The sequence below is a fragment of the Siniperca chuatsi genome, linkage group LG21 (genome assembly GCF_020085105.1).
Source record: "Siniperca chuatsi isolate FFG_IHB_CAS linkage group LG21, ASM2008510v1, whole genome shotgun sequence".
Classification (NCBI taxonomy): Eukaryota; Metazoa; Chordata; class Actinopteri; order Centrarchiformes; family Sinipercidae; genus Siniperca; species Siniperca chuatsi.
Window position 1 is genome coordinate 3,286,143 of NC_058062.1, and position 125,604 is coordinate 3,411,746.

General features: G+C 40.1%; 6 protein-coding genes and 2 long non-coding RNA genes across 12 annotated transcripts in view; 3 read left to right on the forward strand and 5 right to left on the reverse strand.

Annotated features, from left to right (window-relative positions):
* Positions 1–19,875, reverse strand: part of LOC122869088 (RNA binding protein fox-1 homolog 3-like) — a 487,998-nt gene extending 468,123 nt beyond the window's left edge. Inside the window, exons 1-2 of the mRNA XM_044181675.1 lie at positions 19,854–19,875; positions 19,149–19,281 (exon numbers count right to left, since the gene is read on the reverse strand). The gene's annotated coding sequence lies outside the window, so the exon portion shown is untranslated. The remainder of the gene's footprint in view (positions 1–19,148; positions 19,282–19,853) is intronic.
* A 1,802-nt stretch (positions 19,876–21,677) lies between these two features.
* LOC122869229 (phosphatidylcholine transfer protein) lies at positions 21,678–27,479 on the reverse strand. Its single transcript, XM_044181996.1, has 6 exons — positions 27,273–27,479; positions 25,977–26,094; positions 24,787–24,866; positions 24,422–24,593; positions 23,791–23,858; positions 21,678–22,632 (listed from the first exon to the last, which is right to left on the reverse strand). The coding sequence occupies exons 1-6, from the start codon at positions 27,462–27,464 to the stop codon at positions 22,558–22,560; spliced, it is 705 nt and encodes a 234-aa protein (XP_044037931.1). The 5' UTR covers positions 27,465–27,479; the 3' UTR covers positions 21,678–22,557.
* A 3,081-nt stretch (positions 27,480–30,560) lies between these two features.
* Positions 30,561–34,001, forward strand: tmem100a (transmembrane protein 100a). The gene is made up of 2 exons (XM_044181884.1): positions 30,561–30,811; positions 32,599–34,001. The coding sequence occupies exon 2, from the start codon at positions 32,694–32,696 to the stop codon at positions 33,096–33,098; it is 405 nt and encodes a 134-aa protein (XP_044037819.1). The 5' UTR covers positions 30,561–30,811; positions 32,599–32,693; the 3' UTR covers positions 33,099–34,001.
* Positions 34,002–57,846: 23,845 nt separating this feature from the next.
* On the forward strand, positions 57,847–58,149 carry LOC122868697 (small integral membrane protein 36-like). Its single transcript, XM_044180906.1, has one exon. It carries the CDS (start codon positions 57,847–57,849, stop codon positions 58,147–58,149), a length of 303 nt encoding a protein of 100 aa, XP_044036841.1.
* On the forward strand, positions 57,999–75,347 carry mmd (monocyte to macrophage differentiation-associated). 5 transcript variants are annotated; one of them, XM_044180905.1, is made up of 8 exons: positions 65,073–65,187; positions 66,980–67,013; positions 67,936–68,017; positions 68,109–68,269; positions 69,702–69,776; positions 69,880–69,981; positions 71,835–71,904; positions 73,543–75,347. In XM_044180905.1, exons 2-8 carry the CDS (start codon positions 66,988–66,990, stop codon positions 73,744–73,746), a joined length of 720 nt encoding a protein of 239 aa, XP_044036840.1. In that variant the 5' UTR covers positions 65,073–65,187; positions 66,980–66,987; the 3' UTR covers positions 73,747–75,347. The 5 variants fall into 5 exon arrangements, with proteins under 5 accessions (XP_044036838.1, XP_044036836.1, XP_044036840.1 ...); XM_044180903.1 differs by lacking the exons at positions 65,073–65,187; positions 66,980–67,013 and adding an exon at positions 57,999–58,277; XM_044180902.1 differs by lacking the exon at positions 71,835–71,904.
* On the reverse strand, positions 67,884–71,828 carry LOC122868698. Its single transcript, XR_006376160.1, has 2 exons — positions 70,666–71,828; positions 67,884–68,248 (listed from the first exon to the last, which is right to left on the reverse strand). It is a non-coding gene; the product is annotated as an uncharacterized LOC122868698 (long non-coding RNA).
* A 1,450-nt stretch (positions 75,348–76,797) lies between the features above and the next one.
* Positions 76,798–91,168, reverse strand: hlfa (HLF transcription factor, PAR bZIP family member a). Its single transcript, XM_044180900.1, has 4 exons — positions 90,771–91,168; positions 89,469–89,825; positions 82,025–82,239; positions 76,798–80,889 (listed from the first exon to the last, which is right to left on the reverse strand). Exons 1-4 carry the CDS (start codon positions 90,883–90,885, stop codon positions 80,674–80,676), a joined length of 903 nt encoding a protein of 300 aa, XP_044036835.1. The 5' UTR covers positions 90,886–91,168; the 3' UTR covers positions 76,798–80,673.
* A 9,717-nt stretch (positions 91,169–100,885) lies between these two features.
* On the reverse strand, positions 100,886–102,222 carry LOC122869204. The gene is made up of 3 exons (XR_006376264.1): positions 101,975–102,222; positions 101,623–101,787; positions 100,886–101,239 (listed from the first exon to the last, which is right to left on the reverse strand). It is a non-coding gene; the product is annotated as an uncharacterized LOC122869204 (long non-coding RNA).
* Positions 102,223–125,604: the final 23,382 nt, after the last annotated feature.

A 125,604-nucleotide genomic window follows, 5' to 3' on the forward strand; every position in this document is an offset into this window, starting at 1 on the left:
AACATTTGTAATTTTAGAATTGAAGTTATCTACAAGCTCATTGACTGAGACCCAAGAGAGGGCGGGTGTGGAGAACACCTGAATAAATATTTCACTGGTGTTTTCATTGATATATTTTGTGATTACCTCTGTTTGAACATTTGTGTGCACGGAGATAGCACTCTCAAAGAAAACACAGGAATGATCAGAGAGCATCATCAGTCATCACAAACTTAGAAATGTTCAGACCCTTGGAGATGATTAAGTCCAGAGTGTGCCCCTTGTTGTGTGTGGGCTCCGTCACATGCTGAGTCAGTCCATAGTTAAAGAACACAACACAGTTCTTTATAGAAATAACCAATTTAAAAACCATTTAACCAAGAACTTTATGAGATCTAGTCTGTGCTGTTTGCTGTTGATCATTTATTGTTGAACTGTATATCTGTCTGTCCTACTTGTACACAAAGAGGGGAAAAAAAAATGTTTGATCTGGTAAATCAAACTGTAGCTAATTTTGAATTCCACGTCAAGAACCACTTTACACTGGTTATATACTTACATATTACATATAAATATTACATTATTTTATGTTACTCTAGCATCACTTTTCAGGAGGCTTGGAAGTTAACGGCAGAATTTTGTAATTAATTTGAAAACATAAAAATGTCAACCATTTCGCAAAATATGTATGTAAGAACAGGGACCAAGACCAGAACCACTATGACTTTGCTAAAAGGCGTGTTAATGACAAACTCAGTACTTAGCATTCATAGGGTTTCATCAGTGAGATTTGTCAGTTCTAAAGTGTGGTGTATAATCTTTCCCTTATACACTTATATGCGTATAATGGAAATATAATGATAGTATAACAATCACTACAAACATAATTATATTCAGTGTTAATCTTATTTTAAATTGCATATGATTTATTGCACATATGGTAGAAGACAGACAATAAGCCATCCAGTGAGCATGTTGAACCCATTAATTGCCACTATTATAAGCCATCTGATTATCCCAAATAAGGTTAAATGTGGTAATGTTGATACTTTATCCTTACTCATATTTAGAGAAATTAAAAAGATGTGTGCAGTGTTGCAAAGCTACTCTCCATCATTAATCCAAAATGTAATATTCAAATCTTCTCCCAGGCCATGTTTAAGGATTCAAATTGATAATTATTTTCATTGTTTATTAATCGTTTGGTCTATAAGAAAGAGAAAGATGCCCATTACAATTTCCCAGAGTCCAGGGTGACGTCTTCGAATTGCTTGTTCTGTCCGACCAACAGTCCAAAACCCAAAGATTTTTAATTTACAGTTATATGAAACAGCAAAACGCAGCACATCTTTACATTTGAGAAGTTGGAACCATTGAATGTTTGGTATTTTTCAACTTTATAAATTACCTAAATTAATTTGTCATCACAATTGTTTCAGTCACAGAAAATGAGTCACAAACGCACATGTGCTGCACAGAGTACCCCTGTGTTTTGTCTTCTTTGCCTTCTCGTAGCATTTCAAATCTGCTGCAGATAAATGTTGTTTCTTTGGGGAAAATCTAGATTGATAGATGGTCTGCCATGTTGTGACATGGCAATTTGGCATGGAATGGTGCACTGTCACCAAGGTCCAGTGATCAAAGGAGTCACAGGGGTCAGCAGGACAGTTCACAGTCTTCACACCCATACCAGCCCTCCTTCAGAATCACTGCATATTTTTCCCATCTTATTCCCCTGCCGTGTGAACTCTGGAGGTCTGACTTCTGGCTGCAGACAAACCATTTCTGGTAACACTTTACTTTAAGTCCCCTTATGTGGCATTAATAAGAAGTATATAAATAGTTGATGAATGGTTAATAACCCATTATAATGTAGCTGTAAGCAGGTATAAGTGGGTCCTCCTGTGGGCACCCATAAGTAGAGGCTGCTGTTTAAACATTAAATCTGTCGTTAAAGTTATAATTGCTGACAAATACTGTACATTAATAAACTTATTCCACTACATTATAGTTTGTTATAAACCACTTATTAAATGTATGTATACTGCTTAGAAATTCGAAATAGGGATCAGACCACCCAGATCCCTCAAAAAGTAAACCCCATTTCTGATTTAGAAGCTGTATTTTTGTTAAATTCTGTTTCCAACTTGGTGCTAAACGAACCTTTCTGATGTGCTTTTGCACTTTGAGGTCACGTTTTAATTCTGTGTTTACAGGGTTTGAGTTTCTGTAGGCAGTGCTCTTTTCTTGCCAAACATCACAGCTCAGTTCAGAGTATTTTTCCCAGGAAGACCTACCTGACACCTAGTATTTACAACTACAATAAAACTTTAATGAACTGGACACTCATCAAATTGTGCTATTGTAGTAGCAAAACAGATACTTCCTTTTTTTATGATATTGATTATTCCTTTCATTTTGTTAATTTTAAGTTAAGTACACGTCATTAACCTGGCAGAGGGAGGTTGTTCAGTAGCTCCGTCATATATGAGCTCTTTGGGGATCAAAGAAATTCTCGGCCAGCATGGGTGCTGTTTGACTGTGAAAACCCAACGTTGTGCCCTGGCTAGAAGGGATTCACTGTGAGATAGAGACGAAGAGGGGATCAGTGGCCTGCCCGGCTGAGGGCAGAGAGGGAGGGAGGGAAGGAGGAGGGAGGGGGTTGAAAGCAAACAGCCTACTGCCAGTGTGATATATGTTTAAGCCCACTGGGTGCAGAGCAGAGACACACAGCTTAAGATCTTTAACTCGTCTCAGCAACCAGGATGGTCGATCCCTGTCGACTCTGTGACCCAAGCTGGTGCTTTATTAAAGAAAAACAGAAGCTGTGCTTAGATGCCCATATTAAGGCAAAGACGAGAGCATTGCCTCCGTTTAAAAATCTGTTTAATTTTATGAAATAAGATTTTTTTCCCATTCTTGGATACAAATATAAGCATTTACAACTTGTTATTGTACCTTTAAAACTAATTTGAAACCCTCTGAATCAATTAAAGAACTTTAACCAGGCAACGCAGTACATTCCTCAGTGTCTTTGAAAGGGTTAAATTATGTAACTTCTGCTGAGGGCTTTTATTAATAAAAACTTACAAGTAATACCTTTAAAAACTATTTTTAGACGGGAAAAGAATGCGCTTACCAAGTTAAAAGGACATATTCAAATGCACGTGGAAGTTTCGATAAATAATATAATATCATTTGTGAACTGGAATGACAAATCACGAAGGATAGGGCAATACAGATAAAATCCTCTATCTTAGCATATGTAATTTCATATTGTGAAATCAGTATACACCATGATATAGTACATTTTCTGGAAAATAAAATACACTGCATATTGGTAAATAGCAGTGAATGTCTGTTTTACTGTAATATAGTAAATTTAATACCCAATCAAGAAACAAATGATGCTAAAATCATACTAAAATCCATTACTGCCCACAATGATTTGCCGCATTGTGCACAATGGCCGTATGTACCCAGAAATATTTAAAGGTATAGCTACCATGGCATAAAAAGTATGGGAAAAAACTCTGTATATATGGTCATGTCTTCCATTTGCAGTGCATATGTAGGGATATTTTGTCTGGGCATACCATTTTTATGGCATTATAATTGAGATATTGCTGTCTAATGTCTTTTGGTCAAAAATGACTTCATTCCTTTAGAAATTCACTTCACAATAAGCTTCAATCAGTGCAAACTGCTATGTACTAGATCCTCTAAGAAAACTATTTTAGACAGGCAGCGTTAAAAGGGCATATTATACAATGCTTGTGGTACAAGTTTGGTAAATGTATAATTTGTGGGTTTGCATGATCATTTATGATATTGTGCACATGTAGTGATATCTCATCTGATTATAACATGATGTTTTTATGGTGTTATAACTGAGAAATTGCTATGAATAAAATACTATAGCAAGAAAAAATGCAGAATAAAAGGCTCAGTAAAGTAAAAAATGCCTGTGGAGGTTTCAGTAAATTTATAATTTATGGGCTGGCATGACTAATCAATTAGTACATTGTGTATACATAGTGAGATTTAATCAGATTATATCAGCTTTTTATGGTGTCATAAAAGAAACTGCTATGATGACCAAACAATGAAGGCTCATTTAACTGTCGACCAGGAATAATATCTACTGGTCAAAACTGGACTACATTTTGGACCAAATTCCTCCAGAAATGTATTTCACAATAGGCTGATGCAACTTTAATGTTCTCTAGTCAGTCAGTGTAAACTGATGGAGAAACTGGAGAGATTAAATTGACTGGAACAATGATGCGTCTTTATGATAAATATGACATCAATCCGCCATCAGCAGCTCCATCTGTTTTTACATTACATCGCTCTGCTCTGTCCAGCTGCTCTGAACGAACTGTGCCATGAAAATCCATCATACCGTCTATGAACATTTATTGCTCCAATTCAGCTTCCCAGACACTGAAGTATGAAAGAAGTGGCCCAGAGACAGAGGCCCGGTAGCCGACCCTGAGACTGACTCAGTTTCAATTTTCTATTTTTTCTTGTTTAAATGTCAGTCTGACGCCAGCTGAGGTCTGCAAGTAAAGACGGGGGGGGGGACTGCTATTTGCCATCCTGTAACAATTAATTAGGAGTCACTCAAATTACCTGAGTGGTCCAAAGACAGTCAACGGAGATGCTCCCACAAAGACAGAAGAACTCAACTCAGACCACCCAGATCCCTCACAGAGCACTGCTGCTGTTTATGTAAATCATTTTAAAAATAATAGCAAATAAAATAATACTGTGTTGACTAAGGCAAAGCATGTAGCTCAAAAATCCCTAAAACGGGGGGGAAAAAGCAGCCAGACACCAGCTAATTAGGCATGACATCTTAAAAAAAAGTTTTAAAAGTGTGTGTGTGTGTGTGTGTGTAGGGGGAGCTTTAAGATAATTTTGGCAATCATTTGAGAAACTTTCAGAGCACTGCTGATGGCCTGATGTTGAATGTTTGAAAAAAAGGTCATATGTATGAGGCTTTGTGCAAACGTCCATTCTTCTTCTTAAAAATAACAATAGCACTCAATCTTCGGGCCTTTGCAGAGTTTGCGGGAGAATGGCAGCGATGTAGATCGAGTTATGACAGTCACAGCTTGACAGACAGCAGTTCCACATCCTGTACTTCTACACTGCTTTATTTAATATTGTAACCCATTTCACAGAATTCTCTGCAGCAACAAACAGGCTGATCTGGTGAGGACAGACAGGAAAGTGTTGACGGTGAAAGCTGAGGAGTCTGTGGTCGGGTTGTTTTTATTGTCTTTCTGATTCAGCTTGGCGGGGAGCCCGTTTCTGTACTGCCTGATACGACCTTTACTGTGCGTTCCTTCCTTTACACAGCGAGGTAAAGTCTGCACTTACTGTTAGACTTTAACCAACATGGGATTTTGAAGTTTGATTACATGTGTACATTAAGCTAAATAGAATATATATATATATATATATATATATATCTGGCACAGTTTTAGTCCTTTGAATGTCAATCTTTCAGCTTCAGGTCTTAAATTTTGGGTCACTTACAACCCTAACTGTTAGATTTCAAACTATAATATTTAGCATATTTATTCAAGACTGTGGTAGACATTTAATTCTTGTTCAGAAAGACACTGTAAACTATATAAAAACACAATCACGCTGGTAAGTGATATATTTCACGTGTCGCACATTAATGCATCAATACGACTCTAAAAAGCGTCCATGCTTCAGAATGAGTATTTCATTTTTGCTGCTTAAGTAGTATTTCCTAATAGTTTATTAGTTTAATTGATTAAATAAATGGTTACAAAGTACCATGTAAGCATATTCAACTTAAATTTCAACTTTTTATAACCATGAAACATGAGCATGTCATAGCTACCCCGCCACCTACTATTTCTATGTTGATTATATTGTCTTCGCTTGCTGTCTGTTGTTTTGTTTTTATCTTGTGGCGTGTTAAATAGTATACTAGAAGACCGCAATGTAAATAAGCCTTAGTACTTTGTGTTTTAATCATCGGTGATTTTTAATGTATGTAATGGCTGTAGTATTATGTGTTTTTTATAAAAATAAATAGATAAATTCATTCATTTGTCCGAGACAATGCCCACTGATTAACAAAAAAAAATGTTAATGAGCAAAAGCTAGAATGGACAACTAATTTCATCTCACTATCAGGATGTTAAGGCAGTGAAAGATTCTGTACTTGTACTTAAAGGTCCAGTGTGGAGGATTTACTGGCATCTAGCGGTGAAATTGCAGATTGCAACAATTTGAATACCGCTCGCCTCGCCCTCCCCTTCCAAGCGTGTAGGAGAAACTACGGTGGCCGCGAAACTCGCGAACGGCCCTGTCTCGAGCCAGCGTTTGATTTGTCCGTTCTGGGCTACTGTAGAAACATGGCAGTGCAACATGGCGACCTCCGTGAAAGGGGACCCGCTCCCTCTGTAGGGCTTATTCTAAGGTAATGAAAACACAATGATTCTTATTTTAAGGTGATTATACACTAATGAAAACATACTTATAAATATTATATTCCATTTCTGCCAATATTTCCTCCTAAATGTTACATACTGCACCTTAAGTAAAATTTTGACAGAACTTTTTCACATTGTGGTATAACTACATTTACTTAGGTGAAGGATCTAAATATGTCTTTCACCAATGAGTTAAGGTGCAATATGGCAGCTCTGCAAATAAACACTTTTGTTATGGGAAAATGTGTTCACCACTACATTTTAGACAAAGAAAGTGCTCAACTCCATTGTAACTACATTTAAAACTATATTTGGCCAGAAGTTAGAGCCAGATTTAAATAATATACCTTTGAGTAATTTAAATACCTGATAAACTGCCTCATATGACAAATTTAACCAGGTGACAGTGATGTCTATCCGTGGCAGTCGATTGGACAGCGGCACTGGTTGAGAAGCTAAGGTATGGGAGTAGATGAGGCTCTGAGGAGCTGACAGTGAATGATGTGCTGCCGGTCATTCAGACACTCTGAGATTGGCGTCTCCAAAGGCTTAAGGAGAAGAAGAAACACACTGGGGTTAGACTAAACAAAGCCCTGTCCACCCCAGCTTTTCTGGGGACTACAAAGGGTAAAGCTGCTCCTCTCAATCCACTTCGAATCCAGACCAGTGCTCAGAGCAGGCGGCAGGTAAACCACTTAAAGAGTTCAGATTATACGGTAACACGTATAATCAGTGCCGTATATTCTTCGAGGAAATGATGAACGCCCTGTCACTTCAAAGATGTACTAATCTGTCAGATCAATGCTTGTTTAAAATAAACATTACAGGTCATTATAGCAATTGAGGCAACAAAAAAACAAAAAAGATGGTTTGTCAGAATAACAAAAGGAAATGGAACAGAAAGAAAAACACTAAACTAATTTTTGTCAGCCCAAAAGATAAACACATGGTGATTCTTGTGCTGTTTCTGAACTCTGGAGTGCCGCCTTGTTTTAAGACCGTTTTTGGGAAACAGACATATTCAATGAATTCCTATTTAGATTCTTGACAGATCATGAAAGGATTTTGAGAACACACCTGGGCTCATTTCCAATTGGAATTATGTTAAAACAATGAATTGATTGTCAACAGAAATTTTTATAATTGATTCATCATTTAGTCAATTATTAAGCAAACATGCTAAAGATTCTTTGGTTCCAGCGTCTCAAATGTTTTCTCTGTTTTATATCATTGTAAAGTTGAAGTTGAAGATGTCACACCGGGCTCTGTAAACTTATGGGAATTTTCACTATTTTCTAGTGGTTTGTCAACAAAAAATAAAAAACTAATTAATTAATAATGAATATAATCATTAGTTTCAGCCCTATTTTATTTTCTAGAAAAAGAGTTTTCATTTCAACCAGGGCCAAAGTTTTGCTCCAACTTTCACATAAGCTGAAGTGGAAATTCATTTTCACAGGGTACTGTGTACTGAACCTCAATACTTTTTTGGTACTGACCAAAATATGTGTATCAAAAACTCTAAAATTACAACAGCTGGTCAGATTCACCTTGTTAACAAATCAAAATTTTGCCAATTTTAGACCGAATTGTTTAGGCAAAGTTGTTGTACGGCTGTTTGTGTTGTTTAACATTTGAGAATGTTGGCATCTTTTGTTAATAATAGTTAACATTTCTCAAGGTAAGGTAATGAAATCACTATTATTTTCTATCTGTACCAAACCTCAGGCATCTTATTGGCACTAGTATCAAAAAATATCAAATGATACGCTGCCCTTGGTACATAGCTTATGAAAGAAGGCAATGAATAACATTATAATTATTGTGTAGTCTGAGAGCCAGAAAGGTATCAGTAACTCAAAATTAATAGAGTGAAGAAATATGCATGTGGAGATAAAGGGGCTGCTTTTGATCTATGATACAGCATGCAACAGTGAACATGGAAGGGGCTGATGTTATTACACTTCAAAAAAAGAGGCCTCAACTAAAGTCTCCATCCAAAGTTTATTTGAATTTTCTTTAAACAAGCTCAGATTTTAGATCAGATTTTAGCTTTTTGTGAAGATTGGTATTCAAAGGTCAAGCGTTTTCCTCTCACGATATTTGTACAGTTCAGCCTGCTAGTGATTGTGTATACATCCTTATTTTGAAGTGTGTGTGTGTGTGCCACTGACAGTTTAGAGCAGCAGAGCTAAAACAAACTACAACATGTGGAATCATCCCATGTAAGAACCGTGGCACCAGACTCATCCAGACAAGCCTGAGTGGCAAGCTGTGTGAGAATCCAGTCTGCAGCTTGAATTCCTTCCAGTATTTGTGAGACGGCTTAATAACTGTAGAATTAAACTAATTACAAACACAAAGTTAACAGCGGCAGAGCTTATACGTGCCAAGCTCAAGAAACCCTGAGAGTCTGGACCTCTGCCTATCTCCTGATTCCAAAAACACACTAACAAAATAACCAGATTAAATTGAGGTAGATTGAATAATTTATGTACACAAGTTTAATTTTGTTAACTCGGTTTTGTTTGTGGATGCAGAAAGTTACGGTACATTGCTAAGCCAACGTGAAATCAATAATAAAAAATAAATTGTGAAGATATGATTCTACTCTGTAACTGTCACTAACACCAAACGCGAGTGTGCAGTGCAGTCGATTAAGATACATCTGTCCAGGAAAAAGTCAAAGAGGCAGAATTTCTGTTGCCATGGCTGCAGCCATTAAACACTTTCGATTCCTACCGGTATGTGTGGATTCAAGGGCAAAGCCGTAATGAACAGTGGCATTAATGATACTGCAAGATGTGCTCCCGCCACAGCCCGGATTACTGCAGTTAACTGGGTTTGTAATGGGGTAGTTTTTCAGGCACGCGTCTGAAAAGAGCCGACGAAGAGCAGGATTCAATCATATCTAAGTGCATTACTGGAAAGCAGGGAGAGGATGTGCAGTCATTACTGCTCATTACTGCCGTTGCATAGAGAGATCAGGTCAGGCGAGGTAGAAGGGAGCTTCATCTTTCTTTTTTTTTTTTTAAGCCACAAAGTGAGGTCAGTGGTCTTCCAACAGGTTAAGAACACAAATGTGCAGCCTCAGGTTGAAATTCTGACATTTCACTTTCACTTTTTACGGATGAAGCATTGCATTATGTGTTTTTGGAAGCCAAATTAAAAAGGGATTTCGACATTTCTTGCAGCAGCACATGAGTCTATCATCTATTACCAGCGATTTGATAGCGCGGAGTGAACAACAGCGGAATGATAATAACAGCAATATTGTCACAGCCATTGTGTGCCCTCCCCCAAATCCCACTTTGTTTGTGAAACGCGACAGTATTGGGGTGACTGGCCTTTGATTCTGGGAATCAGTAAATCAGTCTGCAGGCTACAATGAGACATCTCATTTGAGGTATTTGTGTATTTTGGGTTTATTGGTCCCAAAATGCCCCCTATCCATCTCTGACCAACACAGCATTTTTTACACTGTTGAGAAGTTTATAGAAGAGCACTTAAGTTCACAGACGGGTTTACTGCTGGCTCCGTGCGCTTGGTGTGAAATAACAAACATTTCTCTTAAAAATGTTTCACTGCTAAATAGAAAGTGCGGGGTTACTGAAATAGCAGTGGAGACAGAGATTCATATCTACATAAATTTCATAAAACACTTTGTTCCTTGGTGTCTACACATACTGTAGCACAGTGTCATTCTTGGTTAATTTGATAATTACAGTGATAAATGCAGCATGCAAACAAACCACAGATTGAAGTGTTACCTAAGGCTGAATAACACATTTAAAGAAAATGTGTTACAAAAAATTATATTACCAACACATGATTATATGTGAAGCAGTAAGAGCACATAAATATTTGCAGTTTGAAATTATCCTGCTTTTTTATTTTATCATCTTTCTCTAATTACAAGCTAAGGACCATTAATAATGGGGGCCAAACGGGACAGTGATTGAACATTCACTGTATGCCTGACTAATACAAATTAAAGAATAAAGAAAATCGATAAGGATAATCCATCATAAAGGGACCCTCTGTAAGGTACTTACAGTATTTGATTATGATTATGCTGTACAGTTCTGAAACAAATAATCTGAAGATCCCAACTCTGACTACCTTTACAGTAGCATATAAACACTTCTTTCTCCATTACATTTAAAAACAAAAATCCTTTTAAATAGCCTGTTTCCAGGCCTCTGAATCGCTGCCCAGATCTCTGATTTGATTCCACAAACATGGCACGAAGTGTGGATGAGATCGATGCTTGATTGTCTCATTTGTCCACAAATCAAAAAAGGTACACCATTCATCAGAATAATTTGTGAGATGCTATAAAAAAAAATGTTGTACTTAAAGACATTAAATATATAATTTTATAAGGGCTTTAAAACTGCTTCAATATGGGAATTGTGCTATATAATTAAACCTGCCAACTAAACAGAATTTTCAAAAGCTGTTCACAGGTCAAAAGTTTGTTTCATTTTTCAAAGAGAAAAACTTCACATTGTTTTACTGCAGGTCTAGTATTTCTCTGCAGTTTCTTGAGGGGTATTAGTATGATTTAGTCTAATCCAAATAATCACTGAAGTTAAAGCTGTGCTCCAAGAAAAGCACTTGAATTGTGCCAGCACAAATCATGCTATTATCATTCCTCGGTAAACATGTCTCTGCATTACATGCATTTTTAACCAACACCCCTATTTTCTGGATGCTTTACACCCTTTGCCATTTAAATAAGACACTTAGCATATCAGCACGTACTTTGGTTTTATGTGTATGGTTAAGCAAAAGAAAAATCATCTGCTTGAGGGGTAATGACATAATTTGAGGTGTGATCCTGAAAGTTTCATTTAGTGATGAATCAGCTCAGGGGCCAATCAGCAATCACACAAACTCACACAGCTAGTGTACCAGCACCTCATGGAGAAAATATACTGACATTTTCAAGATAGTGTTGGGTGTTAAAACACATTGTAGGGCAGGTTTTCTCGCTCCCCTTCTAAGGAGGAAATGGTGCATGACGCACTTTGGCTTATCACGAAAGAGAAGAACTGTCCTCTGATGACAAAGAGCGGAAAACTGACAAAGCAGAGAGAGAAAGCACAGATTCTTCCTCTCAGTATCCAAAAAGAAACACTTCACCTACTTTATGTTCAGCCGTTCATGCTGCTTTGTTTCAAGCTGCTTGGCTGACTGCAGGTCTGGCCTGCTGATTGCAGTGATAGACATGGAGGAATCTGGCGCTGGCTGCCAGAAACCACAGAAGAAAAAGGAGAGGACCCTCAGTCTGCCATTGGTCTTTGCCGTAAGGGAGAGGTAAACACAAGTAGTCCCTCCTTGGTATGCAGGGCTTATGTTGGCCCAGAGAGAAGCTGCGACTCAGGAGGTGCCAGTCTGTGGTATGCTCAGTAGAAAACACAATTATTTTTAATGAACGCAAAAAAAAAACACCCAAGAAAACAAATAGCTGGCATTAGCTGTGCAGTCTGAGCAAAACAGCCCATGAGCATTACTGTTACGCAATCAAATCCATACTAGCACAGACAAGCATCAGAGTTCAGCCTTTTAAATTTAGAAATGCATTCAATGTAAGTATACTGTAAAGTGTTGCTCGTCTTAACTGCAGTGTATCTGCCTCTCACTATTTTTTGGAAACCACTAGCAGAAATGGTTGTACTGCTTGCTTTCTCAAAAGCCTTACGACATTACACAACCAACTTCACAGGATAGACAAATATGTGGATGATAAACTCAAAATAAGTACCTTCCAAACCTAATTCAGGTATCCAAATTGCCTTTCACAAAACAGCTTATAACGTCATTGTTACAGTATTTTTGCTTAGTCTGTAAGAGTACTGTACGTCCACACTAAGCTGGCTAAATTTGAAAAGCCGTCATTTTTCCACACTCAAGAACTGAGCTTTCTGAAAATTATCTCCAGGGGGAAAAAAGAGCTTTTGGAAAACAGTGACATAAGGAAAACAACTTTCTGTTGGATCTAACCATCTATGTGATCACAGATTTACATAAATATAGCCAATCACGCAGGAGTTGTTTTTTCTCAGATGTATTTGTTTATTTTGTCAGAGAACTTCGAGATCATGAAAGATGGTTTAATTAACTCTGGTTAAGCATTTATGACCCGAGATCAAATCACTATTTTCTACTACAGTGTTCGGACAGAACATAAAAACATGTTAATGAGAACTAAATTGTGAGTTTGGCTGGTGATCACAGAACAAGAACAAACATTATCAGCAGAGTATTGTGTGTATATTGTGTGTGTGTAAATATATATTTATATACACACACACACACACACACACACACAATGTATATATAATATTTTTTAAAGCATGGCCTTCTTGTACTTTCCTAAATGCACACATAGATCATATCTGAATTACACCGCCTGAAGACAACTCCCTCTTTTATAGGAAACCACTCATCTGAATAACCACTTAAGCTTAGTACAGTTTGATGAATTATCATTCACTAAGGTTGAATTACCTCAAAATGTTCAGTGTTGGATTTACTCAACTGAAGACTGGCAAGAGAAATACAGCTGCGCTACAGTTACTAATGTTGACATCCAGCTGTAGTTGATTGACTGCAATGGAAACTGCATTATGTAACTTGTGTAGCCTGAAGATGAATGTTAGGCAGGCATCAGAACATTATCAACTGGTATCTATCCAAGTTTTTCCTCTTGTTTAAATAACTTTATTACATTTAATCTATCTACAGACAGGCTGAATTAATTTCTTTCTCTCTTTTTTAGAGGCAGCAGTGGTGCTAGAGAGGTTGAGAGTTTTGTAGTACAAATTAAAAAACACTGAAGAAATGAGCCAAAAATCTCTACAATGAAACTTACTAAAAACTATTTTTATAACACTACAGTTCATAATTTTATTACTGAAAATTACAGAGTGACAGAAAGCTAAAGGTTTAACTTTTTCATTTAGTCAAAAACACTTTTAAAAGAGTACACAGTAAGTCACAAACTGTTAAATGTAATTTATGAATGTGTCCATGAATTAGGGATGCATGGATACTGAACAATTTGAAATTTGGCATCTAATGCTTGGTCATATTCTGAGGTTTGTTTATCCTTTGATTAGATATTTCCTAATCTAAAATCAGGAAACTTATCTAACTTTTTTATTTAGTTCTTCATTTAATACTGATGCATTAAGCACATGTTTGTACCCACAAACTAAGGCCTCAAAAAGTGTTTTGTATCTGTACAAAAACTCACGTATCATATTGGCAAATCACAAACTAAGGCCTCAAAAAGTGATTTTTGTATCTGATTTTTACTCTGAAAAATACTTTTTTATTTATATATATATATAAAAACACTCTGCTGGGAAAGGTCTTACCATAAGAGCATTTAGATAAACACAATGCAGACACAAACACAAACACACGTGGCAAAGGTCTTCTGCATGACTGCCGCAGCCCGTGTTTTTATGATGGCTCAGGGATTTTTCATACCAAATGCTGTAATAACGTCACACTGTACAGCCCTGATAGATATCACGTGTACTGAAGGAGTCAGTATGCTACGAATGCAATGCTTGTTGGATCATTGAATAGTCTGAAATGCCGCCCCCCCACGTCAGAAATGTGGGAGCTGTGTCCGACTATTTTTGTAGTTCTTCCGAAACAGACAATCCAACAAGTACGCCCACTTCACGCAGCGACTGGCCAGGTGTGCAGAGGTGAGAAAGAACCCCCCCCCCCCGGTTTCTTGGCACAACTACTTCCAGCAATTTTGTGTGTACAAAAAGTGTAACACCAGAGGATTTACACCCAGAATTTACATTCATTTCATTCTGTGACAGAGAAGAAAAGCTTTCATGTGGCTCTTCATGCATAATGGAGCAGAAGGCCTTCCACCAAAATATAGCTGATAAGCACAGCGGACTGTAAAAAAAGAAGAAAACACATAAAAGCCTATTCACGGTCAAGGATTCCCTTGAGTCCACCAATATCTCTAATAGTAATCTATTAAAAATCACTAAAAAAAACACGTTGAAAAATAGGCTTCCAAGCAGAGCCATTATTTTGTTACCTCTGGCAGACAGCGAGGCACCTGGGAAATCTGAGCTGACGTTAAGGGGGAGCAGCAGTCCAGCAGAAAGACTATATAACCTTCTTAAGCTAATTAGCCCTGTATATTACCAATCAAAAGAGCCTCACTCTGAAACACAAAGGCCAGCCAAGAAATATATTTGTCTTCCATTTGTGAAAGACTGGCAGTGGAAAGACTCCAGGACTGAATATTATTCACCCAAGACATTCCAGGGGATAAAATGTTGCATTAAAGCGGGATCTAAGCGTCTGATTTTTGTCACTACTGTTATTCCCAAACAAACGGATGAGAACTTTGTTGAAACTAGATCTCACCATTTCAGATCGAATCAGTCAGTCAACGTATAACATCGCCACTGGAGTCAAACTTAACTTTTTTACATTGTTAATAACTAACTCACCGTTTGCCTAAAAACGTAGATTAGCCCGGCTGGCAATGACGTTACTCTGACACTTACAACAATTAGTTTAGTTTATTTTTATTTCTGTGTCATGCCAGACATCTGGCCCATCCCACATGGGATTACAAGACACCGCTTTTTTTTTTCAAAAACATACATCTTCCGGTAATACATAAAAACAAACGAGCAAAAGGAAAAAGATTACCACATTATGAAGTACTTCTATATTCTTTCAGATCACATCTTTAAAATAACAGATTTCAGATTTACTGTACACTGAAAATAACTGCTACATACCTACATTTCATCCTGATAAAGAGCTTTTTTCCTCTTTCTCCAAGTAACTAACTAATCTAAATGTTCCATGTGAACAGCTCTTTGTGCATCATCCATATTTACAAAATCAATATCTGTTTTTATCTTACTAAACAAATATTGTGCGGTTCCCAGTAAAAAGGGCAATAGAAAACAAGACAATCAGTCAGACAGCACATTTGAACAAATCCGCTTTTCTTCTTCTAGACTGACATACCGTCCAGTTTCACCAGCGGTAAAAAAGTGGTAAAATACCAGATCGCAGCTGGGCGCACAAGGATCTTTGCTTTTTAGATCAATTATTTACGACAATTCCCAGCACCATATTCATATTTTATCATCCTAAATGTATGCAGTTTTGGTTTAGTCCATATATCAGCAGCCCACTGCTCTTTATACTGAGCAAACGCAGATTCTCTGAACAAACAAATGTTGAGCTTTTTGTTATTGATAAATGCTTCAAACGCATAGTTATAGAACAATGTGCACACATCTCTTCACCAAGAGCCTATAATTTGTTTATCCCATATAAATATCTTTCTTTTCTGCCTGATTTCTTCCATATCAAGTAACCGGTTCCATAACTGAGATATACATGCCTTCCAGCGAGCCTCACATGGTTCCCATGTTGTTGTGTTAGTAATTACATTTCTCTAAAATGAAAACTTTGCCTAATACTACAAAAAGTAGACAAATACATTTTCTGCTGTTCAGTCAAATTTCTTATACGGGATCTAAACTTTCTACTAAATTCAATTTCAAAATTTCTACTAAATTCAATAGGAAACATGGTGATAGCGTCTGATCAATGTAATTATCTGCGTTAGCCGTTTTACTTCATACTTTGCATTTTTCACTTTATTTTGAAGGTTTCTCTCGACAACAAATATCACATTACAGAATGCAAAGAGGCGTAGAATTATATGGCTGTCTTTATCTGATAATAAAACAGCATCTTCTATTTTACTTCCCATACTTGTGTAATTCCCAAATCTATTTAATTATATCATCCAATATATGCAAGATTAAGTTCTTGTATTTAAGTAAATTGTCTAATTTCTGACTGTATATTAGATCTCTCTCTCTCTCTAAAAGTCATTTGCTATGCACTTTTATATTACTTCACACACTTGCGGCCTCGTGGCACTTGTGTCAGGTGGAACGTGAACTCTTATTCTCAAAGGCTTCTCCTTGATCTACTGTGGCTTGGACCTCATTTGTACATCAATTTGGAAAAAATAATCTGCCAAATGAATAAATGTAAATGTAAACAGCATGTTTGACCCATGAATCAGACCTACAGAATGAATTTGCTGCAAGATTCAATTTTAATATATGATTAAAGGCTCATTCTTTAGAACAGCATGTACCTTTATCTCACACTATATATTGCTGGCAGTGTATGCAGTGTATGGTAAAGTCCTCAAAACTCAACTGTAGAAACGTGAACTGTTAACTCACTGCATTACAGCTAGAAGTGTGACTGCCACTTCAACTTTAATTTTAGCTAATTAAAGATGTTCACAACAGAAAAAGAAAAGTGGAAGCTGTTGATACTTAACGACGCACTTAAGGTTGGTGTAGTCCTTCATACAGTGCCGTATTTTAACAGTCAATGTACGAATTCCACCAGCAGAGGGGGTAAAAACATCAAAGATCTGTCTGAGCTGTCAACTGGTTAAAGTGTGGTACAAATGCATCCTCATTCAGAGCAACCTTGTATTGCACTGCTTTGTATATAAAGCCAATGAACTGACAAATATTTTATGGAAAAACCTTCATCTGGGACAAACTTCACAGCAATACACCCAGGAGCATAATGCCGCCTGGAAAAAGCAAGCGGTTTATACTCTGCCTCACAAACCTAAAACCAAATCTAGGATGTCTAAATTCTACATGCATCAATTTTTTTTTTTACTTAAAAAACCCAAAAAACTGCCAAGCACAGACCTGATTTGCCTTTGTGAGCGTGTTATATAAGCAGTTTTAATAAACACAGCATAGTATACCATAATTATTAAGTCTTCCCCGTACAAAAAAAAGCCAATTTCCATTTTTGCATGTGCTATATAATACTCGGTCTAGTCTTCATCACCATCATTACTACTTTGGACCAAAATATAATATATTAATGTTTATCTTCATCTCTAACCAGATAATATATCATCCATCTTCAAGCTTTTGATATCCTTTCACTTAACAAGCTAAAGATAAAACAGTAAATGAAGCTCATTAAATAGCTGCCATTCATTAATGACTGATGCCCAAAATCCTTCATCTGTATCAATGATATGTTTGCTTTCCATTTTCTGTTCCCCCCCATCTTTAACATTAAAAAAGCAAAAGTCAGTTTCTTTGTTCGTGAAGTTATTATTTAAATCTGGAAACGATGTCCTCTGTTTTGTTTTAATCATTACAAGTTTAGGATTCTGTTTTGAGCATGTTCAGCTACAGCTTTGAGTTTGCTTTGGTAGTGCTTGGTCTCCCCTAAAACACAATATTTTGATCTAAATAGAACCACAGGAACAGAGTCAATGTAAAGATCCAGTCACCCCCTTATAGTAGACAGACAGTGAAGGGGGAATAAACCAGCCCACCTAAACTATCACTACACCACCAGCAAAGTGACCTCATAGGAAACAACGACCATCTTCTTCCCTCAGGAAACATCTGGGCCAACACTTCAGTTTCACAACTGATCAGCAGAGAAACAAAACAGGGCAGGGGTGGGAGGGTGTGTCACAGTGTGTGTGTGTGTGTGTGTGGGGTAAAGGTCCTTGGACTGGTTTCACTTTCAACTCTGTGGTGCAGGAGTAATCAGGAGGATTATAGGGGCAACAAGGAAATTACCCTATAATTCATTGTTTCCACTAAGAACTCCTCTGAGGCAGCAAGAAGTGGGCTTATACTGACTGTATATCAGGCGTTTGAATAAAACACATCCACCTCTGATGATATGATGCAGTTTGATTGATGGCATACTGTGATCAATACTATACTGTATACTATACGAATGCTCTGAACTGTTTTATCTGATTCTAGCTTTACACTGTCATCCAATTCCAAGTAGTCGATTAATTGATTATCAACATTGCAGACAATACATTTTGACCAACATGTTCATTATTTAAGTGCTCTATCAAACAAAAACACCAAATGATATCTGCTCAAGTTTGAGTATTTGCTGATTTTCTCCATTTCATATCATCATATATTGAATATCTTTAGAATTTGGACTGATGTTAGTCTAACAAAACAAGCAATTTGAAGACGTCACCTTGGGAAAGTGATGTTTCTGACGTTTAATAGACCAAACGCATAAGAATATGATCATCAGATGAACTGACAAAGAACATAATTGTCAATTTTAGCTCTGGAATAATGAAGATAATCATTAGTGGCAGCCATAAATAGTATAATTTTGTTGTATTGTTGCTACGACAACTGAAACTGAAAGTGTGTCGAGGAAGTATTCAGACGCTTAAGCAAAAAACAATGTAAAAAGACATCATTACAAGTGAAAGGCCTGGTTTTGACAATAGCATTTAATTTATACATTGTATGGCCAAAAGTATGTGGGAAAACCCTGTCCACACTTTTGGCCTGGGGCTGTTTTTCCTGGTTTGAGCAAGGTTTCAAAGGAAAGCCTTCCCAGAAGAGTGGAGGTCGTTTTAGCAGCAGATTAATGTCCATGTCACATGCTTTTGGCCATATAGTGTAAGTGCCAATAGAACAGCAGCGACGTACCAACAGTCAGCGGTTTTACCAGTATGGGTTGGCATATGCCACTGAACTACAGATGTACAGCACCAAGTCACTTTAAAGTCTCTGTATCACCAGAATGCAGTGATAAAAGTAAGTTTCAAACCTGGTGAATGTTTCAGTGCTTTTCGTACAGCTGCAGCAGCCACGTCAACAACGCTAGACGCCAACCGTCTCAGGATCTGGCTGTCTGCTTTCAAACTCTTTTTGTGGACAGAAAGACTCCATCACAGGATCACCTGTAGGGGAAAGAAGTCACATCCCTGCTGACTCTTCTACATTTCACACCTTATCTTAAAAATGTCATGGGAGGGCTCCTCCTTCAGAGTGACACACCTCGAAGAAGTCTTTTGAAGTTCACATTTGCTATATATTTATTAGTTTGTAATGCAGAAAACTAACAAGCACAAATGTTTTAGCTGACGCCTTTTGACGTGTGGAGGCTCCAATCATCAAACCAAAGATCAAGGAGTCTTTTCTATACCTAGGGATTTATCTTATCTTCCAGAAAATAATGGATATTGAGCTCTGTGACTCAAGTGTAATGAGAATACATGAGAGGCACAAACTGGGGCTAGGCTACCACCCCAAGAACCTAAAGTTACATATAAAGTTAATTACATCTTCCAAAACGTTTATCAAGTAGCAAGAAAACATACCTGTTCACACTCAAAACTTATTGGCTTAACAAAATGTCACAAGAATATCATTAAAAATATTAAAAACAATGGTTGTGTAATCTAGGGGAGTTTAGTCAAGCTAACTAGCCAGCCTGGCTATCATTAGCAGTCTACAGCTTTAACTTACACACCTGTTTGTCATCTTGAGAGAGCCTCACTAATAAGAAGTCCTTCTGCTTTTGAAGCTAGCCTGTCCCATTAGCCTTGACCACACAGTGTATTTTCTCATAGAGAGTTTATTTTTGGGACTATTTTTTTGTCACAGAAAGCAACAAACATAAGGAGTAAGTTAGCCGGGTGAAGCTAGCTAGCTAGCATGCCAAATAGTTCCAGACATAACAGTGAGTGGTAAGGCAAGCTAGCTGGCTTGCTAAAGTTTAGGTTTTAACACCTAGCTAATGCCCTGACTGTATAAATGAATCACTCCCATCATAAATTAAATATTTACTCTATTCATTAGTCCATGCAAATGTTGGTAATATAAGACAGTCTACATTTGTTCCTTACCTGCAGCAGCGCCTCCCCCTGGTCAAGGTGTTTGTGGCTACAAGGCCCCCGCACGCAAAGAGGCTGGCTTTACATGTGCCTGTGCGCGAATGCAATATGATACTGCTAAAGCTGAAAGGTTTGCTATGTGTTGATGTGGAAATTCGACTTTCTTGAAGCATCTCCAAGTCCAAATAAAACTAAAATGCATTTTATTTGTTTTTTTTCTGCTACAGTGTACAGATCTGCTTTGTAAATTACCTGTCTAGTGCTCTCCTTTGAGAAAAATGCAGTACCCAGGAGCAGTGGTGGGATGTAATTAAATACATTTACTCAAGTACTGTACTTAAGTACAAGTCTGAGGTACTTATACTTCACTTGAGTACTTCAAATTATGTTACTTAATACTTCTACTCCACTACATTTTGGAGGCAAAGATTGTACTTTTTACTCCACTAGTTACTAGTTATTTTGAAGATTCAGATTATTAATACAAAATACAATAAACTAATAAAGTATTATGTGTTTTTATGGATTAAGCCACCTAGCAGTACATAAAGTAGTTAAAATCAGCTCCACCTTTCCCAGCTGCAACATTATTGCATCAATAATTATAATGCAATTATTATTCTGAAATGGGCCATTCTGCATAGAGTACTTTTACTTTTTGTATTTTAAGTATATTTTAATGCTACTACTTCTGTACTTTTACTTAAAGATTTCAATGCACTTGTAACAGAGAATTTCTTTTCTAAAAGATCTGAGTACGTCTTCCACCACTGCCCAAGAGAGTGAGATGATGGATGGAGATGGATTTGTGATGGCAGCCCTTGCCCGTGCATAAGAATATTGCATACAAAATATTGCTGCAATACCTCTGCTGAGTTGATACTCTACTCTGTAGCTTCATATTTCTCATTTCTTGAGGCTTCGAGTGCTCTGCCGTTCAAGAATTTACAATGGGCAAGTGCAATGTGATTAAAAAAAAATTGCAGCGTGTGCCAATTCCCATGAATGAAACTGCTGATGTATTGCGTTATACTGACAGATGTTTATTATTTTGTCCACCCCACTGATAGATGAGTGTAGGCTCCTCCCTGTATATCGCAATACAGTTAAACAGCACCACAAACTGCAGCTTTCAAAATGATCACCTCTCTAAAACGGTTTCAACAAAAACTGAACATTATAAACTTCACGAAGGCAGGATTTATTGCAGGACTGTTGTATTAGACTGCATTAGTTTAAGGTAGGTGGACCTAGTAAACTGGCAACTGAGTGTATCAATGTCAGTGTCAAACACTGCATTGCTTGGCAGCGCTTAATGTTTGCTAAGGTTACCATGGTAGCATCCCATCTGTAAGACAACATGACAGTGTACACACTCATTGACCTTTTGAGATGATCATTTTACTTGTTAAGCATTATTGTGTGATAGTGGATGTGAGAAAATGCAATACACAGTTTACTAAATTTCAAATAAAAGTTTATTAATTTCAATAACAAAGCGGTATTACACAGTAATAGGCTTTTTGTGACCAGATTAAACCATATTCACCTGTATCAACAGCCTAAATCAATACAGTATTATCTCAGAAACTGTATCTTTGACCATATGCACCCATAACAAATCAGTATCGAGTATCATAACATGATCATTGCATAAGTAAAGAACCCACAGAAATGAATCACAAGAAGCCTATCAGGCAGCATTCCTCTAAAAGTACAGATTTGTCATTTTCACTTCACTATAACAAATGAGTGAATTTCAGTGAATTGAAACAGACAATGGGAAGATTCCAGTGTGACCAAACACACAATAAATCCAATTATATTGCATCTGTCACATTAAATGTAAACAGTAAACAAATTTAAACAAGGTAAAGTGATGAAATCCTATGCAAGAAGCTGCAATTTTAACTTATCATTGTTTCACCACTTTTGAGGATTTTGTATAAACATTAAACAAAGCTTCAAAAATATTCTATGAAAGCTCCTAAATCCTGGAGGGACTGGAGCTTACAGTGATTGCACAGAAAAGACAATACAATATTGGTTAATACAGCGCAGTGGAACAGAATTGATTTCACACCAGCCTATTAATGAGGGTGGCTGGTCATGCACATCATGCCTGAGTAAACAGAATGCTACGGCAACAAGTAGCAGCCAACACCATGCCACACACACACACACACACACACACACACACACACACACACACACACACACACACACACACCCCATACAGAAGTCACATTTGATCATACAACATCACAATACCCCCCAAAACTAAAACAAGAAAAATAGAATTCAGCCCTTGTGCATGAGCCATTGTCCCGTCAGTTGCATTCATTTCTTCTGGCAGTAGCTGTTATAATTGCTGCAGGCCTTCTGCATGTCTGTTAAGAAACCTGGAACCCCACTCTGTTTAAGAAAAACACACAAAGAGCTTCATGAACACGTGCCAAGAAGACCCACCCAGGAGGGGCAACGGGGAGAGGAGCTGTTGACATCACCGCGCAACACATCTGCTAACAATAATGACGGAAAACCATAAAGCAGGCGGAGAGATGGAGCTCTCTGAGGCCTGCGAGTAAATCCTTTTAACACCCTCTTTAAAGCCCTCTTCAGAGATCTGTTTGAGTAGGTCACCGATGTCTGAATATATTATATTGTCTAAATATTTAAAAGTTTTACCGTCACTTTTAGGCGTTGTCGAAAGTACAATTTCCATTTAAAGGCTTTTCCTTTTTTAACAAGGTTCTCCTCAAACCCTGAACAACAACAGTACCATTAAGTGTGGTTTCTCTTTTGGAACAGACACTCTGTTCATTTCTACAAATGTGTAAATCCACACTTAAGAGTACAAACACACTAAGACAGCTATGTCTCTCCTCAGGTTTTGGCCTACCAGGAGTTGGAGTGGATAACTCTATAAATGTCAGCCTGATGTTTAAACAGAAACATATGTAATTGAGAACAACTAAATCCTGAGTTGAGCTGTATTTTAACAGAGTAAAGGTGATGATGGAGAGCAGGAGGGTGCAGAATGGAGCTGAGACACAAGCGGTTGGCTGTGATGCACCGTTTTGTTCAGGAAAGAGAACAAGGAAGAGGAAATTTTGTTGTTTTCCTATTGTTGTAGATATAGTCTTAGAGTAACATGTGTCATGAATCAATACACAACCACTTTGTCAATTTTTTACACTCCTAGTCTCTTTTTTTCTTTCCCTTGTGCAGCTAAGAAAGCATAATCCCAATAGGCAGCCATTCAAATCACATAAATTCCCTTCTTTGTTGAGAAATATCTCCAAACGAAGCTGGTTTACATAAACTAAACCCATTTCTTTCTACTGTAAATCATGTAAAACGTACATGGTAAATCAGCAGGTTACTGCATAGTTCATTTGCTCCCAAAGCATGAGAATAAAACTGTAACTGTTCAGGCCAGTGCCCCTTAAGCTACTTAATGGGTTATTCAGGTTGAAAGACAGTGTTGTTCCTTTTATGTAAAGCTGTAAATCTTTTATGCTTGCATTGGTTGTATATTTTGCAGTAAAATGGAACCTAAATTGCACTCACCTTAGCCGCCCAGTTCACCAGCCAGGTAGGAATCATGCCACCGGGGTTGTCGAAGTAATTCATGAAAACTGAAACAAAGCACATGTTCATTCTTGATATTGCTGCAGCTAATGCGTTTTTTTGATTGATTGATCTAAGAAATGCACATTTTTTAAAAACAGATTTCTGGAGCTCAAGATGACATTCTCAAATTGCTTTATGATTATTTATATTTACCACTGTTAACAAAATTCTGTTGTTTAAATTAACGAGTTTTTCTTTTTCTATGTAATGCTTAACTCTGAAACAAAGTTTAGATCTATTGAACATGAACTTGATTATTTTATGTGTTTTTACATGTATTTGTCCGATCATGGTGTATATTAATATTCAATATTAATTTCAGCCATATAGCCCAGCCCTATCCAAACACATGATATAAAACATTCACTGGAACCAACAACTGTTTGACATCTTTGCTGGATAAATGACCTAAACATCTGATGGACTGTCACATTTGTTTATTCATTTTATTTATAATTTTGATACATTTTCTGTCAAAGCAAATAATCAGCTAATAATTTCAGCACTGCTTGATACTCATTCCTGCAAAGTGGCAGTAGCATCCTTATATTCCCTCATCATGTCTTACCTTTAGTTCCACACGCTCCATCGCTCTCCAAGGCGACGCTCTGCTTGTAGTCTTTGACCCGCAGCACGCCGCTCTTCTCTGCACACGGCGTCTCCGGCGAACTTCTGGCCAGGATCACCCAAATCTTCCTGCCGTCCACATCCAGGTCTCTCCGCCCCCTTACATACACATACTGAGGTTTAAGCTGTTATGGAAGACAGTCTGTGAAAGTATCCTGTTGGGGAAAATATGCTCTCCATTATAGCCTGATTTCAACTTTATAAGCCACACTTAACGGTGAAATGGAAAAACCTTTAGTGTTCACATTTGTTTGTTCACGAGAAGAGTCTGTGTACTGAATGTATTTGTGTGGACCAGAAGGATACATCTCTGTTTGACAGAGGAAATGGGTATTTTACTTCCCAGTAGATTGCAGTCTGCCCATTGAAGTCCTTCTCATAGAGCTCTGAATAAAAAAAAAAAAACACCAAAACATTAAAGACATCAGCTGTAGGTAGACGGATACATGATACACTTAAAAGTGATTTTTAAAAAGTGCGAACTGCTCTAATCTCTAAACTCTAATTAATTGTTATTTGGGCCAAAACTGTCCATCAGATCTGTATCCGAGAGATCCGACCGACCGACATAAATATTGATGCCCTGGATTGGGTTACACCAGCTAAATACATTACTAGGTCTGAATGTAAAGTCCTTCCTAAGTAACTACAATCTAGTGATTTACTAAATTAGGTTACACCATTAAAACTTAAAAAATGTCTTAGCTAGTTAAGACTTCAGCAATGTGCAAATCTGTTGCTAGGAAACATCTATAGGGCTGTCCAATCAAGAGCAACCAATTATGTAAACAGGAAGTCACTGTAGCATGAAAGCTACTAGCATAACTTCCGAAAATTAAAGGCTTAGAGGCAGAAAAGATATATCTTCTGTAAATTTAGGTATTACTTTGTTTTATTATGTCTGCATACACGGAGAAATATGTGTGTAATTTTGTGAAGTGTAATTTAAAAATCTTTAGGCTTTACATCATTATCAAAAAGCATTTATCAATTTTCAGGTCGGATATGTCAGATAAGACTCTGCTAGCACCACAGACCACAAGACTCCCAAAAAACACCCACTTTGGAGGAAAAAGCTACTAAACTACCACTAAAACCACATGTTACAGCGTTAGTGTATGCGATTCAAGCTGGATTTTTATTTCTAACAGACTAGGCAGCTACAATACAGAATGTGACTAGAGCAACAACATGATACCTGCAGGTTACTGTAGAGGTGCATGAAGAAAAATGAAACGTTTAAAAGGTTACTTCAGTGTATAAAACCATGGCTACATGCAGAGCATTATTTCAAGACAAGAAGATCTAAGAAGGCTACATGTGTGCTACAGCCAACAAATAAGTAGTTTATCCATGGTGAATGTCAGCAACTTACTGGAGAACAGAATGAATGACAGTAATGGGAATATGAAGACTTATTCTTAAGCAGGAGCGATGAGGGGAAGTTGATTTGGATGGCAAGGACAATGACAATGATTACTGTTTTGTTTTGTTACCTTTTGCATAGCTATCCCAATCTTTCCGATATGTCAAGTCCATGTAGACATCTGCACACAGCTCTGGAGTACAGGTGGCGAGCACACCAAAGACTTTGTACTCATAAAGTCCAGTTTCCTGAAAACAGCACATGAAAGTTCTCTCTTCCAAATGCAGGCTACATGCCACACCCACAGTATGCAACTAATCCCAAAGCACACAACTCTGATCAGAGCCAATCTGTGTTACACCCGTTCTCTCTCCAAGTGAGGGAGTGTGTTGGATTTGATTCAAAAGTACCGAAACAGGTCTGAAGATGCTTCTCTCGCACTTTAATGCAATAACCTTAGTCGAAGAGAAAACTCCATTCACAAAAACATCAGTTTACGGTCACCTTGTGTTCCTTTGGCAGTGGACAGCACCTCACTCCCTCAAACCTAAATAATTGTTAGATACCCTTAAAATACTAACCTCTCGATAATAGGATAGTGCATTATTAGGCGTTTCTGAAGACTCAAGCAGTGTCCTCTCACATCACTCCATTGATTAAAGCCAAATATGAAAAAGCTTAGTTGGATGACTGTCGTGACCATAGTTCAGTGTGTGCAATTTTCAGCCAAATTAAAAAATAGGGAGATGCCCACAGATGTCTCAAAATTCACAGAACTTATTTGTCACAGTCATTTTTACACAAATCTTTCTTTTTGGTGTCACCTAAGAGATACAATTCAGGAGCAGTGAGGCGATGGTTAATGCTTAAAGGAGAAAGGAGGTTCATTAGGAAATGCATGTTTTCAGTTTGGTCTGTTTGCCTTTTGCTTGCATGAAGTTTTAGATTACAACTTAATTTTATTTAAGTTTGACTTATTTATGTTCACGTTTCTGTCAAAATGAATTAAAAGCTACTGCCTCGATGTGTCAGGTGTATGCCGACTGGAAGAGTGGGTCCTTCTGATTTCATAAACGTGTTCACCCAGTTTCGACGACGTATGCGTTTGTGCCCAACGGAGAGGCACCATTAAATTGACAGAATTGTAAAAGGAATTTGGTACGACCGGTATAGCCGGTATCTGAGTCCAACAGCTCTCGCTCAATTTCCGGATATTTCCCATGTTGGCCGCTAGGGCATCACTGCTGATGTGTTTATTAATGTTGTCAATAACTGAATTACATTAAAGATAACTATCTCCCATCATTTTTGTGAAGAAGGACAGGAAATCGATGATGATACCGATGCTGGACGAAACCCGATACAGTCATTTCTGTAGCAGCCGCCTTCCGGTTGTAAAAGCAGCAGTTTTGTTAACTGTTTGTACCTTGTCGTAGAGCCGGTAGATTTTGACTCCCATCGTCTCGGTGAAGAGCTCCCATCCTCCCTCCAGCTGCGGCTCATCCAGCTCCCTCCACGCGCTCTCAAACTCCTCATCTGTAAACTGCAGCGACATGACGGCTCCTCTCACAACACCTGTCACACGGCAGAGAGCGTCAAACACCACGCTTCCGGTCATAACTTTCAAAGTAAAAGACTTAATGATTGCTGTATGCACATAGTGCTGTATTTCTTTACATTATGTCAAAATCAGTCAGAGATGGCAAGTATACACTTACTAGTAACTACTAAGTACAAGAATATTTTTTTGAGGTACTCTGTAGTGGAAAGTGACTTTAGTCAAGTACTGTACAGTTTGAGTTACTTGCACTTTACTTGAGTATTTCCATCTTATGCTACTTTATTCTTCAACTCCACAACATTTCAGAGGGAGTTACTTTGCTTTTAAGATTTGACATACAAATATATATCATGACCTTATAAAACATGATACATTGTTACAGATTAAACTACCTAACAGTAAATAAAACCAGACGACAGGAAAGTAGGGGAGACAGAGTGGAGTACATGCAAATACTTATGTACTACTGTATGAACATACTGTATGTACTTAGAAGCTGGACATGCACTGAATCAAGAAAAAAAGAGTAGTAAAAAATACAGAGACAAATCACGAATTAGAGATGAAAAGATTTGTTTTAATGTAATTAAATGGAAGAGAGAGTGTCCGTTACTTAGAAAGAAAAAAATCAAGTTAAAGACAAAGGAACACAGAATGCTGTTGTTTAAGGCTATAGCCTTATACGTATGATACATTTTATCTAATGATTTAAATGATATACTTCTTGTACTCTTATGTAATATATAGCCAACTATTTGCCCTGAAACCTTTGACCCACATATACAACATGGGAAGCATTCTTGTACATCTTTGCTAAGTAGAACATGCTGCCGTCATACAGTTTTGTTTGCATGGTGGAAGTGTAGAAACACAAACTACACCCACTGCAACAGTCACACTGTGGCAGTACTGATTCCCCAGATCAGCGATCAGCTGATCGGGTAGCCTGAGAACCAGCTCCCAGCCTCACGAAAATACCAACAAAAATTCACATGGAGGAACAAATCTCACAAGTGCCTTCACAATAAAAAACTGTCACCTTAATAAGAATGAACAAATGCCTCCTCAGTAATAAACAAATGCCTCTTCAATAATAACGAAACTGAAATTTGTTTTGCTTTTTTCTTTACCCCCTCCTCAAAAGTTTCCCAAAATGAAATACACAAAAAGGAAATGTGTATAAAGGAGGTTTCAATGAAAATAAAACAAAATAACAGAATAAAGCCTGCAGGCGCTATAGGCTATTGTTAGGCAAGCAAAGACTCTGGCACGAGCAGCACTAAGACCTGCCCTAATGCAGGTAACCTAGCTGAAAGGTGATTTTTTTTAATATTCACTCAACATAGAATCCAGAATGCTCGAAATCCCATTCAATCAGAAGAGCAAAAGACAGCAACAAACGCTCAAACAGTCCCTAAACAGACCAGAGCTTCAGGCTGACAATGTCTGCTAAAATGAAGTCTGCAGTAAGTCAAGTAAGGATCAGAATGACATGGGTGTGCAATTCCCCACCTCTCTTCAGCGCCAAAGAAAGGGTGTCTTCACACCCCGATTGGCCAAGAGGGGAATGCACCAAGCTGCTCTCAGTTATTATTCAGGAGCCAGTCCCCACACCCTGCACCCTGCTGATCTGAAGAACTTCAAATCTACTTTCATTCAGCCAAACAAACTGGGAAAAGGGAAATGACAGCAAGCACCAGAGACTGGGTGACTGTTCGTCCTCGGATCATGATTACCATGTTACTGATCTGTAATAAAATAAAATGATGGGCTTGCTCCGTGACTGTGGGTTTGTCATGGGGGTGGTTCAAATGCCAGCTAACAGCTGAGCATGTTATTATCCTGAAGATTACCTCGGAAAATGTTCCATTGTGACTGGGAAAGGAGATGACGAACCGAAATCCCAGTTCACTCCCAGTTCATTTGTTTGTGTGAGATAATCAGTGTTATGCAACAGGGAGAAAACCCCTCAACAGAAGGTAGGGAATGACTGCAGTGTAAATGTAGTGTGTACAACAGGTGTGTGCATCCTAGACTGTAAATCGATGGCTGTTGTTGGACATTTACAAATCACGTCAACAACAGAGATCCCTGAGAGAGTCTCTCACACACACACACACACACACACACTGTGAGTTTTGACAATGTTAGGCATGTAAATCCAGATAGAAGCCAAAAATCAGTCATGATGTTTGACAACAAGTCAATTCTTCTCAGCTTTGTTAAACATTTGTTTTTGTGAAAACAGCTGGTTACATTTCTTCTCATTTTATTGTTCAGGTTTAAAGAGCACCTGACCTCTGCAGGTTGAAAGGTACAAGCAAAGCATTTCACTTCACGTGTGGTCTGTTGACTTGTAGGATATCAGGATTTGATTTTTCACCTATATATTTTTTTTAAAATCTGTTTTATTCCGTCTTAATCTGTGAGTCCCCCAACTTCATGGAGGTGCAACACTGAATCGCTGGACTTCACTTTTAATCAGTTTTTGTGTTTCTTCTTTTATGTTGCATATTTGTTGCCATATTGGTGGATGTGTTTCTTAATTTGCTTGTGTTTTTTTTTCTTAATGTGTCAAACTGTTGAAGAAGCTTTCCGCACCTAGCTACACACTTTGCTGTACTATACTGTATACTATGTTATACTATATTACTACATTTCAGCTTATACTATTGTATCTTATATCCTATACTATACCGTACTATATTATAATTAATTAATATACGATACTTTTATTACACGATATTCTGTATTATATTTATATATTAGGCTATTACAGACAACCACTAAGTATCTTTACTTAATCATATTATATATTAAATATATATTATATACTAATTGCTCTTGTATAGTTTCTATTTTACTTCTATTCTTATTTTTGTTTCAAAAACGTCTAATTATTAATCTCTTACTTTCTCTATTTATTTCTCGCATAGTATGAAAAATACAATATAATAATGATGTAAGCTGATTTCTGTACTGTGCATATATATGATATTATATTTTGATTTCAAAATAAATGCATTCAATCCAACGAACTGAAAGTAATTGCAATAAATGCTCCAGCAAAAGGAGATTTATTTTGAAATGCATGACCGGAAAAGATATTTTTCCTTATTGTTCTGAGCTTCACACTGCAGTCACCGATACTTGAGGTAGTTGCTCTGGGTGGGATGGCAGTCCGACCGGCAGCTCAAGACCTGAAGACTTTACTGGGGGACGTTTCTCATGAGCGGGAGTCAGAGTCCAGCCCGGAGAGAGACGCTGGTAGTTTCAACACAGAAGGAAACAACATTCACTTTTAATTAGATGAATGTGAATAAATATTTTATGAGTGGGTTCACTCAGAGACAAGTTGCACCGCAGCAGAGGAGCACTTTGGAGACATGGAAAACGTCTGTGAGGTAACTAACCTTTCTAATTTCTTTACAGAGCTAAAGTTTGGGCTTTAGGGTCCGTTAATTCACTTATCACCAGCTGAAGCCAGGCTCCATGTAAAGTAAGTTTATTGGCGGTGGTGAGCATTATTGTGCTTGGAAATGAATAATAACATACAGAAGCCTAAACAAACATTGAACGTGCATGTAACACACCTGTCAAAAATAGTAGTAATGTAGACTGTTAGAGCTTAAGAAACAGTTTAGCATAGCCTACTTCAACCCTCTTCTGTTGCTGTTTCACATGTGGGACCCTTTTCCCCCAAATGCTTCTTTTTCTTTAATTGTTCACAGGCACAAATTCCACTTCATTTGCAAGTTAAAGGAATAAGTTTTGCTGTCCAATAATGAACAAAAGTGACTTTTGTAATCAGAGGTTTTCACTCTTCTTCTTCCCCACTTAACAACAGAAAACAAAACTCTTCTCCAAGGCAGTCATAAGGATTACAAACCTTTTCCAAATGCGATTCTGTCCTCCAGAATAATTATTACCAACCTTTAACTCCTTAACAGCCTAACAATACCCACTCACAACCCCCATCACAGGTTGTGTCTCTGTTCAACCAAAGACTGTTTAGCTTTAATAGTTTTTAGAGTCCCAAAGAGACAAAACAAATAAGAAAAGTCAGAATAAACAGCCTAAACATTATTTTATGTAGCAGAAATCTTTCTTCTTCTTCTTGGTAAACATCTTGCAACCACTGTTTTCTGAAATTAGGGTCTAAATTAGGGCACAGCTAACAACGATATTCATATCTGATTAATCTGCCAATTACATTCTCAATGAACTGTTTTGTCAGTAAAATGTCAGAAAATAGTGAGAAATGCACAGTATAATTTCCCACAGCCCTAGAAGATGGATTTAATTTGCTTGTTTTATTCGACCAACAGTCCAACACCCAAAGAGATTCAGTTTCCAATCCTATATGACGAAGAAAAGCATCAAACCCTCACATGTGTCGGCTGGAAACAGCGAATGTTTGGTCATTTTGCCTGAAAAATGATTAAACCAATAAATTGGTTATCTGATCTGTTATCATTATCTTCACTCTGTCAGGAATAAAATCCTGTTGGGGAAACAGTGACTCTTTTGTTACTGGAATCAGCCAATTAAAAACCCACCATGTGTAATTATTAGTGTAGAATGGAAACTCCACCCAGGTTGTATAAACTCACATATTTTCCCCAAACTATAGAGGACAAACCTCAGTAGTAGCTATGGCGCTGACCCCTTGATGGGACCTGGCCCCCCGTTTGGGAACCACTGGTCTAGAGTGTTTTTAAACGCTGACGATGATGGAAAGTATAACTGACACTGTACTGCCATGTATTGTCACTCAGAGTCTGAATCACAGCTTTCCACGCAGCAGACGTAAGGTGGGGGGAAGAATGAGCGCTTGTGAAATTGCTGGTGATTTCGAAGCTCCTCGCATTTCACGGAGCAGTTTGTAATGTCATATCCTGCGCTCTCCAGGGAATGTCTCAGCTCGTGCTGGCTGAGTGGTCCTGCGTCATTCGGACACCTCCTCTGACTGGGTCAGGAGGCGGCTGGGGTTGTGCAAAGAGATTACTTTAAAGCAGCGTGTGGCGCTCAGAAAGTTGTGCTGAATTGTGAAATGTGGTGCTGAACTCTAACAAAAAAAGCATTGTCTCTTTTTCTTCTGGAAAACTGTGTCCAGTGTTGAGCAACAAGTTTGACTCTTTGCATTTTCATTGCTTCCTTTTCACATAATGAATGGTTTCTTTCGCCACAGGGCGGTTTCGAGAAACCGTAGCAAGGAAAAGAGGTAAAAGGGCAACAAGGAGGAACCATCTGTGGTTGGTTAACTGAAGGCTCCTTGATCCTGCAATGCCAGAAGAAGCTAGTAAGGAAGCAATGAGAACGCCAGCGACACCAGAGAAGGCCAATAACAACGAGCGTCCTGCAGCCCCCGTGACGTCGGTAAACATCCCCCTGGTCAATGAAGTCCAGCTGACCGCAGCCACCGGCGGGACGGAGCTGTCCTGCTATCGCTGCACCGTCCCGTTTGGCGTGGTGGTCCTGATCGCCGGCATCGTGGTCACCGCCGTGGCTTACAGCTTCAACTCACACGGATCCACCATCTCATACTTTGGCCTGGTGCTCCTCTCGGCCGGACTGGTGCTCTTAGCGTCCAGCGCCGTCTGCTGGAAGGTGAGACTGGAGAGGAAGAAGGAGAGGCGACGGGAGAGCCAAACCGCCCTGGTTGCAAACCAGAGGAGTATTTTTACTTGAACTAGTAGTCCGGACGACACATATCCTAGTTTTCTGAGTCTGAAAGGGCCTGATTTTGAGATTGAGTTAGTTAACCAACTGTGGACAGATGTTGTCCAGCATGTGTTGGATTTCCGACCTGTAAAAGCTTTGACCGCAGACTCTCAAGGCCCAGAACTTAAAGCTTTGAAGACATTGTAAGGGATTTATTTGTTGAGCAGACGTCGAGCATCTGGTGAGCTGGGAATGCAGCCAGAAGGACTGTATCACAATTAAGATGAATTACCACTGTGCGAAGCCATGTAGAGGAAGTCTCCCATTAATCTGCTGTTGGATGTGGCGGCTTTGATTGTAATGGGAGGGATTGTGGTTTGAAAAGCCCAGGAAAGGAGAGGGAAACCAGGACAATGATTCATGCCTCATTTACTATGCTTCAACTTTGACATATCTGTTTAGAAAGTCTGTTCACCTCACAGGCAATGATTATGAATTGCCTGTTATGGAAGTATGGTACTAGATATGATGATTTCGTTTAAAATCTACCAATATATTCTCTTCAGCATGTCAGATTAGATGGCAGATGATATTATACATAGAGAGAATACCTAACCTTAAATATATATTCTCTTAAGGCACTTTGATCCTTCATAATCATCATATTCAGTATTAAACAACATCTATTAACAAATTAAATAAGTGATACATCCAGAATTGTGAGTAGTTTTGCCTATTTTGACACATTTGGAATAATCAAATAACCAAAATTAATATTGTGTTGGGTGATGATCACTTATTGTCCAGTGTACTTCCATACTGTAAAAAAAAATATTAAATGTAGCATATGTTTTGTTTTGATGTAATCATTTGCATGTATTAACTGTTACCAGGACGTGATGAGGTTTAATAAACTCATTGATACTCAAACATGTAATGGTTTCACAGTTGGGAAGAACGAGTTTCAATGTTTACTAGAACCCGATCGATACTGGACTGGGGCAGATTCCAATATTCAAGAGTTAATGGAATAGTTCAGCATTTTGCAAAATACCCTTACCCGATTTCTTCACAAGAAGATCAACACTGCTCTCATGTGTGTGTGTTGAGCTGGAGTCAGGACGATGGTTAGCCTAGCTTAGCATAACAACTGGAAACTATCTGTCTACAGCGATAGCTTTCTGTAAAGAAAGCTATTGATATTATTGGCCGACATACACACTGATACTGATTACTACAAGCTAATGCCAACGAATGTTCAAGGCTTTTAATGTTTATAGGAAACCTGACTCTTGATGAGTTTATGTCAGTGTTTGTATTTCTTAGAGACAGTTTATGGGTTGGAGAAGTGATGAGTTATTATATTAACATTCAGCTTTTTGCTTTCAGTGCTGAATTGAAGGAAATGTTTCTTTCTCTCATGACGTACATGGGTGTGCCTAAGTCTTCACATAAATAAACAGACTCTACCTTATGTTGATTACTTAAAATAATCAAACTGGATGTGGGGGGGAAAAAAAAGCTTTGAATTGTGATATCATTACAGTGCAGTTAAATGAATATGTTTCATAAATGTCATCACATGTCACGACTAATTAAAGGATCAGTTCACTCAAAGTACAAAAAAAAAAACCCTCACTTATTCCTAGTGGTGTCTAGTCATGCAGTTTCAGATTTTATTTGCTGAGAGTTTTAGAAATCTGAGATTTTTGCATCCATCCCAACACAACGGAGGTAAATGGAATTTTGTCTGTGGCGCTCAAAGCGTTGAAAAATGACATTTAATAAATTAAACAGCAACATCTCTTGCCAGAAACATTGTTCCCATTATGCCCCAATTAAACTACCAGATGTATTTCTCTTTAGAGATGGTCACTGTGTCTTGGCCAAGAGATCCTGACGGATCATAGCTCACCGTCTTGTGACACACAAAGGTTATTGGAAAGGAGGCGACAGGGATCGACTTCAACATCAACGCTCGATGCGTAGTTTCATTTCCATCGCCACATATGTCAGGCCGGGCCATTATTGAGCTGATATCGTGAAGTCTGAGCCTGGAATTACTCACTCAGACCTCGCAGTGAATGCTGTGTATTATCCCGAGTAACTACAACATTGCTTCTGCAAAGATGTTGCTGTTAAATTTTTTAAATGTAATTTGTCAATGCTGTGAGCACTACATATACAATTCCAATTCACCTCTATTGTATTTGGGTGGAGGCAGAAATCTCAAAGATAACTATGTCAAAACCTCGCCAAATAAAACCAAAATCTTAGTCTTTAAATGTGTTTGGAGCTTTCAGCCACATCTTGTGGCCTTCATCAGTGGATGGAGCTGGTTTAGCTCACATGATAACAGGTGGCCTAACTGCAGAAATTCTGAAATTCCATACTTAAGTCATGTGATAACAACATCCACTGATGAAGGCCATGAGAAGTTGCTGAAAGCTCCAGAAAACCATGTGAGTGGAGCAATAAGATTTTTTTTTGTCAAATTGAGTCATCCTTTACCCTCAAAACCAAAGCTATCTGCATGGCTGGACACTAATGGACGTAAGTGAGAAAATATGTTGGGTTTTTTCTTGTAGTTTAAGTGAACTGACCCTTTAACCATCTATTTCCAGTCTGTTTTTTCAATGTAGAGTTTGTTTTACCGACTTTTAGTTGCAGCTCATCATTATATGTTATGATTGTGTTAAGTAAGAGTCTTTTCATAATTTATTTCACCAGTTGATATATCGTATAAATAATCATCAGTTCATTTCTCTGATAATTAAATATTTCAGGATATAAATTCCCCGTGGTAAAAGGAAGTTCAGCTCTCCTGTTTGACCCTGTTAGGTTTAAAATAGCCTGGACGTGGAAGTATATTTATAGGCAGCATTTGCGTTGCTCTGCATCCCTGTGACACCAGACACTACAACTAAATGGTTTTCTTGCGTCAGAGGAAAACCTACAACACACTTTGTCACTTTTGGGAGATCACCACCACACATACAATCAGCTGTAGGCTGGTACTGTGCGGTCTCTGGACGTCAGATCAGTAACACATTTATGGGACACGTGACACAGTGAGGCGTCTCCTGCCTTCTTGTCAGGTTAGACGAAGGCACACTGAAGCTGGAAAAACGGGTGACTTGATATGAAGTTTGACAGGTGCTCTCCTCCGGCGTCTTTAGCCTTTTTACACACTGCCGGCACCTCGTGCAGGGACCGTGTGCGTCACTTTGTGTCATTCCACTCATTGCCACGCTGTCGGGTTAGTTTATCAATAAACAGGAAGAACTCAAATCCTCTAAGTGGAATTAGTTACACCACAACAGAGAAATACTCTATTACAAGCAAAACCTTACGACTTAAGTAAAAGTAAAACAAGTATTAGTAGTAAAATAGTCTTACAGTATCAAAAGTAAAAGTAGTTATTGAGTTAAGTTTTCATTGGTGGGTGAAAAATTTGTGTCCAGTTTTGTGGGTTTATAGATCAAATAAGGAAGGTAGGGAGGGAGACAAAGAAGAAACTTCGGGAAGATAGGACGTAAGGAGGGAGCAAAGGAAATAAAACAGGGGCCAAAGGAAAGGGGGGAGGAAAAGAAATTAATCAAGAAAGACAAGAAGGAAAGAAAGAGCCAGAAGGAAGAAAGTAGAAAAGAATTCAGGAAACATGGGAAGGAAAGAAGGAAATGAATGATGAAAGAAGGAAAGAAAGAAATCAAGGAATACAGGAATGCAATAAATAAGGAAGAAAAGGGGCCAGAAGGAATGAGGCAAATAAATGAATTAGGAAAGACAGAAAGACGAGAGCGAAACCGAAATATTAGGAAAGGACAGAAGGGAGGAAGAAATAAGGGAAAAGTGAAAGAAAGATGTAATTATGGAAGTACAGACGAAAAGATGATTTTAGTGATATTTTAGGATTTTTTTTCTCATGTTGGATGTAAAATCTGAATTTGCAAAGCGGATATATACTATCAGCAGCCTTCAGTTGAATGTAGCGGATTAAAAAGTACAATAAATACTGAAAATGCAGTGGAGGAAGAGTAGAAAGTCTCTCAAAAAGTACCAGTACTTCAATACTGTACTCCCCGTTAAGTACAGTACCTGAGCAAATATACACTTAGTTTCCACCTCTTTCAACAAAGGAAAAACACTGAACAAGCTGAAGTCTGAAATTCCAGACTTCAACACAGCTGATTGCACATTGTTTAAATCCAACACAATTAAACATAATGAGCTCAGCATTACAGGGATCCTGGTCCAGTCAGTTCAGTCAAATAAAACAGCTGTGCAGACGGAGCATGAACAGGCTCAAACAGACCTGACCTGACAGCTCTCCGACCAGCGGCCTGGATTGAAGTGACATTCAGTCATTTTCTGGAACAACCTGGAACACAGAGAAGACAAATGTTTTCAGAGACTTCTTTTATTTGACCTGGTTCAGGTCGTCTGATTGTTTGCATTGTTCTACAGTACTCTGTTGCTGGAGAAGGAACACATATTGTGTTGATAAGATCTGTTCCAAAAGGCCAAAACTGAGTTCATGCTCTGTACTGAGAGGTATTGAGAGCAACAATAAACTTTTGGGTGTCAGGAGGAAAAAACTAAACTCAGGAGATATTAGGCAATCCTTTTCATCAGATTGTTTTGTCACTGAATTATGAAAATGTTCTTTCAGAATCCACAAGTCTTGTTTTGTTAGTTATTTCTCCATTTTTAATTTCTGCAGTGTTTCACTGCAATCTGTCAGAGGTTCTTTGAGGATATACTAATGCACAGTGGTGCTTTGACCTAAATGCTAATGGCAGCATGCTAACATGCTCACAATGACAATGCTCACATGCTGCTGTTTAGCTGGTATAATGTTTACCATGTTCACCATCGTAGTTTAGCATGTTAGCATGCTAACGATATTAATTAGTGAAAAACACAAAGTACAGCTGAGGCTGATGGGAATGCAGGTATTTGGTGGCCATTTGGTCATAAACCAACGTATTTGATGAACTGAAATTGACCCGATGATTGCGCTAGATGAAAAATCTGGGCTCACTAAAGTTATTACAATTCATCCTGAGGGGATTCCATTCACTATTTGTTGAGACAAATGCAAACCTGGTGGCGGCGCTAGAGGAAAAGTCAGAGGATCGCCAGAGTCGTCAGGGTTCATCCTTTGAGGACTATACAGCCTATGCTGAGGACCATGCATGTCTGCACAAACTTTTATGGCAATCCATCCAGTAGTTGTTGAGATATTTCAGTCTGGGCCAGATTGGTGGACCGACCGACACTGTCATCCCCAAAGCCATACCACTAGCGTGGCTAAAAAAATCTGTTGACATTGTAATTTTGTAACCTGTTTCAATAACTAAGCAGTGAGTATGAGAACACGTTGTATTTCTGCTCTGAGGTCTGTAAACATGAACAACAGCTGTAGCAGCAGGCATCTGTGGGTGTCTCTGCTGCTTGACAGGTCACCGCCCACTGGAAGGAAGCTAAACTCCAGAGTCAGATCTGGGCATAAAGGTGAGCCAAAATGTATCTATGAAACGCTTTTCAGTCTCACGCACCAGCTCAGCTCCTTCCTGCCCAGAGAGGTGTGTCTGCTCCATGATCACTTGCTTTGTTTTGAGTGAACCATGACATCAGATAATGTGGGGATTATGGTTGATGCAATAAAGAAAATAATAATAAAAAGACATCCTGAATACATTAACACATTAACTTTGACATCCCAAGACTGAACCTATAGCCATTTAATGACACCATATGGGCTACATTTATCATTCTACAAAGTCTTGGCTAAAAAACAAAAACAAAACAAACAATCCACACTGCTGAACACATAATTATTTGAATTGCAACAAAAGCAACAGCAGTTTGTCTTAACAAATACAAGTACAAGGCCATGTTTAGACCAAATTAAGCCCTGCATGAAAAGATGCAGCCTTGTCAGTCAGAATGGAGCCAGTCTTTTGTAGGTTTAAAATTCAGCTAGAAAATTCAGGAGATCACCAAAGTGATTACAATTTACTCTTCCATAACAATCCATCCAATAGTTGTTGAGCGTATCATTCGCTCTGCTGAGAGGGAGACTGACTGCAGTCTGCAGAGCCCCCCCTCCCTGGACACAAACCTTTTGAGACTGATTCTGATTCTGGTTATTTCAGTCTGGACCACAGCGGTGCACCGACTGACCCACCAACATTGCCATCCTTAGAGCCATGCAGCTAGCAACCTAGTTTGTTTGAAGCACACTGATGAATTTAGCCAACAAATAGACAAAGAAAACATTGCCACCATCAGCAGACAGAATCTTCCTCAGGTCTCTAAAACTTTCAGCCCGTTGTGGATCACTGTCGTTCTGATAATAAAATGTTCTTGTTTCAAGCTTATGATGGCTTTTTGACACACTTTTTCCACAAGGCGTTAATGTTAAAGTGCAAAACCTCTCCATTTAACATAATAAGAGCCAGCAGTATTTTACAGTGTGACTGTGGCGGTCACTACTCTGCACGATATGCTCTTTCTTTGATGCTTTCATGTGCTGCCAGGGGTTCTTGGAGCGTCTGAAGTGTTGGCTGCCCACAGTCCCAGAGGTGCTGCCGGCTCGGTTCGCCCTCATTCCACCACATAATAAAGAGAAAGCTCTTCCTGGCCAGTTCCTCCCATTTTTACAGTAAATCCCACCTCAACAGGAGGCCTGTGGTGTTATCTCCAATACAAGACTACAAAAAACATTCTCCTTCGAAGCTTTACATGAACTTATCATAACTAGATATCATCTTTATAAATCTTAATCTTTCAGTAACTTGCTATCAACAACAGTAATTATTGACAGCAAAATGCTAATTGTTTCAAAAGCAAGAACTAGAAAACATAACTACTGAGAACAAGACAAAATCAACACCTCACCAATAACTTTTAAATGCTCAACCAACACTGTAGTCTCTATGTAGCTTTTTTGCCTCTTTTAGCTCGTTGTTTTAGCTTAGTTTTGGTTCAGTCTCTGTGCTCTCATCAGCCATGTTTCCAGCAGCAGCATTCAGCTGTTTTCAACAAACGAGCTCTAAAAGCCCACTGTGCAAGACGTACCAAACGGCTGACAGACAACGTTAGCGACTAGCTGGTGAAGAGCTGGTGGAGACCCAAACAGAGCTCAAAGGAGAGTGAACACTGGACATTGGGAACATGACATTCATCAGGTGACACAAACACAACTCCAGTGGGATGACAATCTGTGTCTGGATGTGTCAATATGCGATTATATGCTAACTGTTAATCTTAACAAGCTTGTAAGTTGCTGATATGTCAGGGCTGTGACTCTGTCGACTTCTTGTAGAGTTTTTCTGCTCTCTAGTGGCCAAAGGAATAAATTAATGCAACTTTAAACTTTGATGTGCAACTGTAATTTTTATTTTTATAACAAAAAAACAACAGGCTACTGAATATTCACACTTTCTCTGAATTGATTTTGAAGTTTTGAGTTTCCTTTGATTAAATAAGAAAACTACTGACTTTTAGCTATAAAAACATCACAGATTCTACGGTCTGGTTTAATTTCAGTTTATTTAACTGATGAGAACATTTGTTGAGTGTGCTCATAAAACTGCTGAGACAGCGCATTGACTTTCAAATACATTTCTTTGGTGTAGGTGCTTTTATTTTCTGTTACTTTCTTGTCCATTTGCTCTTGTTTGTTGTTACCTTGAGCAGGGATTTAGAGAAGTGTATAAAGTCACCTAGAAGCACATTTTACCCATCTCTGATTACAGAGCTTTTTAACACCTAAATCTACTTCACATCACATGAAGTAGTGATTTTATTTGTTTAAAGACAACATTGTAAGAACACAAAAAGAATGTTTTGTATGTAGATTTGTGGATATAGTAACAGCTCTTCTTCATAGTTTAATCCAACCATTTCATTCACTGCTACGCCACATCTGAATCCTCTTTCTGTAATTTAGATTTTGTGGTCAACAGCAGAAGAGGAAGAAGAAAGAGGTGGAACACAAAAACGACAGAACAAAAGGAAAGTTAACACCCTGTTGTCAGTCCCATCATGCATCAAGAATGATTACGTCCACATGTGTGAGGAAAAATCATGACCAGTTGTTTGACTTGAACAAGGACTTTTTTTTCTTCACGGGCAGTTTGTTTAGCTTTTCCCTGGACTGTGATTGTATCGCCTCCTCTGACGCACATGCGTTGCAAAAGACGAGAACATTGCATACATGGCCAGTGTGTCAGCCGCCTGTTCATCCTCCCACAGTATAACAGCGATGAGATACTGTAGATGGCTGAGAGGAAAATATGGTAAAAAGCCTGTTTTTATAAAGAATATATTCCATTACATAAATGTCTGAGAAGAGCACGTTAAGCAACTGAAAACTGTGTCAGTGGTCACATATGATGTTAGGACAGTTTAAAACGAGTCGTTTATAAATTAGTTACACTTTAGTGGAACAACCTGAGTTTTACTGTAATTCTGATGACAATGTGATCTCTTTATTTGCAGAACTTTTCTGGGCATGTAAAAACAATGATATTAAGGTCAACATTTATCATTTACGGTCATCAAATGTTATTAAAAATGATTTACCAGAAACCAGTCCAATTTTGTTTTTAAACTTTGAATCAGTAAATAGGATGCTACCTGAAGACATCAAGGCTACAGTCCAGATCATGTGGAGTTAGAAGTCATGAACTTTGTCAATCCCCCTTGTCCACTATTGAAGCAGTAATGAACATCACATGCAGCCATAAGAACAATCAAGGACAGAATGTCCTCTTACAACTGAGAGAGCCACTGCCAGATGTCAGAGGGGTTCTGATCAGGACACGCTTCTTGTCGATGGCTCCCAGACAGAATGGGGGTTCCATATTCTCCAGAAATATTGTGCAATGTTCAGCCACTGTGTGTAGGACAGGAGGGCAACAAACTCCAGCTGCAGGCTGATCCAAACGGCTCGGCACACCTCCGGATCCTCGACGCGGTACAACCGGAGCTCTGTTTGTTTTCAGTGTTGAATGCAAAGGGCAATGAAAGGCACAAAATCATCAAACTTGGAGGCCGGCAGCGCTGGAAGAAGTACTCATATCTTTTACTTAAGTAAAAGGAGCAATACTGCTCTGTAAAAATACTCTGTTCCAAGTTAAAGTCCTACATTCAGGATTTTTCCTAAGCAAAAGGGCAAAAGTATTACCAGCAAAATGTACTTAAAGTATTCAAGTAAAAGTAGCAGAATGGTCCCTTTCAGAGTTATATTATTATATCATATTATTGGAATATTATTACTGATGCTTTAACACGTCAGCATTTGAACTACTTTATATACTGATAGTTTAATCTATAGCTCAGTATCATGTTTTATAACTTGATCATATGTTTTGTTTGTAAACATGTCATCTGTAAAGTAACTAGTAACTGCAGCTGCCAGGTAAATATAGTGAAATAAAAAGTAATATTTCCCTCTGAAATGTAGCGGAGTAGAAGTATAAAGTAGCATAAATTTGAAATAAGTAAGTACCTCAAAATTGTACTTAAGTAAAGAACTTCTACTTATGTACTTTCCACCACTGGAGGCTAAATACAACAAACAAAGGAGCTCTTCTTTTTGATTTTGACAGGTCGCCATTTTAATTTCTAGCATGTGTCCACGTACGTGTACTGCACACAGGCACATCCAATATTAACTGTCACTCCAACTTAATCCTCACTTCAGCCAGGAGGACACGTCAGCACAAGAGGCTTAAACAAATGTATTTTAACACAATATAAATTAAAAGCAGTGAAAGGACAAAACAGCAGTAAATAATGGAGGGAAATGATTTTATAATGTTTGTTTAGTAGAGTCATATGATTTTTCTGTTTCATTAAACCAAAAACCCATTAAATCAAGAAATGTTGCTAAAAGTCTGACAATGACATGTGGTGGATCAATTAATAGTCTCAACTAATTACATTTACATTAAGCTTGCTTTTCAATTGGCACCTAACTGAAGCCTTAAAATCTCACTGAGACGGGTGTTTAGGTATTTATGTTAAGGCTTTTCTTTCTAGAAACAATTTTTCTAAATGACTGGGGTCATTATGGAGTATTGTCTTGCATAGAGCTGAAACTATTAGTACTTGATTGAAAGAAAATGAATAAGCAGTTATTTTGATAATGCCAAACATTCTTTAATTCCAGCGTCTCGACTGTGAGGATTTGTTGCTTTTTTTTGTCTGATGTGAGAGTAAATTAAATATCTCTGGTGTTTTGGAGCAATTTGAAGGCTTCATGAATTTTTCACTTTTTTCTGACATTTTATGAAACAAACAAGGAGTCGATTAATTCAGAAAACAATAGGCAGATTTATCGATAATGAAAATAATTGTTAGTTGCCTTGTGCGTTTTATAGATCGCCTTGTGCTCCTATGATTTTCCTTTTTGTTTTGTTTTTTGTAAATGTTTAATGTTGGCTGTGGCTACAGTTTTCCTCACGATCAGTGAGTATCATCACTTTAACAGAAACAAAGAGCGTGTGAAAAGATGCTAAATTCAGAATAATGTGGTTTTTAAAATAAGAGTGAAGTTGTTTTACACTTATTAAAGACAAGAGAGATTTTGGAATAAAGAGCGAAAGAAAATAGAATACAAGGAATGTGATGAGTCTGTAGATGACTTTCCACAAACCTCCTACAGATGAAACATCTTAATTTGTAAACCTGCAACTCTTTCTTGTGATTATAAAGTGTTTTCAGTATCTTATTTGGCGTTTCAAGGACAATCTTGGCAACCATAAACCGTTTTTTCCCTCATCTGTAAATTAAGTAAATAATTTGAATGGCTGAGGGAGGAAATGAGAAGGTGTGTCTGACATGCCCGCAGAGGTCGTTTAACAAACACAATGATGTCATGGGAAGTAGCTTCTTCACAGCACTTGGTTTCCTTTTCATCTGAACAGCTGAGCTACGTTGTGGAGCTGACATTTTCCTGCCCGAGCCTCATAAACCTCCAACTCACTCCACAGACTGTTTCCACGGTCCGTTCAACCCAGATCTGCAACACAGTGTGTACGTCCAAAGCATTTCTTCTGAGTGAAACATGCTGCTCCGGAGTTCATACATACTATCTGATAAAGAATGGCATGCAAACACTCCCACATCTGTTTCCAACAAGTTTCAGTTACAGCTTGAAGCTTTGCTTTCCTAATACTGGAATTAGGCCTCTCCCTGCACACAAATCAAGTCGGCTGTTGCAGTTTTCTTGTGTTCGATAGTGTTTTTTAGACACATTTCTGGGTTTTCACGACAAATGTGACAAGTTTGATTGTCCACTTACAGTTTCAGTGTAGATTACATGTACTCAGTAGATCTTTAGGAAGCAGTCAGCTTGTAGTAATCAAGCCAGAACCAAACGTGGTGAAGCTGCTGTGCTGCACACTGATGGAACCAACTACCTGATGATCTGAAATGTGTCTCAACTTCACTTTCTATTCAGAATTACATTTGTTCCTTTTTTTTCTGTGCCTTTGATTTATTCCTGCACGTTTATATGTTATTTGATTTATTTATTTACTTTATTAAATTTGGGACAACTTATTATACACTGAGAGTGTATTTTATGTGTCTATTACTTTATTCTATTTTTCTTTTCATTGTGTCTTTTGCCACGCTAGCGCCATGGCTCTGTGGAGGGCACGCCAATCTGTTGGTCCACCACTTTGGCCCAGACTGAAATATCTCAACAACTATTGGATGGATTGCCATGAAATTTGGTTCAAACATTCATGTTCCCCTTTAGAATACATTGTAATAACTTTGGTGATCTCCTGACTTTTCCACTAGTGTATTATCAGATCAGAATTTCCCTCTGATTTGGTTTATGACCAAAACGGGTGACGTTCGTAAAATACAGCCGTAGCTGTATTTTGTGTTTAGTGCTAATTAGCAAATGTTTAGCACGATAACATTCAAAACTAAGTAGGTAAACCAGCTAAACATCAGCATTGTCATTGTGAGCATGTTAGCATGCTGAAATTAGCATTTAGCTCAAAGCAACACTGTGCCTAAGTACAGCCAAAGACTGTGGGTCTGCAGCGTAAATGAACTCGCCTCTCCTGTACATTTGAAGTGCAGATCAGAGCGGCATTTTACAGTGATGAGAAAACATCAGATCTGAGTCACATGACAATAAAAATCTGATTTATCGGAAACTCAGTGACGATGTGAACATAGCTCATGTTCTGTTACGCTTTCTCAGGTCATTTCTAAATGTTGGAGCTGCGGCCCCATAAAGCAGCAGGTCGCCACCCTGGATCCCCGTCAACAAGGGGGAACCAGACCCTGCCACAGCCCCCTTTTATCCTCCTGAGTGAGTGTAAACGGCGTGACTGTGAGCCCTGGTGGGGGAGGTGTGTTTTGGTGAGATCTTTGGTTTTTATCAGCCGTGGACATTCCTCTGAGCGCTGCCTGGGAAGGAGAGAACGAGCTGCTGTGGTGACGTACACGAGACAATAGTGAGGAGCCGCTTTTACAGCTCCCTGCTGATTTCAGCTGGGTGTGAATTTGGGCTGCAACAGAAAAAGCACAGAGACCAAGACAAAGCTGGACGAAAACACACAGAGCCCAACTTCTGAGCGAAAAAGTGGAATTAATCAGTGCTTTTAGTGATTTGTGAGGAGATTTAGTGTTTATGACAGATATTAACCTTTACTATCCTCCCACCAGTGTTGACAGACGGCATGTAGCCTGCATGATATTCATATAGGCATTATTAGACCAGAAATACACACAGTCTGTCTGTCATCACTAATGAACCTGGTTATTATCTCTGATTAACAGTAGATTTTTTCAAAATCCTTCAAATTGACCTTAACTTTCAGTTTCAAAAATGCTTTACAAACTTTTTCTTTGAACCTGCGTGCTCCTGCGAGGTGAGTGCACGCTGCAGATCAGACTGTGCATGCGCAAAGTGGAGAAAGTCCAAAACAAAATAACAGAAAAACAATGAATGGATGATATGGACCGGACTTCATGAGTCACAAACCTTTTTAGTGTCCTCTGGAAACACTTCTGTCGTCATTTTGTGTGTTTGCAGCATGTTTCTGTATTTGCTTGTGTTTTGTCTATTTACATGTTTTCTTAAGTTGCAGTGCGTTTGTCCATGTCGGCCACCGTAGAATCAGCCTTCAAACCCCACCATGTGTATATTCTTTGCAATTGTACAATGTAAACTCCTTCTAAGATGATTACAGTCCACACAGGTCCAGAAGAAGAGGTGACGTCAATGGTAGCTACAGCAACATGTGCACGTGAAGTTTGGTGTCCCACTCAGTCAGGGTTGGACTGGAGTAAAACTTAAAGTTGGTTAGTTAAAGGTTTGTTGTTTCACTTTTCACCTGTGTTTTTATTAGTTATGATGCTGTTGTAATGCCATAGTTATAATAGTAATTATATTTATTTGTAGAGCACTTTTCAAAACCCAGGTTTCAATGTCCCTCACACAAGGCAGAAAAAAACCCAACAAATTACAAAATCAGATATAAAATCTAATCAAATGGGGAACTTACAGGTAACCAAAGACCTTAACTGGACCAGAATAAAAGAGACACCAAAAAGTTTACAGATTTCACTAATACTGTTCTGTAGTGAGCTGTCATTTTTTTGCAACTTCTGAATTTGAATAAAAGCATTTTGTACCTGGATTTTCATGTATATATATATATATATATATATGTGTGTGTGTGTGTGTGTGTATATCCATCATAAATCTTGAATGTAACCATTAACTTCAAATATTTCTTCATTTTTTCAAGCCTTTGTTATTCTGAATATGTAAAATGATACCTAGCACCCAACCCATTAGTTTAAAAAATACTTTATATATATTTCCTTTTTTCCCCCCAAACAATGAATTAAACAATTAAAGCAGCTTCATTAATGCATGACACACAAAGTCGAAAATGCAAACAAATTATACAATTTAAAACTTTAACATTTATCACTATTTACATATACTGTATATTTACCTTCATTATTGACAGAAGCTAACATTGTGCTTATACATCAAAAAACAGGAAAATAAGGTAGATCCAGGGTATTACAGGCCTGGACAACCCTCTTCATTCAGTTGGAGGCTGAATGACACATGCAGGCTGGTGGTGGTAGTCCAGAGGAAACCATGAACTCTGGGAGGAGCTGGTTCCCACACCCAGAAGAAGAGACGCAGAAAGCTCTAACACAAACAGTCCACCACTCAGGAAGGAAAGGGCTCTCTTTGGGCCTTTATCAGATCTGCAAGATCCTCGGCCCGTCCGTCTCCCACTGCTGTCCGAGAGGTGAGACCGCACCCTCCTCCAGTCTTCTTCTCCATGTCACTCATCAGACTCAGGGGGGCTTTGATAGAGAAGGAAAGTTAGACTGATTCGGAAGTTTGACACCTAATATGTAGTTTTATTATGAAGAGGGGCTCAATGCCACCGACGTTTTGTTATCTGTCAACCTGGGTCTTCTTCTCATGTTTTTGTCCATTATGACTATTTACCATGATGACGTTTTACTCACCGCCTCCGTTATAAAGATTTGGGAAACACTTCTACAGAGACTAGGTTTTTTTTTTTGTTTCATTTGATTTCTGTTAAATTGTTCAATCACAAGTTTTGATAGGATACTCCGCAAGTCTAGCAACAAAAATGAGCCACATGGTGGTACTGCTATAAGAATCTTTTTAACCCCCCAACATCTCAACGACTCTTTTACAGCTGCACCATTCCACCAAATGGAAATATTCTTGATGCACCATTTTAGACCAATTCCCCCAAAATTCAGCCTGACATATTTGGTATCTTTAAAAACTTTTGGATCTTCACCAGAATTTAAAATAAGGCTCCATGGGTTTGAACAAAACTTGAGTTTAGTGGCCCACCTGTAGGTCAACGAGGTTTAAGAGATTTCAAAATATGTCTTCTAGTTTTCAGCTGGTTTCAGTCAAAATATTGCCCTGCTGCCTGAGCTGTATTTCCTGGGAGAGAGGTTAGTACCTATTAACATACTAAGCTACTGTTACATTATTGCAATATTGACATTTTTCATCTTAAATTCAGAGGGCTGGTGATTAACTTTTATTCGTACACTTAAATTTGTTAAGAATAATTTTCCTTTTGCATACAGCTTAGACAAGTCTTTTCCCCCATTAAAATGGACAAAATAAATCTAAAAGCAGGAAGGCTGTTCCAGAGTTTGGGGGCCCTAGTAGATCCAAAGCTCAATCATCCACCTCATACATTGTTTTGCAAAAGATCCCAAAGATATGGTCATGGAGACCAAATATAGTCTAATATATTAAATAAAAGCCCTGGCCAAGTAAAGAGTACATATTGGTAATATTTCATAAAAGAGTTCAAAGTTTCTGACTGGTCCTCAGTTAGCAGAGCAGCGCAGCAGGAGCTTCCCTCAGCTGTCTCCATGGTTGTGTAACAGCACCACCTTGCTGACCTCATGGAACGTCTCTGCAGTAACTCAAACAGTCTGGAGACACAGCGGAGACGAAGGATCACGTTCACCCCGTCGCCTCCCTCCTCTCAGTGCCCTCCGAACTACAGGCCAGTTCAGACTGAACAAAATATTCCCCTTTGGCCCAGTAAAGGAGACTGGATCAATTCCCATTCAAAAGAACATTACTGGTGGATGTAACCGGAACCGTTTTGTTGTGTAACTGTGACTGAGAATGTTTCTTTTTCAGCTTTATTCTCTCAAGTCTGTAATCTTAGCTTTTCCCTCAGTGTAACTTCCCATGTTCTTTCCCTACCTACCATGTCTAAGTTTTAATAGGTCAACTAAAAGAAAGAAAATGCTGACTGAAGTTTCAAAAGAACGTCATGCAGAGACTTATTTTAAAGAACGTCATGCAGAGACTTATTTCCTCAGGAAGTTAACTGATGTGGAGTTTGCAGGCATACTTTGGAAATGTCGGTCAGTCCACCACTTTGGTCCAGACTGAAATATCTCAACAACTATTCATCAAGCACCATCATAAAGAAAAATTCAAATTCCTTCAATACTTTGATTTATGACCACAGGCCTGCAAAACGTTCCCATCTGCCTCAGCTTTGCTTTGTGTTGTTATACCTGCTAAACATCAGCGTGTTAGCATTGTCATGTTAGCCACAATGAATTCATTGTTACACCAAGACAATTTTTTAACTAACCAACCAAAAGAAGAATTTTGATCTTTTACTTGAGTAAAAGCTGTATTACCAACAGGAAAAGTCCTGCTTTCAAAATTGTACTTGCGTTAACGTAAATATGTATTAGCAGCCAAATGTACTTAAATTATAAAAGTCATTCAGAGCAATATATTTATCAGCATTTTAATATGTTCAAAGTTTAGTTAATTTTTAACTGTGTACATTATTTATTTATAGATTTAGATAAGCTGTAGGAAAAAGGGAATCAACCCGCTCATTCAATGTTTCTCTGTCACAGGAGTTATTTATCAGACTTTTTCCCCACATATATTGTCATCCAGGGAAAACTGTTAGACTTAAAAACTCACAGATGTTTCTCTGTGTAAGTTCACATCACATGGCTGCAGTAGGGGGTACATGGCTTGTTTCTTGCCCCTCATTTGTTTTGGGGATAGTTGATGGTGGGAGAGCAGAGCTGAGGTCACGATGTGCCCGATAACCGAAAAAATGAACAAACAACCTGTCGGGCCTTCATGCCTGAGAGACAGAGGAGGAATATAAAGCAGAGACGAACTCTTAACATCCTCGGCTCCCAGTCTCAAACGGCTGAAGGATCCTGCAGGATTTGTCAACACATCCTTTCCCATCTCTCCCTGCTGTCTGTCTCCAGGTCCCACCGAGGCTGCCGGACTCCCTGGCACCAGCGTCTGGCGCTGGGGAAGATCTATCTCCAAGATATGAGCAGGAGAAACTCCACCCAAGAGGCCTGGAATACACACAGACAAGCCTATTACATCCTCTGAGCTAATCATTCCCCGAGACCACGACAACACAAACATCCCCAGGACAGAAACACCACTCTTCCTCCGACTCGCTGCTGTTTTTAGAGCTCTAAATCTTTGGTTAAACTGACAATCCATGTACACACAAACTATGACTTTTCTTTGTCTTTAAGAGTGCTACTATTTTCACACCGCTTACACAACAAATACCTATATCATGCCATCTAAACAAAAGCCCACATAACATGAACTGTTATGTACATGTTCTGAGATTCATAGAGTTCATAGATGGGTACACCAGAGACAAAAATATGTTCACAGATACACACGCACACACACACACACCTAACCTTTTACTAACCCTCATAAAGCAGTCTCTACCCATGGGGACCTCAATTTTTGTCCCCACGGTGACACAAGTCCCCATGGGTTAATGTGCATTCAGGTTAAAGTCCCCACCGGGACACACACACACACACACACACACACACACAAATAAGAAATTTAAAAAAGAAGGTCCATCATATCAAGGTTCAGATCGTTTCTTGTTTTTTTAGGTTTTCATTTAGGATGTTCATGTTCAAATCAAAGTTCATGTAGAAACGGTGTCGACAGGATTACCAACAAAGCAGGCAGCTGCACCAGAGCTCCAGGGTCCCAGAAGGAACTCCAGCCTTTCTGTGTGTCAACTGGTTTGTGCTAATTTAATTGAAAATATGTTTGGGAATATGCACTATTAAAGCACAATATCAGCTGACATGACTAGGGTCTTAAGAAGGTTGTCCCCTTGATTTCTGCCTAGCTCCTCTTAGCCAGAATGTTTACAAAATGTGAGAATTGGGGCTGGGGTGGGGACAAACACCGATGATAATGAGCCGAAAGAGCACAGAGCTCCCAAGCCTTACCATTTTTAAACCTCTGGCTGCCGGGTCCATGCCTCCTGGACACGAGGCCGCAGCTGGCCTTGTAGGTCCCGAATCCAAGAGAGGACAGGAGATGTCAGGGACTGGTACAAAGTGTGTGTTGGTTCTCCTTGGATTGGCTGAACATAGAGTAATAGTCACTTTCAATTTTCACTATCAAAAATATTTTGATATTAGCGACCCTGACAGCTGTCATTATATTCTCAAAGTCAGCCATTGTTCCTCTTTTTATACTAGCCATGGAAACTGCTACCACCGTCAACAGGGGGTCAATGACTGAAATAAACCTCAGAGTATTGGCTATTATGTCACAGTTAATGAGGGGCCACACAATTCAGTTTAATTGACCTTTCATCTCCAAGAAAACACATACAAGCTAGCTTTGAGCAGCAAAGGTTTCTGCACACAATATGTGTATTGTTAGAAATATCACCTGCATTAAAATAATACACCAACAAGAATCTATGTGATGTATCAAGTCAAGACTTCATTATTTCAGTTTTGTCCTTATGTTGCATATCTTTAAAAAAAAAAAAAATAATTTTTGCCTTTATTTGATAGGAGCAGCTGAAGAGAGACAGGAAATGTGGGAGCGAGAGAGGCGATGACATGCAGCAAAAAGCCACAAGTTACATTCAAACCCAGGCCACTGCGGTAAGGACTCAGCCTTGTACATGGGGCACATGCTCTACCAAGAGAGCTACCAGGGCACCCCTATGTTGCATATCTTTATATTAATTTGTGTTAAATCAAATTACTGCACATAAAATCTGGGACCATGTAGTATAGCCTAGAAAAATGAGAATGAGAGGAACAGGGGATTAATCAGGACCCAGCAGCTCATTTATGCCCCATGGCCCCAGAACAGGTTAACACGGTCATAAAAAAATAAGGGCCTATAACATTTGCATTGACAATTGTCTGCAAGACCAGTATCACTTTCTGTTGAAGTGTAAGAATGGAAATGTAAGAATGCAAGGATGGTGAAAAATGGGGAAAAGTACTGTTATTTAAAACATATATGTTTAAGTTAGCTTTGTTATTACAGTTGGATAAGTTAGATTTGTTTCACCTTCAAGCAGTTTATGTTTGACTTTATTCCTGCTTGGAACCATTATTTTGGCATCATTGTATTGTAGTCCGCCAGGACATTTTTAGGCCGGAGGTCGATGATCGACTTTGTTGTCGTATCATCTGACTCTCCGCCGCGTGTCTTGGACACTCGGGTGAAAGGGGCGGAGCTGTCAACCGATCACCACCTGGTGGTGAGTTGGATCCGCTGGCGGGGAGGAAGCCGGACAGACTTGGCAGGCCCAAGCGTATCGTGAGGGTCTGCTGGGAACGTCTGGCGGAGCCCTCTGTCAGCAGGGTCTACAACTCACACCTCCGGGAGAGCTTCTCCCAGATCCCGGGAGGTTGGGGACATTGAGTCCGAGTGGACCATGTTTTCCACCTCCATTGTCGATGCGGCGGCTCGTAGCTGTGGTCGCAAGGTTTCTGGTGCCTGTCGCGCGGCAATCCCCGAACACGGTGGTGGACGCCGGAAGTAAGGGATGCCGCCAGGCTGAAGAAGGAGTCCTATCGGGCCTTGTTGGCTCGTGGGACTCCCGAGGCAGCTGACAGGTACCGGCAGGCTAAGCGTGCTGCAGCCCGTGCGGTCACAGAGGCAAAACCCAGGACTGGGAGAGGTTCGAGAGGCCATGGAGGAGGACTATCGGTCGGCCTCAAAGAAATTCTGGCAAACCGTCCGACGGCTCAGGAGGGGGAAGCAGTGCTTCACCAACACCTTGTACGGTGCGGGTGGAGAGCTGTTGACCTCGACTGGGGATGTTGTCGGACGGTGGAAGGAATACTTTGAGGATCTCCTCAATCCCGCTGTCACGTCTTCCAAGAGGAAGCGGAGGCTGGGGACTCGGAGGCGGACTCATCCATCACCCTGGCCCAAGTCACTGAGGTTGTTGGCAAGCTCCTTGGTGGCAAGGCTTCGGGGTGGATGAGATCCGCCCTGAGTATCTTAAGTCTCTGGATGTTGTGGGACTGTCTTGGCTGACACGCCTCTGCAACATCGCGTGGCGGGTCTGGGACAGTGCCTCTGGACTGGCAGACCGGGGTGGTGGTCCCTCTGTATAAGAAGGGGGACCGGAGGGTGTGTTCCAATCACAGAGGATCACACTTCTCAGCCTCCCGGTAAGGTCTATTCCAGGGTACTGGAGAGGAGAATTCGTCCGATAGTCGAACCTCGGATTCAGGAGGAGCAGAGTGGTTTTCGTCCCGGTCGTGGAACACTGGACCAGCTCTATACTCTCCATCGGGTGCTCGAGGGTTCATGGGAGTTTGCCCAACCAGTCCACATGTGCTTTGTGGATCTGGAGAAGGCATTCGACCGTGTGCCCCGGGCGCTTTGTGGGGAGTGCTCTGGGAGTATGGGGTCCGGGGCCCTTTGCTAAGGGCTGTCCGGTCCCTGTATAACCGGAGCAGGAGCTGTGTTCGCATTGCCGGCAGTAAGTCAGACCTGTTCCCGGTACATGTTGGACTCCGCCAGGGCTGCCCTTTGTCACCGGTTCTGTTCATAATTTATATGGACAGAATTTCTAGGCGCAGTCAGGGGCCGGAGGGTGTCCGGTTTGGGAACCACAGGATCTCATCTCTGCTGTTTGCAGATGATGTCGTTCTGATGGCTTCTTCAAACCGGGACCTGCAGCATGCACTGGGACGGTTTGCAGCCGAGTGTGAAGCAGCTGGGATGAGAATCAGCTCTTCCAAATCTGAGGCCATGGTTCTTGACCGGAAAAAGGTGGTTTGCTCTCTTCGCGTGGGTGGGGAGTCCTTGCCCCAAGTGGAGGAGTTTAAGTATCTTGGGGTCTTGTTCACGAGTGAGGGACGGATGGAGCGTGAGATTGACAGGCGGATCGGTGCAGCGCCTGCAGTGATGCGGGCGCTGTATCGGACCGTTGTGGTAAAGAAGGAGCTGAGTCGAAAGACAAAGCTCTCGATTTACCAGTCAATCACGCCCTGCCCTCACCTATGGTCATGAGCTTTGGGTAGTGACCGAGAAAGGACAAGATCGCGGATACAAGCGCCGAAATGGGCTTCCTCCGCCGAGTGGCTGGGCGCTCCCTTAGAGATAGGGTGAGGAGCTCAGTCACACGGGGAGCTCGAGTAGAGCCGCTGCTCCTCCACGCCGAGAGGAGCCAGCTGAGGTGGCTAGGGCATCTGATCCGGATGCCTCCTGGACGCCTCCCTCGGGAGGCGTTCTGGGCATGTCCCACCGGGAGGCGGCCGATGTATTGTAGTATATATGTTGTTTGTACTCCGCACCATGTTAACATGCTCATAAAATCTCAATCTCAATCTGGGAATGCAGAATGGGAAATTGTTGCTTCCCTTAAATACTGTGATAAGCCTGTAAAGAGGCAAATAGTTTGAAAGCCCAATCCACCATTTGAAGTGTTGGCAAAATAATTTTAAGTTTAAACCTAATGGTGATACATTTCCAAGAATCCTGTGTATTTGAGAATATAAAGATGAATCATGATGCATGCTCAGGGATAAAATATCAAAAATGGATTTCCAAGAGGAAAGAAGACCAAAAGAGACATAAAACACACAGAGCATACAGCAACATAATAGTGACATCTCATTATTGATTTAAGACATCTTCTCTGGGGAGTGATATATCATGTGTAGCTCTTACAAAATCTGAAAAATAAGTACTTTAAGTTGTAAATGATATCAACATTTATAAACTTAGACAGAAATGTGTCCCCCTGGAGTCTGTCATCCAGATTTATGTATCAAAGCTTTTTTGAATATCCCTGTTGTGACAAGAAAGGCAATCAGCCCTGAGCCAATAGTAACGTGTTATGAAAATATTCAAAGTGGAAATGATGCCGTCATCGCTGACTCCAGTATGCAGAGTGCACTTTGACTCCTCCAGATGCTGACTCTTGGAGTGGGACCAGGATCCGTGACGCACCATGGTCATCATTTTTTGGTCGCAGGAACTGTGTGGAGGTCAGGCAGGATCGGGGTCAAGCCTTTTGCTTCTAACACAAGTTTCCTGAGCATACATAGTGATTACAATCTTAACATCAAGAGGGGAGTGAGGTCATTCTGTACTCTGCAGATGTAATGTGCACATCTGCTGCCGATCCTCACTGTCGTCTACCAGGAGGCAGGAAACATCATGACCAACACAGTTTGTTCTGCAGGAGTTCTTGAGCAGATTAGTGCTTGATTTCATGCACTCCCTGTTCATGTTATGAATACTTATTTGTTGGGGACAAATCCAGTGTGCTGCCCCGTTGGTTCTGTTTTTCCTCTAGTGTAGTTGTTGAAGATTTAGTCTTTTTAGGTTTTTATGTTTTATGAGTAAAGATGCCAACTATTAAAGATTTGAGTTGCAAAAGATTCAACCCCTGAAAGAAAGTTTTTTTTCCCATTAACATACTGTAAATCACACCTGCCAACAACAGTTCAAAACCCTTCCACTGCTCCGACCCACTGTTGGAACATCATTACAAACTTATTTTATTTGGACAAACTTTGTTCAAACTCACAGAACTGTATTTTAAATTGTAATGAAGACACTGTAGTTTCCAAAAATAGTAAATAAAAGGTTGATTTAAAAAAAATGTGTATAATAAGGTGCACATGACAACCGCCGTATGTCTGATCTGATGGAATGGTGCAAATATAAAGAAACATGTTTTCTGGGATTTGAATATTTCACTTTTTAAAGCAACTTTAAAAGAATTTTAATTTATATTTTACCCTTCCCCCGTTTGTCTCGAGGACAGACAGACTGTGCTTCACGATCACTTTAAACCAAAACGCAAAATTCAGTCAAAACAGTCAAACAGGCTACATATTCCCTTTGGTTGACTTAACCCTAGAATCCATGTTCTTGCTGGCTTTTCTTGGCTTCCAGATGTGCTCCAAATCCTTCTCATCATCCCAGTCTATCCGACATCACCAGCCACACTTCTGACTCTCTCATATTCACGCTCCGAAGGAGTGAAACAGATCAATTGGGAGTTTCACCCATCTACCTTTTTTCGTCTCAACTCCTATCTCAGCCCATACGAGCGGCTAACCAAATACATCAGCTCAGAGCAAACCATCCATCAGGCATATCGCTCCTACATCTGCAACAATCTTAACGAAACGCCCACACTCAACTCAGCGCAATATAATCTGACTCTTTGGGGACCTGTAATCACCTTGGCTGGAACCAGTCCTGAGACAGATCCCCACCCTGAGTCTCCCACTGCCCGGTCTTACATCCTCCCAGACCAGCCTAACAGACAACATCCCTCTTCCATCACCACCCCTCCCTTACATCCATCCATCTGTCCTCAACATACTTCTACCTTCTGAATGTCCATTAAACCTTTAAATGATATATTGTTGTGGTGTGGTCCTTGCTAGTGAACATGATATCAGACAGGCATAGAATGACACTGCCAATTTAAAATGTTACTTTTTACTCTAACGTAATAGTTACTTTTCTTTTCTTAGATCGCTGTTTCACCTCTATCCACTCTATATTTTTATTATTATATTATGTTTTGCATCTGAAGCCGTCTCCATCTTTGTGCATTGCATTGTAGGACAATAGTGTAAATAAATCAAAAGGACACTCAAACATCAAGGGTATACATACTGACTTTTTTTTTTGTTTAACTAATTTTGTCTCAAAACCTGCTTAGAATCAGCATGCTGTATGGAACTGGGACACAGCCTTAATTTTGCATTATGTAAAAGGTGCTGAAAATGTAAAAAGTATAAAAAAAAAAGGAGGACATGCACAGAAAACATTGTCTTTATTTGTGCTCTGTGTGGACCCCCCTCTTTCTCCTGAAGTGTTTGCCTGGGTCAAAGTTCAGTCTCCAGCGCTACCTCTTCTGATTCTAGTCCCTCTGCTAACGTTGCTAATTGCTGCCCTCTGCTGTCCAACAGTCTCACATTAATCTCAAATAACTGCACCACAACAACATGTACAGATGACTTGTTTAAACACATGCGACTGCAATTTAAAGTGTCATTTGTTTTAGGAGGTATGTGCCCACCTCCACACAAACACACACATATATTAATGCCTGAAAACCCACACGATCATGCACCTGCACAGATAACGTGTATTGTCATCAGAGATTATAAACCCTAGGAGATTGCTGTCCACAGCAATAATCCCGTCTCTGATTCCCTGGTTGCATACAACAAAGAGTCTGACACACAGAGGAAGAAGGCTGCTATAATCTGTCTAGATTGCATGTTCAACAAAATCATATGAGGTCACAGATTTTTAGAAAGAAATGTCTTTCACCTTTTCCTGTGGTTGATTAAGTCTTCTGCTAGCATGTTAGCATTTTTCTGAGTGGCTTTTTTCAGGCCTCTATTTAGCCAGATGGCTTCCTCCGTCAATCCCCACTCACAATCAAGATTAAGATTACACCACACACACACGAACATGCACTCAAATACGTCACATAGGCTACATAGTAATTAATGTTCACTTGCTCACAGATCCTGTAAACACAGAATCTGAACAGTTGCTGAGTTACAACTGAAGCTTAAATTATTAAAGGGGGCCATGGATCGCAGAAATTCAAGGTTGGAGGAGTGGCGCGGATTAAAGTATTTTTACCACAAAGCCATGTATCCATGGCGATCATCTGAAACAGACAGGTGAGAGACAGAAGCGAGGCAGAGAGGATGGAGGGAGGGAGGGGGGAGGACAGTGGACAGATTGAGGAGGATAGAGGGAGAAAGCCCTGCTGTCACCAGACTTGTTTAGCGTTTCTCAGTCTGTAGCAGCCGTTGATACCTTCTACCTTCCTCTGCAGCCCCTGAGGTGCTTGTTCTTCGAGGCCTCAGGGCCACCCAGCATGAAGCAGGCACCATGGGCTTTCTGGAAAACTACCAGGAGATCGACCCTGTCACTTTGAACCTTTGCATCCTCATTGCCAGCTATGTTATCTTGCTCCTGGTCTTCCTGATATCGTGTATCATGTACGACTGCCGGGGCAAAGATCCCTCCAAGGAGTACGCCCCGGACCCGCAGCCGACTCAGTCTCCCATCAGGCTGGTGGTGATGCAGAGCTCTCCAGCCCCAGTGGGACGGTGGGAAACGGCCAACATGATCACAACCTACCACGAACCAACACACTCAGACTTCAGGGAGAAGAAGAGCACGATGGTCTGAGAGAGACTCAGCGGACTCACCTTTGTATATACCTGACTCTTTTTTTGTACGTACGTTTCTTTTTACATCTCCTTGCTTTTCACTGGGACAATGCTAGAATTTGACCTACACAGGACCAGACTTGCACGGTAAGGAAGAGTGACATAAGATGTCTTTAAATGCTGTGTGTATGCATGTTAAAGCCCTCTTTATCTCAAGGATCTCAAGCCAAAGCCTGCAGTCTGCTGTAGAGAGGAAATGTTTCAACTGATAGGGCACAAGGAATAAAGAGGGCATTTCTGTTGTGACGTATTGATAGAGTGGGAGAGAGGTTTAGGATTAAGGTTAGGAAAACATACAGAGAAATGTAATAGAGGAGAAAATGAGTTAGTGTGGCTCTTTTAGATTTCAAATGAGTGCATGCATTTGAAGACTATCATACTTTAAGAAATAGTCTACGTGTCGCACCATGACATCTTTGGACTTTGTTCCTCTTCTCCAACATGTAGATAAAACTATTATCTCTGCTTTAACTGCTCTATCAAAATCAAAGCGGGATTGCTCTTGACTGGCTGTCATTCAGGGATTAGTGTTCAACATTTGGTTAAGTCTGGACGGACAGCAACCTCTTACATAACATGAGGAAGTGTGATGCGCTTGGATGTGGTTGTCAAAGCGGCAGACAGCTGGTGAAAGCTCTCCGATCAAGGTCCTGACCTGCAACGTCTAGATTCTTATTTTGAGATGTGTGTCTCTAATCACCCCGCCCACTCAACAGGAAGATGTTAATCCTTCAGTTCAGCGCTCCACTTAGCTGCCACCATACAAGCACAACTATAGCTAAAAGTGTACCTGTTGTTCATCGTACTGTTTCCACAGCTCAGATGGATAAACTGACCATTAAGTTTTGTTGAGAACTTGTTTTGATCGATTTCTCCTCTAATGCGCTCAATATTTATTCTCTCAACTCAAATATATTTGGCATCTGCTTTTTTGCTCCTTCCGGCTCTGTCCAAACTGTTTTACAGGTCGCTCATTGTAAAGGATCTTGCGTGCAGCGCCATGCTGTAATCTGTGGCAAGTCAGACTGATTAGCTGGCCTGTCAGAGCAGTCAGAGGATCTGAAATCAAAGCAGGGGCAAGGAGCTGATTTACTGAGTTATCTGGGTAACTGTGCTGAGAGAAACCCCAAAGCCTGTCAAATCTTAAACATGGATTGAAAAGAAACGTTGCCAGGTTTTACTCAACAAAGCCATGGAGATAAGTCATTGAACCGGCCTCTTGGAAAAGGCCCCCGATTGGAGTTTTTGTCAGACAAACATATCCTGGAGACAAGGATCTTCTGGAGGCAAAAATAATCCTGTTGGTTGCGTTTAAACTCAGTGGGTGGGGCCTGAGATCCAGCAAAGTAACGAAACCTAGAAAGCTGGAAGCTAATGTTAGGGAGTTAGTAAATACCATTCATGTCAACATCCAAGTTGTAATTATGGCTGGGATGTGCCAGAGTTTGTTCTTCAAGGTAATTAAACATAAATTTAATGGATATAGTGCTATTCTATATAACCCTCACATCAACTCGACAATCATACAATTGTCTTGATTTTTCTGATGTTGTGAACGCTTGCAAGTTGCAAACACTTTGCTAATAAATTAAATATGGAGGTCATTGATGTTCGATTTTTTTGGTATTTACTTTTTGGTCATAGTTTGTCTTTGCATTCACGTTTGCTTATTAAATGTTGCTATAGAAACTTCTTCGTCTCTGCCCACTCGGGTCGGAGGATCCATTAGTGATGTTTTCAGGCTCTAGAGCATATCTGCCTTCCAGAAACAAATGTATAAATAATACTACAATCTATCTGAATCGGAGATAGTACAATGAGAGAATATACAGGCAACTGAAATCACTTCTTTGTTGGTTAATACAGAAACTATGTAGCCTAGTACCTGATTATTCAACAGATTGTGATTACAGCTTTCAGTCCGAGCTGCCAACACTCAACAGAAATAGATCCCATAGAGAACTCTCTCAGTAAACATGGACAGAAACCTGGATGGAGCTCAATGTAATCCTGCTACTTCTGAGAAATGCGCAGTAAATGGATCTCATTCATAATAGGTTAATGGCATTCTTTGTAAAGTCTGTAAAGATTAGCCAAAAAGATGGTAAATACATTATGTAATTATGAAAAATTACATCTTATAATTTTAAATGGCTCGTATTCAACTTGTAATGGAGCATTTGGATTACATGTATCTGCATCAGATATATTTATACAGGCGACAGAGCCTTTATTTTAATTTCTCATATATTTTACTATTTCAGTAAAGACAAAAGCAACTGTAAATCATCAACTGACCTCCATCCCAGCCCTGCCTCTTGGTGTCTAAACAGGCAGAGGAACACTTCTTTAATAAACAAAAAGTACCATATTTATCTTAAAACGAAAACCTAAAAGAATGACCCTAGGTTTGCAAGACAGAGACCTGTTTGTGTAGCCTCGAATAATGCAGGGCTAAAAACTGGCTGCGAGCTAAAATGTTTAGTACTCTGTTACACGTAAAAGTCCTGAATTCCAAATTTTGCTTAAGTAAAAGTACATAAGTATTAGCAACAAAATATACTTAAGGTTCAGTCAGCGAATCCAAATCAACACACTTTTCAACAAACTCAGCGAATATCTCCTCACGGTCCGCCAGCTGTCCGTTCAGTGTGTGCGCTGAAAGAAAATCCGGTTCCCCTGGCTCTGTAAATGGGAAACAAACAAAGTGGCTCTGACCGAACCACGCAACGCAATTCCAGCCAATCAGCAACAGTTCGTGCTCGTGCTCGGCTGCTCTCCCTCTTCCACGTCCTTGCCCACGAGGAATGGAGCTACACCATGCTGGTAATGAAACGGAAATAACATAGGAGACATAGCCTTTCCAACTTGGTATAAAATATTTTACTTGCTATGGCAGACCTCACATTCTTTTCCTTGGAATTTATTCGCCTGTGTAATGTTACTCGTTCCACCTATGAATTTGCAAACAAACAAGAAAAATAAAATCTTCTTTTGGAGCCCAAACTTTGCCTCTGACACCAGCAGAACATCATAATTCCTGTATGTATTCAACATTGTAAAAGCCAGATATCAAACAACGGGCCTCATTTCTGAATGTTTAATTTTTTTGTTAAAATTAATTTGTTCATAAAAACAAAATTAGTAAAAGTTTAAAAACTCTTATTAGGAAATCTAATAACATAAATGTTATATATATATATATATATATATATATATATATATATATATATATATATATATATATGAATTTTGCCCAGTGAATGTAGTCCACCACTGATATGATGGATGAGATACAGTTTAAAGTTTCAATTATTGATTTACAATTATAAATATAAAACACAGGTTGTTTTTGGACAGATCTTAACCTGAATTGATTCTACTGTATATTTCTGATAACAATAATCATATACAATCAATAACAATTTTATTGGCATTACTATTAGTTGGATTAATCATTATCATCATCACTGTCATTATCATGCCGGATTTCAATAGACATGAGGGGAGAAACTTTTTAATATTGGTAGCTTACACAACCAGATATGGAGATTGTGAATGTTTGTTGCAGTGAAATCAAAAAGGTAGACTTCAGTCTGTGACACTGAGGTGTAAAGTGAGTACAGGAAGGCGGCCATGCCTCACTGCACTCTGCAGCCCTCAGCCAGAAGCACCACTGTGCTTTCCACTATAGAGCACGCTAGGCTCAGCCATTTAGCTGCAAGATTAATTAACTGAGGTGCGGCAAAACACTGCAGCAGCAAAGCTCCTGACCTCAATACACAGTTTAGTTTTTGTATTCAAACACTAAACCAAGCTGTTTAACCCCGTGTCACATGTGTACATAAAGCCTCTTCTCTCCTAAGGGCACTCCCACCTATATGTCTGTCCTACAAGACCAGTAGAAGTTGTTATACTAAAACCTGCACACTTGCTTCATTCATCCACTAAACAAGTGTCTCCATAGATTGTAGGCTTTACCTGTGGATTCCGATCTTCAGTTTGTGTTCTCAGTATGAAATGATATGTATCTGGGATCTGAGCAGCTGACGGGTAAAGTTAGGACACTGAAACCAGGTCATTTGTCAATAAGGTTGTGTCAAACAACATCAGCTGGTCTCACCCCGACCCCTGAATTTTCAGGCTGAGACTGTTGCTGCGTAGTTGCTCAGTGGGTCAGTAGTAGTGGGTCAGTCAACAATACAATATATGAAGTAAAAATTATATTTTTTATTAGAAAAGCAGAAACACAGAATGTCTGTACCTGTGAGCATTTGTTGGGGGTCAAATTGTGAATCATTAATAAAGACGAGCACATTCTTCTTTAACTGAGACGCCTTAAATTTGCACCAATTGACAAAATGAAATTCTGGTGATACGTGAACTGAAACGGGAAAACACAGTACAAAACGGCCCAACTCTGTCCAGGAAAAAAGCTGGTTCTGTCGCCATCTTTGTGTCTATTTGTACCCTCTGGTATAAATCAAAGACTGGTCTGTTTTATGATCTGAATCTGCTTTACTGTATTTCCAATCTTCATCAGACTGGTATTATCAGGTTTTTATACAATCAGTGACAGTTGAGGTTCTTGGCAACAGGGAGGCTGACCCACCTGCAGACACTCAAGCAGGCAGAGGTAGAGCAGGTCGAATTAGAGGCACTTTACTCAAAACAATGGTCAATGAACAGGCTTAGAATCAACAACCAAGACAGTCCAAACACGCAAACAAGTCCGAATGGACAAAGGCAAGAACGCAAGTAACTCAGCAGGAACCGGGACAGGGGAGAAAAGGTTGGACCACTGTAACAGGTGGACAACATGCCAACTGGGAGAGGGCAAGTGCTGATATTTGTGTGCTGAGGCAGGGAGGAGCAGGGTGTGGAGGGGACCGGTGGACAGGTGGGTCATGCCACGCTTGGATGGAAGGTAGGGATGGGAAAGAGTCCAATGTTTACAACTTGCAAGTGTTCACATCACTGGACATCTCAAGGCAGCTGTATAATTACAGAGTTGGTTTTGTGAGAGTTAAAAATACTGTACATGGTCAGTGTAGAGCTATATTCTTTAGATCAGTGTTTGCAGACCCCACACACCCGTGGCACACCCACACAGGTGCTTTCACTCATTCTGGCTAATTAGACCTATGCTCAGGTTGAGGTTGGGTGGAGCTTGGCAGGGAATTACGTGACGTCATGGAAGCACATGTACTAATAAAGGTACAGTCACATCAGCCTCCTGTACAACGAAATTGCTCCGCACTCAGCTCTGAAAAGGATGTGATGTCACATTTCTGATGTGGGTAATTAATACATATTGAGTACAGCGATCCCAGAACAGTCTGTGAGAGCAATGCTGATCTCTGAGTATATGCAGGAGCTGCCCAGGAGATCCCCCTCATACAGGTTTCATTTGAAGATGAAGTGAATGGGGGCCGCACCTTCAAATTGGGAAAGGTGTAATTTGTCCTGCCCTAACAAGCTCCACAAAACTGGTAGGACCGAAGTGATGTCAGTTAAAGGGGGATTTTACACATCAAAGTCTGTTTACAGGTGTTGGGGAGTACTACTGCATATGTGAATAAAGTTGTATTAAGCCTTTAGTGTCTGCAGAGGGAGCTGTGTGAAGTCTGATGAATTGCCTCAAGTCACTTGAGTCAGTGTTGGTCGGGTCTGACTACATATTTAAAAATGGAAACAAATCTGGGGGTGTTGCGTTCGAAAGAAGTGAGCTTACCAGACCCCGGTAGCCCGCTGCTCACCTCTGCTGCAGGCTGGAGGCTCCAGGCCAATCTCTGACCCAGCTGTTGGCGGTTGAGTTGCATTGTGGGTAATATAGGGACCAGGTTTTGATAAGGAAGAAGAATGCGTGGAATAAAAAAGACGATCTCTCTGCATTTACTGGTTCTGCTGCATTTACTTTGATACTTTTTTTTTCTGTCCATCGTGAGTCCAACAATTTATAGCAATGCTAACTCAAAGTACTCTTTCAAGCTCAGTCTGTACATGCCCAAATAGTCCTGAGAAGAGGTAAAATCACACAGCATAAGTGAGCACACCTGTGTGGGTGGACCATGGATGTGTAAGGGCTTTAAAGTAATCCAATCTAACCTAAATAATATGTACCCTGACCTCGATCAAAAAACTTTACCATAACCCAAATCCTCCACATTTTACCATAAAAAAATATTTCCTATAAGTCCTTGTTATATAAAGAGACAGGAATAGGTGTAAACCGATACAGCTGCTTGTGTTATGTGAGAGTGCAGGTTAAACACCAGAGAACTCCATCCACCACAAAACAGAGGAGGGGATCAGTGCAAGTCAGACACAGACAGGGATGGTTTACGGCCGGGACGGAAAGATACCCTGACCTGCTGTGACGTGCTGCCAACCTGCAGCTCTCAGGTCTGCATCACATTAGAGGTGTTGGCGGAGCAGCATGGGGAAAAAGCAGACTAAAGCCAGAAACGAGGAGACACTGTCCCCTGACATATGGCCTCTGGCATTCTCCCGTTGTCTGTGCTAATGTCCTTTTTAAAGCCCCAACATAGACAATGAGCTCTCTCTCCGTCTGGATCAATCCCATTCTCTGCTCTCACTGGTACAGTGTGCCACAAAGGCCCAGATAGACCTATCTTTGTAAGTCACTGTTTGTAATTCAAGAGAAAGTGGTTATCTGTATCTGCTGAAAGAAAAACATTCAAGTAAGAAGAAACATGCTCAAGGTTCAGCTGGTTTCTTTCTTGTTGTGTGCAGCAACATTCGCAGCGATAACAGGCTGTACAGCATGAACTTCATGAAGCCCAAGGATTGCACTTTGGTCTGATATAGAGGCTCTGTCATATGTGAGAGTCACTGATCAAGTTACAGTGCTATTATGTAACTGAGCTGCGTGACATTGTGCGTGCAGTTCACTGTCTGGCTGTGTCACTTTGTCTGCTGCATCGCCAGATTTATACATTTTCTTGTCCGTGATACCTACAGGAAGCTGCCTGAGGTACAGTATCTTTCTGTCTACAGCAAATTCTATCAAATGGTTGTAGTTGTAAATACATTAAAAGATAAATCACAATTGAGTTAAAGCATCAGCTAGTCTCATTTCACGGTGAAGCTGTTGACACAATCAGTGTGGTGCGTGTTGCGTCCTCCATCGGGGAGGAACATCTTACATAACGCGAGCTTGACTAGAACATGTTTGTTTAACAGAACATGCTGTACGATGCTGTATGTACAGAATTTGACAAAAAGCGGCAGGAATATCAGATTCAGATTTTGTTGAGTCGTGATCGTGTTAAAGAAAAGTAAAACATTGGCACCTAGTTTACGTGTACCTTTTGGCTTATCCAACTGTAATAACAAAATCAGCTTGAACATGCAGTACATGGCCAGTTTAGATCATAGTGCTTTGGCAGTTATTCCAATTTTTCACTATTGCATTCCTACAGTCAAACAATATGTGACACACACGTCCAGGCTTTTATATCCTCAGTAACTTTGGGGATTTTTGGTGTTAAAGTTACAAACAGCTTGTCTATAATTTATACGATAGATACTGTTTGAATTCAATATAAAGTTCAAATCTTACTATCTGTGATCAAATCTAACTGCGTGTTACAATTTAAACTGTATTAGCTTTGTTTTTTGGATTGGATAAAAGTCACCCTTTATTAAGGGCTGCAACTTGTGCCTTAATTAATGGTTAATAAAACATTTTTTAATACTTTATTTATTAGTTACTCATTAATAATAGCAACTTTTGGGTTAACAAGTGAGTGTCATCCTCATACACAAAGGCTAAGGATCTAACGTCCTAATAAATAATCAACTCTGCAGTTAAAAATGCCTTTAAAAGGGGTCATTGTGAGTTTTCCACTGTAATAAACCATCAATTGCAGTTGCAAATTCAAAATAATTCACTAAGTATTTTTTACAACAATCCACGAACTCTGCAGTTGTAAAGACAATTTAAAGGTCTTATTAATGGCTTAGATCTTATCGAAAAAGCAGTGTAACAATGATTTATTAACCATTATTAAAGCCATTACAATTCATAAACCCTTTATAAAGGGTGCCTTAAAAGTGGTACCAAAATATGAAGAGGCAGCAGCTTTGCAGTTTACGTACCTTTTGCAAAGGAATGTTTTGTACACATGATATAACAATTAAACAGTTTCGCAGTATTCATATGTTTATTTATTTAGATGTTTATTTGTTCGTTTCTCATAAACATTGTTTAATATTTGCATATCCAGAATGTGACTGTCAGCCTCCTCTGCAGGGCACCGCCTACCTAACATCTGATTGGCCAGTTTGCCGGTCACCTGGCTGCTCATAGGCTCAAACCGCTGTCACTCAACATCTCACCACTGTTTGGGTGAAAAAGAAATCATATTTTTTTGTTGAGCGGCTCAGCGGGGATCAGCAGCCTGTCACTGCCCGGTGGAGCGCCGTGCTAGCGGGGGTCTTTTCGGTTTGTCCCGGCTGCCGCTGGTGCTTATGGATATTTCTGTCTTAAAGAAGAGGCAGTGAGCCAGCATTTGTTACAGGATGGTTTTAAGAAAAAGACTAAAACGGTGCCTGTATAGTAGGAGTATTAATGCTACCGGTGCCTTGCATCTGTAGTGGAAGTTAGCTTATGAGTAGCATCACGCTAGCTGACTAGCTAATGCTAGGCCTTCCGTTTTCTTTGGTTTGTCAGGGCAGTTTAATGTTTTATGCTTCCCTTTTGTGGCTCCTCTGTTTGCTGGCGTTTGCTGATCTTTTTCTTTGCTCCCTGTGGTGAATATAAGGCACTGAAATGAAGAGAGTAAACATCTTTCCCAGGTGGGTGAAATCCAGAAATCTCCCTGTAAAAATGTTTTGGGCTTTCAGGCAAAGATTGCTGATATTACTTGGCCATATTAATGTCACTTACTGCGCCAGATATTTGCAGCATTGTCAGTTGAGGTTAGTTGCAGCTTTTCATGTAACGTTTCCATAAAGCTGTTTTCCTTTCAGTTAACACAACAGTTAAAGTTACTGTGTAGCAATATCATATTAACAAAATAACTTCAAATGAATGCAGTTTTAAATTTTTGTTTCAACTTGGGCACAGAAAATGATGGACATAATTTAATTAGGTCTTACATTAGTGAATTTAGAGTCCATCTGCAACAATTTTGATAATTAATAAATAATAATCAAGAAAAAGTGCCACTCATTCTCTCAGTTACCGTAACCATAGTTATACTTTTAACATTATGTTATAAAATGCATTATGTTTGTCAAGTCATAACATCTCAAGCCGATTAAAATCACCAAATAAACTGTCAGGAAGTCATGCACAGTGTCCAAAAAAAGGTACAAATATCATTGTTTATAATTAGAGTTAGAGTATGATGTTTTGTTTAGTTCAGTTTCTACTGTAGATGAAGATTATAGTTTATTATTATTTATTTTCTCTGTTATTTTACTTCTTTTGAACCCTCTTGAGTGTTCTTATGTTGTTTGTGATTAAAGCGACTTGGCTGCTGTAACAACTCTATCATACATTATATCTATAAAACTTTTACCCTCGTTGGTTTATTTCCTTTATTGTTCTGAACACTGTGATATAGTTAACATCCTTAAATCAACGTTTCCATCACTTCTCTTTTGATAAGGACAGAACCGGAGTGATGGGTTTGTTGGTAAGAAGCTATACAGTGCTGCATCAGCCTTCCATAGTTGTTTATTTTTTGTTTATTTGTGTGTGTGTGTGTTTCAGATTCATGAACAGACGGGCTTCTACTAACTGCCGCTACCAGCCCACCTGCTATGAGCATGCTGCCAACTGCTACACTCATGCAGTGAGTGGCTTGAATGAACTTTTTCTATGTAGATGACATCATCTCAAATACGTTGTTTTAATGGCTCTGTGATTTCGTTCCATCTCTGTAGCTCCTCATTGTGCCGGCCTTCGTGGGCATGGCGTTGCTGCACCGTCTGTCGGACAACGGCTGGGAGAAGATCACTGCCTGGGTGTACGGCATGGGCCTGTGTGCCCTCTTCCTCGTCTCCACTGTGTTTCATATCATCACCTGGAAGAAGAGCCACATGAGGTGAGGAGGAGTGCGATGACAGACCATGTTTGGTAGAGAACCAACACTGACATGTAATAGAAGCTGTCATAAAAACTATACTTGCATATAATGCACGAGGACACACATTTGACAGGTTACACAGACAAAAGAGCGAGGGACACAATCAAACAGCCATTCCTTTTGTAATATTAGAGTAAAATCAGTGATGTACAGTACAGCTGCTCTGTCATTTCGAGTTTTGGAAGTAGAATATCCTGTTGCCTTTTTGGCGTGCTGCTGTTATGGTTTCATGTTTCTCTCGTTGCACACTGCTTTCACTGGATGAAGTGTTAACTTCATAATTTATTGCCGTATCTTTGTCTTTTGTGCAGCAGAAACCTGCTGTGAGTTTGTATTTGTTCAAGAGAAAATTAACGCTCAGTTCTTTTTTTCTGCTGTTTCCTTCAGTGGTTGTTGTTTCGCTTTGGTTGAAGTGTTGTTAGAGGCAGTGCCATTATGACAGATGCATGATATTGGACTTTTTACGTGACAATTACATACAGTACTTTTTAAAAATGTAAACTTGATTTTCTACAAAAGCCTTTTTTAATAAAAAAAAAAAGTTCCCAATTGTCAAACGTTGTCTAAACACAAACAGGCATACAAAAATGAAATAAAATACAGTCCAAAATTGGCAGATGTTCTATTTAAATCAGGAAGTATTTGATCAAAGAATAAGTGAACTAGATAATGAATCTGACCAAACATTTTATACCAGCTTTCGGCACTTGACAGTTGACACTTGGTGAGCAGCGGCAAAACAGTACTAAGAATCGATACCAGCCCTACTGACAACGCCTGTGTTTTTTTTACTGTGACAAGTCACAAATGTCTGCTGTGAAAAATGCCTATTTTAGATTTTTAAACGAGAGCTCACAGTCAAATGAAACCTTGCATAAACAAGTAAGAATAATGATACAAAGCTAGCACAAGAAGTCTGTTTTTGGCTGCAAGAACATTTTAATTTAGTTTGAGGATGATTTTGTCTTCTGAATGAGCATTGTACTGTTTGTAGTGTGATGGGGTTTTTTTTTTCTTTAAAGCTGAAACTGTGTTTTATTATGTAAGTGGTGAGACGCTCTTCACACTTTGCTACTGAGAGATGTTGATCAGGTGTGTCGGGTCGCCTGTGTGATTGACAGTTCCTGCGCTGTCTAACACAATCACATAGTAAATACAGTATCAGTGCATTCGTGTCATGTTATTGCAGAGAAGAAGTTCACTAATGCAGCTCTAGGTTATCTGTTGTCTTTGTAGTAGCTTTGACATGTTATGAATTACAGTTTATTCCAGCAAACCACTCAGTTCTACTGTGGAAACATGACAGTAGGAACATGCAAATACGGTTTCTGCTTTGCATATCTGTGAATGTGACTTAACAAGAAATAACCTGTTCACCTGTTTGTTTCAGGTCTGTGGAACATTGTTTCCACATGTGTGACAGAGTAGTCATCTATTTCTTCATCGCTGCCTCTTACACACCTTGGTGAGTGCCAGACACAGGGCAGTATGTACTCAGAGGGGCCGGTGTCATAAATGGAGACCTAAAATCGATGCATATGCACATTTGTCTTGTCGTTTCTACCCAGGTTGAACCTGCGTGAATTGGGCCCTCTAGCAGCACACATGCGCTGGTTCGTGTGGCTCATGGCGGCTGCTGGAACCATATATGTCTTCAACTATCATGAAAAGTGAGTTCATTTCACAGTTAGTGTGTATGCATGTGATAATGGAAATTTAAAAGTTGGGATCATACAGAAAGCCTGTGACAATAACTGCCAGTGAGTCTAGACTACCTGCAGCACCCCTTTGTAAAAACAATCCAATGAGATATTTTTTAAATATAATTTTTATTGATGTTTACATTTTGGAAACATAAAATAACGCTGAATTACTTTTTAAGAGAAAAATGCCAAAATTCACTGGTTCTAGCTCCTCGAATGTGATGTCTTACATTTAGTATCTTTGGGTTTGGGATATCAGTCATTTTTCACTATTCTATTTTATAGATCGAACGGATGAACTGATTAATTGAGAGAATAATTGACAGATGAATCCATAGTGAAAAAATTGTTAGTTGCAACCCTAAAATAAAATAACCAAGAAAAAAAAACACATTAGCAACAAAAAGAATAAAATAAGAGAAAAACCAGGCAGACCCAAAGTCCATATTATTCAAATGACTTAGAATTACATTTTTCAACCAGCTTCCCAATGCATATAATGAATAATCCATATTAAAGAACACACATACACATTCTGACTAAGAAACACTTTTGTTGACACCCATGGGTCAGATTACAGAATATAGCTGAATTAATTAAAATTTAATAAAATAAATACAAAAATACTGTTGTAAAAAGTTAAAAGCATACCTCTTAGATTATATGTGAGTTTTAGTCCGAAGTGAGTTCTCTCCCATCCCAATAGACATTTTTCATTGTTCAGACAAGTAACCAATCTCATCATCTGCACTTGAAGACTCTCTTCTGGTCACACAATCTCTGAAGAGCCCTGCTGTCATCAGAGTCATGAATGAGCTGTGTGACAATCTGTAAAAAAGGTGACTTCCTCCTTCCTCTGCTGTCTCTGTCGGCTGTTTGGTGTTAAACAGATCTCCTTTTGATTCTGTAGATTAGTGAAAGTTTTAGGGCAGGTTTGGCAAGTTTTTATCAGCGCCTCATTTCATTGTTCATGCTCTGTTTTGGGCCCTCGCTGAGTGTTAACACCTTTTATGCCCCGAGTGTTGCCCCATGCATGAGGTTGTCACAACAAGCTGCCGGTGTACTGCCAAGAATACGTCTCAAAGTCTTAAAACACAGAATCTACATTCTTTCTTTCTTAGTGCTACATGTCTAATGGGTAAAAGTGCAACCTGCAAAACATTTATTGTCATTGTTGGTGCTTTACAAACACAGTTCAGTGGTGAACAGTTAAATCTATGCTCTTATTGTTTCTAAAATTATTATAAGTTATATTAAACCACAAATAGGTTGGTTTAGTCAGATTTGTAAACAATTTTTAACTGACCTTTCATTCAGTTCTGTAATATTTAGGCTCTATTAAAAACTGCATTTACTAAAATGGCATTTAAAAAAACCAACTGTAACAACATTAAGATGACTTTATTTAAAATTTGTGTGTCATCAAAACAAATTTTGCACACGTCCTGCGCTTGATAAGATAAGTTTAGGTTTATGAACTGAGTTAGTTTGTAGAAGTCAAACCGAAATGTGATATCTGTGATGAAAGAGGCAGTTCAGATCAATTTAAATGCAAATCTTTAGAATTCAGTATCAGTAATGAGTCCTTAAGTAACATCTAAATGTTTTTGTCACCTGCTTGTTTAGATTATTTAATTTTACTTTTGTTTTACTTGACAGTCTCTTGACAGGATACTGCTTATCAAACTTATATGTAGATTTGTTGCTCTCCAGTTTTGGTAGACACCCCCACCCCTCGGTCTTGTGCCTGAAAATTGCTTGAACTTGCATCACATTGATCTTGTTGTCAGTGAACATGTTGGGTTTGTTTGTCTTTACAGGTATAAAGTTGTTGAGCTGGCCTTCTACTTGACAATGGGTTTTTTCCCTGCATTAGTCATGACGTCAATGGTAATACTGTTATTTATTAATATGTTTATAGTCACATTCAGTTTATTTGCATGTCCTGAATCATCACATGTCACTTCTTTCGGGGTGGAGGTGTCATGAGTGTGTTTTACTTCCTCTTCCTGTTGAAGGGGTCTGCAGAGTGTTTCAGAGAGTTCACAGCAGAATGAGGATTAGTTTAACATAAGTTTATATTAATAAACGTAATGTGATCCATATCAGAAAGTAACGAGAGTTTTTGCAGCACATTGTGGCGCTAAATGTGTAACAAATCTAGCATTTTTAGGGCTGCTGCTTAAGATAAAAAGGTGCAAATATTGTTCTGTGAGGGTTCGCAGGAATAATACTGCTCGATAACATGCTGTTGCTGTGAATCAAGCTACAACATTTAAATCTGTGTTTTAATTTCTGCTGCCCTCTTGTGGTGTGAACATAGCAGCCTTATGTCCCATTAATACTGTTACACTATAAGTGTAAACAACAAAATGCTCTAATGTTAACACTGTACTCGTCTGGCATTTATTTTACACAAAAATGTATTTATTGCACGTGCTGTGATATCCAGTGTGGATATCACACTGAAACCTATTGATCCCGAACGCTGGTCACTGCGAGGAAACCAACGCAGTATTCTGTCTTTTTATATTGCACATTCTGTTTTTGTTGTCTTTGTAATGCTTTTCACTTTACATTTCACTGTACATGCCGTGTTGTGCATGTGACAAATCCTACTGCCAATTTAAAATGGGAGAATTTAAAAGTTAACAAGATTAGAATTCATAAGATTTCTTTGTTTTCTCTTGTTGGAGGCTTTTAACCACTTTACATTTTTTTCAACTTTTTATCAGATACTAATTTTCCGTTCTGTAATGCTTTGTTGGACAGTGTTTGTCAACACCACATTCAAAAATGCATTTTTTTCTTGTGTGCGTGCTGGCATTTTTAAGTATACTTAATTATGTCATTTTACCATGTGAACACACCTCGTACTCAATCCACAGTCAGAATCAGTAGATTGATAAGTAGATTTTATACAAAGACAGCAGGATAAGTGTTGTTGTTATACCCCTTTTACACTGGACAAAAAACCCGCTAACACCCACTGACATCTGGCTTTTGTCTTGAGTAAACATGACACCCGATTGGACACGCTAATTTTTCGCCGCTCTTTCGTCTGTTTCTAAATGCGAATGTCTATAAACGTCTCATTCATATGTTTATGTAGTATTAGCATGCTAGGCTAACAGCCCGTCAGCTGTGACGTCTGTCAGAGCACACAAACACCGTAAACACACCTGTCACCTGCCCAGCACGCTGCTGTTAACCAGAAACGCCGCGGCTACCCCTTTATACATTCTGTGGGCTACACACAGCAACCACCGTAACATTGTCACTGGCCTCCATGCTGCTTTCTACTGTTTACTAATGCCGTTTTCCAACGCGTTCGTGATGTTGAACGTGACACAACTCGTCTACTGGCAATGTGAAAGGAGTCAATCGCCTATTTTTAGCGAGTTTACCTGTGTTTAAAAACCCCGCATATCTGCGAATATAATTTTGGTGTAAAAAGGTATTACATAAAATGTCCATTTAGAAATCCGAAATACTTTATTGATCCCCCTTGTTTTGTGCATCCTGCAGAGCAACACTGAGGGGCTTCAGGAGCTGGCCTGCGGTGGACTCATCTACTGCCTCGGTGTGTTCTTCTTCAAGAGCGACGGCGTCATCCCCTTCGCCCACGCCATCTGGCACGTCTTTGTGGCGCTGGCTGCGGCTGTGCACTACTACGCCATCTGGAAATACCTCTACAAGGCCCCCAGCGCCGACGCCCTCCTCGAGTCGTGACCACAGCCGGGGCAGGACGCCGGTTCTCCCCCCCTGTGCTCCTGAGCAGAGCCGCCTGCACAACGACTCTCAACTGCCCACCGAAGCTGCGACCACAGCGGCAAAGTTTACGAAAATAATGACCATGAATTGTTTACTGTTTTCTACCGTGGAGGAGAACAGATTTTTCAGCGTCTCCCTGACGAACAAAAGCTACTTTCAAAGCTGTTTTGTACAACTTCAGTGAGGGAGGGAATTTTGACTTTTTACAATTAACCCTGGCACATTCACGAGTGTTTGAGAAATGTGACAGCAGTCTTTTGTATCGCTTGAAGAGAGTCACATTCCACATTGAGGTCATTTGTGTGTCAAAACCTGGAGATTCATCCATTTCAGCTGGTGCTTTGAACACTTGGGATCGAATGAGGTGCTAAAAATTCAGTATCATCTGAAATGAGTTTCCAAAATTATACTTACTTACTTTAAAAAAACAACAAAAAAAAACTTTTTTTGAAAATTATAAACATGTTTCTCTACACAAGTACTTTTTTCATTTAAAAAAACCCCAAAGATCTCACAAGCGGCTGTGCAAGAAGTTTTCCTGAGTAAAATAGTTTAAAATTGGCAAAATAAGATTTAACTCAGGAATCTGATCAGAGAATAAGCACAGTAGCGAATGAATCTGACCAGATATTTGATGTCAACTTTTGATACTCTGTACCAAAAAGTACTGATTCGATGCCCAGCCTTTGTGAGTAGTTAATAGAGATTTGAAGTGTTTCAAGTCAGTCAGTGGTCCGTTGTGTTCTGCTGGTGCACTTTGAAGTCTGTCAGGAAGGATGGAAATGACAAGAAGAAGCTCTTGATGGAGGTTTGGTCATTTGTTTTCCCATTTTCATTCCTCTATTTTTACGATTACATTCTCAACCCATCTGATCCAGATTCACAATCATTTTTTTCCAACGCATGCTTCGTTTCTGACCAGTCTCCAGCTGCAGTCGGCAGTTTATTCTGTAAGTATTTAGTTCCCCCTGCTGGTGGGCTGGTGTAAGAAGGTGACTGGTGAAGGTGTCATGGATGAGGTGGGATTTTGTTAATGAGCCAAATAATGAGAGAAAATCAGTTCAGGCAGTATGGTGAGACAGAATTTTTCCACTTTATTATTAATGTGAACAGTGTGCAGTAGAGTGTGTGTATGCACGACCTTTGTACTGTAGTCCAGTATTACATTTCCACTGATTCTCTGTTTTTGATTTGCACCTCTAGGACGAACAGTGTTTCCTGTCTGTCTTCTGCAGCGGGTTTGATCAGTGGAGAAACCTCATGTTCGTGTTTTTGTCTCATGTTGTTGGTTTTGTAAATTTGCTCAATGGCTCATAAAATGACCTTTCTGTTGCTTTCCTCTTAGTGATGTATGGAGCTGAATGATATGAATGCATATTTCTTAATTTTGGCTCTGTTTTGTAATGTTTGTTTGTTCTGTGATCCTGGCCTTTGCAGGGATAAAAACTGCTTCCTGTCTGTTCCATTGGCTGTTAACGGTGCTGCATATACATGGATGCTCCTCCACTTTACTGAATATCACCTTTCTAATGTGACAATAAAAATGATAATGCCCCACATTTGCCAGACAAGATCCTCATTCATAATGAGCTCTCGTAGGTTTGCATTCACTGCCGGAGCTGAAATCAAGCTCTCATTAGACAGATTAATTTCCTGCAGGGACATAAAACAAACAAGAACCTTCCTTCAAGTAGCTTTTTTTTTTCCAATTGTACGGTGGCTGCTGCATTGACCGCCGATGACAAGAGACTGGGTAGAGTTAAAAAAAAAATCGAAACCAGTGCCGATACAATACACTACCGACACCAAAACAATATATTTATAGATAGATCACAGTGAGGAATATTACAAAAATGTATCTACAAACCCTTTTGTTCTATTTAACAATGTGTTCACACAAGGCAGCCATACAAGAACTTTGCTTACATTAGCAAAATTGTTATTTAAATCAGAAAATACAGAATTCTTAATAACAGGGTAAGAATCTGACTAAGCTATCACTACCAGTTATCAGGACTTGACACTTTTCAATACTCTGTAGTAGAGATGCGTTTTGGTCGGTGCTGAAGAACTGAAGTTTGCCAATACTACCTGTGTTTCAGTACAGATACCAAAGTAACAGTTTCTTTGCTACATTTGCGTGAAAGTTTTTCTACAGACCAAACCAAAATAAGCCAAACTTTCAGGAATGGTCTTTCATTTAGTTTCTTGTACACATAATAAAGGGCTCAAAGCATTCAGTGCTGAAAGACTGATGATAGAAACATTGATTAGAAAGCATCAGCCACCCACATCTCTCTGTCAGACTGTTGTGGATCTTGAAAAACTCAACAGCATTTTAGAGGGACATTTTAGGGTGGAAAAATTCCCCATGACCCTTTGGTTTGGGGGTGTGCAAAAGTTTTATTTGAATCTTTACTAAATTGTCTTGAAGGTTTCTATTCTTTCTAAAGGCTGCAGTGACCTTTATGTCGGTAAATACAGAATAAGTACACAAGACTAAGAATCTGACCAAGCATTTAATGCCTTCGTTCCGCTCCTGGCGTTTTTCAGAGACACATTTTGGTTGATACAAACCCTAAAATGTTTCAGTACCACCGCAAAAACATGACCAGGTTTTGATTCAATTATCAAAATGATCCTTTATAAAATACCTTTGCTTGAATTTAATGTTTGTTTTTTTAGTTTTTACAGATCCCTATTCTTATTTACCAAAATTAGCCAAAATGCACAAAGAAGCCGTGCAAAAACGTTGGCTATATAAAAAAAAGGCACACATTTGCTAAATGTCCCAATTTCCCAATGTAGATTAGGAAATATCTGAAAGAATGATTAAACTAGGCTCAGTGCCAAATTTCAATACAGTTTTTAATACTCGATGCTACGGACACATTTTGGTCGATACTCAAAGAGGTTCGATACCCAACTCTAGTGATAATTAGGCTTTCCATCATGATTTGTGTAATTTATAAAACCGTTCTGCATGGATGAGCACAGAAAGAAGACAAGTCAGAAAAGAGCTGGGATTTTATTAGACACTACAAATTACAGAGAGACGGAGAGGCTGAGGGCCGAACAGCACAAATAAATGTTATGCATCCATTCCATGACAAACAAGACCGAATACACATTTCTGTTGTATTTTTATACACTCTGAAACAGTCCGTTGGTGTTGCCATGAATACAATGGTTACAAGTCTGTTGCAATGTCCAAAATAAGAAATGAAAAGAGTTGCCAGTGTATATAATATATAGATTTTCTGATGCACTAAGAAGCCCTTCAGTGCAGATCTGAACCTATCCGAGTGGTGCTGTGATGAGAACTTTACATTGCTGAGAGACTGGGGAACAGTCAATGTATTCAAGGCACTGGAATAGACTCAGAATTATGGTTAACGTTTCCGGGTGAGGTAGTCAAATCACTCAACAGTGAGGTAATTTTGGGATACACATGGATTAATTATTGGCTTTTTCCTATATATGTATGATTTCATAAAAAGATGCTCCCCAGACTCAGGAGGCATCGTTCCAGTCTTCACTCTTCTCTACAAACCCTGTTCGCACTCGAGTGTGTCTGTGCAGATAAGATGGAGAAGGGATACACCCTCTAAAGCGCAAAAATACTAAGACAATAGTTTGTGGCTAGAAAAGAATAATTTTATGTCGCACACACCTTTGGATTGGATCAATAATGTTCAACCAAGCCTGGACTGGGATTTGACCTACATATCTGTTTGATGTTTTATTGGGCCGATATTGGCTTTTCTGATTGTTTCGTTTAGGGTTGGAATGTTTTTAAATCCTGTTTTCGTACTCTTTTCCACCCTGAAAAGAACCAAATACTGATGCCTCAAAATTTTAAGATGTTGGTACGAAAATATGGAAGTCCAGGGCTGCCACTATTCAAATAAAATAATTTTATTCATCAGAAAAGGAAATTTCTATTGTATTAAAAGGGCTAGTTTGACACTTTGGGATTTTTTGTTGCCGAGTTAGATGAGAAAATCAATACCACTCTCATGTCTGTCCGCTAAGCTACAGCCAGCAGTCGGTTAGCTTAGCTTGGCACAAAGACTGGAAACAGCTATCCTTGCTCTGTCCGAACTGACCAGCACCTCTGAAGCTCACTAATTATCGTGTTATATCTCGTTTGTTTAATCTGTACAAAAAAACACAAACGTGTAAAAACATTATGTGACTAAAGTCTTGTTGTCACCATTAGGTTTCACTGCACCCATCCAGGAAATATACATACATAAAACCAAACTGTTGCTATTACACTTCAGTCTGTGTACAGATGTTAGAGGTGCTGGTAGGTGGGTTTTGTTTCCTTCGGACAGAGCCGGGCTGGCTGTTTCCTTCCGTTTTAAGTCTTTGTGCTAAGCTAAGCTAAGCGGTTGCTAACTATAACTTCGTATTTAATGCACAGACATGAAAGTGGCATTAATCTTCTCATCTAACTGTCAGCAAGAAAGCAAATAATGACTAAAATGTCGAACTATTCCTTTGGATGATTTCATTTTTTAGAGTGACAGCCCTGGACTTCCATACAAGGTATCAGAAGCGTCAATATCAGCCCTCAAAAACATGAATCGGTCGCATCCTAGTCTTGGACTGACTGGCAAAAACCTTTGCAGCTCTACACGACATCACAACTAACATTTGGGGGGACTCCACTGCAAGCCTTCATTTAAGAAAAAGAAATAAAGCTTCCCAGTGTCTATCACTCAGGCTCAGGAACACGCTACAACTGCATTGGCTGAAGGAACCAAACACACATAGAACAGCAATAGAAAACCAGCCATAGATTTCCCTTCCGTCATAGTAACTTCATCCCGTCAAATCAGATCAGAAAGAAACAAGACTAACAAACTGCGTGGTTACAAAAACCCTCAAAAAGTTAGAATATTAGCCACCGAAAGAAAGAAAAGCCTGGACGACTCATTAAAAGTCGGGATGTGTCGGGGGAAGGTTACAACACTAAACACGATGAACATCATGAAGTGTGTTTTCTGGTCGGATTTGAGATGATGGATTTTGAAAAGGGCATAACTGTACATTCTCTCTTCTGTACTGCATTTTCAGCATCGGCTTCCTTAGAGTTAAATTTACATGACATGGGAGCCTAAAGGTGGCACCAACATAAAGTGTCACAATAATATTAATAATTCTAATAATATTCATAATAATAATGATAATAATGCCCAGGAGGTTTGGGTGCTGCTGAATATCCACAAATCTCTCTAAAACGACCACATCCTAACTAATATATAGAATATCAAAATACCACTATATGCATTTGTCTTTGAGTTATATACTTGTATTCTTTAATAATATTCTGGATCTGTTGTGCCTTTAAAATACATAGTTCAGTAATGTATAGGAAAAATACTGTACAAAAAGAACAACTTAGAATAGGTTTATATAAACATATCTCTTGTAACCAATATATCATCTCTGTTGTGAATCGTTTGGTCTGCAGTAAACAAATTGATTGGGTTAACCACAGTATTGGACAACACCATCCAACTTTTTTTTGTCAACATCTTTTACATTCATACAGCCATCTTTAAAAAGAGGGCAAACGTAGAGCTACAATGAGAGACTACAGACATCTGTATTGATTTCTAAAATAAAAGCACTCATATTAATCATGCTAAGTTAAACAGAAGCAAAAAGAATTATCAACAACGTTGCAAAAAAAAAAAAAAGAAGATCCGATTTGTAAGCAGCTTTTCGTTCTGTGAAAGAAAATCATGCTCAAATCTGAAAACAAGGAGGAGGCTAAACGACAACCATGTCAAGAGTAGTATTAATACTAACAATTATATTAACAGAATACATATATATAAAAAAGCAACAATCTTCCTTCTGAGAAATAAAAGGTTGATAAATATGAGGCGGAGGAAATTTTGAGCGAGTGGGACCATTGCACCGGATCAGATTGTGAGACGCGTATTAGTGCAGAGGTTAACTAAGGTTATCTTAGTTAAAGGTAAGCTAAAGTGAGAGGTTAGAGAGGGGGATCTGGGAGCAGGGAGGGGTGAGGGACATGTAGGTAGTCATGTTAGTTTAGTTCTGGATAGGAATTATTGCTCAGTGTCCGGCTGATGAAGAAAAAACAAAATGCAAATTTACACCACGATTGCACAGGAAAAATGTGCTATCTGAATGTTAAAATACTGAGAATGCTGTTAGAGAAGCTAGAGGGGAGTTGTGTTCGAGCGCTGGGAGGGCTAGACAACTGAAACACAACACGAACATCAAGTAAAGGGTGAAAAAGAAGATGATGTTGCTGATGAGAGAAAAACAAACCTTTTACATGGCTTAAAAAACACAAGATTTGGGGGTTATAAGCAGGCTCTCAGACACGTCACATGGTTATAACACAGAGGAGAAGAAGGGAAACAGGAAGCAGTTTTAAGTCCTGATCTCACGTATAAAATCGGTATGAAAGTGAACAACAAACAGCATGGCATCATTTCTCAAAAGTGGAAGGTAGCGGTGGACTCAGCTGGTGGGTTGGCTCATAACTCCTCACAGTACATTAAAGTGGGAAGTATGCATGTGTAAATACATATATTTATCTATGTATATATATTTAGTCGAACGATGTGTACAGAAAGTAAAAGAAGGAACAGACAAATCGAAGCTTATGATAGAAGTCAAAATGACAGTTATAATACCTGAATCATACAGGTGTGTGTTGGTTGAGGGGGAGGAGGGTGAGACGGGAGGTTTCAGGGAGGAGGACAAGGAGGTGGGGGTGGTGGAGGAGGACGGGGCAGTGCCACCAAAAGAGACACATTGTCCTTCAAACTGGAGGGAAGGTGGGTTGGGGTAGTGAAGTGGGCGTGGGTTGGTGATAGGGTTTTTTTTGGGGGCTCACAGGGGCCCGTGTCGGGCCTCGTATTTAGCTAGAATGTTCTTGCAGCGGCCCAGCTCCTTCCTCATGTCCGCTACCTCCATGCGGAGAGCAGCGTTCTCCTTCTCCAGAAAGCCAGCCCGGATGGCGATCTGGTTCTCCTTCAGCCGCCGGGCGTCCCGTGACCTCTTGGCTGCCACGTTGTTCTTTCTGCGCCGGGCCCAATACTTATCGTCCTGAAGAGCAGATCAGACGGGTTAGCACTGAATACAACAACAGTGTTTATCAAAAATGACTAACACGGGCCTGTAGCTAGCTGCTGGCAGGGTCAAAAGGTCTGCAAGCTCTGCTGACTCAACGCTGTCAGTTTAAAATATTATCACCAGTAAAATACGTTTACAGTTGCACAGCAAACTCCAGTCTGAAAATGTTAACCTATCTGTTAAGAATATTGGTTCACAAAAATAAATTACGTGATTCTCATCTGGTGATTTGCCATAAAATTTCACAGACCCTCTGTTGAAAACTTTGGAGGTTAATTTTTTAGAAAAGTCTAAAAATAAAAGAAAAAGGTAATCATGTTGTTCAGAGGGGTTTCTGTTGTCTAACGCTGCATGATTCATCTGAACCAACCGGCCTAAACCAACACACCAAACACTTACAATTCCTGCTAAATAGAGTTAACGTGTTTGGACTGAAGCTGCAGTAAAGAAAGATTTTCATCCTTCTGTATGTTTGATCTCTCTCTTTAATTTGGGGGGGAAATAACGAAATTCACAACAGAAACAGTTGCCATTTAAAAAAAGTTAAAGTCAAACCTTTTAGTTTAACCCTTTTATTAGATGGTTTTTGGAATGGGCCTTTTCATTTTATTTATTTGAAACGAGTTTACAGGAAGCCTGCGACTTTGATAGGGATGGGAATCAAACCTCAGTACTTTTTCTGTACAGATCATGATGTGCCCATAGAGTATTGAAAACTGTCAAAGTACAGCAGCAGCTGGCTAAAATCCAGTTTTTATTAAAAGGTCATCGTCAAACTATTATGTTGATCAGGGGTATTAATAGGTTTGAGTTGAAATACAACAGCTGCACCCTTCTGGTACGGGTGTTAAAACAACATATTATTGCATTATTGTTCAGGTTTCATTTTTTCCTCTCCTCTATAGCTTTAGATTATTATTAACCACTTCATAAGCTCCCCATGTTTGAGAATGCAGCTAGTTTGGCTTTCAGTCCATGGTCTTCCTCCCCTAAGGGTTTAACATGCCTCAGACGTCACCTGTTATGGAACAATGGGCCCAAACGTCGTGGCCGAAACAACAGGTCTAATCTCTCATCAACAACTGACAGAGAGGGAACAGCAGGTTACCTTCAGGTCTTCGGGAATGAAGACCTTGCGGGCTTTCTTGATCATGGGCTGCGGTTTTAGCTCCTCTGCGGAGAATTTGCGTTTCCTGGGGTCAAACATTTCCTGGCCGGGCACGCTGGACAGAGCCAGGTCTGCCGGGTCGGGCTCGTAGCTCAGGGGCACCTGGATGGACTCTGGGTCGATGGGGCTGGGGGTGTCCCGGGCTGAGGGCAGTGCTGCAGGAGGACAAAAATAACACACATTAGCTGCCATCAAACACACAGAATCATCCTATTATCTTGAAAAGACAAACCTCTAATTACTAACACTAAGCACCTCTGATTGTGACTCTAATGGAAGAAATGGCCCCATTAAAGTTCAAGGTGGCACGTCCATTTGGGATTATTGGTCATGCAACGTCATGAGTGAGTCCTCATCAGCAGATCTTTTCTGTGAAGCTCTTACAGCTGGACAGAGGTCAGAGGACACAGAAGGAGCCTCTTGCACTGAGCAGGAGGCCTCTGAGGGGGAGCTGAATGCTGCCTTTCTTCCCTCTGAGCTCACATGTTTGTGTGTCTGAGGGCTGATCCGTTAAGAAATGTCAGGCTTTGACTTAACGGTACAAGCCTGAGTGTCGGTGCAGATGTAAAGCGAGAGAACAGGTGACTGCTTTTCTAGAAAAAAAACAAAACCCTAAACATTTTGTCTGTATAGAAAGTATTTGCGTCGCCCGACCAGCAGGTGGTGCTATCACACAAGCTTTAAAAATGCAGGTAAACACGCTGAGAAATCATCTCACAGACTGTTTTATCTTAAGCTCTGCAGCTCTCAGCAGCTCCTGTCAGCTGATCTGGACCCACCGGATTTTGTCTTGAAACTGTCTGGAGGTGATCTCAGTGAGCTGCTGCATGACTTCACAAGCCTGTTGTTCAAGCCTTCTCCAACTGATTTGAAGCTGCAGGCCGACCAGTGGAGGGTGATTCAGTTCATTAGCCGGCCTAAATGGAACAATTTCTCTGTGATTCATTACATTAGCACTAATTTGTTTTGTCATTCAAGCCACACCTGGGAACCGCTGGGAATACGACTGAAAGTAGCAAAGTGCAGCAGGCATTTTCATTAGCTGCTGATGTGCTGGCAGCCTGTACATCATGACCTACATTTGTGTACTTGTGAGCCTGCCATGACAGCCAGTCAATGCCGCTGACCTTCAGTCAGAGTGTACACAAACTGCTTTCCGCTTGGCTGTGGTGGAGATTTGAGAAGGGGCCATCAGATAGAGCTCTGACTGCTCTCTGTGTACAAACAGGAGGTCTGCTCAGTCTGCTGTCTGTACATCAGGAGAGGTCCTGCTCAGAAGAAATGATGGGCTTCTTCATCACAGAGACAGAAAACCTCAACTGAGTGCCTCGCTGCCTCGGATTTCTCTGTTCCCAACAAGGAAAACAAAAGTGTTTGTTTAAAAAACTATGCAGGACTATAAAAACCTGCTAATTATCACCTCATAAAACTGAGCAGAAATGTGGGAAAATATCTCGGTGAAAACATTCAGATATATGCCTCAACAGATGTTGATGTTGCAATTCACTACACATAAGGAGGGCTGGGTAAGGCTGGAAATGTGTACTTTTCCCCCACATTTTACTTTAAAGAAATATCAACATGTTTTCCTTAATAAAAAGTAGTGCCCTACAAGAGCAGGCCGTCTAAAACTGGCAAAACGTTGCTTTGGGAAAATTTGAATATCTGATCAAATAATAAGTAAACAATTATTTAAAATGTATTGCTTTGACCTACCGTAAGAAACTCAAAAGATATCAAACAGTTATTCATTTTCCATCAATCAACTAAGTGATTTATCGTTAAAGCACTAAAGTAAACAAGACTACGAATGTGATCAGACATTCAACGGCAACTCTGGGTGCTTGACGATTTGATACTCTGTGGTACGGTTCCCAAAATGATACAGCTAATCATTATTGTAATTATCCATTAATCTGATGTTTCTTTTTTTTTCTAGATTTCTGGATAATTGTTTGCTCTGTAAAATGTCAGAAAACAGTGAAAGATGTCCATCTCAAGTCTCCAGAGCCCAAGGAGACATCTTCAAATAGCTTGTTTTGTTCGACCAACAGTCTAAAACGCAAACATGTTGAAATTAAAATGATATAAAACAGTCTGAGAAGCTGGAACCAGAGAATTTTTGGCATTTTTGCTTGAGTAATTATTTAAATTAATAAAATTGTTGCTAATCTTAACACAATGATTTTTCTGCCATCAGCTCCTAGAATTTCTGACCTTTGGATGAATCACACGACTCCTCACATTTTCATAAGCTAAGACACATATCGGCCAACTTAACCTCCCACTATTCATAAACTGAGAACTAGTCGCTGTCTTAGACAATCTGTCAGGCCTGCACTCAAACTGCAAATAGCCACCTCGCCCTAATCACCTTTGCGAGTCATTTTGATCTCCTAATTAGCTAAATTAGCTATTAGTTAAAACACAGTGGCATGGCCATGGGCTAAAAGTAGATGTACAAGCCCGTTCATTGACCTGTAATGTCCTCAACTAATGCACGACACATTCCAGGGGAGAGGGAGTAGACGAATGTAGATTCACAAAATAGTCCCCCCGCCCTCCTCCTCCTCCTCCACCCCTCCTGAACAGGAAATCTAAAATTAACAAGCCAGGAAAGGTAGTGCAGAGCTGACCTACAAAGAGCCGTGTGAAAGCTGAAACTCTTCATTAAATACATGCGGAACTTGTTTTCATAGAGAGTATTTATCTATTTACACAGACCGCTGGTTGCAGGTTGGTGTCACGCTAGATGATCATATCAGAGTTACTTTAAGTGTTATCATGTAGCTGTGTGGGTGATAGCGCTACAGTCAGTGATAAGCTGAGCTGCTGGATTCTGACCTGGAAGAACTGGCTTTTTGCCCTTCAGCCCTTCACCTTTGGGCTGAAGGGCAAAAAGATTTTCTTCTAATTGACTTTAAAATAGTTTCAGAATATTAACAAGACTACTGCAACTGGTTCACATGACCACATATTCTATATTTTTCCTATTGTCAACAAATCCCATTAAACACCAAACAATCAACAATGAATTGATCCCTTACTAACAAGTATTGTGTGTGTATCCAAAGACCTGATATCTCTTCTTCCTCTGTGCCACAGAGCTCCATTGTTGTTCAAAAGCTATTAAAAACACATCAGTGAGCCGCACTGTTGCACTGGGTGACGCGTTCCTTCAAGCCAAATTTAAGATTGTGTATTAAAACGCAGCTGAAAGTAGTCCCCAACAAATGCACCATTTCCTCCTGTTTGAGTCACGTTTGCAAAAAACTACAGTGAGCAGCTGTTTGAGGAAATTACTGAGCCTTTCTAAAAATAAATAAATAAATAAATGGAACTATATATTTGTGAGCTGTTTTTAAAGATTCACGTATGTAAGTAAGTCACGTAAGTATTGAGAGCTGGAATAACACATTGTTGGTCCTTTTTGAGATTTTTGGACAATAAACCAGAAAATAAACCAGCCTTACACTTCATCATCTACGTGATGCTAACCTGTCCTCCAATTGATTGATTGATCAACCATGTTTCCACGACATACAAGTCAAGAGGATTTCATTCCTCCAGGCCACTCGTGCAGGACATGCTGATCCCGTCCACAGGCCACATGACAAGACATTTGAGAGGAAAGCTAGTCGGTTTGCAAGAAACCAGGCCAGAGGAAATTGGCTACTACAACAATGGGAAAGATAAAATTAAAAGGATATGCAGTGCAGGTCTGATAAGTACACTGATAAGTATTGACTAGTAGTATTATTCTACATGTTGTTAATATATGAACTCCACATTTCGTTGATCGATGTTTCTCACTGAACCCTCTTTCCTTGACGAACACCCTTTGACCCCTCCCACATCTGACTTCCCCTTCGGACCCCGCCAAAAGCACACAGGGGCCCATCTACTGAAGCAACCCTGACACAGTCCCTCAACGTCTGCAGGCCGTTCAGACTGAGAAAATACTGCAATGCCCGTTCATTTGTTTGTTGGTAGTGATAACAATGTTATCAGCCGCCCGCTGTATTGCTTGCAAGCAGAGCGCAGGCACAGAGGGATTGTGGTTGTTGTGGTAGTGGAGTGGCTGGTTAGACGAGACTCTGAGAGCTGGAACAATATTGCGCACACGTGACAAAAGCACCCCAGAGTCCATGTGATCTCTGTAGGGTACAGCCTGTGCCTTGGCTTCGAGTCCAGGCTGTGTCGGAGCTGAGCCCGGCCAGGGAGGGAAAGGAAGGCTGGATGGGAAGTGGAGGGTGTTTAAGGGAGAGAAGGGAGGGGAAGGGTGAAAATGAGAGTGAGGAGGAGGGGTGGGGGGGGGGGGGAGAGAAGGGATGAGGGGCTGGTAGGTTCATGCCGTGACAAGCTCCTGTTTGCAGCTCAGCGCTGCACACGGCGCCTGCATGTGTCTGTCACATGGCCCGGGAAGCTGCAGGAAACCCCAGCCGCTTTCACGTGAGAGGTAAATGTGCACAGAGACGCAGACAGAGACAGACCCAAACAGAACACACACACACACACACACACACACACACACACACACACACACACGCAAGCAGGCTGAAATTCTGCCTCTGTATGTGCGCACACGTGCACTGAGGCTGGAATAAAGTGTACTGTACAGATGCACCTCCTCTGGAGCATCTGTTTATCTCTGGCTGCACCGTTCTCAGATTCGAGCTAAAACTTACCTTACCTTAGTCTGCACACCTTTCTAGCTGCAGACATAGAATCATTAGGTGTTACATGCAGTTACATGAAGGATTTTTAGAGGAGAAGACATGAAATAATCAAATTTTCACTACACTACACAACTACATTCTGCTGCACTTGTGGTTGCTTTTCCTTCTTATAAACTGGGGCTAGATGATATGACCAATAATCTAAATCCTGATAAACTGTGCTCAAACGCTGAGTCTATTAATCAATATAACATTTATTTGTTAAATTCATTTATTAAGTAAATATATCAAACATCCTCAGTTTCCAGCTCCTTACATGTGAGGATTTGCTGCTTTCCTCTGTTCTGTATTATTGTAAAACTTATTATCTTTGGCTTTTGAACTATTGTTCAAACAAAACAAGCTATTTTAAGACATCACCTGGGAAGTAATGCGTTCACTATTTTTTTAAAAAAATATTTTATAGACTAAACAATCACTCATTTAATCAAAAATAACAGTAGACATTGCAGCTCTAAGTTCCTTATAGCAGGATGGAAAAAGAAAAGGAGGCTAAAACTACCGTATCTCAGCTGTCAGTCTGCATACACTCAGAGTCATAATTAGATTGGTATATGGTAAACATCATGGTACGTGCAATTAACCTGACATGAGGATTAGGGATTTTTGTTATTATATATACACTATGATACATTTTCAGAAAATATAATTGATAGACTTTTGGTTTACATTAATTTCTATATAGATGAATATTACAAAAATATGTTGGCTCACTAAACGAAAACCTGTCTGTGAAAGCACTTTGGTCAACTTGCGGTGTTTTTGAATGTGCTCTATAAATAAACTGGTTTTCCGGCCCGGACTGTTGGCGGATTGGTCGGTTGAACTTCTAGTTAGATGCCATTGGTTGTTGTAGCTTTTCTCAGTTTAATTGAATGGGATTCAAAGAATGTATTTATTGAAAAGAGTTGATGTCATCTGATGTATTTACCACACTACAGTGGTAGTGTTTACGATACCTCCTCAAGGTTTCTTCCTTCCTAATCTTCAAACTGTAAGACACAGCACACTCAGAGGAAGTTTTTGTGTCAACATTGGCACAAACAGTCGCAACGTAATTGTTATTATGGGACTGTCCGTGTTTTGAGGCTCCTTCAAGGGGAAGTCGGGGACGATTCCACCCAAAGACAAGCAAACAGGATCGGACACATTTCACGTATTTAAGTGGAAAAATGACTGGTGGAGTGGCTGTTGCTCAGGTAGAAATCAGTCCTTAAAAAGTTGACAGGTTGGTGAACAAACACTATTCATCCTCCATTATCATCCAAACTGCTGAGTCTTTAATCATCGGCTGGACCAATACACAACTGCACAGAAGGTTAATATGCATTTAACTGATTCTAGCTTGTGTGATTTACATATTCGACTCCTTGGTCCATTAACACATCCCAGTGGCTCACTGACCCCACCTCTTCGGCGGTTACAGGTAAAACACACAAAAACAAAGCATTTATAGCATCACAAAACACCATCACCCTCCAAACATCCCATCTGTTTATCTGTCACATGCAGTCAGATCTTCTACCAGGAGACTTTTTGTGTTAAGTTTGGAATTGAAACACTAACCGTCTCCAGCGGCGCGGTCGGGTTTTGCCCGCTGAGAATTTGCTGTGTTTGTTTATAACGAGGGTCGGCTCTTTAAATGTTTCAAATCGCTCTGGTGTCTGGTGAATTGAAAACCCAAATAGTGTCTGGCAGCAGCTTAACAAACTCAGTTACACAGTTTAACGCTTCAGTCTAAATACCAACTGCCTAGTTAATGTCAGCTCATTACAATACGATTTTCCATTACGAAAAGGCACCTTTGATCACCACAACACTGAAACACTGGAACTTAGTACTAAAGTAATACATAATGAAATAAATGGGTCTGTATAAGCTTTTAGGTTCAAAACCTATTTTGAAATTCAAGATCTCAAGAGCCAAATGAAAATAACTTCTCTTGCCTTAAAATGTATCAAAAATCTCATTGAGTCTACGCTGCAGGACAAACGCTAAATGTAGTAATTTAAAGAATCACACACAAGCAGCTTTTAATCAGTAATTACCAAACCTGCAGGGAATTCTTGGGAATGAAAATGAAACAAACCGAGGCAAACTCTTACAGAGGAAAAATACACCGTTATAACCACAGCACAAAAAACTAAAGTAAGCACTCTCATGGCAGTCAGCCTTTTCTGCCAATCAGAGCTTCATGTATTAGACTGTGCTGCATCTTTGGCCTGTGTAGGCTGTACTCTGGGACTCCAAAGTCCAGTTTGGGGCTGTAAATCAGCCCTCAAGTATGTCAGTGTGTATCTAACCTGTGGTCAAAAGCTCTAACTAGGAGAAGCTAAAACAGCAGGAGTTAAATGAGAATCAGACCTAAATCAGCGCTCAGAGGCGATGCCTTCAGAGACTCAGGACACAAATCACAATAACTTGTTCTATCTGTGCATATCTGGGCTGACATTTACTTATATATATATATATGTGTGTGTGTGTGTGTGAGTGTGTGTGTGTGTAGCAGGTGAGCAAACAGCAGCACAGCCTTCTAGTGCCTCCCCTGACACAGAGGAGGTGTGAATAAGCGTGTGAGCCCCCGTGTCTTTGCGTGCAGGTGTGTTTTCAGGTGCACATCGGGCTCCAATGCATGCGATTCCTACCTGCTGTGCTGGAGCTGCGGAGGCAGGTCTGAGGTGCCATGCCTGTGTGAACCGAGGTGGTGGCGCGGCTGCTGAGGTCCACCACAGAGGGTGTGGGCGGGGCGGGCGGAGCAGGTGGAGGGGACTGCTGCTGCGGCTGTGATGCTTGTGGGGCCTGGTTGCTCTGGGCTGTGCTGGCGGGGATGCCGTTCTCCGACAGGAACTCCTCCAGGTCCATGTACTCCAGCTGAAAGTTGTCCCCATCGTAGGGCAGGGTCTTGTCCCAGAGGGTCGGGCCAAGGAAGGCCGACTGTGGGTGGTTGGCTGCGCTGCTCTCATCGTCCAGCTTCTTCTCTTTCTCCTTGTCTTTCCCAAATCCTGCAAATGTTGCACACAGTCATTTCATTGTCTTTCAGGATCACGGGTCATTGCATAGGTATAAATAGAAAGTATGCCTGGGGCTTCATTACGGGTCGGTTCAACCAATTTATTAAAATTTATTTTTTTTTAATTAGGAACTTTTTAATTTTCTCTGGAAACTAATTTCACCCAAACTGAAAGCTTCAAAGTTCATTGTTTGTCAAGGCATGTAGCTGTGTCATTTTTCAATGTTGTGAGCTCTACCAACTAAATTCAATTCTCCATCGTACTGTGGTGGTCACAGAAGTCTTAACTAGACAAACAAAATCAAAAACTATTTGCATGAATACTTATTTGTTTGATTTTTTATTTTTATTTGGGTGAACCGACCCTTTAAGAGTAAAAATTAGGTCTCCATTCATGTTCAGATAATGTGATGACACTCAATACAAACAGAGGGTGTACTGCAAGCATCCACAACAGCTTCAGAACAGAAAAGACGCCCTCTATCGACAGCGTGTGGTATCACTAATATAAATCCCATTGAAGACGAGAGGGTTTAAAACGCACCCCTAAGCTAAAAACAGCATGGGGGTGCGTCACAATAATAGCACATGCAAACCATACTGTATTATGCTACTTACGAGATAAGAAGTATGAGCTAAAATAGCTTGTTAGCTTGAGCTGAAGTTCACGTCAACCTGTCAGTCAACTAACATTCAGCCGAGACGATCAACATTCTATTTAATGTATCTCTGCAGCCTCCCAGCTAATAGGATTACATTGTTTCTTTTTCGACAAAGATCGTAGAATGTTAAGAGGAGTCACTCTGCGTTTCATCTGTCAAAACCATGGATTTCTCTACAGAATCATAATAGCCAGCGGAGAAACACCGCACAGAGAGGAGGCGAAATCCGAGTCGGTGTACGCGCGAGTCAAGTTTTGTCCGTTTTAAAAACGTACCTTCATCGTGATGGAAAGGCAGCTTCAGCGGATTTTCCAGCAGGGATTTCAGTACGCCGTGAGTCGGCGGCAGGAAAGTTGTGTTTATAGGAAGAGGTCTGGCCATTTTCTCCATATGTCTTGAAGGGCAATTTGAGAATAAAGCTCGCAAAGACACGACTGAATTTCCCCCCCCAAAAGAGACGCGACCGAACTCGCTCGCCAGCCCGTGGAGATCCTTGCAGACGGGAAAAACGACGCCGGGGCTCGCAGGGACAAGACAGGACTCCGCGCAGCAGCAGGACGGTGAGCGGCTGGCTGTCTGTCGTAGAGGCTGGCTGGCAAATAGCTGGAGGAGGAGGGCGGGGGGACCGGAGCTCTGACGGAGCCTCTACACTTCTCCATCCATGTGCGGACTGACGCCGGTGACGTCAAACCACCGGGAGGGCGGGGACGCTTCTCGCGGCGCGGACAGGTCGCGTGGGTAAAAACAACTTCATAGCTCTGAGCGGCCGCTTGGAAAATGTTGCCTTAAAGGACTGTCGGAAATATTGCATTTAAGTGTTTCAATGTCTGAAGCATAGCCCCCGTGACGTCACCCACTGGTTTGTGGACTACCGTTTTGAACACGGATGTATTATTTGAACTGGATACCAGACCCCAAAATGGCACTTATTCATTCCAATGAGAATTGGAAAAAAATGTTTTCTACCTTCCGGGTATGTGGCCCACTGAATATGCACAGTAGTAGCAGTAGTTCTTTTACAAACCAAGGCTGGAGAACCAACAGGGCAAAGCAAGCAACAGTCCTAGGGCCACTAAAGGCTGGAGGCCCCTAAAGTCACAGTTATTAGTTTGTGGTGATTTGATTAAGTGAGAATTTGTTTTGGAACATGCACCACTGAAGTACAATACAAACTGAAATGAAAAGGGCCTTGAAAAGGTGAAAAGGTTTTACCTGCATTAGTACCTAATCTTGGTGCCCTTCTTTGTGGAGACGCTGTGTTAAAATCTAGTTCTAATTTTATCTTCAAGGAGTCACAAGGGGCCCACAGTTCATTTTTGCCCTGGGGGCCTCTTAGCGGGTTAATCCGGCCATGGGACACACTAGTGCTGAATGTTCTTTTATTGTACATCTATGCATTCATTCAACAGTTTTTACTTAGTAATGTTAGTCATGGCATTAGTTGCTTACTTAAAAGGTCCAGTGTGGAGGATTTAGTGGCATCTAGCGGTGAAATTGCAGATTGCAACCATTTGAATACCGCTCGCCTCGCCCTCCCCTTCCAAACGTGTAGGAGAAACTACGGTGGCCGCGAAACTCGTGAAAAACGTGAATGGCCCAATCTAGAGCCGGTGTTTGGTTTGTCCGTTCTGGGCTACTGTAGAAACATGGCGGTGCAACATGGCGACATCTGTGGAAGGGGACCCGCTCCCTCTGTAGATAAAAACGGCTTATTTTAAGGTAACGAAAACGCAACGATTCTTATTTTCAGGTGATTATACACTAATGAAAACATACTTACATATATTATATTCCATTTCTGCTAATAGCGCCTCCTACATGTTACACACTAGACCTTTAAATATGCATGGGTAAATATGAGAAATGAAATCAGGGTCAAAATGTTCCCAAATTGGTAATATGTGCCTCTTTTATAGAACTACACTGGTTTAAGTATGATTTGTTTTTGTTTTGTTTGTGGTTTTATGGCATGTTTCAAACCTCAAACTGACCGAGCAGTTTACACTTCCTTCCCCTTAAGACAATCATATATACTGCCTGTCGTAAACTGCTGTTTTAGTCTATTACCAACATCTTTTATGTTTCAGTTGCTCCCATGTCATTTTCTTGCAATTGCAGCACCGCAAGATATTTAGAGCAGGTATGCCAAAATTTTAAATCTGGGATGGACAGGCCCATTAACAGACTGGAAAGTTAGTTTTATGTTGTTTGGTTATTTTTTCAACCCAACAAAAAACATTTTCCAAAATTATGACTGTGGGCAATTTTCTCTGAAAACACTCTTAAATCAGCAAACTCTTAAATTTGTCATCAGACTGCCAATGAAAACTGAGTGAATGGCAACTTTGTCAGCTTGTGTTTGAGTACTATTTAAAAAGACCTTTGTTTCCAATTTAAATATATGTACTGATCTTTCATCAAGTTTTAAGCCTTTTCTCAGATCGAAACATTAACTAGAACTTACAGGATCAAAACATAAACCAAATATAACACATAAAACAACAGTTACATTTAATAGGTATTCTAGGCGTAAGAGTACATTTGTTGCGAGACACATTTGCTTTACACTAAAATTTGGATGCAAAATATGCTCTCAAAGTCAGAGCAGTGTCATATTCTTTATGAATCGAGCGACACAGAATCGATCCCTGACTGGTACAGTTTCTTGTCTCAGATGAGATATGTTCCTAAATGAGCATAAACTCTCCAAAACCACTGCGATATCACAAATTTCAACATGAGTGGTTTAGGTCTTTGTTACAATCATGACAAAATAAGCTTCTCGGGGTCGCTGTATTCAACTGTAAACCTGAGCAATGAGGACACAATCCACTGTAGTGCCACAGTGAAGAATGACGTGAATCTAAACTTGACCTACTTTCAGCCAATGGGTGTTGTCAGACTGCAATTCTATCTGCGCTAGTGTAGTAGTGGCTGAGTCAGTTTAAAATCCTCGCTCCACTCTGTGCATTTGTTAGTTTTCAATGATTAGTCTTTATCATCAGCACCACTTCTTTTCCACTAGAAATTCCCCAAAATCAGAGATGACAAGAATGACAAGTCTCATGAAAGGAGCTGATTGTGCAGACACGGATTAGGACCAGACAGGAACAAATCCTTTCATCTGAAACTGTCCTCATGCCTATGAAAATGTCACGCCATATCAAACCAAAGATCTTATTTTTCATGCCATCAAAGTCTTTGTACTGTTCTATTCTGAATTTGCCTTTTAAATCGTGTATCTTTACGATGCTCTCCAGGGGCTCCATGTGCTAAACTGTTGAATCATTCAGAAGGTGTCTTATTGGGTGAGGATGTTTCTCAGTCATGACCTCAACTCTGTTGCCCTAAAGTTAGTTGGTTTTTAGTTCATGTCAAAACTTTGGCTCATCCCACCTGGTATATAACAAGACACCGCTGTATGTAAAACATATGCAGCGTACACAGCGACATCTTCTAGTCACACATGGACGTACTTCCTGTGGCAGCTGAAGAAATTCAACCTGCCAAAGACAATGATGGTGCACCATAGTACAGTGCTCATACTGTGCTCATACTGTAAACTGTTGCACATTCCCACGTAAATATTTTTCACATTGCACATCCATGCACAAACTGTGATTTAAATAACAGTCATATTGTACATATTCTTCATATTTTTTTATAATTATTTAAATATTCTTTAATAGCTTATTGTCAATTTTATATTTCTGATTCTTGACCTGTATTACGTGCTTTATAGTTCTTATATTTCTACTTTGTTTATTGTTTTGCACCAAAATACCAAAGCAAATTCCTTGTATGTGTAAACCTACTTGGCAATATAGATGATTCTGATTCTTCTGATTCTGATTCTGATATACAAAACTGAGAAAAACATCAATCATAACATTATACATTATAACATCTACATACTTCCTCATCTCCCAGGCTTTCTCCAAGTAACCGACTGACTTAAATGTTTCCTGTGTGAAAATGTGTTTTGAAAACTCAGCTTAACTCAGCAGTTTTCATGTTATATAACTAAATATTGCATACTTACCAGTAAAAAAGACAATAGAAATCTCATTTCCATATCATTTCAATGGCACATTGGACAAAGGTGGTTTTCTTCCAGAATGATATATTAACCAGTTTTTTTATTGAGCAATAAAATACCAGATCTCACCTGGGCACATTAAGATCTCTGATTCTTAGGTAAATAATTAACAAAACTACATAATTCTCTGTTTTAATTCTATGGGGGATAATCATGCTCTAAGTTTCTTGGTGGATGTAAACAGGAAGTATAATGTTGCCATGGATTACGTATGGAGTTAGATCAGTCTCAATATTAATGAATGCACAGAAGGATTCACAAATGTATTTCGGGATTTATATATAAATGACTCTCTCCACGACAACATTTTTCAATGCACACAAAAATATTTATCATTGTATATAAATGTAAAACAGATCCACAAATGTATTTCTGATGCACAGACAAATATTTTTTGAGACTCCCCTGCCAAATGCTATTTTTCAACAGCCAATCAGATGGCTCCTTCTGTTTCATATAAACAGATACCTTTTGTTCTGCAACAACAGAAACTGAAGTGCTTTTCTTAAAGACGGATGAATGATTGAGAGCTGCAATGAGGCCAGTGGTTAAAGGTCACATGTATCGATGGGTCACATTGGCCCAATCAGCTGCAAGTAAATTGTTGAATTTTAGAGCATTCGTCTCTCTGCAAGAATAACAAGTGCTTTTAACTGTGAGAAAACTCTGTAGAAGGAAATTTGTGACGTATAAGCTGAACAAAACATGTGTTGTATGAAAGTGGTCAGCTGAACAGAGCAGCATGCCCCTGAATCATTGCTTGAGTTAGCCAAGGACACATAAAAAGATAAATTCAAAGAACTTCATCCCTGTGAAAATGTGATTTCAAACTGTGACAGTGGACTACAAAGACTTGTGTGTGGAAGCAGAGGGGATAACACAGTTAACAGAGCCTAGCTGTTCCTCAGTTAGACATTAAGATTTCCATAAAATATGTTTTATTATGATGTTTGCTTTACAGATAAAGAAAATATTTTTGTGTGGCAACATTTTTAAAGTGACATAAGAAGCAGTTTTAAAAGAGAATGTCCTTGCATGAATGACATGCAATGGTCATTTGTTCATGTTTGCATTCAGTGGAATTTAAAATATTCTGACTTTTACTGTATGTTTTGCAGGAGTTTTCTTTAACATCTGTAAAATGATCTGTGAATATTGCAAATCAAATGTTCCCCCCCCCCACAACATTATCAGAGCTTGTGGAGAACATTATGAGTTATGGGGGACATTCTCTGTGAGCTTGGATGGTGTCTTTAGTGTTTTACGAAAAATACCTACATTTAGATTAAATGCATAAAAAAAACCCAATATCCAGTTGCAGAGTGTAGTACTCAATCCCAGAGTGCTAAGTTTTCCAATCAGTTTAATGAGGGAGATTGTGTTGAATGCTGAGCTGAAAAGGTGTTGTTGGGATGAGTGGAGGGCAGTGGAGATGGGATCCTTTGTGGATCTGTTAGCTCTGAATGCAAACTGCTGGGATGTTGTCTCTGATGTGCTGGAGAACCAATTTCTCAAAGCACTGTGGCACACAGGGCGGTAGTCGTTTAGACCAGACACTGCGGACATTTTAGACGATGGTGGCTGTCTCAGCTGTTTGGTTGGCATGGAAACCTGTACACACATGACTCTCTCAGCAGGGGTGTCGACACACAGGGCTCTGGTGAAAAAACGCAAGGTCATTTGGCAAAACAGTGAAGCTTTCTGTTCACCTCGCTAGCGTCAAGATGGAGGATAAAATTATTGTTGCAGTGATAATTTTCCCATCAATGCAGCCCAGTATAATGCAGTGCTGTTTCCGCTTTCTTGTTTGTAGGTCATGTGGCACGTTGATGCTAAAATGTATCAGGTGATCAAGAAAAACAAAAAGCTGTGAGGCGCACACGTACAAAGATAGTCCAATTTTAAAAATAGACATCCTACATTTATCATAACCACTATTATTATTATTTTAATGACGTTTTTAAAAAGTGTGATTATTAGTGGAAAAAGGGGTGTTGCCTATATGGGTCTAATATGCAAAGCAGAGTCATTACCCAGATAGTAACTTAATGATTGGTAATTCACCCATGGCTTTGTGCACAGGGGCACTGTCATGTTGAAACAGGTAAGGACCCTCCCCAAACTGTTGCAAAACAGCTGAAAGCACACTATTGTCTAAAATATCATTGTATGCTATTGCATTAAGATTTCCCTTCAATGGAACTAAGGGACCCAAACCAGGAAAAACAGCCCCATAGACCAAAAGTACAGAGAATTATGTGGACAGGTGTGTCACACCTATTATCATAGCACAGATATTTGGCCAACAAACTAAAAAGGACCTTTTGTCTTCTTTAGGCTTTACACAAGACAAAGTTTTTTCCACTTGGTCAACAACATGCTGTATGTATTTAGGCAAGAAAATTGGATAGACAACAACAACTGTGTGTGAGAAATATAATACCTAAAGCAGAACCCTGACCTGAGGCCACAAATGGGTCAAGTGATGTCACACGCCAAGTTTCCTCTTTCTGAGAAATGGGATAACAGAAGGAGGAGGGGATACAAACAAATAAGCTTAATGAAATATAGCAGAATAATCCAGCAGCACTGAGGCTTTAAGCCTGCTGCTGCTGCTGAAATGATCCGGAATCCGCAACAACACTATTCCTGTTACGTAACACTTAGCGAAGCAATTACATGGACTGAAACTACACAGCCGTCCCAGCAGACACTGTTCAGTCAGTCAGACCTTCACTCAGGCCTTTCTGACGCTTCCATCAGAGGTTGTTTGCAGAAGATCTCCCTTAAAATAATACTCATAGGAATTCCATGTAATCACCTCATATGCTTGGAATGCCAATAAAACTGCACAAGCTGCACATTATGCTAGTTTCTGGCCTTTTTTGCATGTTAAATCAAAGCGAGAGACTTGACTATCAGCCTATTTTCACCACATTCACAATGGGGCATTCTTTTAAGAGATTGGAAAAGACAGGAGACAAAAAAATGACGACAATAACGAGTAAAAAACTTAATAATTGTTTAAAAATGGACCCAAATGACTGGAATATTTTTCTGTATGTTTGCTTATACGTCTTAAATCAGGTCCATAAAGAACCTTTGGGATGAACGGGTAGGCAGACTGCGAGCCTGGCCTTATTGGCCAACATCAGTGGCCGACCTAATGCTCTTTATGGCTGAATGGGAGTAAATCCATGCAGCCAGGTTCCAAAATCTGGTGGAAAGCCTGGAACCAGAAGAGTCGAGGCTGTTATAGCAGCAGATTAATGCCCACGGTTTTGGAAATGACATATAATCACATATATGAGTGTAAAGTTTGGGCATCCACATAGGCCTGTACTTTTGCCCATGTGGCTGGAGGAAATACAGAAGAACAGCACTAGCAAAGAGCAGCAGCAGTCACAAGTACACTTTCACTAACATCGAAGGACAAAGTTCGCTGAACCCTCCCCCCTTAGTTATTGTTGGTACGTTGGCCAAGCTTTCCGTTCTCTCAAAGCACATATGCAGTTTACAGTGGTAACATCGAAATTCATAGTAATTTTCAAAACAATGGATTCTTGGTTTCAGACAGTCAAAAATAGGCTTCTCATTTTTAGCCGGCTAGCTGTAGCTAGCTAGCTAACGTTAGTTGATTGAAATGCTGTTTCCAGCTCACTCATTTAAAATGAGAACCCCGTATAAGGGGTCAAAAATATACATTTGATGGCTAATGATATCATGCTAACAGACTGAGGCTAAAGCTAACAGCTGGTTGGTCGCATATGTGCAGCGATAGTACTTCCTACGAAACAGAACTGGGCCACGAGGAAGATCTGATTCCACTGGAAAGTCTTCAACAAAACCTTGTGTTTAGAAACAGGGTGAATCATGACAAAGCCTGAGTGTCAGGTTCATGTTTTTCCCGGTAACCTCGCCAGCCAAGGAGAAGAAACTCCTTATGAAACATGATCTGCTTGATGTGTCACTTAATGAATCATATGGCTCTAAATTATGATTTCACCCTCATAATTTTCCTTATTTCGGGGGCTCAGATTGCCTGTTTTTAGACCTAACCACAAAGTAATACATGTTTACAGTATGGTAGGATAATTACATCAAACCACATTCTCCTGTCTTTGAATGAGAAATGGAAACAACCCTGTGTTTTGCAGCTCTGCTTCAGGCTCAGAACAGAACAGAATCAGCAGTTACGGCTCTTGATTTCCTGCTGACTCTCCACCTACTTGCTCATCATCTCCTCTTGCCAGCAGGTGAGAGATGTTGAGGTGTAGGGTTGTTCATCTCCACATCCCACACACTGCATTAAACACTCACATCCCTCTGCTCGCCGCCATATACTCAGGTGCCCACACACATCGAGAGGGCTGCAGGTGAAACAAGTGGCTGACAGATACTGTATATTTTTGGAGCCTGTAATGTGCTTCGAGTCCATTTATAGAGGTAGGAGGGAAAAGTGATGCATGGATTGATTGATTGGGTTTCTTCATTATTAGGCTTGACTGTTTAAAATGCAGAAGGATGAATTAGTCAAAAAGTAGACCCATAATAAGGAAATATATAAAGGATGCTGGTTATTGAAGGAGTATTTTGTTTTCAGTGCATTTCTCAAAATCCGTTCCTTTTAGGAGCACACTGCTGCTAAAAAAACGAGCTCAGATCGTCTGAAACGAAGTACAGCTTTGGACAAAATGATGTGAGCAGAATTTCCATCCATTAAAGTGATTATTCGCTTTGTGAGAATTCTGTAATTTTTGTTAGAGCAGAGTGACACTTGGGAATGAAAATTAATGATTTGGCAGCTCTGGCGAGAGTAACAGTGCTTTTGAAATTCAATTTCATAAAGTACTGTGGAAATGGGACTAATTTTGTCTTTTTGGTAATTAATGCTGAGAGCAGAGGGTAAACAACTTAAATGGCAGCTGTGGCAGTAATCTTACAGTAAATGTTGGTTATGTTGGAGGTTGGTCACTAATTCAGACTTGTGTGTGCTGTAAAGGAAAAAGTATCCGATTAAAGTGATTAAAGGATTAGATTATAGCATTCATTATGTACATGACTGAGTTTTAGCTGGCCTGTGTGAAATGTTAATTTCCACTTTCACTGGATTTTTGTTCATTCTGGTTGAATTTCAACTCTATGCAAAAAAAGAAAAGTAGACATCTTCTCTCAAACACTATGAGATATTCTGTTATATCAGATTATATTGATTTATTTCTACAGAAGGGTGACAAATTAAAGAAAAACCAGAATGAATGAGTGGGGAGACATAATGAATTCACATGCTTCCATTCAGGGTACGAGGGCTCACTGAATGCTTGATGAAAATGATGTGAATCATATGCCGTCACCTTCACAGTCACTTGATCTCAACCCAACTGAATCCAGACTGAAATATCAGCTACTGCATGGATTGCCATGAAATTTGGTACAGACATTTATGGCTCCCAGAGGACGAATCCTACGGACTTCTTTCCTCTAGCGCCACCACCAAACAATTAATAAGACTAAGAGTCTACAGCCATGCCAGTAGCTCTGTGAGGCTATACTTTGACACAGTGGTGCTTTGTGCTAAATGCTAATGGGAATGTCATTAGTTTTGCAGATATTTAGTCATCAACTAATGTACAAACATTTGACCTAATGGTGGCGCTAGAAGAAAAGTCATGGCATCACCTAAGTCAGTAGGCTTCATCCTCTGGGGACCATGAATGTCTGAACCAAATTTAATGGCAATCCATACAACAGCTGTTGAGATATCTGGACCAAAGTAGTGGACTGACCGACCAAGATAGAGAGGAAAACTTCAATCCTCTCCCTGCTCGCTGGCAGGTTTTCTTCAACTAACCCTGAGTTTCTCCTCCTCTTTAGCTGAAGCCTGCAGACTGAAGGAAGTGTTAGACATGGCGTGTCCTTTTCTTGATGAGCCAGTTGATATTGAAGCACAAATACTCAGCTGAAATCTCCGTCGGGAGAGGGTGATCATCTGTCGTTACCGTTTTTCTGCACAGTCGATCATTTATCTAAACAATAAACACCCTGCCCTGTTTCTAAACACCCCAGAAAGGGCATGTGACATTATGGTGGCATGTGTGATTCTCCACAACATTGCCACAATTAGAGAACAATGTCCTCCTCAACCAGTGATCCTGATAACGATCCTGACACACGAGATGGAAGAGCAGTCAGAGAAACAATATGCTACCATCATTTCTGAGTGATCATCACCTCCCCAGTGTTTAATAAAGACAGTATTCCTTTCTTTTTATGTCTGTAAGTCTCCTTTATTTCCCACAAGTACAAATGCAGTACAGTAGTTAATATTTTATGTTGTTCAAACAAGTAAAATCATCCACCTGTGGGCACCTCACCCACCTTTAACTGATGTTCCAGCAGTTCTATTTTTGTCTTTTGCAGCCTTTTGTGGTCCATTTCTAAATTAGATTTCTCAATTTGTTTCTCTAAGTACACCTGTTTCACAGGGAGCTGTAGGAACACAAAGGATTGACATGAATTTCACAGTGCCAGGTCTACTTAGTTTCATTGTAAGTCATGAGCCAATGCTGAACAGCATCTTAGTGAGGTAAGTTGTGCTGTGGAGGTGGATGGACCCTCTTCCTCACTGTAATTTCCAGCATTGCTCTGTTAGAGAAAAAGAAGGTGCACGTTTTATTATGGTACAACACTATCATCAACTGTTATTTTTAATGTATAAACATCAATAGGCCTCTCTGTATCTTCCTTCTCTGTGGCAGCTGACATGGTGTCATTATCCTTCTGTAATGAAAAGGAGTACTTGCAACTGCATGGACGTCTGTTATGGCAGAAGGCTCTAACCTTAACAGATTATGATATCTGAAGGACAACTAAGAATCTGAAAAAGTAACAGCAGTCAATTACAAAGAATTGTGCCATTACAAGAAAATCAGTGTGCCAAGTTGTGTCTAAGATGGATGGGTGGGTGTCACTGAGGTAACACTGACAAAAGGATGAATGTACATATATCATTCATTTGAATAACTAACCTCTTATGCAGGCCCTTGTGTCCTGGGGGGTGGTTGAGCTTCCTCCAGAGATGCCTTCAGAAATAGGTCGCCCACTGTTTTGATTGAGGCTGAAGAGATCTTCGGGCTCTGTGAGCGGTGGTGGACCCCCACCTGTTTTTCAGGCATCAGCGTTTTTTCTACTGGCTATAATGGAGGTCAAATGTGAACATATCCAGTAAGCACAAATTTGGAAACTTGTATGTATAAAGGCATTTAGGTGTTAGCAGTGTTGGTATGGCTGAAAAGTGAACTTTTTTTTTTGCTTAGAAAATTTCACTAACTGTATTGTTAGTGAAAAATGTATTGCTGTTTTTCTTAAATACATACTCACATTTTGCATACGCATTCATTCAAGATTTCTAACTCCACTGGGGAGAAGTAGGAGGATCGAGCCCTTTTTTGCTCCTGTTGCCATGATGAATCATGTTATCTGCCTTCCATTGATGAGGGCTTTTTATCTCATCATGCATGTGCTTTACTCAGGGTTAACTTAACTCAGAGATGATTAAACTAATTGTTATCAACTGTCCTGAAACCGAAAACTCTGAGTTTGACAGCTCAGAGTTAGTCAACCCAGAGTTTGGCTGATCCTCTCCACCGACATGAGGCTGTTGGTTTGATTACATACTGAGTGTAAACTGCACTGAGTCTAAAGTGACATGATGACCAGAATTCATCCACACAGTCTGCGTGATTCTGCAAAACTAAGGGAGTAATCACACTGGTGAAGCAAACCTGCTCACACACGCAGAGAGAGAAAGACTGAGACACACACACACACACACACACATCCCCATCCCAAAAACAAAAACAAATCACACACACACACACACACACACACACACACACACACACACACACACACTCCCCTGCTGTTCTCTGCTCACAGACTTGTATGAAGTCACATGCTGTGAGCATGGAAAAACACGTTTCCTAGCACATGCCCTCTGTCTCTCTCTAGCTCGTCTCTTTTTGTCTCTCCTGTATTTTGCACTGTCTCCTCTCTATTCGTCCTTTCTGACTCTCTGTTTCCTTGCACTGTTTTTACATCTCTCTCTGTTTCTATCTCATAAACAAAAACCCTGTTATGCTGATGTTATGGACCTGTGTGCCAGTGTATTCCCACGTTTATGCTTCTTGCAGGAGAGCAGTGTGAAACAGAAAGCAGAAAACAGGTAATGAATGTCCACATGGCACAGCTGACCATTTTTAATTCAGCTGTCTCATTTTTCCATGACACAGAGCGTAAACAATCTGGACCCAGCAGAGCGCCTCATTAGACGACTGCTGTCTGCTCCCATTCCAATGTTAAGTTGATTGAAGTTATTGGTGTTGAGCCAAGCAATCCCTCTGTGAGGAAATGACTGCCACAATCAGAGTATAAGTGATTATCCACCACAATTAACTTCAGTTGGCTTTGATTGGCTTCTCCAATGTACTACTACTGTACATTGATGATAGCAGTAGTTATCAACACAGCGACGGATTTGCATCACATGACTTGGACTCGAGTAAGACTTAAAAGGTCATAAACCTGCTGACTTTAGACTCAAAATCAGAGAGCGTTGCAACTCAACTTTCTTCTTTAAATGTAGTAATTAAATGAAATATGGCATTATATTTGGGGAAGGGTGCATAATGACTTGCTCAGGACTCTAAATGTAAAGTTTAGGACTTAATTGTGAGTCTTGACTTGGGACTTGTTGGTCTTGACTAATGTTTTGTGGCTCAATGGGAACAAATCTGCCTGAAACCAGAAGAGTGGAGGCTGTTGTAGCAGCAGATTAATGCCCATAGTGTCTGAATGACATGTTCAGCCATCACATCTGGTTGTAATGTTCAGGTGCCCACATGTTGTATCCTGAACTCTGAGGCATGATGGTAAAGTAATAACTGCAAACTGAAAAAGGGAAGCGTATGAACCTTTAGTCATTCATGCAACCCTCTCATCTAAGCTGAACAGTTACATGATGCTGCAAACCCTGAATTAAGTTCAATTGTGTTTTTTGAATCTGTTCTTCCTGCAGTACCAGCTCAGGTGCTTGTAAGCAACTATTTGGCATTAGTAAAATATCATTTAGGGGAAAGTTTATACAAAACGTATCTGCAAAATGTTCACTGTCAACACTTCAACAGGTTATTCCTACATGTGACGAAGTGCAGTTAAGAGAAACCGCTCAACCACAAAGTAATGAAAGACTGTGGTCAGGTTAACTACAGATCGTTAAAGAAAAAGGATTATTACTTTCTAAAGGTGATCATTTTCTGTTGAAGCAGTATGTTTGGGCAGGACACAGTGAAAGATCAGTCTGTAATGTAATGGGATATCAGTTATGGAGGCAAAGGTTGTTTAGTTTGAAATAAAGGGAAAAAAGGCGGAATTGTCCCAAAATTGTGATGGCTTAGTTGGTTGGACTTCTTACACCCACTAGTGCAGCATGAGGTCACCATTAAAGATTAACTATTTTCCAGGAAGTAACAGTTTTCCAGGAAATTGAAGTCCCTATTTAATGGGATCTTTAAGGCACTGAATGATTTTTGGTACACGCCCTAATATTAGGCCCAATAGTTCCCCAAATCATGTTGTTGTTCAACTCTTTATGACTGAAGTCTAAAGGGCGTAGAGTTTTCATCCAACATCAGCAGTGAGCTATCACAAAGTTAAGATTTAGATACATTACTGGGTGCTTTACAACAGTATTATGAAGTGTATCTTCAAGTTTAGACTCTTAAAGTCTCATGGTACAGGTTAGATGACCGAGATCATGTTCAGATTATAAAACTGCTGAACCAGGATGCCAGTGTGAAAACACCCATCCACCTTAATATCTACACCCTCTGTTTTATCTGCACTCTACTTCCTGCAATGGCACTGAATGCTCCCCATGTAGAGCTTTTGCATAAGATAATTCATCAGAACCTGTGCAGCTTCATTTGCCTCTTGTGGTTCTGATTTGACTGATTATCTCAGGTTATCACGCAATACAAGCATTCTCTGAGCTAGCTTTAGCATGTTGGCTGCAGCTTGTTTGACAAACAGGTCTACTGACCACATTTAGAAGAGTCTTACTTAAATGATGAAGTGAAAAGATGTAAATGAACAGTGAATGTTCACTGTGTTTTCATGCACTCAGTAATCTATCTATTGGCAGAACTCCAGTTTAAGTCTTACTTGGGCTGAACCAAAGGTGAAATAAATTTCCATGCCGCCGGAACCGGTTTAATATGGGAGTGAGCCAAATATCTTGACTGGGTTTCTCATAATCAGAATGTTTATGCTCGCCTACTTAGAGTCAGGTTTGTTTAGTTAAAATGGGTTAAGAACTGAATTCTCTCAGGTAAATGCACCGTTGGTCTAGCTGAATGGACAAGGCACACAGCGTCCTTCAGGCTCATCAGGCCCGTCTGTTATTTCCGGTGTACCGGTGTTGGTACGGCAACAGCAGCTGCTGGCCCGGCGGTACCGTCCTCCTGCCTTCAGGCGGTCAGAGCAGAGCCAGGCCAGCGTCTGCAGAGCCAGCTGAGGCTTTGGAGTGGAGGAGGGAAGGAGGACGAGTTGTGTGTGTTATTGTACGAGTGTGTGAGTTTGGCAGGGTTGTCCTAGTGTTGTCATGGAAGCCCCTTGGAGGCACGCCAGACAGCCTCCAAGTGGTTCACACAGGTGCTAATGTCATAGCTCTAACAACTAACAAGCATTTAGTTACTATGGAGCTGGATCTGCTCTGTGATAAACAATGGGAGGGACAGGAAGTCTTTAAGAACAGGGCTCAACTAGATTTTATGAGCCAGATACCAATACCAACAGTTTGAGACTGAAGCTTATTTTTTGTTGATATTCACTCTCTTTAAATTGACATGTGGTTTGTCATTTAACCTTATATATATTATTACGAACTCATGCTGTGCCTCCAAAATCTGTTCAAACCTACACAGCTTTATTTTAAAGTCTATGTAGATCTCAAAGATACCAAATATATCAGGCTGAATTTAGGAGAAATGTGTATAAAATGATGCACAAAACATCTATAGTTTTTCCATTTGGTGGAATGGATGTGGTATATGCAGTATGTGGTAATGTCAGACAAAGGGCAACACACCACTGACAGCTAAACAAAGGGGTAAAACTGGATGGAAATCAGCTGAAATAGAAAAGTATCTGAACAAATTTAGTGTACTCTGTTTCCATTCCTTGCTTCTAGCCTTTTTGCTCTGCCCTTTATAATCTCCCTCCAGTAACCTTGTGAAGATTACAGGCTGTGTAGGCCACCACTGTCACTCTGAAATATGAGCAACTTCCATTTGTTGATTTTTGTGACCTTTTTGAGGATGAAAAGCTGGAGGTTTGGTTGTAAACTGGCACTGAAATAACCTCAGTATCAACTGAAACCAACTGATACAAAGTGGCTCTTATATTTTTAGGATAAAAATGTCGGTTTGATTATTCAAGCAATCATTTTGTCTATAAAATGTCAAAAAGTAGTGGAAAATGCCAATCACAATTGAATTTAATCCAATAATCGTTTCAGGACTAATATGTATCTATTAATCTGTATCATGTTTTTGTTCAGATATTGTAAAATCTGAGTTTTGATGTACGTTTACAACACTCAAAATGTTCCCAAACTACCAGTTGAACACGTAGTTTATGTCTCCCAATGATAATCCATATAGTACAGCCTGTATTCCTGCAGTAGTGATCAGCCATGATTAAAATCACTACACGAATAGTACAGTGCACTATCACTAGAGCAAAAATAGTCGACCACTAGCTTTGACCAGCTGATAGGAGGATTACTTAGTAAATCCCCTGGTGTCCTGGAAATCTTAACAAGCCTCCTAAATGTGTCGGAGGGCACTTTAGATTATTGCAGTTACACAGAACCAGAAGTGAAAAAGGATCAAATATAACGTATAATACAGTGGTAGCGGTTACGTTACTGCTGTACAAGGTGAATGCTTGTCTTTCATGTGCTTCACATGCAGCTGCACATGCAGCTCCTGCGACTAAATCTGCATCAAGAATAAAGGATTAGTGCTTGTTCTCGTACCACACACTTATTTCACCTCATTTAGAAGAAAATCATGGCAGAAACATGTGACTCAGACAGAACAAGTAATTTGTTGAGTGACATACTGTAGTTCCCCTCTAAAAATGTACATTAACATCATAGTGTGTCCTTTCGTTTCCCAGACTCTATTGTTAAAGACTCTGTGGGATCACACCGGCCGAAGAGATGTGATGATGTGTTGTTACAACAACAACAATATGAAACCTTAGAGAAATGAGGAACAAGCAGTTTCTCTGTTTCTAGGCAACATCGTCTCCGCTGACCGTGGTGACTTCAAATAATCAGAGGAGGGTTCATATTGTCACTCTCTTACGTGTTCTGGTTAACGCGACCTAGTTTCACATATATACTTACACTCTGGTTGCCTCTAAGCCAATCACCTCTTTAGATGATGGTTTACTTACGTGCTCACTTTGACTTACTCGGACCACTTTTGCATCCTCTGCTTGCCAGAAAAAAATGAGAAGCAGCAGAACATTCAATTTAACCCTCAGTGCTCATCCACCTCTCCTTTAATAATACTGCTATTTCTGTCGTCGTCAGATGCCTGACCAATGCAATAATCACAGCACAGTGTGGGAGAATGTTCCTCAGCTACTGGTGGAGTATCAGTCTGGAATAAAACACGCTTCACTAGGAGCTGTCATATTTTCTTACATAAATATGGCTTTCAATTGAGCATTTTAGTGTCCAACGATGTGCTAAAAGCTGTTGATCCCATACAGGGAAACTAAAAGTGTCACAGCAGAAAAAGCAACAACAGAAATGCATAATGAAAAAGAGATACAATAAAAAAACACACACAAAAAACAAATTAAATAGTAACCACAAAAATGTAGAGTTGAAACAAATATAATCACAAATTAAGTGAAAAGATAATTAAGTTGACAAAACAATCTCAACTCCAAGGTCCAAAGGTGAGTGGACCTTGAGTTGAGATTGTTTTGCCAATAAATAAATATTGAAGTGGATCATTTAAGCCCAATATAAAAAAAATAAAGCTCTTAAAACTAGATTTTGACATGTTTCCTCTCTAAGACAAAGCCACAAAATGATCTAATAATGCAGAAGCAGCCTTAGTTGATCTTGAACTTTAGTGGTGCAAATTCCCTTACAAATCAGCAACAAATCAACTTACCACAACAAATTGACATACAGTGAACCCGGGGCTTTTTAGACCCCCTCAGGGCCCTGGTTGGTAATCCAGCTTCGAAATTAATGAGCACTTTTCGTAGTCACCAAAATTTCAAGAGAATCTCAAAGCCTGAGGATGTTAAAAAACTACAGATGCTGCTTCTGTCCCTCTGATTTTGTCCTTCAAAAACTATTTAAACTGGTCCAACTCTAGCCAAGGCACACTTAATGAATTAACTGCAGTATTTTGTGTAATTCATCTTTATTGTTCGGATCATTAAAAATGAGATATCTTCTACGTGACACTACTACTCTAAATAAAATGAATGAATAGGGAGTCTGATGTAATTATGTGAATTTGTGATGATGCGGTGCAGTGGGTCCAAACTGATCTCTTCAAGTTCATCCCGAGGCACAAGAGGGGTTAGTAAGCTTGCACTCAGGGGTTGTACGGGGTAAGACTCTCTCCTGGTTTGTGTCACTGTACGGGCGGGGCTCAGGACGCCGCTCAGGGCACACAGCAGATGGCGGCTGCAGGTTCAGCGCCGGCCACGCTTTGACTGACTCGTCTGTGTCAGCAGTGTATGTCTGCAGCAAACAGGATCCTACAGAAAAGATAAGGCAATACTGGGAGAACAGCAGAGCCATCCATTATTGATCATATGACTGACCTGATCACTGTTAAACACTCCGTGACTGTGGTGTATAGGGTAATTACCAAACCATTTTATGCAGATTTGAGATCACAGATGTTTTTTTTAAATTTAGAATTATAACTTGCCAATTGCCAAAGGATGTAAAATGACTCTTTGCATAATAGAGTATGCTAGAGGTGACAAGTGACAAGGCTGGAAGGAACAAATTGCCTTTACTGTTTCCAAAAGTCCAAGACCATTAGACTAAAAAAAAGTCAGATTTCTTCAAAGAAGCAGTGCTTCCACTAGAGAAGAATATTTTGGTCCTTTTTCCCCTCTGTACAGAGCTCATTTGAAGCAGACAGCGTCCTCCATCTCGCACACGTTGGATGATTTTCTGTTGTTCGCTGTGGAGGACGAGGCAGAGAACAGTACCTATAAACGCACCACTGAGCCAGGCAACAAAGACACACTGAAACATGCAGGCAGCTGTGTGGGCTGCATGTTCCCACTGAAACCATGCTAAGATGCTACACTTTCCTTGCTGCTTATACTGGAAAGGATTTAATGTTTAAATGCACAAGGAATGTCATACAATTTTGTAAAATGAGCGCAAACTGTAAAATGCAGGCTGTGGACACAAAATGTACCAACATTATGTTTGCACTGGCATTAAAACTCTTGGAGGGAGGTGGGTAATGGCGACAGTAGGAGCTTCTGACTGTGGCTAAATCAGCGGCAGGTTCAGGCTGTTGGTTGGTATTACATAATGAAAAACAAACATCCATGCCAGTGTTATACTTCATATTTATGAAGAAACACTAACGATGGTATGTAACTTTTAAAAACAAATTCTTCCTCTTACAAATGAAAAGTGAATTCATAAGCAATATAATAGTTACTGTGTGTAAGGGAAACATTACAGTCACTTACTTGGAAAATCTTAAGTGAAAAATGCACTTATTGGCTGCTCAACAAAACAAAAACTGAAGTTCTACTGCCACTATGGTGCAAGTATAATTGAGAAATTAGATTTATCAAAGGGCGGATGTTTAGTTTCAACAGATTGTTGCTGGTGGGGGCCCCCTCAACAAGTGTTCTGGGTCCCAATGAGGACGGGGGCAGGCCTGTGTCTTCCTGAACGACCCTGTCTGTTCCAGAAGAGAAGTTATGGTCTGGTTATATTTGGGCATTTAAAACGACTTTGGTTTAGTAGTTACTTTGTTTACTTTACTTAGTTTAGGGAAATATTGTGATCATGGTTAAAAGAAACCAAGGCTGACTTTGGCTACTTCCTTTGCTACTGAGAGAGGATGGCCATTATTGTTGCACAACTGCAAGAGATTGCTTGTAAGGAACTTTTGAACAACACATTCTTCCTTTTACAAATTAAAAAATGTAATTCATAAGAAAATTGATACACATTTGCTCAATTCAGTACACTCAGGGGTACTGCTGCTACAACCTTTCTTGGTCTGGTATAACCAATAACTTGTGGGGGCTAATATTAGCTAATGCTAACAAACTTTACTGTTACACTATGTTTTAGCTTTTACCATTATCTCGTAATGTCACTTGTGACCACGCTGGCTGCTTTTCAGCAAAAGTTAAAAACACCCCTTTGCCACTTTATGCGTCTTGGGCATATCAGGCAGTTATCCCATACCAATACCAAAACGCCAAGAGCCTTTGAAAGTGGTTTGATGCGCATTTGGCTCTCCAAGACACATATATAATTTTTACTCGTCGTAGTGTAATCGAATTAAACTCAAATTAGCCATCTCTCTTCCTATCAAATTAAAGCGGCAGGAAGAAAGCAGCTCCTGCATTTTCAACGCATATGGTCAAACAGAAGGCGGAACACACTGTTGTGGCGTTTCTGATCCCTGATCAGTTCAACACCGAATAATCTCTGTAGTCAGAGAGCGTTGATCTGTGGAGACACTGAAATGCCAAGTGTAAATGAGGCCTTAGTCTGACTTTAACCATTTCAACAAATGACCAGTGTTTCATTTTTCTGGTGCAGACAGTCTCGCTTCTTGGCATGAATAAGGAAACGTTAGAGGATCACAGCTGAAGGCTGTTGTTGTTATTCTTCTCCCTTTTTGCACAGAACTTGTATCCTTATTTTACACATCTCAGAGAGTCTTTAATAATACACTATAATGTTCCCTCACACGTCACACAAGTTGTTTGTTGTTTTAAAGAAGCACATTGTTATGTGGAAGGGTAATTGAAGATTGTCAGCTTCAGTTTTTATGTGACACGTCTGACACATTTTATTTACACCCTACTCTCATCCACACCTTCATACCTGTTGGGTGACACATTTTTCTTTATAAGCAATCATCAAAAACAGACAGTGATGTTCCTGTAACTGAAACATGAGGAAAGGATGGTCTGTGGCTTGTAAAAGCATCTTCGCAGCTTTCCTGTATGTTGCGGGAGCACAGGATAAATATTAGCTGCTACACTTCCTTTCCAGGAAACTAGAACCTCAGACTACTTTTGTATTTATCAAATATAATGACTAAAGATGAGTTACAAAGAGGAATGTGGGAGCTACAAACAGCGAGGCAGATCAATCAGAAAGCCTGTTGGATGGGGTTTTATCACGCTGAGATGAAGCCATGACAGATTTCAAAAAAGGGGAACATCTGTACTCTCCATCTGTTAATGAAAGAAGGAAAAGGTTATCAGAGCCGCAGCAGGAAACTGATTTATTCCTGCTCATACGCTGTCTATTTTCTGACCAGTATCAATTTGAAACCTGCAGCTTTTTTTAATCCGAGACATTTAGCCTTTTCTTCAATGACATTGACGCAATGACAGGTTACGTGATCTGTAGTTATTCTGTCGGTTATTTATTCAGCCTGATCACAATGAGAATTTATTGTAGCAGGAGGGAAAGAACGAGAGAAGCTAAGGGAACTGAGGAACTACGGGACTGTACGAAAATCTAAATTAATGGATCCTCCTGCAACACCCTCCCCACTATGTTAAAATAACACGTTGTATGAGTACAACAAACTGTCTAATAAGTAAAACTCAAACCAGCAATAACTCATAGAAAATAACTAGCAGAAACAAGTTTTGAAAACGTTGACATTTCATCACCTTTTAAGTTGACATGGGGAACTTGTTAGCAAACAGTTGCTCATTTACACATCCAGAAGTTACAAAGCAACATGATACTAGAGCTAGATGAACTAGCTAGTTAGCTACATCTAAATATGGATCTGGCTGGGATAAGTGAATTCACTTGAGGTTAATTCACAGTCTGGTAACGCTTTTAAACCTTTTATTCTGTTGATGGGTAGACTTTATCTTTTACTTACAAGGCATCTGTCACAGGACTAGCCTCACTCACTGAAGACGCAGCTCACGTGCTACAGAGATGCTACAGAGATGGAATCTGGGAAACGTAGTCCAATAGCAAGCAAAAGGTATCAGGAAGTAAGCAATCGAGCTCTGGAAAGCTGAGGGGAGCTGCAGATTCAGGGGATAGTTCTCTGTAGGTTCATTATAAAAATCAGGTTTATTATAAAAATATCGATTGCAGGCGCTTTAAGGTGCACAAGGGCGTACTATTTTAAACTTAATATGTAAATGGAACAATATTTTTCACTAAATTTCACATTAGAAATGATGGCAAACGGAATAGTGCGTCCCAAACATTCCAGCCACTCTATTTTTGAACCAAGAGCTTCGAACTGAAGAAAACAAAACAAAACAAAAAAACATGCCACAAAGTGCATCAATCACAGATCATCCAAAGTCCTCTGAGTTATGTAACAGCACTGCATTCCAGGTAGGATCCCAGCCCGGGCTAATACCCCTGTGGACTGAATACAGATTAATTTAGCACAAAAAATAGAAAATATTTCATACCAAATGGGCACAAATATGCTGTATATACTGTACCTGCATGCAGACAGACCAAACTCCTGCCAGATTTGATCAGTGTTCTGCAGGCTGTGCTGGGGCTGTGGTAAGATGAGATGAACTCCATGTGAGTTCATCTCAGTGACTGTGTGTGTCTGCAGAAGCCTCATTTCATTTCATTTAATGCTGTCTCATGTTTAAACATTTCGTGACCCCATGTTGCTGTGACCTCTCCTGTCTTCAGCTCACAGCTTTAGTTACTATTTATTCATCGGCCTCCTCATGACTGCTCATTGAGGATCCATCTGTTTCCTCTGTGGCATGAAATTCACAGGCCGATGCGGGCAGAGAGGTCACTCAATTAGGCTGCAATTTAAACATGAGGGCTCAAAACTGATGGGGAAGATTCACATTGCTTTCCAGTGCCAAACATTATCTTAATCGAAGGGTCGGGGTGTGCTGTCGCTTGGCGGGCTCCTCTCTCTCTTTTGCTCTGCACACCACTGGCTGGCTGCATGTCACCCAGATCTCAGTCAAGAACCCTCACCGCACAATCATTCCAGTTGCTGAATAATACAAAGCAAACAGTGACCTACTTTCGAAGTAAGGAACAAGCTAGAGAGAAGACCTGGAGTGGAATCCAGCGCGGAGCTGGACTGAGGGAGGAGCTGAGGCAGAGCAGGAGGCGGGGGGAGCGTTGATGGACGGGTTTAGGTATTGGTTTGTGTTAGGATTTAGGAGGAAGGAGGCATGCCTGTGCGGTGGAGACGGGAGCAGCGAGCATGGTATGCCATGTGAGATCCTGAGTCCGGTCCAGGCAGCCTGGCGGTCCCCGGCCGCGGCTTGTGGCCTCCTGTAAATGTGATTAAACAGGCAGGCACAAGAATACTGCAGCAAGCCCCTATCCTGGAGGCCTCCCTGTACAAGGAATGTAGTTCACAGGAACAGGGCCTCACATGTGTCATACCATCAATCTGGGCAATGTAAACTTTCTGACCATGTACCCAGTCTTCTGCATTCCTGCTAATTTCTACCTTTTGTTTATATTGTGTTTCTCTCGCCCCGGAGCTGCAGGTACAACGTAATGTTGCACTTGTTGCTAGAGAATATTCTGCTGCTCTGTCATCGTGTAGGTGGAAAACTGACACACGGGAAACAGAAACCAAAATGAACACAAATCAAGCCATTTCCATTTTTCTCCCCCACTGTCTAAAACTCATTCATAATTATCATATTGCCTTAATTTATTGCTACAGTCACATTTAAAATGTCTTACATAGTAATTTAGGAGTTAATTACAGGTTGATCAGGGATGGTTATATTTTATAATGAGAGTAATTAATACTCCTACATCTAATGACTTTTAATCATCTGGGGCTCCCTATTAGGCTGAAAACATCAATTTTGCCTCTAAGCAGGATTCATGTATTATTTTCCTCTGGTCTGTAGTAGGATTTAGACTTCCTGTTTAAAAAGGGGCAATATGTAAGATTTGGCCACAATTTTATTTTAAAACATTCAAAAAATGAACTAACCTTATCAACAGAATGTGAAGAAGTAACAGTTCTGATGTTGTGTCAATGACGTCAATGTATTGTGTTGCAGAGATATCTACTGAAATTAGCATGCTATCCTGCTAGCCCCAGGCTCGTTTTGGCCCGTCCTGTGTTGTGATACCACTTGTGCCTCGAGAGGCGATATTCTGATAGTATAGCTCAGATAGTTCCAGCTGGGAGATGTGTGTGAGCGGCGAGTTTGCTTTTTAGTCTAATAAATAATCAAAATAAACTCACAAAATATTCTTACACCTATTTTCCTCATCAAACAGAAAAATACAACAGTACACCTTCTGAGTTCACGTTTCACTCTTTCACAATTCATTCAAACTCTGACATAAAATAAAACTCACCAAAACCGTCTTGGTTAGTCTTTAAACTGTTCCAACAATCACCAACTCTGGTTTGGTCAAAATAAATCCTTAATTCAACGAGTTAGAAAATATTCTGGTTCTATACGCTGTCGCTGCCTCTGATGCCCAACCTTCCTCTCAGTCCTCTCCCGCTTGACGCCTCTCCTGTCCCCACCTGAAGCCGCCGTGTCTCTGTCGGCCCCTGGAGTCAGAGTCCTGGTCGGATCAGCTGTTAATCACCCTGTCATAAAACTGGCCTCCAGTCAGTCTCAGAGGCTGCTGATCCCGGTTTTGTTGCCTGCTCACCCAGCTCCAGTTCTGGTGCATATTCCGGACTCAGTCAGCTAATAGCTCAGTTAGTCGTGCACCTGCGGTTCGAACGGCAGTTAGTGCGTTATGACCGGACATGTGATATGCTGCCCCCTATTTTTTTGGAGTATGAATTCGACAGGTGGAGAGTAGTCTCAATTCTTACATATTGCCCCTTTAAAGATTCACCAGGCAGATATTAAAATGTAAAAACAGCCCTTTTGAAACAACTAACTGAGGCTGAAACAGTATAAATAATATATAAATAATAAATGCTGCATATTACACTTGTTTGCATTAAAAACAAACATTCTAATGTGTTGTAGGTTGGACTCCATGACATACAACAAAAATTAGTTCTCATTTCTTTGGTATCTGTTGGTACAAGTCATCACAGACTGTCTGGGTAGGGAAACATGATCTATTCTGTGGTCACCACATTTTTCCTCCTGTGTACTAAAGTTCAGCACTGTCACATTTGGAGCCCAAACGTGCAACAAAAGTTGCCCGACCACAGACTGTAGACAATGGATGTAGCGCCGATGGCGAAACCTTTGATTCAACTCAACTTGCAACTTTATTCTTGCACCCAGATGCAACAAAACAAACTTGATGATAGTGTACATGAAACACATGCTACAATCTACCACTTAATACAATATACATGAAAACTGACCATATGAAATGTGGAACACATCCAGTTGTCACCAGCCAACTACATCAGTGCTTAAACCTGCCACAGCTGATTTCTTTGGCCACGTGGGGGCAGCGGAGACAAGCTCACTTATCATCACCTTTCAAGTTGGCATGGTGAACTTGTCAGCCAACAGATGCTTATTTACACATCCAGCAGTTATGGAGCAAAATGATCATTCATTTGGAGTTGAGTTACTGTCCACCTGATGAATGTAAGTCAAATATTCACTCTCTTCTATTCACTAGCTCTGTGTTTGGTCTCTACCAACTCCTGAGGGAAATATCTGGCTCGTTAGCTGCTAAATGCTCCACTATGTTCACCAGCTGCTCTCTGACTGCGTCTGTCTGCTGTCTGCTGCTGAGCAGGTCGTGTTCAGTGGGTGTTTACAGCTTTTTCTCTGAAAACAGCTGCCTGCTGCGGCTAAAAACGATGCTATGAGAGCGGTGAGAGTGAACCAGAACAGTAAAGTTGTGGGCCGGACAGCTAAACAGTGAGCTGAAACTCACTATAAAGCTACGTAAACCGATTGGAGCTGCAGATTCAGGTAATAATTCTCTGAAGGTTCATCACTATGAGCGACCCCTTTCAAATTGTCATTTGATACACTAAGAGTATTAATTATAGCTGCTTTAAAACATCACCATTACCTCACATTTTCTTTTGAATACAGATGACTCATCATCCTTTCTGAAGGGACATTTCAAACACAAATCAAACATTCCAGATTTGGTCAAAAGGTGAGGAAGTCTGGATGGTGCTGAGGTGGGAACGTTGAGACTGATAGGCAATTCAGTCTAAATGTCAGCCTTTTTGTTTTCACTTGATTAGTCAGCCTGCCATCTAACCGCTTTCTGTCTGGGGGTGTATATTGTCCTATCCAATCGGCAGTGACTGATGTATCCATGTTGTCGATATAATTTTTAGTCGATACAGAAGCTGTGGTAGCGGTTGCTAGGAGAACATTATTTCGGAAAGTCGACTTACAACGCCCTTAACAACTTCATCCAGGTCAGACTCCACATCCATGCTCATCGCTAATATCGTGGCCTGGAGCAGGAAAATAATGTTCTCAGTTTAAAAAGAGTACTCCACCAATGTAGCATGGCTCCTATAGCACTGTTGGTCACTGGAACTTATGTTAGCTATCATATTGCAAACGCAAGATTACTTGCCCATATGAGTTGGTGTTTTTACATGACATAGGTAGCTGATGGTAATAATGGGGGTAGCAAGTGGTGGTATCAGCTGCCATTGCTAGCATGTCTGTGCTGAATCAAGAGTGCATGTGCGAGAGTTTCGCAAATCAAGGGTTACCATCTAGACACGACACTTCTTTCTAACTCCACAACCCCAGATTTTTATCGCTTTCAAACCTGTAGTCTTCAGCCCCGACCAACACTGACTCAAGTGACATCACTTAAGGACATTTATCAGCCTTCACACAGCTCCCTCTGGAGACACAAAAGGCTTTATACAACTATTTTCACCCACACAGTAGAACTCCCCAACACCTGTAAACAGACCTTGATGTGTAAAAACGGTCCAGTTCTCATGTTCTGTCCATGTTCGGTCCTGATTTATATAGGGCACAACTGAACCTGTGTGTTTCACACAAAGCTCTATGACATGAAACTTTCTTTCTTTCTTCATCCCTGACAGCCTCACAGAGCGACGTGAGATCGGGTCGGTCACGGTCACGCAAAGCAGCTGTCAGAGGTGGACATGTGTATCTGAGAGGGACGTGTAGGACACATCAGCACTCTGCATCCAGCAGCGGTATGTATACAGTATGTGGGGTCTCACTGGCTGGTAAAATCAGATCCGTGTACACTGGGGCCAAACATGAACTGGACTGAAGTTCATGGTGCCGGGAGGATGACTGGGCCCCCAGTGAACCCGTGTGTCAGCCTGCATGCTGTCAGCAGCCGGGCTGGACTGTTGGGATAACAAAACCTTCAGCTTGTTCTTTTCTTGTTCAGCAGCGGTTTGTCAGTACATTGGACCTGATTACATGTTTACATATTAGATATATACACATGTAGAAAAACACATAACAGCAATCCAGACAGTATGGTGTCAGTATTACGCCCCTAGTGGCAGTGAAAAGAAACAACCTCTTAAATCACAGGCTTAAGGCTTAAGGTGGTGAATTCTTTTCAAACACCTTGGTCTTCGATTATTCATAATGCTGAAAGCTAAACAGCCTTTTCTCAGATATTTTTAAGCTGAAATACCATACAGCATTAAGTAGAAGTCGTGAACACGTCACTTTGATTGGGAAGATGACGCATGAATGACCAGACTGAGCCCAGCCACGCTGCTGCTTAGAGCTGTGAAGAGGAAGACTTGGTGTCCTGGGTTTGGTAGGAGCCGTTGAATGTCCCATGATGGTATAAATGCTGTTTCAGAGCTTTTTCCACCTGTACCTGTAATTTATCAAATGATCAGAGTTCTCTCTTCATGTACTGGCTGAAATGCGAACCAAATGAGGGATTATTGAGAAGGCTTGACCTCAGCCACGAGTAAAGATGCTGGTTAGTCTCATGCAGATGTCCACAGACACTCAGAGACTCATTGTTCACAATAGATTACTTACAGTACTTCTTCAGTTTAATTTGATTTATTTGTGAATTCAAATGTTTTCATACTTTTCTTAGTGAATGATTTAACTGGGCTCCCATGGATGGCCAGTGAAACGTTCCATCCCCCGATTCGAGCTTTTCAACCACCTTTTCGTAGAGGCACTTTGGGTGTTCCTTTGTCTTCATGGTGGAGGTTTTGCCTCCATACTAACTCACTGAAAGCTGAACCTTCAATCAGCAATCAGTTGAAAGCCCCTGCCTTCACACAGGTGATCTCCTTTTATCTAATTACGTGACCTCTAAAACAAACTGGCTGCACCAGGGATGATTCAGGTGTATCCTATTAAAAGGGGGTGAATACTTACTTAGTACTGCTAACATGTATTATTATTATATTTGTAATTAATTTTGATCACTCTGTTTTCACTTTGACATTAAAGAGTCTTTTTCTGTTGATCAGTGTCAAAAAAACCACGTTAAATCTACTTTGATTTAATTTTGTAAGAAAATTAAATATGAAAACTTTTGGTAAATGATCCCCAGAGTGGACTACTTCACAACTTAAAATGTGCTCATACAGTACAGTGTTTCTATAACACAGCACAGTGTGTTTTAAATTCCATGAAATCTTCTCATAACAATGACAATTAACTGTGAAATTCATTCTAGATTATACACAGCTCAGAAAGGTTTATTATGTCACAGTTTGAGTGGTTTGAACAGTTTTCTATGGCCATTTTGACACTGTTCCCCTTTGACTTTTCACTCTTTGAATTTATTGTAAAGACATAAATCCAAGCTGGAAGATAAAACCACATACCACATACCACAAGCCACCTTTTAATACGAAAGGCATACTACTTTTTTTCAAGAGTAACGAGAGTGAGAACAGGAAAAAACAAATCAAATCTGGTCAAACTTGAAAAAAAAAATTGTAAAACAATCTACAGTGAAAAAGATAAAATGATTAAAACCACAAGTCACAGCGCAGGTCTGGAACAGACAGTAATGAAGACGGACACTGACGGAAGGAAACACTCAACATTATTTAATCATCATAACAGAGACTGAAGTGTGTTGACTGAGCAGCTGAGGGGTCCTCTTGTCGTTACGGGTGGTGACTGTGGGCTCTCAGCCCCGGTCGCCTCAGGCACATTGATGTCACATGTTGGTGGTTGTTTAAGTTACCTTCAACTTCAAGTAGCCGTTCAAGTAGGCTGTTTTCACAGAAGACATTTTGACAAGTCACAGTAGGAAAAGCACAGGTGTAAATAATACAGTTGATGATGGTTGAATCCCATTTAGCTGCTTCAGTTTCAGGGTCCTGGTACTGTGCATTCTGGCTCACTGTCATGCTTTGCTGGGACATTTGTATAGAACTGAGCCATCGTTAATTGTATTAGTAATACTTGTGATTTCCTACAATGACAAGTCAAAATGTCTGCTGTGAAAAAGAGCTACTGATTGATATTTTTTTGGCAAACAAAGACTGGACCAAAATCACATCGTCCAAAACTAATGGAAGTGAAAGTTCATTCTTGACCTTGAGAACTGTACGTGTGTCTCAACTGTGAAGGACCACTTAATAGCTTTCTTTGGAGCTTTCAACCACATCATACTGTCTTCATCAGCTAGTGGAATGGTTATAGAAACATTTTTGTCCTCTTTAGACTGAAGAGATCATGGTCAAAAGTAGTACAAAATGTAAAAATCCTTTATTTCATGACTAAACACAAGTTGTCACACACCAAATCCCAGCAGGGACACTGGAAGTGTGTTTCCATCCACCTTGATTTATGCATGCTTGTGCATAAAAAATGGATTGGAAATGCCGGAAATTCGAAAAAAAAGTTAAAATATTCCAAAACCAAATTGCAACAAAGTGCAATGGAGACAGATTTAACGAAGAATTAATGATGTACATGAAGCGTGACTTGTCACTCAAGCTTCCACGAAAAAGCTAAAAAACAGTGGTAGACAAAATTGTATTTTCACCACGTTTTCCAAATGATTTCCCATTTTTTGACTGCTGCTCTTTTAATTACATCATCTCACTGTGTCCTCCTCTTCTGCAATGGTTTAATGGCACCTGAATGGAGAATTAGCGGCACCAGCAGTTTAGCTTGATGAACCAACTACTGATGTTCACATAACAAGTGTGGTGGATGGAAAATTAGCATTTTCTTTTGCTAATTTTATGGAAATTGGGATCAAATGTGTGCTTCATTTAGATGGAGACTTGAAACCTCTCTCATCTCTTTTTAATTTTTTAGTATTTAATGGCACAATTGCAGAAAACACACAAAAGACGAAAACAATACAAACATATAAACATTTATACATATAACCTCAGTACAACTTCCTGATGCCTATAAGGTTACAAGCTGTAAATAGCACTTATATAAACAAAATTTTGCACATTTTATATTTATGCTTTTTTAGACCAAATTTCAATACTTTGCCTTTGCTCTTAGGGAAAGGGGTCGAGACCCGGTTTTATAAGGACCCGGTTCCAAATTTCTCAAAACCCCAAAATCAATCCGGTCTGAGCTTATCCATACTGATATGGAGACTAGCGAGTCCTATAATGTAACGTTATGTCTCTCGAGAGGATAGTCGTCATTTAAATCAAATTATTGGTGCACAATCACACATCGATTGTCTAATAAAGTTTTTGAATTCAATTGAATTGCCTGCCAACCACTGTTAAACTAAACGAAGAAGAAGTTGTGTTTAATGATAGGCCAAGATCTGTTTAACATTCGCCAACTTCATTCATTTAGATGGTGGTCAGCTCAAGCTCTCCTCATCTTTATTGTTGGAAAAAAATGGTTGGATGTTTATTGCTGCTGATATATTATTTTACTATTCTCATAGTTATACGTTATGTTGAAGGGGCACTGTGTATTCCTTTTCAAATCAACGCCCAGCATCAGCAGTGTTTATTGAAGGCTAGGCAAATTTCATTCTGTTCAGACTCACAGTTAAGGAATTAAAACAACACCAGTTCTGTTAAAAATGTGCTGTCGTCTCGTTTTTCCACCAAATTAATAGAAAAGTATCGATAGTGGAATCAATAAAGACTCGGATCGTTAGGCAGTCTCGAATATGGAATCAAAATCAACAAAAATTAACGATCCCCATCCCTATTTGCTCTGTCTTTGGGATAACAAACTGTATGAGGGGACTTCTAATGGACAACCTATTCGTATGCAACACCCTTCACTGAGAGCATGACAAATTATATAAATGTTGATGTTTTTCTATATTTTTCTCATTGTTAGCAAATCCCTCAAAAGACCAAAACCAACTTCCCTATCAGTGGCTCAGTAATTTCATAAAACAGCTGGGCACTGTAGTTTTCAGCAAACGTTACTCAAACAGGAGGAAATGGTGCATCTGTTGGGGACTATTTTCAGCGGCGGATGAATCCACATTTGGTGCTCTGGTGAGTATTTGGGGCAGCAGGACGGTGTGTGTGGGACAGAATAAACCACGCCGTGTGTGATCATGGTAACAGTGCAACAGTGTGGCCAAAGGACGTGTTATTAATAGTTTTCGGACAACAATGAAGCTCCCTGGCTTTGGATACACACACAATAGTTGTTAGTAGGATACATTCATGGTTGGTTTTAGCCTTTTAATGGGATTTTTTGACCGTAGGAAAAATAAAGACTATCACCAGACTTATTGTTTATGCAGAGAAGAATGATGCAGAACAGAGAAAATGACTGAACTCACTGCACGCAGAGTTTACAGCCAGCCACAGGTGTACAGGTGTGTTTTCTCTTAAAACATGAGCAGTTCCGCGTTGTGAAAGGCTCCGCCATCAGAGAATTGGTAGTCCTGGAGACATGATGCAACAAATTCAAAGAGCCTTCATATCATGTTGTGAAGGAAGCATTACAAAATGGAAACGTGGCGTGAGATGTGACCTTTGCAATAACAGGAAGCCCTTTTATAAGACAATGATGGTTTTCATTAAGCCGCACTGCAGTTAGCTCAGGGAAAGATTACTGAAAGAAAAATCACTGACTGAAACACATTCTGTCTGTGTGTTAGATGTGTGGAAGCCCACGAATGCTACACTGGCAGGAGATAAAAAACCCAAACACTGCTGCAGTGTGAAAGCAGCCTTGTTGTTTCCTTGGGAACTGAGATGAGGCTTTCCATCTCTGAGCTGAGTGCTGGGAGAGAGTGACACTGTCCAATTAAGAGTTGAGAGGGCCGGCGGTGCTGCGCCTCTCACACGGCATTGGTAAATTATCTTCAAGAGCCTTTTCGGTCACCTCAGTGAAGAATGCAATTACAAAACAAGAAGGCAAAAGCTCAGGGAATTATTAAAGCTTTTGGCTTCGCTTTATTTGAAGTGCACCCAACTTTTTAATCACGTTTCCTTGAATTTCTCTTAAAATGTTCCCCATCTTAATTAACAGTAGTGGCATATTTTGAGATGTATTTTCTTATTGCATTAATGGAGTGGGATTCAAAGTCTATTAATAATTAATTAGAGCTTTTATGGCGCATTTGTATAAAATATCATATTGTTAAGATAATAAACTCTGATTTTGGTGCATACTGATACATTTTTAGATGTTTTAAGATCATAAAAAACATTTGAATTAACAAGTAAATATATGCAAAGGTCAGTTGTCTCATTTATCCCAGCTGAATGTAAACACTACATATTGGTATTTTACAAGTTCCAGCAACTGGTGTGGCTTCCTGTTCCCAGTTTCAATGATGAAAAATGCACTTTCCTCAGCACAGAAAGAAAACACAAGAGAAAATGCCCAAAGCCCTGCTAGTGGCCTCGAGGATACAATAATCATTACACACTGGGACATGAAAGTGTTGCACAGACCAAACAACGTACTAAAAATATGTCAATACACAACATAACATCAACATAAATTGCTGATGGAAAGGCCATGGAGGAATTTTATGGCCACTGCCCAGGCAAGTACTCCTAGAGATTAAGCTTTGGACAATTCTGCACCTCACAATTTATGTCCAGTGCCAATGCAGGAAGTAGTGTGATCGTTGTGTTGCGCAGCAGAAAGTAAGGACGTGGAGGTCGGGGTGGTGGATGGGAATGTTGTGAGTCTGACAACTGTGATCTTTCTCTGACCTTAACTGTCAGTTAAGTTACCTTGTAACTTTCACAGTAATCACTAGATCTTTGATCGTGTACAACTACAAACATCCAAAAACGCTCCGTCTAACTGCCGTTTGAGTCATCGATTGAATGTTTGGGTTCCTGATAAACAAGCTGAACTCATACATAAGTTCTGAGGTTTTCAGGTCAAAGAAATTCAAATGCTTTCATTTTTGGTGTTGGGATCACATTGTTCATGCTCAGAGGAAACATTATTCACTGTTAGAGGAAACATCACTCACTAATGTTAATACGTGATGTTACAGAGATACAGTGTTCTGGTGGATGCTTTCGTGGATTCTTGTAAACGGGCCAAGTAGACATGAGATCTTGTGTTCTGCTCAGTTGAATGTTACGAAATAAATATCTGCCTCCCTTAATCACTTAATCAGTCTTTACCAGTAGTTGTTCCTTTTGGATTTATTTGACTTGTGATCAACACATTTCATTGTCATTGGCAATCACCAACACTCATCCCCAAAAAAGTCGTTTAAAGCTGCTGTTATCATAACAGAAAAATGTAGATCATTTTAATGCGGTCCTATTTTCCAGAAGATGTGGTGGGGCGCTCTACCCGTCACACAGAGAGCATAGCCTCCTTTGAGGAGTTAAGACATTTCTTGTTTGTTAGTAAGCAATACATCTCAAAAACTTGTCGACAGACTGAAATAAAATTTGGTTGAAATTTTGGCCATGGGCTGAGGAAAAAGGGAGCAGTTTTTGGTGGCAATCCAGAATTTTGTGAAAGATTTCTTAATCTCAAACGATTCAACATTCAGCACTATAACACTGTCAGACTCACGGTGGACAGGTTTATAAAAATAGCACCAAAATCGATGCAGCACAACCAGAGATATCGTGTTTTTTACTCCGCACATTCTTCTTCCTTGTCAAAACCTGTTGCTTACATTACTCACAATGCAACTCGACCGCCGACAGTTCGGTCAGATTCAGGTGTGTGGCTAGTAGCTGGTAGTATGCTCGTAGCAGCTAATGTAGCCAGCAGTGCAGCAGTGTTTGCTGTTTTGTCATGAGCTATCTGGCTCATGCATCCTATTATTTCTGTCAGTATGTGTATCATGGCACCAAATCTGAATATACTCTCACAAAAAACTGCACTAATACATATTTAAATATTGACAATGGATCACATTACTATAGTGGGAAAGGTGTTTGTCATGGTAATGAAGATCACCAGCAGCTCTGCAGCTCTAACCCCCGGCCACACTGCCCACCTGAGCAGCGCGTGTGCGTCGCGGAACCGCTTGCTTTTCATTTCGGCACCGATGTTAACAGGTTAGTGCAGCCACAAAAACCAAACAGAATTACAAACAGATCCAGCCCGTGGTTCTCCCCACAACTCTCCAATAAACTCTCCAATAAATAAAATCCAGACAGACAAAGTTAGAGACAAGCAGCTAAAGAGCCAGATATTTCCCTCAGGAGTTAGTGGTGACCAAACCAGAGCTAAAAGGAAGGTGAATATTGCATTGCTCAGGAGTCCAAATAAATGCTAATGTTGCTCCGTATCTGCTGGATGTGTAAATGGGCAACTGTTTGCTAACATGGTCAATTTAACAACTTAGAAAATGTTTTTCATGTTGTACAGAAGGGGACACCGCTACACTCACAGTCTGCCACGCGTGTTTGTGAAGCTCTAGAAATGCGTTATGGGATGGACAAACTCGCTGCACTCCTTCTGAGGATCCTCTGATGTCGGTCCAAGAGGATCTCATGTGATATTTTCAGACCACTTGATGACCCAGAGGCACCGCTTGATCCCAGCCCTCCAACACCTAGAGCCAGCAGCAGCCAGCCACATGTCCAAACCCATCCAGCAGAGATTGAGAGATAAAACATGAGCTAAGAGAAAGGAAGTGAAGAAACAGACCATGAAGCTGACACACAGCAGAAGCACCTCATACTTGGCATGTCAAGTGTTTTTACCATCCCATTAGCATGTAAACATCAGCAACAAAGTCTGTGTGTGTGTTGAGGCCTCTCGGTGAAACGCGTGCGAGTGCTCTTAGCGTCCAGTTGCTGCTGCTGTGAGAGAGGTTTTTAAAGAGCTGAGATTTGTGGGAGTCCTGCATGTTTGGGGGCTCTGGGATCCGGTCTGGGCCAGTTGCGGAGCAGCTGTTAAGAGCGGTTACAGTCTCCACAGAGGGTCACAGGCAGCACGGCTCATTCCTGCACTCCTCACTGGCAACAAACGTCCACACAGCCGCCTGCATTAGAGCATCTTTCCTCTCTGCTCCCAACCACCCACATCTCTCTCTCACCGTCTCGCTTTCACTGCTTCCCCCCCTCTCCCTCTCTGTCCCCATCCCGCTCTCATCCCTCTGTCCTCTTTCCCCTATGTGCTGCTTATGGAAATAACTGCCACTCGGCTGCCATCGGATGTCAGGGCTGCTGAGAGGCTGAGAGAGTGAAAAAATCCCCACTAGATGCAACACAGGTAGCACTTCTGCTGTGCAGTGTTGTGAACGCTCTAGTATCCAGTGCAGCACTTGTGACTTTGTTTTAATGTGTGTGTGTGTGTGTGGGCCAAGTGTGTAGACATGCAAGTTTGCATTCTTTGCT

What these genes read in the sequence shown, in the direction of transcription:
- LOC122869229 (XM_044181996.1), bottom strand. Translation starts at nt 27,464, where the DNA reads ATGACCGGAAGCGTGGTGTTTGACGCTCTCTGCCGTGTGACAGGTGTT. An exon ending in TTGGGATAGCTATGCAAAAG is followed by an intron (nt 24,867 to 25,976) that starts GTAACAAAACAA and finishes TTTTTTATTCAG; the next exon opens with AGCTCTATGAGAAGGACTTC. An exon ending in TTCCTCTGTCAAACAGAGAT is followed by an intron (nt 24,594 to 24,786) that starts GTATCCTTCTGG and finishes CTTAAACCTCAG; the next exon opens with TATGTGTATGTAAGGGGGCG.
- tmem100a (XM_044181884.1), top strand. Translation starts at nt 32,694, where the DNA reads ATGCCAGAAGAAGCTAGTAAGGAAGCAATGAGAACGCCAGCGACACCA.
- LOC122868697 (XM_044180906.1), top strand. Translation starts at nt 57,847, where the DNA reads ATGGGCTTTCTGGAAAACTACCAGGAGATCGACCCTGTCACTTTGAAC.
- mmd (XM_044180901.1), top strand. Translation starts at nt 58,240, where the DNA reads ATGCTAGAATTTGACCTACACAGGACCAGACTTGCACG. An exon ending in CACAGGACCAGACTTGCACG is followed by an intron (nt 58,278 to 67,935) that starts GTAAGGAAGAGT and finishes TGTGTGTTTCAG; the next exon opens with ATTCATGAACAGACGGGCTT. An exon ending in CCAACTGCTACACTCATGCA is followed by an intron (nt 68,018 to 68,108) that starts GTGAGTGGCTTG and finishes CCATCTCTGTAG; the next exon opens with CTCCTCATTGTGCCGGCCTT.
- hlfa (XM_044180900.1), bottom strand. Translation starts at nt 90,885, where the DNA reads ATGGAGAAAATGGCCAGACCTCTTCCTATAAACACAACTTTCCTGCCG. An exon ending in CCGCAGCTCCAGCACAGCAG is followed by an intron (nt 82,240 to 89,468) that starts GTAGGAATCGCA and finishes GTCCTCCTGCAG; the next exon opens with CACTGCCCTCAGCCCGGGAC. An exon ending in TCATTCCCGAAGACCTGAAG is followed by an intron (nt 80,890 to 82,024) that starts GTAACCTGCTGT and finishes TCTGCTCTTCAG; the next exon opens with GACGATAAGTATTGGGCCCG.